Genomic DNA, 140,229 nt, shown 5'->3' with positions numbered 1-140,229 from the left:
TCAAATACCTAGTTTCATTGGTAAGAAAAGACAGGTTGCATTTCGTATAATTATGATAGTTGCCAACACTGAAAACCGTGCAAAGGAGGCCAGAACGGTAGCGTTTACAGCATCTATCAACACCGCTGCATTTTTTGCATCCGCATTTCAAAAGTTCCTGATACATTGGTGCAACGGCAGCCAAACAAGTCCGTTTTGGATTCCAACTGCCATTGTTTTTTTGGTTTTTTTTTTTCTTTCATCAAAACCCAGTGTTCATGATTTGGTACGTTTACCTGTCGAATGCAACAATCCGGTTGAGCCAACCCTGATATGCTTGTCAGGCTTTTGATGTGCTCCGGAAGAGAAACTCTGGTAGGCAGAATAGCATCATAAGGGCGCTGCTTCCTCACAAATGATTCAAATCGTTCCATATTAACAGCAAATGTTAATGTTGCCGTACATGATGAAAGCAAATGCTTCTATGATTTCCATGTCTGTTTATACAAAACTAAAGCGAGCAAAACATCCTTTACATCTGGAAATACTTCCCATGCCTTCCAAGCTGACCTCTCCACTTTTCTATCAAATGCTTATACAGTGTCACATTCACAGAATGCATGGAAGGAAAGAATGGCAGCTGTATGAGGACCAAAAACATTTTATATTTCATATACATGAAGCCATTAAAAGTCTTTGTCCACACCTAATATTGCAAGAGCTGCAATCCCTAATACTACTACATCTGTGTCAGTACTACTTAAAATTAATTTTATCAACCATTTTCAGCAGCAAGCTTATTATGGACAAACATACGTATATCTGCTTGTTTATGGTTATAAATTGATAGCAGGGAAGTATCGGTATTGAAATTGCAAAGAATATTTCACCTTGAGTAACATACGCATTTTTATTCGTCTCTAAAGAAACAATTCTGTCGGCAAGAAAATTGAACCATTCCGTTTCGTTGTCATCTTCAAAGAGAAAACTACTCCAAACCCTTGGCGTTCTACCAGAACCAACAACTTTCCGTCTAGCACCAGCACCTTGCCTTTTCTTGGTCAAGCCTTTAAATTATTCATTTAGTAACCATCAAATACAATAACTACTCTTGAATTCTTATCGGTGCAAGATTTTATGTAAGGCAGTTTGACATAATTTGCATAATCATCAAATATTTTTGCACGTGGTGGCCTGGAATTACCAATTGCTGGCCCACCAACGATAAATGCGACAGCATTTTGATCAAATACTAGTAATTGCAAATCGCACGATGTTTCAAGTATACCCATTTGCTGAGATTTAATATCACTGTTTAAAACGACATCCTTAGACAAATACATAGGTATAATTTGGTTTTCATGGATAAATATATCCTTCAAGTCAAACTGTCTACTTTGAAACAAGAAATGAAAAGTTTAGAAAAGAGATCTCAATCACTTTCATGTTCTTCAGGTTTGTTTTTTGACACAGACATTGCCAGTTTCATTTTACGGCTTTAATAGGAAATTGTTCTTTTTTATCTGGTTATAAAAAGCAGGTTCTCCTTCGTTTTGCATTCACATTTAAAAATCATCGTATTGTTCGGACCCAATATCTTGGAGTTTATATACATATCTCAGCTGCCTCCATGTCAACAATTTCCTTAAAAGAGTCAATTTTGTACAAATCTGACGACTGTTCTACGAAAAGTAAAATCAGAGATGGATGGATTTCAAACTCATTCCTCACTTTAGAAAGCCTTTGACACTTTTCAAAAAAAATATCTTTTGTGTTTTCGTAGAGTCTTCATTGTGTCGTTCATCTGTTTTAGAATGACTCAAACCACTAGATCTTGCAAATTCATATACCAGTCTACTGAAATACATGCATCCATCGTCTCAAAGGGATCTTCGGTGGCACCAACATCGCCCTTCACAATTGCATTATTCTGTTTTTGTGCCTGATCAATTGTGATATAAGAAAACAACTTGCTGGTCTAACATACAGTAAAATTACCATTTGCAAATTCCATTTGGTGATGTTCGTGAAAGGAAGCCACATCTTGGAGATGGATCAGTAACCATTGAGCATAATTTATACGATCCGGACCAAAGAAATACGTAATCATGTTTAATAATATGGACTGTTTGTGAGGAACGTTGTCTGACTCAAAGTATAAGCTTACGACCAAAAGCACAAAAAGTTCTTAATTCATAACCGAACGCCAGATATTAAAATGTGGTCGAGATGACTCTCCTTCCTTACACCAGTCTATCAAATAATCGATCGACACAGAGTCATGAGATATATTTTCTGCGTTTAGAAACCAACGGTTCAAGCAAAGTTATCTGATGCGCATGTCTAGTCTTAAGTGCATTTGAATAAATATGAAAATAATAGGACGTTCTATTGTTACAATGTCCCGGCGGCTTCAGTGAGAGCAAAAGTACATCCACTTTCAGGCAATTTATCACCCAGAATTTTAAAACAAGCCATTCTAATGTACTATCCACCAAATATAACGATAAACTTATCTTCTCCGTACAAATCTTGCCATTCTCACTGAATTTGCTTACCCAATACAAAAAGTGGTTGATCTGCAGCTATAAATGATGTTTGGCCATGTTTTTGAAGGTTAACCACTTTGTTCACCTTATCCATCGAATGCTTGATCAGTTCAACTAAATGGGCGTGTTTTCGAACAGTGGCGTCATATGAGTTATACTTGAATAGAAGAGCATAAATGTTTAGAGGATTAAAATGACCACCAAGATATGTTTACGAAATTCTAATCCTTCTCTGTTACATGACTGACTACGATTTACATTAGTGTGCCCTGGTTGTGGGTGCAAATCGCTCTGTATGTCTATAAATAGTTTGCGCATGCACAAAATTGATAAACGCATGTGTTTCATAACCTTAACAAATGTTATCAAACCAATTCATAATATCATTAAAAATCCAAAAGCACCAAGTAAATAGTAAATAAATCAAATGTTTATGTGTAAATTTTGATACATTTTGGTGCATGCGAAAACCATGAAGAGTCAAATATTTATTTCTATTAAATTCGTCACATGCAAGGAATGTTGCCACCAAACCTGATAATATTTTTCACTAAAAGGAGGTTTAAGAAAAAGTTTTCTCGAAAAATATGTATTTTCGAACTGAAAAAAAAACCATTTTTGAAAAAGGCCGTGGCCATCTTGAAAAAAATGATTTTTTTTCATGGCCAGCAGTTTTTTCCTAAAAAGTATATAATAATGATGCTTCGTGCTAATTTTCATGCTTATATCATAATTTGCACAATTCTCTCGATTTATAATATTGCTTGCTAATATCTTCTATATTGTCTATAAGAATCCTATTTTTACCCAGGGTGACACTGGCTGCCACAAGGAACGTCAGATGATTAATATGCATGACAGTTTGTACAAACATGCATCTTTACCAATGAAATCATCAACCCTACATTACAATCGGGGAAGATCCTATCAACAACTGGTATTATTAGAGTAACAAAGAACGCTACTTTTTTTTAATCTTTGCATTTGCCATGTTTGTTCTGTTAAAAATAGTTAAGAAAACCCACTAGTTTATCCTCCTAAACTAACTAATTAAATTAGATTTAAAATTTAAAGAGTGTAGTTTTTTTTTTTTTTTTTTTGGTTCTGATATTAACTTGAATATTTGGTAGATGACACCAAAATGACGAATTTAGAAATACGGGATATAGCTATAGTGTCACAGTCATTTTTTATTTTTATTTCAATATTCACCGCTTCAACTTGAATAATGAAACATGAACTATTTCATTATTCATTATTCATCACTTAATATAACATTGAAAAGTGAATAGTGAATTATTTCATTATTCATCATTTAATTTTGAATAATGAAAAATTAATAATGGGCGTACTTCAGCGCGGTCTAGAAACACTAGTCATATATCGTAAAGTGGCTTTTAAGATATACTTTATTTCATTGAAATTGTCAATGAGTTTAAATAATCACAAATGAGATTGTTTCCTTTAATTTTTTTTTAAAGTATATGTCATACCATGATAACTGGTTATAATGAAACACAATAGCCATGTCCGGATCTTATTCTGTCAAAAATCAAAATGAGATGAAATTTTTTAAAAAATCATTTTTTCTTAGAATGTCCACTCTACATAAACTTTAGAAATCAGCTCTTTAAAAACATTCAACACTTAGCTGATATCTCCATAGAACATTTTATTTGGAACAGACAAAATTAGTGTTGAACAAAACACAATCCTTTTCAGGAATGTACATACAAAAAGATTCTTTGATTAATATTGCTGTATCTTAAAATGTACTCGTATCCAACTGTTATACTGTTTAAACATACTATATCTATTGTATATATTTTTCATATTGTACTGAAATATATAATTGCTGTCATCTTGAAATTTTGTATATTGTACTTATATGGAGAGGATTATCTTAAGTTGTTATAACTTGTATCCAATCCTATTGTATATTTAGACAATAAAATATGTCTAAACTAAAAGCAGCCTTACCCAGCTAGTCACGGAACACCATCCCAAGAATGCTGTTGACATTTTGTGAAGTTGATAACATTCGGGTGTGTTTCTATAAATTAATTTATACTAGGATACCTACTCTCAGGACCACTCATAAGAACCAGTTCAATCAATGAAACAAACTTTTGTACTACCAATTTAGGAGAAACGGAAGAGACGCACATTACCGAGGATAAAACAGATTAGGAATACTATTAACATTGAACATATTTCAAGAGACATTAACCAAAACAAATGCTTTTACGATGATTTACAAGGAATGAGAAAATCTAAATTTCAGTTCAAACAGCTTAACTTATATCAGAAATTGGATTACAGAGAGAAACTAACAAGAAAAAAACACGTGAAATAAATGTGACACCGTACTACTACAAAATGTGGTAAAAGTTTTAATTTTAATGATCATTTGATGATGGACTTTAAAGTTAATTTCATTTTATTATTTTAACAGAGAGACTTTAATTACTTTACAAGTTTTAATTTTCACTTTTCGTGGGCCGAAGAATGTTGGAAATCACGCACAGAAGAGAACTTTAACGTAACACGGCTCTATTGGTTTTTTATTGGCTTTATTTATGACGTTTTATCGCACTGCTGGTAAATTATCACGTTGTGATTGGTTAAGCACCGTCACATGGTGACCCCTATGAGACCGTAGGAGGTTAGTAGATTTCATAGGGGGTTTATGACGCGTTAATGGTGACGTCGTCTATTAATGTTGTTGTGTTTCATTGTTTATTTTTCAACAAAATGCAGCAGAAAAAGTTCAGCGTGCGATAAATTCGTTATACGGTTAACTACTGACCCCCTACGAACCATAGAGGGTGAATAAAATCCATAAGGGATTCTGCCTCCGTCCTCACCCCCTATGGATTTTAATAACCCTCTATGGATCCGTAGAGGGTCAGTAGCGAACCAGATGGTATGTTGAAAAATAAACAATGAAACACAACAACATCGATAGATGACGTCACCATTAACGCGTCATGAACCCCCTATGAAATCTACTAACCCCATATGGCCAGGTTCGGATGGATATTTAGAGTAGATGAAATTGACATGGTCATATATAACACCTGTTATGATTGGATATAGCTTTCCCGCCATTAACACTCGAGGAACCCTGGGTTGTGGCAGGGTTCCTAGAGATCGACTCGATATCCCGGATGTTATGACGTCAATCCAATTAAATTTGAATGTAAATATATTCAGAGTAGGGCCCTTGTACTTCCGGTAATCTAGAGACCTTACTCTTCAAAATTATTTACCGTTCATATGGAACTCTAGTCAAAACTCTAGTTCCATCCGAACTTGGCCTATAGGGGTCGCCACGTGACGGAATTAAACCAATCACAACGTGATATTTTACCCGCGGTGCGATAAAACTTATAATCTTGTACCTAGTCATCAATACAAATTCATACTGTTTAGACGTCTTTCTTATTACATATGCAGTTTAAGTAAAACCACTTTACGATAATATCCCATCTTCTTTTTTTTATGTACACTTTTGGATTTGTGTTAATTGTAATCTGTTGTTCCTCTATATTGCAAACCATGTATGTTCTTATATGCCTTATTTACAAAATAAAAGAAAACAAATTTTATTTTTAATTAAAAAAAAAAATCTGCACAGACTAGCCAATTCAAACCCCTATGCTCAATCAGGTTACTGTTTCTGAGAACTGTCACGGGCAAGGTTCGTGTTGACTGTGCTTGAGAGAAGTAGAATAAGATAGAAGAATGCTACTAACTTCGTTTGGGGGACTTTGTGATCATGAAGTTGTTAACTAAGAAACGAACGTCATGCTACTTGATCACAATGGTGTTAAACTTCACTTTATAGACTCAACAATTATCTTATTTTATGCGAGAATAATTTCTCAACAAAAACGACTCCCACGCGTACTAAATAAGAACAATAATATAAATTACATAATATTAATTTAAGTGTAACATATTGATGTATAATAACATTACCAAACAACATCATAAAAAAGGATCAATACCAGTGGCGGATCCAGAGGGGGCGTAGAGGGCGTACGCCACCCATTTTTGCTTGGACTTTGTTTTTTTTGGTAAAATGATTAATCAGACTAGACTTCGTGAACTTTGCCATTTCCCTTGTATTTAATTTTTATGAGACATTTCTTTACTTATGAATATATTTTTCGCTGGTATTTACTGTTTGTCAAAGTCTTGTGATTCGCTATGTTGGAGTTGACCAGTGCGTCGAAAAAACGTCACTCAGTCATTTTGAAATTCAAATTACAGTAACACATAGCTTAGGCTGAGGATGACAAGCATGACACCTTTAAAGTGACACATTGAACAAGAACGTATTGACTTCTATTTCGCTTTTCCACAAAACAGAAAGTAATACTTTATAGACTTACACTCTCATGAAAAAAAAGTTACACAGCAATATTTTTTTATATTTACTTACGAAAACATGTTTAACCCAAAACTCCACAGCCTATTTTAAAATAACATAGCTGAATAATGATCCCCAGTCAGTATAAGCTCTAGATAAATTTAAAATCTAGAAGGTACAAACCATTTGATTTGAGGAGTCAGGGGCGGATCCAGCCATTTTAAAAAGGGGGGGGTCCAACTATATGTCCCCATTCAAATGCATTGGTCGTCCAAAAAAAAGGGAGGTTCCAACCCCCGGAACCCTCCCCTGGATCCGCCACTGGGAGGTGGTCTGAGATATTTAAAAGAAAAGAATTTGACTCTGATTTTTTTCTGAAACAAAAATTCTGGCCGTATCTGGATTGAAAACGATAATCTTGTCCCCTTTTTAGCTAATAGAAACAAAAAATTCTATTATTTTAGCATTAAATGAACATAATGAATAAAACGGGAGCATTTTTTATATGGCCGGGATTTTGCATGTCTGACTGTAATGTCTGTTTCGCCGAACTGGTATATAGTATATTCTTTTCAAGACCAGACTTCAACCTGCTTGCTGCGTGTGGCCTTTATCTCTTCATTTGTCGACCGTCATTCATAAATTCTATAAAAAAAAAAGAAGATGTGGTATGATTGCCAATGAGACAACTATCCACAAAAGACCAAAATGACACAGACATTAACAACTATAGGTCATCGTACGGCCTTCAACAATGAGCAAAGCCCATACAGCATAGTGAGCTGTACATAAAAGGCCCCGATAAGACAATGTAAAACAATTCAAACGAGGACACTAACGGCCTTATTTATGTAAAAAAAAATGAACGAAAAACAAATATGTAACACATAAACAAACGACAACCACTGAATTACAGGTTCGTTTTCATTTCAGAATCATTCGTAGCCCTTGGTTTATTTGGAACCCCTCACTTCCCTTAATTTTGTTGGGTGAAACATATCAACCAAACATTTGAATAAAAATAGCTTGTTTAATTTTATTTCTTGTCGATCTTATTGTAAATTTCATCGAATAGCCCTGCGTATATCTTGTTCACAACCAGAAATCTGTGATAACTTAACTTACAACAAACCGGCGAGATTTTTCCATGTTTATTTTTTACTGACAAGTCCAACATTAAACATATCAGTACATAGCTTTGGATCCATACTACCATTTTAAGATAGCACTCATGCCACATCTTTCTATATATTATTAATAGGGAAAATACAGCATCAAAAGTCCAACTCTTATATACACTTTACAGCAACTATGAAATATACATGCCCCACGCAAGGAACCGTTTAAAAAGTGCATATCACACTTATTTTTATGTTTTTTTAGCCCAAAAAAGGTCCTAATTTTTTTAAATCTACGCCCCCCCCCCCGCCCCCCCCCCCCCCATTTCCAGATAATCCTGGATCCGCCCCTGAAAAACCCAGCCTATACTGACTTATGAGATACTGTTTATACAAATAAAAACTATAAAAGTCATACTAAAGGAAAATGGTTTTTTTTTTCAAAAAGACAAAGTCATGTTTCACATTATAAGTGTATGCAAATCCAACTTTCTGTTTTGAGAACTATCGCGGGCAAGTTCAATATACGTAGCCTTTTTCACCAAAAAAATCGTACATGTTAGTGTAAAATTAATCTTACGATAAAAAATATTTAGTTGAACTGTTAAGGAATATTTTAGTCTTACGATGAATTTTACACTTGAGATTGTTTGTGAAAAGGGCTTGAGAGTGAAGAATGTATCCAACTTCGTTTATTGTTACGAAGTTGTTTGCTAAGAAACAAACTAATCGCTGCTTATAAAGATTACGTTAACTTAAGTTTATAAACTCGACAATAATCTTAAAGTAAACAAAATTCAATTCTCAACAGAAACGACTCCTACACGTATTAAGTGCAACAATATAAATTGCATAACTGCATAACTCTTCTACAAAACAAATTAATGTTTCTGTACTGTATGATCATCTGTTTATTTTCAATATAACTAAATATGTATATTTTCACAATAAGGAGTATACTTTTATTCAGATATTGACCTTGTCTGTACAAAAAATGTATTAGAATTTCGTCCGATAGATACGCCTATGATTTTATGCACCAGTGTCCTTACTTACCTGCATCGGTAATTCAATACAATGTCATTTTGTGACCCTTTAAAATTTGATAGTTTGTCAACCTTGCAATTTAAAGAGGATGAAGAAAACTTAGATACTTGTCACTTTTCAGACAGCTGTAGAGAGAAACTGTAGCAGGGTTGTCTTTCTCCTTGAAAATGAGATTTTTATTTGGTTGCATTTTCTCCGTTTTGGTAAGTAATAAATAAATACTATTGAAATTGATACATGCACTGAGAAAAATAGTTTCTGGTGTTACCTCTTTTTCTATTTTGTTTTCTAAACTTCTGAGTCAAAAAACGAACTTAAAGAAAATTGAAAAAGCGTCATGTAATATCTATTTGTTCTGAAATAGGAAATTTGTTTTTTACTGTCTATCACCACAGACATATAATACATTGTACAACATGTCTTTGCTATCACTAATACATATATCGCATGATTATTTCGAAATGGAATTTGTTCTGAATCGAACATTTACTTTAAAAAATGCCGAAAGTTATATCTACAGATTTATAAAGTACCAATGAATATAAATATATATATATAGCTTTATTTACAAAGTTTGTGTTCCCTTTACTTTTTGTGACATTGTATCATTTTTTTTTTTATATTACAGTTATGTATAATTCAATATTTCTAGTGCCTGACAAGGTTAGGTGATTCTCAATTCTCAATTGTTGTTTCCCAGTCGGCTCAATTGAGCTCATTTGTTTGCGGGACAACTTTTGTTTTGTTGAGAACAGTGTTTGGATGCAGCATTTTTAATACTCAGTTGTTAGTAGCATGACAAGTGCCACTACAGGAGCAGGAACAACTTACCCTTAATGTGCACTTAACCCTGGATTTATGAAGGGTTCGTGCGTAGTGTTTTGTTATTGTCTTTTGTTGTCCTTAAGTCGGATTTTGATTGTTCGGTCATGATGTTATCTGTTTTAATTAGACTTGCAAATTTTGATTCCCTACCCAATTGATTATCTTTTCTCTTTGCGCTCATGTATGGTATGTGACTTTCCTGCAATTAAAACGTTATTTATCCTGCAATATAGCCAACTATTGTACAAATAATAGGTATACAAATATTGTTTTGCTTTATTTGTACTTGTATAAATAAAGTCTCCTGTTACCCCACTTCCACATTGAGCAAGCGGTAAAATGAATATTATTTTTCCTAACCAGTTAGTTTTGGTGTCCTGTTCTCGGTCCGTGTTTCAACTATGTCGATTTCTTTGAAAAAAATTAAAAAGACAATGATTTTGATTTTAATAACAAAAGTTTCAAGTGTTGAGTGTAATTTCAGGATATACACAATTACTATATACATGTATGTACACTGTCGGAAAATGTAAAAAAAAAAATTGTACTCGCTACGAAACAGGAGAAAAGTTCGACAGAGCCTCGCTTTTGTCCTGTTTCTAAAGCTCATACAAATAAATTTTATATTTTCCGACAAAATTCATATATTGTATATATATTGTCCCAAATTGGTCTAGTGCAACCCACCCTGTTTATAATTTGAAACGACTGCAATTAGAAAGCAATGATTATGAGGATGTCGGCAATTAACTTAATTAACTTAAAGGCTCACTAAATATGTTAAATGGTTTGTTTTACGATGGTCTGGCGATTTCAAATGCTTACCTGCCTCTCAGAAATGGAAGATCACGTTAAGCTGGTATAAACCCAACATATTTTATGCATGTATCAAGTCGACCTATCCGGCCCATGTGGTGTTGGTCTTTGTATGTGAATTACTAGTATTTATCTGAATAGTCGGATGTTAATGTATGATTGGTGGTATTTGTTGGTCTGTTCAATTGTTTTGGTTAATTGTTTTATCTATTTATTTATCATTTTATTTCATTTCTAAAATCAACTAAATCGGCTGATTTTACCACAGGGACTCTCAAAGAAAAAGTTTACAAATCAATAATGGCGTATGATTTTTCACAGACTATGCTATCTTGATATATATTTTTTGTTTTGCAAAATATAACCTATGGTATCTTGACTTATCATAAATCGTTATACGTATCTTACCAGTATTAGAACCTATGGTCTTTTCATTAATATCATGTATCGCTGTATGTTATTTGACTCAAACGCAAGGTTTTTAGCTTTAAATCAGTTATATAAATTATATGAGATTTTGATTTAAATGTTAAAAATGACAACTCAATGGCAGGTAAACTTTAAGAAATGAAAAATAAGACCACATTCCTCCCCACTCATCCTATACATCTACCTTTGTTATATTACCTCAGATAAAGATCACAATAATTACCATTTAAAGTCTATCCATTACACAAAACATTTATACTTTCATTTAAAAAGGCAAAGATATATATCACAGCAACTCGATTAATAGTCGCGTTGTTGTGTCATATTATGGACAGCCTACGTAAGATTTAGTGCTGAAGTCCTTTCAGTAGATAGAAAAAACAGAGATGATTCATTTTTTGAACAAATTTATTGCTTTAAAAATTAAATTGTTAAGCTCATGTGAAGTTTTATTCTTTAGAGTTCAGTGAACCCTGCACACTCGTGTTGGTGTTGGTGTTTACTCTGGTCCAATAAATTATTGTCTATTGGTCTTGAGATTAATAGGTTAAACGCTAAACAACATTTTAGTATGATTTAGAGCTGGATTCCGTTCTGTGGATAGAAGAGAGAGAGCGGGGTGATTCGTTTTTTGAACAAATTTATTGCTTTTAATATTAGATTGTTAAATACATGTGAAGTTTTATCCTATTAAGTTCAGTGAACCTGAAAAGTCGTGACGGTTTCGGTGCTTTCTCGGGTCCAACTAATTGATGTACATGAACTAATCTAGCTAGATGTAGAAAGTAATACTAAAAGCAATTACCATAATAGAAAAATGTTTATATACTCTTTAAAGTGCGGTTTATAGCTTGGATTATGTCCTGTACACGGAAATAGAAAGAGATGATAAATTGTCTCACAAATGTATATTTCAAAATATTAGATACATGCAAAGATCTGTAAAGTCTTATACTACAGAGTTCACACAGTGAGAGTTCAGTGAAAATGTAAAATCATGCCAGTGTTTTCTCTGGTCCAATTGATAGACCAGCTGGTCTTATAGAAGAAACAAGTAAATTGAGAACAAAATACTTATACATCTTTAAAGTATGACTTAGAATTTGGTTCTTTTTTCAGTAGATGGGAAAAGAAAAGGGATGATTCATTTTCCAAACAGATGCATTGCTTTAAATATACATGTGATTTTATTCTATTGGGGTTAAGAGCCTGTGAAAATGACGATGCCGGTGTTTTCACTGGTAGACTTGTTGGACTGGCTAATCTTGGGGAAGAAACAACCCGGTCATAGCTCTCTCTTTTCAAAATCTGTCTTCTAAGCTTTATTTTTTCTACTTAGAAGCATTCACTTAAATATATTAAAAATATCGAACGATAGTGTTACAGGTAAGTAATGCCAGAGATGACAACAATCGTTTATTTTCGATCTGATTAAAAAAAAGATGAATTCAAAACACTTATCAATTGTAAAAGGTTTGATACTTTCACTTGGACAAATAATATAAGAATGTTTGAAATACTTGTACCTAGAAAATCAATAAAATTGATATTTAATGAGGTTGTATAATCGTATTGTCACGTCTTAACAATTCAAAAAGGAATTTTGATTGATGATGGATTTATACATTTTCGGAAAAGTTTAAAATGTTCTCACGACTTATTTAACATATAACCTTTGACGAAGAAAAACACACATGTTGGTAAACTTTCTTCAAAAGTATTTGCATCATCCAAGGTCCATACTTTTACAACGGAAAACTAGCTGGATCGAGCTAATAACCTTATGCAACAATTTTCAAAATGAAATAGTCTCTATAAGACGAAATATAACTTTCATGGGTTTTTTTCTGACTGTTATATACTGTATTTACACTAAATCCAGTTGACTTTAAATGTGCACTGATTGATATTTTAGTCTTAAATACATTTTTTTTTAATTATTTTTGTTGGTTTTAAACTAGCAGTCGTCAGACACTGTGACTACGCTCAGATATGTACGTTATGTCTTTTTTTGTTGTAAGGGATGTATAAATTCCCTCCAATGACTGGTTAGTGTTTCTGTTTGTTGCTTTTCTGCTTAGTATCGATGTGATAAGTTCGGCCTTTTTCAACCGATATTTAAAGTTTGAAAGATAATAGAAAGACGTGAAGAAACAAGTGAAGAAATCACAACACAACTATATTTTTAACAAATGCACTATGGGAAGCCGTTGTTGGTCCTTATCACAACCGTCTAACCAGGTACTAATGATAACCTCAATATCTCTCTTATATTTATGCCACAATACATTATCTTTAATGCTGGGATGAAAAATTGTGATAATATCTTTTTTCATCTGTTTTTAAGACGGATAACGAAAGAATATTCTACATGATCACTGACCGTTTAATTTGACAAGTCATTTAAAAGTTAGATATAATCTTCAATAAGATATTTTTTATACTGATTATAAATTCATCTATCAGCAAAGACCTGTAGGGATAAACGTTTAACATCAAAGAGTTATCGTATTATAAATATGTAGGTTTTTTTCCCTAGTTATATAAAAATTCACAAGATAACAAGTATGGGCTTCAAACTTCAATTCTTTTCAATCTTTTAATTAACTCAATTTTTTTTTAAATTCTTTTTAGTTAAACGCGTGTTTTTGCATGTATATTTTTTTCATATCTGAACACATTTTCTTGGTGTTACAAATTGTCCCTAATCATTCAATATCGAAAAATGCACTTGAACTTTGACTAATCCTGAACGAATCGATTTCGTGGTTCTTTTGACCTTAGAAATAATACAACAGACCTATAACCTTGAAAATCGTCATAGGAATGAAAAATTAAAATATTTAATTCGGTACGTGATTTGAATTTTAATCTTGGCGTGAAAAGATGCATACAATTTATAGAATTTCAACAAACCTGTTTATGACGATAAATCTATTCGCCCATACATGCAGATGTTGCTATATAATAAATATAGAATGTTTCCTCGGATACAGTTTTACGCTGTTGATATCCAGAAAACCGTATCATCAACGTCAGCGTTTATCGTTATTTTTCACAAAAAAATAAACCAATTTGTCAAAATTTTTATAAAATGAAATAAATCATTGACAATTTTAGTTAAAACCCCAGTATCATTTGAGAGTAAAATATTAAAACATTTTTTAATTATATAAACGAGAATTCAATATGAGTATATTTCCAAATTATAAGACGATGTCTCTCCTTGGAAATTACATGTATAACTGCACATCGCGCACTCATACACACTAGCAGTGTCATTACTTAAAAATGGTTATATTTAATTCAAAATGATCATCAATTTTATTTGAATGCATTGACGAAAAAATATGCAAATACAATTTTACAAATAATGAAAAGTCACTTCTAATGAGATACATACAAATAACGAACGCTTTTTTCTCTAATAGTTCAATTGAACATGTTGAAGTAAGAAATCCCACGAGTAGAAATGTAGGTATAGATGTTTATAAAGGGATACCCAAGAGATTAGACAAGAAATACTCTTACCTTTTTTTGATAGCACACAGACGCGACATGATATCTTAAATGCCACACTGTAGTGTCTTTGATGTTGTGAACTAATTTAAAATACATATATATCACAGATCACAAGAAATTTAAATAAATTTCTGACAACTGACATGTTCTAAAATAGAGTATGGAAATGCTATATATAAAAAGTATTGTTTTGGAGCGTTATCTCTACAAGTAAAGAAAAAACTATGTCAATTGGACATGCTTTGATACTATATATGCCCTTGAATTTTTACTAGATAACACTTTTGTTCGCTTTGGGGATTCCGTATATCGTCAGATTATCGGAATTCCAATGGGGACTAACTGTGCACCACTTATTGCGGACCTGTTTTTGTATTGCTATGAGTTACAATTTATGACAAAAATAAGCAAAGACCCATCGAAACAACATCTGATAAACAAATTTAATAATACTTTTAGATATTTGGATGATATTTTGGCTCTCAATAATGACGACTTCAGTATGTATATTAAAGAAATTTATTCTGTTGAACTTACTTTAAATAAAGCTAATACTAACAATGACCACTGCCCTTTCCTCGATCTTGATATCTATATCACTAACGGAAAGCTGAATACTAAAATTTATGATAAAAGAGATGATTTTTCATCCTATCGTTAATTATCCATTTTTAGATGGTGACGTTCCCTTGTCACCATCTTACGGTGTTTATATATCTCAACTTGTACGATTCGCTCGTGTATGTAACAATGTTTTAGATTTTAACGAGAGAAATTTATGTATTACTGAAAAATTATTACACCAGGGTTTTCGATATCAAAAACTAGTCAAAACATTTTACTAAATTTTATCATCGGTATAAGGACATCATTCGTAAATAAAGCTCAACATGCAGACTTCTTATACGTTCATGTATTTCACATCCAATTTTGTATGGAAATATTCTTTATAAAGCACAAAGGTGTCAGTATTTACCTCAAAAACTAACAAAACCTTTGAATAGACTTATTAAGAAGGGATATAGTTACGATACTGTTGTCAGGTCATTAAAGATTGCATATTTTGGGGGTAATATTGATTCACTTATAGGGTTTTTGCATCGGAACTAAACACATTTATTCAAAAACCAGTTGTTGGCATGACACGGGTTATGTTCTTCTCATATATGTTATGATGGTGTGATACTAAAACCCCTAACGGGAAGGATTGTGCCTGATGTTCATATGATGAAATCATAATCTTTCAGTCAGTTTAATTGAAGTCTGGAGCTGGCATGTCAGTTAACTGCTAGTAGTCTGTTGTTATTTATGTATTATTGTCATTTTGTTTATTTTCTTTGGTTACATCTTCGGACATCAGACTCGGACTTCTCTTGAACTGAATTTTAATGTGCTTATTGTTATGCGTTTACTTTTCTACATTGGCTAGAGGTATAGGGGAGGGTTGAGATCTCACAAACATGTTTAACTCCGCCGCATTTTTGCGCCTGTCCCAAGTCAGGAGCCTCTGGCCTTTGTTAGTCTTGTATTATTTTAATTTTAGTTTCTTGTGTACAATTTGGAAATTAGTATGGCGTTCATTATCACTGAACTAGTATGTATTTGTTTAGGGGCCAGCTGAAGGACGCCTCCGGGTTCGGGAATTTCTCGCTACATTGAAAACCTGTTGGTGACCTTCTGCTGTTGTTTTTTTTTTTTTTTTTCTATGGTCGGGTTGTTGTCTCTTTGGCACATTCCCCATTTCCATTCTCAACTTTACTTAATTCGGGATGATAAAACACTTTGAATATCCACAGTTATTATCTGAAATTGGATAAAAACAAAGTAGGTATGGTATATTATTTTCATCCATGACACAAAATTCCCACACGCCCTTAAAAATCTGAAGCAAAACAAAGCCAAAAAAGGAACAACGTTTGTATTGCTGTTTTTTCACCTCAAAGTTTTAGTGCGGTCTTCACCACACAGAAAAAGCCCAAGCTTCACTGAAAGTTGATAAGGCACGTGTTTGTGCTGAAGAGTATTAGAATTCTTATTATTCATTTCTAGATGAACAAATCTTTAGACATCTACCCAACTTTAAAACACATCAAACAGTGACATTAAATTCAGAATATTTTATTTAAAAATTATAATTATAAAAAAAGTGTTCATACAGTATTTCAAGTTCTATATCGCTGTATGATTACGAAAATGTATTCTCTAAATAAAGAAAGGCAAAAATGTGTCAATCTGAAAACACTTGTGAATGGACATTTTTTAGGGTTGATTATATTTGTTTGAGTTTTTGTTATTGATTGATAAAAATGTATATTAAAGAATGCAGATTCTAGACGAAGAGAGTTTTTCATATATCTTTAAGGTTAATGCATATTTGAATATTATAATTTTAATCTCAATGTCTTTTTTTTTTGGTCCTATTTTGAATATGCGTTTTACCGTATCATTGTCCCATGTTATTGATTGATGAAGAAAACCGTCTTTAAAGATTGAAATGTGATGCGCACTTTTGTTTCCTACGCAAGTACAAAAATGTAACTATCATATTATTGTAAAAACATATATATGTGAGTTTAATGTGAATCCACCAGTGTCAGATACCGGTGTGTTCATTGACATTTTAATCCAATTCAAATGTATGTGACTTTTAAATGTATCAAATGAACGACACATGAGATTTGTGTATGTGAATTGTTAATAATATACCTGTTTATTGCACTTGGATTCAGGTTTACATAACAATCAAATTGTTTACGTTTTAACAATTCCTTACGGTGTATTGCAACTTAATGTGAAAGAGGTTGTTTTATGGATTTTAAGAAACTAAATCTAGTTATTGATCAGTTGGATAAGAAAGGATAAAACATTATAAAGATACATGTAACTTTAATTTTACATAAAAAAAAAATACCGGTTCAAACTCCTTCCAGTTTTATAAGGATATGAATGCGCTGCTATTTGTTCGAAGAATAATTGAATGTTAGAATAAACAAGAATGTGTCCCTAGTAAACGGATGCCCCATCCGCACAATCATTTTCTATGTTCAGTTGAACGTGAAAATGAGGTAAAAACTCTAATTTGGCTCCAACGAACGGACGAAAGGACGGACAAACAGACGAACGGACGCACAGACCAGAAAACATAATGCCCATAAATGGGGCATAAAAACTACTGACATTTGAATGAACTAATTTCATCACAAACTGAGAATACAATCTGCACAAAACTTCAGTATAAAATTGTAGGTAATATTTATACTAAGTGGTTTTTTTTTTATAAATTATGAAACGTAGCATCTACAACCAAACGTTAACTACGATTATCATCAAAATTGAGGAGGAGTGGTACGATTGCCATTGAAACAACTCTCCACCAGATACACAATGCCGTATAAGTTAAAAAGATATAGGCCACCAGCCGGCCTTCAACAATGAGCAAGACCAATTAAACATATTAATTATAATATAAATGGCCCCTTATAACTGCGCTCAGAAGAAAAAAAACTTATGAATATTTTATTTTTTAAAGCATATATAACAATCATAATTCGTTTGGAACACTTGTGTACAAATGCAAAACAATTGCCGAACTAGAAGTGTCCAGTGGGTTATTTGTTTGTTTGTTTGGTTGGTTTTTTGGGTTTGTTTTTTTTTTTTTTTTTAGGGGGGGGGGTCACAATATTAGTTTATCGGATACAAAACTTACAGAACAAGTAGTATTGTTGTTATCTTTGTCTGCTTGTCCGCTTGTCTACAGTGTTAAGCCTAAGCGCCAACTAGAGCGTATCGCATCATCTATAAACATTTATCTATTATATCGCAATAATGTAAAGATGCAAAAATATTGTGAGATGCATCAACTATTATCTCGACAGGAAATTCCAAAATCAAACATAAAATACATTCGTATACGTATAGAAGATGGAACTTATATTTTGTTTCAGTCGAGATTTTTTTTGTAATAAGCGGGAAATAACCCACATTTGCTGTTTGTTCGATATATGCAAATTTGGATTAATGCCGGGCATAAAAAAAAATTATAAATTATACTTAGTTATCTTTTTTTTCTTTTCAGATTTTCCAGACAGAAGGAGGTAAACACAAACAATTTATAAGAAAGAATTAAATATATTTACGCTTTTTTTTCGAATTAAGAAAAGAAAAGTGTGATCATATTAATCAGTTATAATGAGATAAGTAGATGCGATATGATCGCCAAAGAAACATTAACTAACACGAGTCCAAATGAAGCGCATTGTAGCAACTATTGGTCAACGTACGGCCTTCAAAAATTCACAAACCCATACCGTTTAGTCAGCTAAAAAAGGCCCAGACATGACAAAATGTGAAACAATTCAAATGAAAAAAAAACAATTTCCTGATTTACGACAAATCAATAATGAAAACAAATATGACCGACAGTAACCAACGAAATCCACTAAAATACAGGCTCCGGATTATACGCATACTGTTCCATATAGTTTGTGTATCGGTAATGGTGAACACTTAAGTCTTCAAAAGGTTGATTGCGAACAATACACTTCCACATATTTTAATCCACATGATCCGAGACCACAATTGTCGTCCCTTGATTTTCGTTGTCCTTAGTGTTGACAGTGGGTTACTTGCCAATATTTTTGATACCCCTTACAAATTTATTTCTACATGTTTTATGCCTCAAATTGCAAGAAGTGGGGTAAAGTTACACAGTAAAAAAAATTGGGTTCAGAATTTTAAAGGAAAGTAGTAATTTGGTCCAGCTGAAAAAGGTTAAAAATTAGCACTTCGGAAGATTTCAAGACGCCCTAAACATAAAATTGTCCATATTTTGAGTTAGAGCCGATGAAGTTTTATATATAATTTTGATATAATTTGTCCCAAAAGTGGTACAACACACTGTAAAAGTTTCTTTGAGCAAGCGCAGGTGGGATTTTTTTTTAATTTTCATTTATGTTCTAAAAGAAATGCACTACGAATTAATTGTGGTCTCGGACCACATGTTCAAATAATTATGAATTATCTGTTTCGCATTGTAAAATAAAATGTAAGTAGAAAGTGACACTTTTACCATTTTACTTTGTTAAATTTTTAAACTGGAAACAATATCAAAAAAATTAGATAGAATTAAATAAGTAAAAAAGGAATAATTTTATATATATTACAAAATAATAACATAATTTATAATTGTTTCTTTTGTGACTTTTCAGTATTGACAAAATGCAGCAAGCCAGTTGATATTGTATTTGCCATCGATACATCGGCTAGTATCTGGATTGTCAACTTTCCGAGTCAAATACAATTTGTCCGTGATGTTGTCAGTGAGTTGAACATTGGGTCTGGTATCGACAAAAGTCGTGTGGCAGTGGTCACATTTAGCAAAGATGTTAAATTAGTATTTGATTTCAACCAAGGACAAGGTACAATATATAAAAGTTGCATTTATGATTAATTTTGACACATCTGCATCAAATCGTTATTGACCTATCCAATTTATATTTTCTTCGTAACAAAAACTCATGTCTCGGCTCATAAAACAGAAAGTCTTTAAATACAAATCTAGTCGAAATTGTATATGTTCCGACATCGTATATAAGTAAAAACCGCAACTATCAGACAAACATTCAGATACCTTTTTAAATCTTGATGGTTGCCAGAGTATTGGATAGGTAATACTTCATGAATACTCTAATGTTTTTAAGATCTCATATTTCGGGATCTGGACAACACTTTTTAAGGCTACATTGATCTTAAAGTAAAATATTACACATTACAGTTGAAACTTCAATCTATCTGAGCTTTAATATCGGTGGAACATATGAATGATTTGTCAGGATATGATGGGTTGGAAGAGTTAAGACCATATGAACTATATTTTATTTATAACTTTCAATGAACCAAAATATTGGATTCATCTAAACTGCATTGTAAGAACCAGGCCTAGGGGTAGAGGAAATAATATATAGGAAATAAGAAATGTACCAAACTTCTAGACAAAAATCAGGAGACTTGTATGATTGCCAACTGTCTCTGTTGCCAATAAGACAACTAACCAACAGAGACCAAAAGAAAAGATGTAAACATATTCTATTTCATATAATCTCATGAAATATGGTCAATACATGATAGCTTTGGGATATATAAATTAAATAAATATCATAAGTGAAAGTTCATTGTTCGTACCCAGAAATGGAAATAACTTTACTCTATTGGTTGAATTTCGATCAGTTGTGACGTTTTTAACCAATCACGACGTTTTGGTGTACACTTTTGATAATACTTCCCAGAATGCAATTACATTCTGAAACGGCGAATTAGCAAATTATGTTTATAGTTGTGTTGCCTAAAACTAGATCCATTGATAAGAGCTAACTTGTAGATTGAATGATTGTACTTATAAGTTCAACCGTTGCAAACATTTCTAACAACTCCCAGAGAAATCAAAAACGTTATTTCAATGCATCATTGTATTTTGATGAAGAGGAATACAGAGACTATGTAAAGAAAGGGACTAATATACTTTTGGAACGTATTTTTTTTCAGACACTGATGCAGTCGTGAAAGCAATAGACGAAATAGTGCACGATAAAGGTGATGCAACCAGGACCTACAAGGCACTTCAAATGGTACATGAACAAGTCCTTGCTCCAGGCAATGGCGAACGACCAGAAGTTGAAAATGTCGTTGTAGTACTGACGGATGGAGTTACAAATTCTGGAGGTTATGATAGTTACCCAAATGGCGGTAAAGATCAGACTTTAGATGATGCTAGGACTGTCCGTAATCTGCCTGCTCATCTATTTGCGATCGGAATAGGACACGGGGTCAATATGGAGGAGTTAAAACATATGGCCAGTATCCCGGATACTACATACGTCATTACTGCTAATGACTTTGAAGAACTTAACACCGACAACATAAAACAGAAGCTTATCAACAGAACTTGTGAAGGTACTCTTCTTTGTGTGATTGGCCGATTTTTATACATGCCCAATCCAATAAAAAAAAAAAGCGTACAAAAAAGACTTTACTACACTCAAGACGATTTATAGCATTCTGCCATGAAGGAAACCATATGCCTCGAACTAGATAGATATATGAAGATGTGGTATGAGTGCCAATGAGACAACTCTCCATCCAAATAACTGTTTATTTTTTCAAGAGTCGATGGATTACTATCTAATCGACATATACCATTTTTTCATAAAGAATCATTGATAATATCAAATTTATTAAAAATGAACTTATAGCACCTCTCCTTTAACTATATAAAAGTTTTTGATGGTGTTCTTATTTCACAGTCTGTAGTTTTCAGTGTATAGTGTTTTCTAACTTGTTTTTTCTTCTTCTTTTCTATGATAAGTTTTGAATGTTCCTTAGATATACCGTTTTTTAAACTTTCATAATTAATAACTTTCAGTTTACATTCGATGTAAACATAGCAATGATTAAAATCTTTGTTAAACAATATAGTTTAAAGTTACTAATTTAAATCTAGATTATTTGTTTACTTATATTTTTTGTGAATTCTTACGCAGTTGTTGTGCCACAAGCCACCACTCCACCAACACCGGCCACCACTACTACACCACCACCTAAAGAAGAACCAAAAGGTGTGTATTCCCATTAAGCCATATAATGGTTAATAAAATATTGCTTAACATAAGAAAAATATTCAAAATTTTACCACAATTTGTAATGCGTATTTTTAAAATAGATTTATGATACATTGAAAGTTTATGATTAGCTTTTAAGTCAAATAAAAAATAATCAGCTAATGATACAAACGGAAAATGATGTTGTTATAATGCCATTTGTAACAGTCAATTTGTGGTTAAGACACAAGGCTAAACGCATAAAACCACTTTAGTTAAGATACCCAATCGTAGTATACTTATTTACCGTACGACATGTAGAAAAATACGTCCATTCTCAACAAATCGTAAATCAAGAAGTTTTAGGCATATCAGCCCAGATTCTTTTTCATTATTCCACCTTAACAATTGATATGAATGACAAGTTTGATTTACATTCAGAAGAGTTTTCAAAGAAACATGCAGAGTGAGATCAAATCAGGGTAACATAGTTTGTAATCATGTACATTTGACCATACTAAGCCACCATTTTGTTTTACTTAGCTAGTGTTACCGTTATTTATGGAACGGTAACCAACTTTCTTAGTATTATCTGATAGTTACAAGATTTTGGTTAAAGATGTCTTGATTTTAAGATTAAAAACATGTTTTACGAGTGCCATCAGTTATATATGTTTTATCTATCAACCATGATTCCTGGTTATGTCTTAACAAATTTTTTAACCTCTCGGGTTTTAAACTTTACCAAACCACGAAATTGTATTATATGCAAAAAAAAATTACATTTTTCTTAACTTCTAAATTGCGGGTACAATATTTAGTTGTGAACAATTGAAAACATACACATGCTATGATTTCCACAGACAACACGTAAACAACACGTTTCACTATGGTAACCATCACCAGATACAGTAGAAACCTTTAAGGTTTTTGAAGCTTATAATTTCAAAAGTTGACAGAAAAAAAATTAAGAATCTAAACATATCAAGCAAAATCGTCTACAATTTAACTTAAAGGGAGATGATTTTAACATTTATCAATAATAATATCTTTTTTTCAAATCATAATTTTACTCATATACAGAATGTTATGAAGCCAGGGCAGACATATTTTTCGTTCTGGATCAGTCTTCAAGTGTCCAAACTTGGGAAAACTTCCAAAAAGAACTCGAGTTTGTAAGAGAAGTTATCGATCGAATCGAAACTGGACCGACTAAAGCCCAGGTTGGACTTATGAAATTCAGTACAGACGCAACTACAGAGTTCCATTTAGGGGATCATACAACGAAAACAGATCTGGTAAATGCAGTATCTATGGTGAATTGGGATGGAGGCAATACTAATACAGATAAAGCTATAAACTTGTTGATTGATAGAGGCTTCAACAAGATATTTGGCGCCAGAGAAAATGTACCTCAAATTGCTATTTTTTTAACTGATGGAGGGTCTACAAAAGCATCGCTGACAGAAGAAGCTATCGAGAGGCTGAAGGAAACAGATATTATATCATTTGCTATTGGTACGTGTATAAAGTGCAGTTTTTTATTTTATACAATTAAGGGGCTAATAATTACAAAGTCGGAGAAAATAATCAGTTGTCCTACCACTGTACTTGATATTATAAATTAAAATATCAGAAGATGAGGTATGATTGTCAATGAGACAACTTTCCACAAGAAATCAAATGACATGGGCATTAACAACTACAAGTCATCGTACGGCCTGCAACAATGTGCAAATCCCATACTGCATTGCAGCTATAAAATGTAATTTGAATATATGTTAAAAAAATTGTAGTATGTGTTGCCGACGCAATATTACAATCAATCGGAACGGTGTATGATAATTTCGGTTTTTACACCTGATTTTCTTTTCTCCTGACCCTTGTTGACTTCCATTGATATGTGTTTCATCAAAAGAAAGTTATGAAAAGAATGAAAACAAAATCATTGTTGCGTTTGGTCTCATGGTGATTTCAGATTTCCTTGTAACACTTACTAGTTGTTTTTGTTGTTGTTTTAGTTGTTGTGTTGTTGTTTCTTTTCTGTTGCTGTATGAATGTTAGAAAGACAAAGAAGTATGTATCCAAAAATTATGATTATATATCGCTTTAAAGTAGAATATATGCATTTTAGTGTGTACAATAACACTGTATTTTGTTTATGTACGTATGCAGGGGTTGGAGAAAATAAAACTGATAAGATGTTACAAGAATTAAAAAGCATTGCAACTTCACCCGACCATTTTTTCGAAGTTGACAATTTGGACCGACTTGTTGATATAAGGAAGAACTTGGTTGATGTTTTATGTGAAGGTATTTATCTTATTAAAAGTATTCTGAAATTGCATTTAATTTGATATACGTATACCACATGCAAATGATAAAAAGTACTTCGAATTTACATAATACTATAAATGGAAATACGAAAATGTCAAACACAAAAGATCCGTGATTTTTGTTTTATACATACACTATAAAAAACACTGATGCAAGTTATAGATCAACAGAAAATTTTGCATACATTTTCCCAAACTGGAAATTTTTAATCGACCGTCACCTTGTTTTGTTTAAGGTCTCGACCCTCCCCTAACCTGAGACAGTGGCGTTACAACACAATATAATTTCAAACTTTAAAATAAGTCAGCTTAGCTCAGCAGATCGGTACAAAGCAGAAAAACAAACCGGGCGATTTAGTTCGAGTGATGAATTTACACATAATGTATAAATATTTTATCTATAGTCTGGAGATTGGCGGAAAAGGACTTGATCATACGTGTACTTATTTGTATTGTTTGTGGGCTATTCATTACTGACATTTTCAGTTGCATATATTATATCTAGAGCAAAGTTTCAAATTTAACAAAGACGAATTGTTGGGGATAGCAAGTTTTAATTAAATCTTCTCGAATACATGTACTTCCAATTTGGATTTTTTTTCGGCATTAAATGAAATAGAACCGATATTTTTTTACATTAACTCAATTGCATGTGTTCTGTGATGTCCATTGCAAACTTAAGGACAGTTATGATCAAATAGTAAAATCCTGAATCGATCATGATCAGAACGATACGTATCTATTTATCTTACGTTTCATAAACAAGTATTTACATATATTTAAAGAGTTTATAATGCTTTCAGATGCAGTAGACACAGACGAAGAAAGTGAGTATAAAATAAAATACAAAACGCAAACTTTGATAGTAGTTAGTTAGAATTGAATCGTCTGATTTCGGCGAATTTCAACGATCCGAACAGCATACAAATATATGTATTAATTAACTATGATATTCGATCAATCACAAACAAAGAGTTTTATAAATAATAGGTAATCACGAGGTTAACATTGACAAAACAATACTCCAACAATATAAGAGAGACTCGTGGTAAACAGCTGACCGCAACAACAGGCACAATACCTATATAAAGGCAACAGTAGTATACCGCTGTTCAAAACTCATAAATCCATGGACAAAAAACAAAATCGGGGTAACAAACTAAAACTGAGGGAAACGCATTAAATATAAGAGGAGAACAACGACACAACATTAAAATGTAACACACACAGAAACGGACTAAGTATTAGACAAAATCCCATGAGAATAACAAATATAACATCAAAACCAAATACATGAATTTGGGATAGATAAGCATGATAAGTACCGTGCCATGTCTTATAGTAATGTGAATTCACACTCAAAAATAAGAGAAAACAAACGACATAACGGAAACAGGTATATGTCTGTATTACTTTACTCTCTCTCATGTAGCTTGCCTTCATTTTAACATTCGCTACCTAAATTGACTGCCTAAACCTTCTAAACTTTTATCTAAGTTTATATTCTTCACTTTTTCATGGTTTCAAAAAATCATTCTTTTTATCGGAATCTATAGGTAGTTGTGTGACTAAAAGTGCGCTAAATTTAAATTAACATTTGAACTTTCTATTATTTTTTTTTCAGAGCCACAAAAAAATGAAGGTTTGTATGTTATAATAAACAGTATAAATTGTTCAAATGTTATATTTGAAAGAAAGTGAAAAAAAAATACTCTTGTGGTATATGCAATGTAATAACTACATTCTAATATTTGCGATACACGAAACAATTTCACAAAAATCAGGCCGTTGGTTTTCTCGTTTCAATCGTTTCGTTTTATAGGCTTCTACACAGTTTTGACTTTGCTCATTGTTGACTTACAAACCACATTTAAACGAAACATCTACCGAACGTTACCAGAAACATAATACACTAAAAGTTTATTTATGAGTCCGTTTAAAAATAGATCTTCATTTCCCCTTGTTTATGAGGACGAATATACTGTTTCGGTAGCTCGTTTGGTGTTGATTATTGTACAAGTAATCAGACTTTTTACAACCATAATCTTCTGATCTGACCTAATAATGTAGAGTCGAAATAAAGTTTTTTTTTAGTAAATTTATAAATTAAAGGAACATATATTAAAGAAATCGAAATTAAGTTTCCCCCGGCTTGTGTATTTTATAACTTGATAACATATTTATTATAGAGTGCAAGGAAACCATTGCAGACATCATGATTTTACTTCCTATTTATTTTAGAGTGTAAGGAATCCATTGCAGACATCATGTTTTTACTTGACGGATCTACAAGTATCAACAACAAAGAGACCTTTGACAAAGAACTTGATTTTATAATCAGCGTCATAGACGAGATGGACATCGGTCAAACCAAAACACAGATTGCCCTTATGCAGTTTGCTAGTGGTACTAAAATAGAATTTCTTTTCAATGAGCATGACAACAAGGCAGACCTAGCAGCTGCTATACGAAGTGCCAGATGGATGCAGGGTAACACATATCTAAATCTGGCACTTGATAAAATTGTACAAGTATCGACGAAAGAAAATGGCTTCAGAGATAATGTCCCTCACATATTAGTACTCATCTCAGATGGTGTATCTACAAGACGTTCTTATACAATGAAGGCGATAGAGAGATTGAGGGAGAAAACAGATTATGTTGTTTTCGGAATAGGTGAGTAAATGTAATATGGATATCTCTCTTTCTCCTTGCTGGAATGTGGGGTCGTTGAAGTTCATTAGAAAATGTTTGAAATAATAGTTGTTGGTTTATTTAACCAGACTCTGCTTTTAAACTAAAACCGTCTAACAATTTTTAATAACTTTCATATAGATTAACCATGATCAAGAATACTTTTTGATATCCCCTTCATTAACGTATCGTCAATTGTGCCTTTGTAAAGCGATGAAACACGCAACACTGTAATCGAATGCATAAGACACTATGTGAAAACAAGCCAGATGTTTTCTATTTGAATTTGTTCTAAAGGTGATTTTTTTTTATTTGAATAAACGTTGTGGAATATGTTCGATGTTGAAAGCCGTACAAAGAGCTCATATACCTGTTTCTCTTCTCGTCATTTGGGCTCTCGTGGATTTATGCATTATCTGGCAATTGTACCAAAGAGTTATGTTTGGTCTTATTTATTTATTAAAAGTGGGAGAAGAGGGTAGTACGATGTTCCTTAAATCCTCATCGGAAAATAGGAATAAATTTAAAGCTAAACTTTTATCAAACAGAACTTCCACCTCAATTTCACAATCATGGAGGGAGAGCGTGAATAAATGAGTAATCTTGTAATAAACCAATAGGCTCCAAACAGTTTCTATGACAATTTCCCCAGACACACAATGTGAATTCTTATAATGTAGCAAGGGGTGTTATACTGGAGTTTTTATTCATCAGATTAATACTAATTGATATTGTAGGTGTCGGAATGTATCTTAATATGGACGAGTTATCTAAGCTAGTTTCCAAACCAGTACCAGACCATCAATTTCATGTTGACAATCAAGATTCCCTACCACTCATCAGAAGTCAACTTACTACAAGGCTCTGCGCAGGTCAGTACACTTTTAATGTTATCTTTTGGTCCTTTGCGATCTTCAATTTTGTAGTTGTTATGGCTTTCAAACTTTTTACATCTGAGCATAGTTTTGTGTGGACGTAGGGCGCGTCTGGCGTATAAAAATATTTTTCAACCTGTTACCTTTTGATGGCTATTATTCGTTTGTTTCTCTATCCTATATATTTCTCACTTTTATCTGTTTATTTATTGTAACCCTGTCGTATAATGTCGTATAACCCGAGGACAAAATATTAGTTAATTTTTGAAACCCTTGATTTAATTATATTTCCTATTTTTAAATTGATAAATTACTTTTCAAATATTTATTTATTTACCCTTCCCCTATATAACGTTAGGCAGTTAACAATCGAAATTGTTAACAATATAATACTCTGATTATTTAAACTTTGATCCTAATCACAACAGGAGTTTCTTTGACAATCGTGAATTAATACTTTTAATAACTGTATAAAGGAGTAAAATGAAGTAAGTACAAATATTGATAAAGAAAAGATTATCTATCTCATGTAACTAAGAATTTTCTTATCCCAGGAGTAGACTACCTTAGCCGTATTTGGCACAACTTTTTTGAATTTTGGATCGCCAATGCTCTTCAACTTTGTATTTGTTTGGTTTATAACTTTTTTTGATATGAGCGTCACTGATGAGTCTTATGCAGACGAAACGCGCGTCTGGCGTACTAAATTATAATCCTGGTACCTTTGATAACTATTAACATACAAATTAAGCAAAATCTCAAACACCCTGAATGTCAAAACGTTATGTTAAATATTTTTCACCATTGCTTATGTGTTGACTCGCATTCATTCTTTTTGAAAAAGCAGCAATATTTCCTTTGGATTTTTATTCAACAACTTTTGTCTTTTTTTGTCGATATTTTGATTGTGTTGTGAAATAATGAATTAATGATTTTTTATGAGATCACTTAACCAGATTATAATCATGTTTTTGAAATGGTGCATCACAGAAAAATCTTAACAAACAAAAGATGCATTTTGACATATTTATTTGAAAATGTTTGTTATGAACACATACATTTATGCTGTTTTCAAAATCAATTTGTTCTACTTATATATCTAAAATTAAGGTAACAGTAAAATATAAAAAAAGTTTTGAGTTTACACAAATAGTATCCGAAGCTGTATTAGTTTTACCAAACGTTAATGACTATTTTATGAAACTGCAATTACTTTGGATTAGTCATAAAGTTTACATGATAGCTTCTCTCTTTACATATCAAGGCCAGACATTTTCACATAACAATTTAACAACACGTATATCAATGTAACAAACAAACAAATCAACAATTGTATGACTTCGTGTTTACATAAAGGAAAATATTGTAGCAACTGTGTCTTTGAAATTATACGTTTAGCAATAATGAAATTCACAAGTTGAAACTCTTAGTATGATTAAATGCAGAATCAAAACTCCTGATAAAACCCAAAACTAATTTCAATGCCATAAAATAGATTTCATTTTACAGTAGTATTAAAACGATACTTAATCTTTTAATCGTAAGTGAAAACATTTTGTAGTTTTTTCTCTATTCCTACTTGCCGTTTCCCTAAACTGATATGACAAAATAAAAATAAGCGAATTCTGCGAGAATAACGATTGAGAATGTAACCAGGAGAACTTTATTTACCATTCTTGCAATCTTCTTCCAAGTCGATTTCTTTTCGATTTCAAAATGTTTCTCCAGCGGTTGGACCATGTTTTCCTTAGATTTCCGCCGATTTGTTATCCAGTCAATCCATTTTGGAGTTGATTGTGTTTCATCCTCTTTTCTGTAAATGTAGTGAATAAACAAAACACATACCGTTATAACTGTACTAAACACTAACTGCAGGAGCAAAAACGTGTTGAAATGAGATAACTTGTCGGTGGCCGGAAGTTCATCTGTAACCATCGTCATAAATACGGTAAATGTCAGCAGCATTGTCACAGAAAATGCAACTCTGTCCGAAGAGTCAAGCGGAAGTAGAAACACCAGCAGGTTGGCTAGACTTATGATGTATACTGGAACTACCAGGTTCATCATCATAAATAGAGGTTTTCGCTCCAGCTTGATAATGTATGTCAGCTGTGACCACCTGAGATCCGCATGAAATGGTTCCGAAGACAAGGACGTCTCTTTAATCTTAAATTCTGAATGCATACTTGTAGCGTTCATGTTTACGCCCTTACTTTTAGACATTAGTTGTATATCTCTAATTGGTTCAAGGGCGTCTAGTTGAACTACACAATCATGAACGTCAAAAGGAAATTTGCTGACATCACTGTTACAACTGGTCTCCCAAACACCAGAACTAGAAATACTGGCAGCTCCGTTTTCCATGTATGTAACATAAATCATTTTGCTGTCAAAATAATTGTCAAATTTGTACAGAGAATGATATGAAATGCTGTTTCCAATGACAATCTTTGGGACCCACACATCGTGTATTGAAAGTTGTACCATATCAATGTTACCATGGTCACTTTTATTCCACATAATCATTTCATCCCACCATCTTAGTATGAATTTTCCCTGGAAAACAAAAACACCAGATTTTTCATCATAGTCTATGACTGCATGTATATTGAACTCGACGTTGACATCTACGACATCAGCACTTAACTGTCTTGGTTTAACATGCCTAGTATAATTTGAAAGAGCACTATCGTAAAGTCGTCTTGCAAACTGATAGTTCATACTACTACATTGACTGACAAAAGCAATCAAAATCAACAAACTATGAAAAACCTTCATTTTGAACGCAATGCTCTACTGAAATGACAAATCAAACAAAACTACAGTCACAGAGAGTTAATAAATTTGATTTTCCTACTAACATAACGTAAACCTTCTTAAATAGTGACAGAAATATCACGTGATGTTTGTCGAAATAGTAGGCTGTATTAATTATACAATGACGTTTTTATTTGTTTAATCTTGATGAGAATTGATTACTCAAAATAATGAAAAGGAAAATAAGGTAGATATTCATTAGACGATCAAGTCCAGAATATGCATAACATTCTATTTAAAAGTTATTACTGTATTCTAATAAGGTTATCAACATATTTATCTAACTATTGATTTGAAACTCAAAAAATCGAATGCAAATACAGTGCAATTATCTGAATCTCTAAGTGTTCTATTGTTAAAGTTTAATTAGATAATGAAGCTACAATGTCATCAATTTGATTTTCAATAGACTATATTCCAATAGAAAGCATTATAAGTAACTAGAAATATGACATGCTTCATCTACTGTTTGTTTGGTTCTATTTTTTTTAACAATAATTACTGATTTAAATTGGTTTAATGAGTTCCTCATATAGTTAATACATTTTAAAAGCGAAACAATACTGTTAACAATGTCTTTAAACAGAAAACATTTCTCATTAACAACATATTCATCGAATTTTGAGGTAGACCTTTTCAACTAAATGTCGACATTCCTATGGTAACGAACTGTGTGCCTTTCCTCGTCTGCCTCTCCTTATTTTGTAGAGTCGGATTTCCTTCAGATTCTTGTCAAACACAAAAAGATTAAAGAAGCCAAATAATTTGATTTAACATTCAGATGTATTGATGATGTTTTCTTCTATTAATAGAACAACTATTTCTGAATGGGTTCCATTTATATAAGCTCCAGAACTAGAAATTAGAGAAACTACAGACACGGCTTAATTTGCCTCATTTTGTTACCTTTCCCTCGAATTTGACATAGCGGGTCATTTCAGTACCAGAATCTAAGACAAACGAGACGATTTTGTTTTTTGAATTATCCCAACCTTAATAGCAATATACCAATTTCACCTGCACATGGGATATACCGAAAGTTGGAATTTGGAGCAGGAATTTATAACGCTCTGATTTCTTTTTGTAAAGAAATGTGTTAATAATGTTTTATTATCATAATTTTGATAATGACGAGAATTTGCAGTTTTCTCGTATTTGTTTTGTTTGTCCTTGTATTGTTTGTTCCTGTATAAATAGCGCCATTACACTACTGTCTCAATTCAGTAGGGACGGTTTGGCGCCAAAATCATTCTATCCGCCATATTCTGTATGTACCGGTCCCAATTTAGGATCATGAAATTAAGTGGTTGTTGTTTGTCGCTATGTAACATATTTGTGTTTCGTTCATTATTTTATACATAAATTAGGCAGTTATATTTCTCAATTGTATTGTTTTACATTTTTCCTGTCGGCTGATTATGCAGTACGATCATCGTTGAAGGCCGTACGGTGACCTATGGCTGTTAATTGCTTGTGATTTGGTTACCTGTGGTGATTTATCTCATTGGAAATCATATCACATAATCCTTTTTATGTTTTAAAAATCAGAAATATCTCACAATGGGCGTGGCTTAAATTCGTTATTTGATCATGCCTTCTGAGGATCGAAGAAGAAATATATCATTTTTTCTTTTGGATAGAAATTATTGCAGTATTATATCACAAAGTTGTAACGAAACTATTGCATAATTCACATGTGTATCAAGGCAGGAATATGACGGTTGTTAACCATTAGTTTGATGTGTTTGAGCTTTTAATTTTGCCATTTGGTTAGGGACTTTATGTTTAGAATTTTCCTCGGAGTTCGGTATTTTTGCTATATTACTTTTAACAAGGATATAAAATATTTGATCAACACCGGGGTAACTCAAGCAGTTATACATAAAAATACTGGATCTTCATAATCGTTAAAAAAATTATGGAACTAGTCTGATCATAGTTTTGTTCATTAACATAAGAGTAGGCTGAGTTGTGGCAAAGTTTGAATATGATGATATGTTCCGCAGTAAATATTAGAAAAAACTATTCATCATTACTTGTTTTATAATTCTATTATTCAGACAAGTGTTTCGTCGACAAAAGACTAACCAGTGATACCGAATAAAAAAAGGCCAAACAAAGTATGTAGTTAAACGTTCAGTAATATTCTCTGCTTTATTATGTTTCATTGAAAAAAAATCACAAAATTACTGAACTCCGAGGAAAACTCAAAACGGAAATATCCTAATCAAATGGCAAAACCAAAAGATAAAACACATCAAACGAATGGACAACAACTGTCATATTCCTGACGTGGCACAGGCATTTTCAAATGTAGAAAATGGTGGATTGAACCTGGTTTTATAGCGATAACCCTCTCAATTGTACGACAGTAGCATCAGATTCCATTACATTGACAAAGATGCGTGAACAAAATGTCTCTTTCTTTCTTTTTAAAATGTGTTGATAACGTTAGTCAGTATCCTCCCTTTCATTTATATAAATTGAATCAATTATTTGCTAATATATGTAATTGATAATCATATGATCCTAGGCTAATGTAATCTTCTCTTTCATGTCCATATCATCTGTCGCGGTTTTTTTAATTGATTTCGACAAATTTAGACATACATCGACAAAAACACAATAGTTACTCATTTTTTCACATAGAAAATATAACGATTATCAAAATTAAGTCTATAAACAGACGAAGCCTAAGGTTATTCAAACTTAGGAAAAACCAATCGATATTAATTAAAAATTTCAAATTACATCTGGTGCAATGAATATCATTATATTGTTACCAATTTTATTTTAGATCGAAAGTAATATTATTTTTTCTACCTAAGGTATTAAGGGAGTAATCCTTACAGAATAAAACATTATGCAATTTCTTCGTTTAGGTCACTGACTCGTTTGCGTATTATTTACATCGCTTTTGATTCATTCAAGGTCATATAAAACAGAAGACATATGGTCAGACTTTGGTCAGGCGCCTGGCCCTGTGGCGGGGTTTAATTAATTTTTAACAGATTCACCTCACTCGTTAGTATTGATCAATGGATAATCATAAGGTGACATAGAAAACAAACTATTCTAAATTTTAAGACGTTAACACCTGTGGTGATGGCCATTATATCAATGCACAATTTGAAGTTCTCGATTGTGATGTTTCCTCATAGGAAGGAAGGATTACAGTTTACAAAACATCTTTCCCATTTGACTTATAATGAAGTTGCTCGTGGTGTCTGTACACCCGTAACATCGAGATCAGCAAATAACAGAGGTTGATAGTTAAAAGAAGGAAAACTAATTTCGCCGAATGGCAGTAAATTGAGATATGTCCTATATCAATTATAAAAAATGAAATCATAAAAATACCGAACGCCGATGATAATTCAAAACGTCCCTAACCAAATGGCAAAATCAAAAGCTCTAACACATCAAACAAATCGATAACATCGGTCATATTCCTGATTTGGTACAGGCATTTTCATCTGTAGTAATTGTGGTTTAAACTTGGTTGTATAGTTAGCTAAACCTATCACTTGTATATATTATTCATAGCTATCATCATATAATGATTAAATAATTACATTTTTGGTTACAAGCTATAAGTAAGATTATTCAATGTACAGTCTGTTTCGTCAATTATATTGATAAAAAGAGGTTCCAACCGCACCTCCAACGGTATCATTAAATATTGAATTAAACATTCATTTACTCTTTTATAAACATTTGTAGAGAACCAATATATAACTTATCCCTGACTTACAGTACCAAACCATGACAAAGTGAACACAAAATCATATGTTCATTTTCTAGACAATTCAATTTAAGTTTATGGATACTTAATAAAACATAAAATGTTTATCTTGTTTTATTGAGTCCAATGTTCAAATAAAATAATATTTAACACCTTAGACCTAATGACAATTCAAAAGTATAATTAATACTTCAATTTTCTTCCATCAATATTAACTTGAAGATTGCAAAATCAATATCAGAACAGTTATATTTACTTTTTAAGCTAGAGATTTCGAAGATAATCAAAATAGTTTTTGTTGTAGATCGATTCCATTTCTTAACATTGATATTAAAGTTTAAAAAAGGGAAAAAAAGGATATCTTTCAGAACAAGTTTTTTTTCTACAGAAGATCACTTATGAAAATATATACGATTTTTTCTATATTCTTTAAAGAAAGTATTAACAAAATGTTTTCTCCATTGCAGCATTTCTATTTCTATGAACTTAACCTAAATAAACTTCACATTAACGGATTCAATGTTCCTCCGAAAAATATTAAAAAAAACACTCACTAGTACAGCATTTATTCTGCTTGTAAATTTTTCGATTTTTAAAATTATTTGGAAAATTGAAAATGTATTTATTCATTAAATGGAATTTCATTTTTTCATTCTTCAATTCTAACAGCGATACTAAAAAATGATTGAAAGGAATTTCTTAAATTCTTTATCATTTCTTAATAAGCAGATTTAGCATGTCTAGTTGATATCACACATCGAATATTCGTGTACATTGATGCCAAACTTTTGACTTTTATTTAGAAAAAACAAATGGCACATTGTGAGCAATTTTGAAAAACTATTCTGAAAATCAAATTTTTTATGGAATTTCTATTTTTTGATTTCGCAGGAAGATTGAAAATCAAGATTAGATGATGACAAAATTGAATTAAATTTTCTACATGTCAAAAGAAATCAAAACATTTTTTTGTTTGTTTTAGAACAGAAACGTCTTTCAGTCTTATTCGAAAAAGGAAAAATGCAATATGTTACCTTAATGATTTTTTCAATTTCACATTTGAAAAAGCTATATTAAAACATTTTTGTATTGAAAAATGAAAAATGTGCAAATTTGTATCTGTAAAATGTTCCAATTTTTATAAGAATGATTCTGTATCTTACAGAATTCTAATCTGTATTGTACCGTTTGTAATGTCATTTTGGGGTAGTGATTCGACAAGCCGAATTAGACGGGAGGTCTTTTTTTTTCCTTTTACGAAATTATTCATGCGTTTCAACATGTGGAGCAGAATAAGATTATAGTCTAGTCAAAATAGCATTTGACCTAAAAAAAAATTGCAACAGAATTTGTTTTTGTATCTTCCGATTCCAAATGGCTTTCTTTGTAACATACCAAAAGTCTACCAAGATATCTGAGTGGGAACACGGATTTTTTGGGTGAAAATTAGCAAAATTTGTCAAAAATAGCGAAAAACTGGGAAAAGCTTGTAAAACATTCATTTTTGATGATAATCATTTCAAATCAAAAGTTTTACAACAGTTGATACAGTGTTTATGAAATGAAATAATAAAAAAAATAGTTTTTAATTATAAACACGAAATTTTAGGTGAAAACATCTCATTTGTGTTGGAATTTGAGATTCACATAGCGTGAATTGATTGCCAAAACAGACAGGAAAAATATAAAGAATGGTAATAGAAGATCATTTGATTTTTCAATTAAGACAAAACCTTTTAATCATTGCAAAACTTTACAGCAATTCCTTATTGGGTAAATGATAATTTTGGGTAAAATATAGCAAAATCAATCAAAAATCGCTAAAAACTGGAAAAAAACCAGTTTGGAGTTTAAATTGTTTTTGAATCACTCCAAAAACGAAAAATGGAAATCTTAATATAATTATAGTCAGATCAAACAAAATTCATTGCAAAAACAAATAGTAAAATAACTGATTTTAGGTGAAAAAAGCTAACTTTGTCAAAAAATCGTCAAAAACTGGAAAAAACTACTACATGTATTCATATTTAGGAAATTATCTTTTCAACAGACACTTCGTTTGTTGTCAAATTTTGCATCTAATAATGTTGAGAAGCTTATCAAGTGCAGGTGGAAGTTCCATTAAAATTTGACATAGTTTTCCATGTTTGATTTCCCAACCATAGTCTGCATGGTCTGTAGGATCTATGTCAACTTCTTCTGATAATACAATCGAAGACTATGAAATTGTTCTGAATCTGATGTTGGTGGTAAACTTTTCACCTGAACAAATGTGTTTCCAGTAATCACTATGGATTTGAATTTTCTCCAGAGAAGAATTTCAAGTCCTTCAAGAGGAAGTCCTCCGTATAAACATGTGCGCGCTTCTTCTCCTGCTTTGATGATATCTGCTTTAATGAAGCCTTATTCATGAAAACTTGATCTTGATATTTTTGGTAAAGTTGTTTTTAATGGAAGTCCTTTGCCTATTCCAAAAAGCCTAGATGATGAGTTACAACCTGTTACAGAATGCCACAAAAAGCAACAAATTACAAACATCCTACCCAAGAAATCCTTTAAACTGTTCTATATTCCATTTTTTTTTTTTTTGGTTGTTGATTGCCATTTATTCAGACTTAAAAATAACCTGTTTGGACTGCTGATTAACATGACAAATAAGTAACACTAATAGATCCATATCTTCACCATTTACTATGACTACTAAAGACAAAGCACAATTCAAAGCTGTTTGTGTAACGGTTTATTTCTTCCTCTGTGATATTTTATCCTGAGGATAATTTGTCCCGGTAATTTTTTTCCAGGCATGGTATTTCACAGGTTGATTTTTTCCAGAGGAGTGAAAATCTATCTGTGTTATGCGGATAGTATGTACCGGTACGTATATATTTGCCGTACTATATTTCACAGAACCGTGTGAAATAGAGTCCCATTAACTACTATGTAAGTTACTCATAATCAATATATACCTGACTATAATTATAAAATGTTTCACTAAGGTAGACTAAATTTGCATAATTTATCAAAGGGAGGTAATTATGAGCAATTTATATTTTAAAGACATTAATATAATATATTTCTGAATCTATTGTATAGCGAAATTTTTATTTGAATCTTATTTTTTATATATTCATTTATATAAAAAGATGACTTACAACTTGATTTAATAAGACAGATAACATTTCACAGGTAAAAACTATCCAGCTGTTAAACATGATATTGTTCCAATATATTGTTATGCTATGATTTATCTGATTTCCATATAATCAACAACTACATCTCTGTCCCCAGACAAAACTATTTATATAGTTAAAAATATCATCATAATCAAATTCTTCTATTACTGTTAACAGTAGCAATATGCAACTATATTTCTACCTTACTTTTAAATTTATATTTGTACTGAGATCTGAAAACAACTCACTTTTACATGAATTTCACTAAACTTATTTAGTCATGATATTATTTTCACAATTACGATCTTTGAAATTACTTCTGATTTTCTTCCCTATGTTTCATGATAATTTTCTTTTTAAAAGGATGGTATTGACTTGAATACATTTTTTTGGTATTTCAGGAAATTTTTTCAAGGATAATTTGTGAAATTATTTCCCATTATAATATATATATTTTTTTAACAATTTCGCTTTATTTCAAATACACTATTATTATTTCATTGTAATTTTAAAGGATAATTTTTTTTTAATAACTATTCAATAAATTAACTACCCAGATAGAATTTCACGGCAAAGGATAAAATATCCCAGGGAAATAGTTTCCTCCGGATAAAAAAATAACAACAACTACTGTGACATTTTTTCCTCCGGATCAAATTTCACCCGGATATAATTTTGCTTTACATTTGCACAATAAGAAGATCTGCAACATCAGTCACATTCTTACATCTAATGTAATTATCCTTTAACTTGTCACAAAGCACTTAAATTTGTTTGTTATGACTGTTTGACATGAAAAGTTCCTTTTTAGTAATTGATAATATATATTATATTTTTTTCTTCATCAATGCTACATACTTAGGAGAACAGACCGTTTATGGAGTGGTCTTTCTTTAGATCTGACTATAGAACAGATCTTGATGAGATTTGTAAAATCTTCTGGAGGTCTAACCAGGGGCAGAGGAATGGGTAAATTCCAACGAGCACAATGAATACTTTCTATGCCAGCTTGTGCAGACAAAAACAGTGCCATGCAAGATATCACTGGTGTTGCATACTGTACTAGTGATCAGCACAAAGAAGCTAACCGTGCAAGGAAAGTACATCCTTAAACAGGTTAACGAATTGGTGCAACTTAAAACTCTACACCATGTGTCAGATAAACACCAAGAAGCTTTAGACCGTTAAATTTATTCTTCATCAAAGGTATCACAAGCACTATGTTTTGAAATTCATTGTATTCACAGTTGATCATATAGACATTACAATAGTCCGTTCACATTATTCATCAAGTGTTTTTTTTTTCTCCATTTCTTAACAGTGTTGCAATCGTAGAAGAAGAGATGCTTCAGTTATGATAGGGTTATCTAAACTCATTAATCGAAAACAAACTGACAATACCATGACAAAAAACGAAGAAATGTCAATCAGTACACAACACAACATAGAAAGAGAAAGACTGAAAAACAATAGGAAGTGATTAGTATGTGAATGGATTCATCCATGTAGTGGTTACCAAAGGACTGATTCTAATCAAATTAACATACCAAATTATCAACACTGTAAAACGTGTTAATTTTATTTACTACCACTGGGTCGATGCCTCTGCTGGTGGACTCTTAGTCCCCGAGGGTATCACCAGCCCAGTAGCCAGTACTTCGGTACTGGCATGAAAAAACGGATTTTTTGTGTTATAAATTTGCTGTTACAAAATGATAGAAATTATTAAAAGTTAAGGAATGTATCTCCCTCGTGCAAAGCTCTGATTTCTTTCACGGATTTGGCTATACTTTTTGGACCTTTTGGATTATAGCTCTTCATCTTTTATATAAGCTTTGGATTTCAAATATTTTGGCCACGAGCATCACTGAAGAGACATATATTGTCGAAATGCGCATCTGGTGCAAGAAAATAAGTACCGTTAATTTTATTTACTACCACTGGGTCGATGCCTCTGCTGGTGGACTCTTAGTCCCCGAGGGTATCACCAGCCCAGTAGCCAGTACTTCGGTACTGGCATGAAAATACGGATTTTTTGTGTTATAAATTTGCTGTTACAAAATGATAGAAATTATTAAAAGTTAAGGAATGTATCTCCCTCGTGCAAAGCTCTGATTTCTTTCACGGATTTGGCTATACTTTTTGGACCTTTTGGATTATAGCTCTTCATCTTTTATATAAGCTTTGGATTTCAAATATTTTGGCCACGAGCATCACTGAAGAGACATATATTGTCGAAATGCGCATCTGGTGCAAGAAAATTAGTACCGTTAATTTTATTTACTACCACTGGGTCGATGCCTCTGCTGGTGGACTCTTAGTTCCCGAGGGTATCACCAGCCCAGTAGCCAGTACTTCGGTACTGGCATGAAAATACGGATTTTTTGTGTTATAAATTTGCTGTTACAAAATGATAGAAAATATTAAAAGTTAAGGAATGTATCTCCCTCGTGCAAAGCTCTGATTTCTTTCACGGATTTGGCTATACTTTTTGGACCTTTTGGATTATAGCTCTTCATCTTTTATATAAGCTTTGGATTTCAAATATTTTGGCCACGAGCATCACTGAAGAGACATATATTGTCGAAATGCGCATCTGGTGCAAGAAAATTAGTACCGTTAATTTTATTTACTACCACTGGGTCGATGCATCTGCTGGTGAACTCTTAGTCCCCGAGGGTATCACCAGCCCAGTAGCCAGTACTTCGGTACTGGCATGAAAATACGGATTTTTTGTGTTATAAATTTGCTGTTACAAAATGATAGAAATTATTAAAAGTTAAGGAATGTATCTCCCTCGTGCAAAGCTCTGATTTCTTTCACGGATTTGGCTATACTTTTTGGACCTTTTGGATTATAGCTCTTCATCTTTTATATAAGCTTTGGATTTCAAATATTTTGGCCACAAGCATCACTGAAGAGACATATATTGTCGAAATGCGCATCTGGTGCAAGAAAATTAGTACCGTTAATTTTATTGAACATACCAATTATGTCATCATTTCTTTTTAAGTTTAAGAAATTACATTTAAAAGGTACTTTGTGGTTGAAATTGGTCATTGAAGATAGTTAGATTTTAGACTGCAAGCACATGTTGCTCATTCGTTTGGACACATCAAAGTGTTATTTAAGAGCTCACACCTCCCCTTAAAGCTTGTTTCCATCGGCAGAATGATAATTACACAATAAGAACAAAAATAATTACTATAATATTTCGATACTTTACCACGTTTGCTGTTAGTTGTTAAAACTAGCGTCAAATAAACACAATACACCTTATCGCTATGTGTCCGCCATTACTGGGATATCACACAGGTTCCCGTAAAATGTTGACGTCAAAAAACAAAATATCTGACGCCACAATGGAAAAGTGATTGTTTTACGACGTCAAAAGTTCTAGCGGCCGGGTCAGTCAGGAATAGCGATAAGATGTGCGTGTCACTATAGATATATCAACAGGACTAAAGATTGGATGCGAAAGCTAACAGATCGTGTTTTTTGCCTCGCTCTCATTAAAAAATGTAACCTTGAGAAAGAAAGAATTTACATATTTGTTTGTTATGTAGCTACAATTTTTATTTCTTTTGTACAAACAAAGCTATTTAATCTTGTAGGACTGTCATGGTTTGATACTTCATCTTACTGAAATTATTTGTTTCATGAAGACATTTTAATTTCCGATTTCCTGGAACACAATTGAAGATTATTTGTAAAACTTAAAAAAAAAAAACAAATTGAAAAAAATTAGTAAGAAATGAATATACAAAAGACAGATTTAATATAAAATAGGCTCAAATAGGCAAAAGACAGTTTGAATTTAATAAACCCTTTATGATCGTTTTTAAATAAAAATTTGTTCATGTCTGGTTCAACATTTACTTCGCTATATTCACAGTATGACATACTTGTCTATTTAAATATACTGCGTAGTTTGATTGTGGGAGATTCTTAAAAAATGATCAAGCTGCATTAGATCGTATCAGGAACGCTTTGATAATTTATTTCGAAGTAAGAGATTGTATTTTATATCTAAATAAGTTTTTTTTATATGCAAAACGAATGTATATCTTTAATATATCAACGTGAAAACCTTCAAATCCATGTTAATAGACGAATACGTTGGAGTAATAGTTGCAAACATGATACATGTTTAAATGATTTCACTTTAGATACGACAGTATTTGAAAACAGCATTCAACGGATCAATTGACATATCATGAAGCCGCACACATTGACAATGTTCTATGTTGTGATGTTATACTATTGTTTCAGAAAAATGGAGAAGATGTAGGACCATTAAAACGTTTATTCCCGCTGCAACTGTTTGCACCTGTCCTCAGTCAGGAATCTGATGTACAGTAGTTGTCGTTTGTTTATGTAATTTTTACGTGTTTCTCGTTTCTCGTTTTTTTATATAGACTAGACCGTTGGTTTTCCCGTTTGAATGGTTTTACACTAGTAATTTTGGGGCCCTTTATAGCTTGTTGTTTGGTGTGATCCAAGGCTCCGTGTTGAAGGCCGTACTTTAACCTATAATGGTTTACTTTTTAAATTGTTATTTGGATGGAGAGTTGTCTCATTGGCACTCACACCACATCCTCCTATATCTATCTAATGAAATCTTTGAATAGTGTAACCATATAATAGACAATCCAAAAATAATATATACAAGTAATAGAGTTGTTTCCTATTTATATACACATTTACGTCGAACCCTTAAAAGAAGTGTTTTTAATGCCTTCGAAATAATATTCAAAATGGGGTTTTGTTGGTATAGTTCAGGATACCAAAAACAAAATTTTGCATAAGTAATTATCCATTTAAAAGAGCTAAAAGTTGTTGATTTATTGTTAGTGCTATCCTAATTGTTTAATATTTCTCTGCTATTATATAGATTTGTCCAGATATTTGTAAACAATAAATCGTGTTACTGCAGTTTATCGTTTGGTTATGACAAGCATGTATCACGCCCGTCGAAATGAATCATCGCAATTTGAATGCAAGAATTTATCAATATGAAATTGTGTATATAATGAATACATCTTCCTCATGCAAAGCTCTTGTATTTTGCCCGACTTTGATTCTTCAATTTTAAAAAGTATTTTAGATTTTTAAATATTTTAGCCTCGAGCATCATGGACGATACATTAGTTGTACTTTTGCAACATGGTCAACTAAATATCACATTCAAAGCTATATTACTTCGTCGAATCTTTTTAATAATCATCCCGTTTTAAAATTACATCGTTTTTTATTGTATTCATTCATAATTCAGTGGATATTTAGTAGACATGCTACATGACAAATATTTGAATTTATCTTTTTGATTAAATATAATATGAAATAACTGTTGACGAAAAAACACTATTGAATAAGCTCAGATGTATCTCGAACAAGACTGTTTATGCATGTTTTCATTTAATTATTATTTAATAATGGAAGTCACTTTACATTTACTGGAATTTATAAGTTGAAATTAGAGTGGTATCTTATTCATAGAAAAGAGACGAAACACACAGAAGGGCTATACAAACCCAAAAATGAAAAAGAAGAGTGTACATACATCAGACCGTTAATCTTCTCGTTTTAATTGTTTTACATTGGGATTTTGGGGACTTTTATAGCCGACTATCTGACATTGGTTGCACTGTGACCAATAGTTGTTAATTTCTGTGTCATTTTGTTTCTTGTTTGGAGTTGTCTCAATGACAATCGTACCACTTTATTTTTACATATAAATAAAAAACACCTGCGAAATCGCGGGCATTTTAATAGAGCTTGGGTGCAGGTATGTAAACTGTTGTAGGATGAATTTTTGTAAAACATTTTATATCTGGAGAATTTCAGAAAAGGTATCAAATGTCATAGGTACTTGGAGACAGGACAATTATTTTAAGCCTTCTCTTTTTTTACCTCAGTCCGGGTATTTTTTCTGTTAAATTCCATGATTTTCGCGTTTCTGTATGAACATACGTATATCATTAATTAAGTGTTTTTTTGTATTTGCTATTAACTATCAATTCCAAGTTTGTTCTCGACGGCAATCACCGCTATATATTATAGGAGTATAATCATAGAATACATGCAGCATACCGCGAAAATGATTTATCTGTCCCCGAATAATTATGATTTTAACTGGCCACCCGTTGATTGATACTTCGGTTGAAGGAAAATTATTTGATCCGTTTGATGCTGTTTATCAAATATTGATGTATCTTAAGTGAAATCATTTAAGGTAGATTAATGATATACCGCCATCTTGGATTGCACAATCATAGTACAAAATCGGTATAGTTATTTGCCCAAATCTGCAAATTTGGAGACAGATTTGCAATTTAATGGTTAGACTGTTTAATTATATAAAGAAAACTTTGCGATTTATTATATGATTCAAATTTTTAATAAAAATGCATATTTTTTTTATTTTAAAATTATTTTTTCAAATGAGCAATTCAAGGGTAGATAACTCCTTGAGTTCAAAAATTATACTGGACTAATAGGGGAAATTTTTATTTTTACTTGTAGCAAGAAAAAGAGTTCGGTGATACCATTTTTTTCTTTTTATTTTCTTAAAACATATAATAAAACCTATCTTCTCACAATTTATTTCAAAATTCTATCTCTTAGATTTTTTTAATGCGCACAAATGTGTTTTTTCATAAACACTCTAACCAAATTTTGGCAATTTTCAACGAGTCATTACTTGAAAAATAGCACGGTGACCAATGCTTTTTATTATATTTTTGAAAAAAAGCATAGTAAGATCTTCATTTTGGCAAATTATAAGAAAATTCTGTCTTCAAAAGTCTATACTTATGATCTACCTTAAAGCATGTAAAAGTTGTGCAATCATTAAAAAAACATTTGAAGGTTTATATATTATAGATATAAATTTGTTTTACACATAGTATAACAATAAGCGTGCAAAATTAATTCTCTTGATATACACCAACTATCAGAGCATTTCTTATCCACTACAGCTTGATTATTTCTTGAAAACTTCCACAATTCACAAATTTAATAAAGTTGCTTAAATGTTAACTTTTGAAACCATAGAGAAGTAAATCTAATGTTACTGTATACCAGCCATTGAGCTGTTTCCTATTCATATATAACCGTACGTCAAACCCTTTAACTTGTTATATATAAGTTCTTTAAATGCTTTTGATTTTATCGTCAACATGGTTTTTGTTGGTAAAGTATAGGATACATGTACATAAGAACATTTGCATATGCAATTATCCGTCATTTAGCTTATAGTTACTAGTTGTCGTTTATTATTATTGTCATCCTTGTCTAATTCTGTTCTGTGATATAAGACTTGAATTCCAGATATCAGCGAATTAAAAATTATGAAAATACAATTTATTGCTTGATAATTTCAAACATTTTCTTGTTTGACGGAATTGATCATCGCAAATTAATCATTGTTGAAATGCAATGTTATCTAATTTTGTTTAAAATGATAACGCAGACGAGTCCCCAAACCCTTTTATCATTTAAAAAATATCATTTACAGACATTTCCTCGTGCATCATGGTCAATTTTATATATCAATAAAAGTAAAATCATTTCATTATTTTAAAAATCAATTCGCTCACTTAGACTAATATTGTCTACGTAATTATGATTTCATGACTTCTTTATTCCCTTTATTGAATATTTTTATGTGCATGCTGCCTGACAAATATTTGAATTTACCGTTTTTATAATTTTGATTAAATGAAATATGAACTTAACTCTTTGACGAAGAAACATTGATATATAAGCTCAGAAATATCTCTTTAGCGACTTATTAAGCATGCATTGCGTTCATTTTTATTTAATTGCACGAGAAGGAACACAAACATGAACTCATACTTCAATCATAATAGTACTGGTCATTTGCAAACTGAAATGGTGTATTAAATATGACACGAAAGGAGATGTGGGATAAATGTAAATTATAGGTAAAAACCAAACAAAAATAATATTTTGAAGTTTGATGCATATTATCCCTACTTTTCCCCCTATCGTTGGTTTTGGTCCATTCTTATAGTGACGGCAGTGCATAGATGTGAATATATAAAAACAAATGTATATAAATTCCAACTTATTTACATTTAATGTTTTTGTTACTCGGGGTTTCCGTCAAACTGTTATGTGAGCAATGCATGTACCCCATCAACACCTTCTCTTTTTCCTTGAAGGATTAGATCTTGCAAGAAAATACCCTCTAAAAAAGCATTGTCAACCGCGGCGAATGACAATATTTCCTCGGGGTAGCAGTCTGCTTTACCCCCTTTCAGTTATGTGTTATTTATATATTGTTCAACACGGACTTTGAACACACATTAAATGACGTTCTGATATAAATGTATCCAGTTTAGATTTTATAATGTTTGTGAGCTGTAATGATATAGCTAACAATGTGCTGAATAGAAATGCTGCATGTGAATTTGAGGAACCGTCTTCGAGGGAGTTTTATCTAAAGTATTAATTTGCTGTTGCAGCGATTGGACATCGCCAATGGCACTATGTGCCTCGTTATCTATGCCAACAATATTCCAGTTCGAAATTTTTGCAAAGTTTTAATTATTGTAAAAAATTGAGAAGAAATACGTATAGCAAAAATAAAAACTCTAATTCTGACTTTTAATAGCAGCATTCAAATCGAAACAACTAATTACGAATTTTTGCGCATTTTAAAATGAATTGATTGATGCACGCAGAAATTTCTAAATCTTCAGTATAGGGGGCAGTATTTATATACTTTGCTAATTATTTTATTTTTTAAGTGGCAGTATAAAGACTAATTTTCATGCAGCGGATCTCTATATTTCCCTTACCGCATTTTCGTGCTGGAAGCTTGTAATTCACAATGCACCATTCAATTCAAATTGACTGAAAAGCAACGTGTAACATTTTTTTGATAGTACTTTCATTTTCAAATTCTATTTATAGACCATATCGCGGACGTAAAAGAAAGAACTGTAAAAAAGATGTTTTTTTGTTTGTATGAACATCCATAAATTATGTTTATATTTAAATGAGAAAATGGTTATATAACAGGATTATCAAATCAAGAATATCAGAATAAACCTCATTTTTGTCGAGGATTGAATACGTTCTAGACGTTTGCATCGTTTGTTTTTTTTAGAAATAAATTTATTTCTTTGAATGCAACATGTGCAAATGCATGACCGAATGTTAGTCTGTGACTACTTTAGCTATGGTATTTCAATATAATAAAATGACAATATAAAGTTTGTGCTTAAATTTTTTATTGTGTGAGTGTATGTGTGTAATGGATTAAGCAGGAACGTGTTTACAATATTCAATACTACATTTCGTTTTCACTTCCCATATCAGCATTCCCGATTTTCAAGTTAAGTCTCCGATCTGTGCCGATTACCAGCGTATACTAAGTTAATGTACCCCAATGTATATACAAAATACTTCCGAAACCGATTCTTTAATTGTTCTTTTAAATAGTTTTGTAGAAACATTATGATTTATAGCAGTTCTTGCAAGCTTTAAGCTGGTCAGCTAGTAAACTCACTCTCCGACCATCACGACAAGCCAAGTAGTTACTTTTATTTTCATGGGAGTGAAGCACTGATTTACTGTGCTAAGATATTTCATTTACATACTTAATTTTTTGTTAAATTTGGAGAGGTGCATTCAATACACTTTCACCAAATTGACCGTCATTCCGACGAAGCGGAATATATTCCGACATCTTGAAAACATTATTTTCTGGTGTACGGGAGATAACTCCCATAACAATAGACGTTGATTTTCCCGTTTTCCGCTAGAGGCGTTCATTTACGTACCTCTCACCTTAAGTTAATCTCGATAAAAGGCAATAAAGATTAACCAATGTTCAAACTCGTTTTTTCTTTTCAAACATTTAGAATTCGACAGTTAAAACCTGAATAGATTATACAAAGGTATCGATACTTGGTGTGTCGACAGGTTTAAAATCTTCTAATATGTTACCAGCCCTCAGTGTTCGAACATCATAGAGAACCTTAACATATTTATAAAAATCACAAATTCGTTATATATTGAAAATAATTTATATTACCTAATGTGCATTTTAGGTAAAGTTACACCAAATTGGCTATGTCACAGATTTCAATTAAATTTTGCATACAACTGCATCGATGACATACAACTGAAAATAAAAAATGCATTTATCATATTTATCATTTGAAATATAACTAGTTGAATCCTTTCAAAATTGTGAATCTTTATATAGAAAGCACATACACTTGGCGAAAACCCTTCTATAATTTGTCTTAATAATATCAAATCTCTGTTTCCACTGCCTAGATTTTTCTAAATACAAAAACTATATGCTGTTAGTATTTAGTTTCTGTAAGAATAATGCAAAATAAAGAAAGAGTCAGCGACTTCATTTTTCCGGTTTACATCGTTCAAAGTTGTGTTCTTTGTGACAAATCCCTCAAAATAGTCATGAAGTCATCTCGTTGATTTTTGACGTTTTTCACCAACAAGGTAACAAATTGATTATTAGACACAAAAAAAGTTGGTGACCATATGATTATTTTACATCTTAGACAAAAAACGAAGTTGGTGACCATATGATTATTTTACATCTCAGACAAAAAACTAAGTTGGTGACCATATGATTATTGTATATCATTAGAACAGAAATTTAAGTGCCAACACCATACAGTTTAACAAAAATCTATGGAGTAAAAATTAGAGATTTCATGATTTTAAGACAATTTTTAGAAGTTTTTTCCGATTTTATGTGCTTTCTTTGCAAACAGTCACTCATATTTAAAGAAATATAACTTTTAATATTATCAGTTGTAGTTCAACGAGACAAGTAAACATGCATGTTTTGTTTGTTTTAAACCTGCGACATAGCCCATTTACTGATCCTTGACCTTAACAATGTTTTGTTTGTCTATACTTTCAACAGTTAATAGATCAATCATTTGGGGAAAAACAAAGACAAGCGAGTTAATTGGTTTTTTTTATTCCTTATTTTCAACACACCCGTTAAAGCAGACGTTTGACATTTCTTTCTATGATTTTATCTTTCCAAACCATTAAAAAATGATGTCATTTTGTGTTTCTGACTATTTTTTATTCTAAGCTGATTTATCTAATCATTTTCTTGTATTTTAAGATTATCTATCTAATCATAGATTTAATTTACAAAAAAGTTCACTTAGATTTGCAAGTTTGATTCAATGATTGCATGCACAAGAATTTAAAACATTTGTTTTTTCTCTCGATATTTATAACATTCTACAATTGATTCAATAAAATATTCCACTTCTTGAAGAAGAAGTTTATTTTCTAAAAAACAAAAAAGAGGATAAAGTGAAAGAAAAAATATTTTTACTGTACAATATTTATTGTTGCTTTGTACTTAATTTATGTCCATATATTTTTTTGTTATCTGCGTCTTCCAACTTTATTTTATTTCTATCAGTTAAAGATTCTATTTAGCAGGACGATGGTTGAAAATTAATGCGTTCATAGGCAACCACGACCACTAACTTTTGACTATAAGAAAAAACAAATATATTCAATTCTTTATTTTTTACAAGTTGTTTATTGCTTTCAGTAACTGTGAGTACTCTGAGATTTTTACTTTCAGTCTTTTGAGGTTTCGTTAAATGTTTTGTGCTTTTAATCAATCTGATGAGTTGAGCCTTATGTAACTGGTGTTTATAATATGTTGCTATTTCAAGACTGTCTAATGTTACAGGAGGGTTCGCGCAGTCGCAAACCTGATTTACCCCGACACATTCTTTTTGTACATGTCACAAATCATCATTTCTACGATTGTGAAAATTAACTGACGTAATGGAGAGATAATTTTGACGAAGTAGATCCCTGACTGTAAATCAGGACAATTATTAAACCTTTTCTTGATATGGAAAAGTGATGTAGTAGTACAAATGGGAACAATCTTTCAATCTATAAAAATCAGCTAAAATGGGCTTGATTCTTTAGATGCTTAAAATGCACACACCTAACAATAGCACTAAAAACAAAAAAATAATACTTACATGAGTCTGCTCATAGTCATAGTTTTAGTTTGAAATACACAATAACGAATACACATCATGTATCTAAGTCAAAATATCAGAATATGTTTAATGAATTTATTGTAAAGACATGATAAACAATCTGAGAAAACATAACCGTGCTAGTCTGTTTGAAATGGTTGAAAATTCTTGAACTGAATTTTAAAGTGCGTATTGGTATGCGTTTACTTTTCTACATTGGCTAGAGGTATAGGGGAGGGTTGAGATCTCACTAACATGTTTAACCCCGCCGCATTTTTGCGCCTGTCCCAAGTCAAGAGCCTCTGGCCTTTGTTAGTCTTGTATTATTTTAATTTTAGTTTCTTGTGTACAATTTGGAAATTAGTATGGCGATCATTATCACTGAACTCGTATATATTTGTTTAGGGGCCAGCTGAAGGACGCCTCCGGGTGCGGGAATTTCTCGCTACATTGCAGACCTATTGGTGACTGTTGTTTTTTTCTATGGTCGGGTTGTTGTCTCTTTGACACATTCCCCATTTCCATTCTCAATTTTATGTCCATATGTTGTACAATATATCATTCCACCATCAAAAGCTAGCGTAGACAAGAGTTGTTTGTTTCTTGCGTATATATGCATTAAAGTTTGTTTTCTGAATAAACCCAGTTTACTGTCGAAGGTCGTAAGGTCGAAAGTGTCAGTCTATAAAAACAATATTTCTTGATCCAGGGTATGAACATTTTAATGAAAGTACTCATTGTTTAATTGGTCTAATATCTTTTTCACTTAAACTGATGAATTGAAATGGGAATAATGTAAAACAAGCAGCGCTTATTGTTTAATGGGTGGATACATGAATGCCTCCCGGTATTTCTTTATGATACAAACTTTTTTTTATTTCGTTTAAAACCATTGCCATTGTTAGCATTATGTAAATATCATGTTCTATTGGTTTTTGTATTTTAGTTTGTTTACTTAGTCACTGCATTAATGAAACACATACTTAGATAGGTAAGGCTTCTACAAAAGATTTATAACATGTATATAGTACATAATTTTTAAAACAATTTATTTCAATGATTAAATAGATGCAATTAACGGTAATTGTACGTGATTGATTCCAATTCTACATTTGAGTTGAACTAAAAGCTATTTTCGGAACAAAAATTAAGAATAGTAGGAAACCATTTATTGTTTAATGGTTAACAAATAAATATATTTTCCATTATTCATTGTAATAATGTTGCGCTATAAAGTTCTTTAGATATCGTTTTAATCATGCAAACTAGCTGTATGAAAGTTCAAATATATGGGTTTGGTTTTTATCATTGTTGAAGTCTGTATGCGTGCCAAAAATTGCATACACTCACTTTATTTGAAAATGTGTGACTAGTTGCCTCATATGCATTCATCACATATCTCCTTATCTTTATAAATATGTAAGATTTGATCGGAAGAAGGGTTAAGAAAGTATAATGCTGAATATGATTTTCTTCCTGAATACAAATTATATTAACTGAAAATGTATCCAATTTTGAAATAATCAATTTCAAAACCTGAGTCGGAATTTACGAATTTTTCCTGCATATGGTTTATATGTTGGTACTTATTCGGTATTCAAGAGTTTGCAGCTACTACTTTTACTTTGTAAAACGTCACCAGTGTCTTAGCAAAACGCTCATGAACCAAGGATGTGTCAGAGAAACGTTTCCTTTTTTGTTCTAAAAATGTTCATCGGAAGATACCAAGACCTTGATGTTAATTATCATTATCGTTTTGCAGCTAAAACATGATGGTCTTGAAGTATAGTTTCTAGATTCTTTTGTTTGTCTTTGGAAATTATTACTTTTACTATTTAGTATATTCGTCGTGTTTTTGTAAATATCAATTTGACCTGGCTCGGTACTTAAACATCCCGTCATTGGGTTATTGTGTCATGGTAAATTGTTGTATAAATAAAGGCAACAGTAGTATACCGCTGTTCAAAACTCCTAAATCTATGGACAAAAAACAAAATCGGGGTAACAAACTAAAACTGAGGGAAACGCATTAAATATTAGAGGAGAACAACGACACAACATTAAAATGTAACACATACAGCAACAGACTAAGCATTATACAACATCCGATGAGAATAACCAATATAACATCAAAACCAAATACATGAATTTGGGATAGAAAAGTACCGTGACACGTCTTATAGTAATGTAAATTCACACTCAAAAATAGGAGAAAACAAACGACACAACGGAAACACAACGTAAAAATGTTACACACACAGAAACGAACTATGATATAACAATGGTAATGTATAGTTATGCTTCGTTTTTGCTAATGTGCTTTGAACTTTTCCTCCGAGTTCTGTATTTTTGTTATTTTCTTTTGAATAACAACTGTCATATTCCTGACTTTGTACAGTCATTTTGAATAACAACTGTCATATTCCTGACTTTGTACAGTCATTTTCGCAACGTGGTTTTATAGCTAGCTCAATATCTGTATGACAGTCGTATAAAATTTCATTATATTGACAACGATGTGTGAACAATACAAATGCAAACAAAACAGTTTATCATATAGGCTGAAGGACGCCTCCGGGTGCGAGAATTTCTCCTTGCATTGAAGACCTGTTGGTGACCTTCTGCTGCTGTCTGCTCTATGGTCGGGTTGTTGTCTCTTTGGCACATTCCCCATTTCCATTCTCAATTTTATCATTTTATTTAAGCTGATACTGCAGTCAAGTCCCCAGACTCTTTTATCATATATACATATTTAAAAATATTACAAACACATTTCCTCGTGCCACATGGTCAACTCCATATCACATTAAAAGTAATATCATTTCATCATTTAAAAAATCATCTCGCTTAGTTTAAATAATACTGTCTACGTAATTATGATTTCATGAGTTCTTTATTCCCTTTATTGTATATTCTCATGTGCATGCTGCATGACAAATATTTGAACTTATCGTTTTGATTAAATGAAATATGAACTGAACTCTTTGATGAAGAAACATTAATAAATAAGCTCAGAAATATTTCTATAAACACTTGATTAGCATGTCTTGAGTTCATTTTCATTTAATCATCCTTATAACAATCTGACAATGACGTAGAAATAGAAAATAAAACGATTAAAAAATAATCAACAATGCACAAAACACAAAATAAAAAAAAATACCAAAACAATGTGGTTATTTTGGTGGCATTTAAATGATACGGAAATCCTTCTCCACATGTAATGCTCATGTAAGTACAACGTTTGGTGACATGTCTGTGGAGCATTATATAGTTCGGGATGGCATAACAACCATCCTTCATCTTACATATCTTACATATACAAAAATAAATGTATCTGAAAAAGTCGATATGATATCTGATATCAAAAAGTAAAAGATGATAGAAATAAGAAACTAAGGTGTACGAATAAAGATCATGCAAGAATTTGACAAGTATTTAACCACCATTGTCCAAGTTTAATGAAACCAACCTAATTATTTACGGTTAAGTTAATCTCGACAAAAAGTAACAATGATTTACCAATGTTCAAACTAGTATTTCTGTGCAAACATTCATAATTTGACAACAAAGACCGTAAAAGCCTGAATAAATAATACAAAGGTAGCGATACACGGTAAGCCGACAGGTTAAAAATCTTCTTATATGTAACTATCTCTCAGTGGTCAATTCTCATAGAGAACATGAAGCTTAAAATATTTAGAAAAATCAAGAATTCGTTATATATTTATTTAACATAATGTACATTTAAGATCAAGTTACACTCAATGGACTATGTCTCAGATTTCAGTAAACTTTTTCATCCAACTCTGGTTCGATGAACTACAACTGAAAATAGAAAAAAAATAATGCATTTTTTTCATTTATCATTTGAAATACAACTGATTGAATTCATTCAAAATGGGTGAACATTTTCATAGAAAGCACATACAATCGGAAAAAAACTTCTAAAACTTGTCTTAGTCATCAAATCTCTGTTTCTACTCCATAGATTTTTCTTAAATAAATATATGTTGTTGATAAATAAATGTTTGTTTTAATGATGCAAAATAAAGATAGGGTAAATTTTAAAATTGTTTGTATGCACATTGAACGACAAATCTATGTGACGTATAAAATGTTCTGACGTCAGACACACAAATCAATGAATGTGTTTGTAGATAGATGTTTTTGTATTCTGTTAAATTATTCCTTTAAAAATTGTTATACGATGGTGACTGGTGTACCCATATTCTAAATATTTTAATTATTTTGTCTGTTTAGTTAACGCATCAATGTAAATACAACGGAATTTGATGAGACTGTCATCAAAGTGAGAGGGTTAGCGCTATAAAACCAGGTTCAATCCACCATTTTCTACATTTGAAAATGCCTGTACCAAGTCAGGAATTTGACAGTTCTTGTCCATTCGTTTTTTATGCGTTTTGTTATTTGATTTTGCCATGTAATTATGGACTTTCCGAATTGATTTTCCTCTAAATTCAGTTTTGTGATTTTAATTTCTACCGACTTCGTTCTGGTATACATTATTCAAGTTTTCTTTTTGAAAAAATTCCTCAAAACGTCGAAATAATCGTAACGTCAACGTGTTGCAGGCCGTAAAACGTTGAATTTTGACATTTTTCACTACCAAAAGGTAACAAATTGATCAATTGATAATATACAATAAACAACATACAGTAGAAACTAAAGATTTCATGATTTAAAGACAAATTTATTTTTCGCCGATTTCATGTGCTTTCTATACAAATATTCACACAAATTTAAAGAAATCAATCTGTATTATTTAAGATAATCACTTGTAGTTCATGATCAACGAGACACGGTTATATGCAAAATTTTAGCAAAATTTGCGACATAGCCCATTTACTGTTCCTTGACCTTAACAATGTCTATACTATCAACTGTTAATATATCAATCATTTGAAAAAACAAAACAAGCGACTTAAGGTGGTACACAACACCTTCACAAAAATTAACTTGGTTCGTTTAATTTTCATAAAATTTTTACAAAGTATTTACTTTGACCATTTGACAAAAATATGAAAATTTCTACAAATTTGAACCAACCGTTTTATCAGAAAAATTACACTGGTTATATAGCAGTTTTACAAACACTATTTTTGATCACTGAGAAGCTTTATATTCCCTTAACATCGCAAAGTTTTTAAAACGTTTAGCTGATTTAACAGAGTTATCTCCATGTAGTGCTAGGTACCACCTGAATTGTTTTGTTTTTTTTATTCCTTATTTTCGATACACCCGTAAAAGCAGACATTTGACATTCCTTTCTATGATTTTATCATTCCAAACCATTAAAAGATGATGTCATTTTATGTTTCTCACTATTTTGTATTCTAAGCTGATTTATCTTATCATCTTCTTGTATTTAAAGATTATCTATCTAATCATAGATTTAATTTACAACAAAGTTCACTTAGATTTTCAAGTTTTATTCAATGATTGCATGCATATGAATTTAACAACATTGTTTGTCTTTCTCGATATCAATAATTGATATAATAAAATATTCAACTTTCTAGAAGGAATTTTTTTTCAAAATAAGATACTAAATTAAATGAAAAAAAATATTTATTCGGAAGAAACAATTAATGTTACTGCATCTGGTGCAAACAAAGAATTTGTACCGTTAATATTATTACTATATACTCAAGTCCATATATTTGTTTCGTTATCTGCGTCTTTCAACTTCGTTTCAATGGTTTTTTTTTCTCAGTAAAAGAAAGTTTTCAGTAGGAGTATGGCTAAAAATTAATGTGAGTATCCTCAGATCTGAACTCTCAGTCTTTTGAATATATAGTGTTAAAGGGTATTAAAGTTTTATTAGTTCTTTTAGTACTTTTTGTTTTATCTGATGAGCTGAACCCCTTTTACACTGATTTTTAAAGGTTGTTCTTACATTGTTACTGTTACAAAACTGTTCAAATTTCAGAGTGTGTTTACACGCCCGCAAACATGTGTACTTTTATTCATGCATTGCACAAGTCATGTTTTCTTTGACTTTCAATGACGTTAAAACACTGTGATGTGTTTTATTGATTTTAGTCTCTGATGCCGGAATTTTCATTATCTTTTGTTTGGGAGGGGAGGGGGTAACAAGATTTAAGTAACTGCAAGTACTCTCGAATCGTACTTTCGTGTAAATTTGACATGTTGATACAATTTCTAATGCGTTTATGTATTATTGTTATTCAATGTTTACTTATCCAGTTACATATCTTCACACTGTTTATCATACATGTTAAATGCAACCTCTTTTCAGTAATATTGTATGTACAATGTGTCATAGATCAAATTGATGGTAAAACTCATAGACCGACAATAAACGCAATGGCTAACAAATAAAAAGACAAACAGACAAATAATTGTTCACACGACACAATAAAAAAAAATAAAGACTAAGCAACACGAAGCCAACCAACAACTGGTGGTGATATCAGTTGCTTCGGAAGGGTACGCAGATCCTGCTCCTCGTGTGACACCCGTCGTGTTTCTCATGTTATTACAAATCATTTGCAGTCAATGTGGTGACCTATTAAGATCGTCTTTATGCTAGACCAATATTTTCTGAATCCCTCATGAGCATTTTTATAATTGCTCAAACAGCTTATTAACTTAGACTGATGAATTAAAATGTCAATTGGGTAAAATAAGCAGCGCTAATTGATAAATGGGTGGATACCTAGACGTTTTTTGCTTTGTCCTGAAATTTATGTATGAAACAATCTATTATATCCATTTTGTTATTATTACCGTCGTTAGCATTATGTACATATCATGCTTTATTTTTTGTTTTGTATTTAAGCATTGTTTACTCAATCACTGCATTCATGACCAACCTACTTAGATATGTAAGGTTTTACCCAAGGCTAATAGCATATATAAAGTACATACGTTCTAAAACAATTTATTTCAATGATTTAAAAGAACGCAATTAACGGTAATTACATGCAATTGTTTACAATTCTACATTTGAGCCCGAAAAAAAACGCTATTTTCAGAAAAAAAGATCAAAATAGTAGGAAAACATTTATCTGTTAATTGATAACAAATAAATGTATTTTTCATTTATTATTGTAAAAATGCCTGCGCTATAAATTTCAGTAGATATAGTTTGGATCACGCAAACACAATATATATGAAAGATGAAACATATGGGTTTGGTTTTTATCACCGTCGAGGTCTGCATGGTTGCCAATAATTGCTTGCATTCAATTCAATTAAACATTGGAAATTTGTTGTCTAATTGGCATTCATCACATATATCTTATCTTTATAAAGATGTATAATTAAAAAAGGGTTAAGAAAGACTCGGAAACCTGATGTTCAGTGGTTGTCGTTTGTTGATGTGGTTCATAAATATTGCCCGTTTCTCGTGTTTTTTTTTTTTTTTTATATAGAATGAAATTCAAAACAGTGTGGCTGTGGCCATTGATTGACACATTAAATTCATCTATTGACTGGGACAATTTACGTGAACGTTTGTCTGTAACGACCACTGTTCACGACGTACCTACGATAGACATTTAAACTGTGGGGTCACCAAAAGTTTCTTAACGCCTTTAATTATAAAATAATTCGAAAAGTTAATCAGGAATAACCTTTATGTTTTGATTTATATAATTGATATAAGTCAAAACATCGTGTTATTTCTGATTGATTTTTCAAATTACTTTATTAAGGTGTTGAGAACCTTTGGTTACCCCATAGTTTAAGTGTCTTTAAAAAGTACATAGTGAGCAGTTGTCGTTGCATACAAACGTTCACCTATATTGTCCCAGTCAATGGATGAATTTAATGTGTCAATCAATGGCCACAGCCACACTGTTTTGAATTTCATTCTATATAGATAAGATCGTTGGTTTTCCTGTTTGAAGGGTTGTACACCAGTCATTATTGGACCCTTTTGTAGCCTACTGTTTAGTGTAATCCGAGGCTCAGTGTTGAAGACTGTAAACTGACATATAATGGTACTATAATGCATTTGCAAATTGTGACTTAGATAAAAAGTCTCATTGACACTCATACCGTATCTTCTAAAATCTACTTACGCTGAATATAATTTTATTCCTCTGAATACAAGCTCAATACAAATTATATTAACTGAATATAGTATTTAGAATTTAGAATTATGGGTCGCAGAATGGCCTCCATCTCGTAGAATATAAACTGAAAATGTATCTAATTTTAAAATTATCAATTTTCCAACCTTAGTAGAAATACACCAAATTATCCCGCATATGGATATCCTGCATATGTTTTATATTTACCAACGCATTCGATACTCGCGCGTCTGCATCTGCTACACAGACGTTGTAAAACGTCACCAGTGTCTGAGCAGAAAGCTGAGGAACCAAGGGTATGTCAAAGACCGTCTCGTCATTTTTCCAAAAAAAAGTCGTATAAATTCCATTATATTGGCAACGATGTCTGAACAATACAAATATAAACAGCAGTAGTTTATCTTACAGCGGAACTTTATAAACCTATCGATGTGTATAACGGCGAGTGGTTTATATTGATAACCGCTGCATGACGAGTGAAAGCATTTTGACTAATATTGCATTGATGGTTAACAAATACGATTTGAAATACCTTCAGATCTTCTCTTTTAACCATCATCATCTTCTATACTACTGTTTATGTATCGTTTCATTGTTAAATATTTATAGAATATTGCATGGCATTTTCCATATTGCCCCTTGTATCAACCCTACACTCCCATATCAAGCCAGAGGGCTTTAGCCCGAGTGCTTGATATGGGTCGTGGTCTGATATCCCGGACCATATTAAAGGGAGATATGTCGAATACAGAACGTTCAACCCTCATCTTGCCTGAAACAACACCAAAGTTGTTCCTGCTTTATTTCATAAAAAAAAACAATGGCCAAAGTAGATACAAGAATCTTGTCCTAGGGAGGGATAAATCCTACTTGGTTAAACATTCCTGTAAACGAATTATATTATTATACAGTATGCATAACAGCGCACTATATAATATTAAAATTACCCTAATATCTATCCATTTGCATATATAAGTATTAACAATAAAATATAAAAGCCCATGTTTAAAACTTCTAAAACAAAAAGATTTGAAAAATATAGCATTGATAAAACAATAAAATTTATATAAATTGGGCACGACCAAATTTAGGAGATATTGAATTCGTACCAATAAAACCAAAACTTCAAAAATATTTGCTAAAAAAATATCGAAAATAACCAATAAAAGTAAGTTAAAAATTCAAAAAAAGTAAATTTTAAATACATTTTTGTATATATATATATATATATATATATATATATATATATATATATATATATATATATATATATATATATATTATATATATATATACATTATATTTATCCCGGTTGATAAAATACTCCAGAACTTATATTTTTCTATGATGATTTCCTTAGTTGCTACTCAAAAGGAAGCCACAAAACCAAGAGTTCCAAGTGGTGAAAATGAAATCATCCCTTCGTAAAATTTACGTACGCCATTACGAGTTGGTTGACCAAATGTCGTATTTACAATCTCGTCCCTTTTACCGAATGTGATCTACCGAATTAAACTTGTCACCAGGTTTTTACCAACAGAGCAAAACGACGCGTACCACATTATGAGCAGGATCTACTTTTCGTTACTTATAGCACCTTAGATCACACCAAGTTTTTGGTGGAGCACATTTTGTATGTGTTGCTCAGTTTTAAATTTTCTATGTTGTGTCTTGTGCACTATAAATGTGTGTCTGTTGGTTTTTGTTCGGTTTTTGTTTTTTTGTCATGGCGTTGTAATTGTGAGTTTGAATGTCCCTATGGCATCTTTAGTCGTTTTCAAAGCACAAACTAATATGTTAATCATATTTTCTAAGACTGAAGTATCAACAGATAGATGTGTGGTAAATATATAATAGTGTGTGAACAGTATCACCTTGAACAACGTCAAACTTAAGTAAATATAACCTACTTCATTAAATCATTAAGTCTATAATGATCTATTAGTCATTGACACGAGTTCAAATCCATAATACTTATTGTGTCATTGTTGTGAGTTTCTAATTCATAGCACTCTACATGCTCTATTTTGCATTGACCGTATTTCCAAATGCCTTTTGTTTGTACATTGTTAATTATACGAGAACAAATATTTAATGTTTAAGATATTAATACCGGTATGTAAATCCATGTTTATAACGAGGTATTCAAATTGCTTTTTTTCCCAATTAACCACTAATGTCCAAATTGTATTACACAGATGCCTTATTTGTAATTCGTTTTATATTTGAAAAGAATAAGTGTTTTTCTTACTAGTTCATTGCTGGTGTAGTCATTATGTTAACATGAATTATCGTTGAAATATTCTTTAACTTTACAATCAGTGTTTCAAAATGTTGGTTTATTTACAGCACGTAAAGTGTTTCTTTCCCTTAAGCATATATTTGAATAGTCGTTTTTCCCACATCATTTCGGAACTTTGGGTCCTAATAGACAACTTTCGAGTTCGATGCATTTCCGTCAAAAATTTTGGTTTTAGTGAACGTCACTCGTGCGTTTAGGTGCGTCGTCACTTCCGTTTCCATGTTGAGCGAGTGGTTGAAAAACTGTAAAAGCTATATTGCACGAATTTTTCGGCAAATTAAATTCTCATAATTGACAATCTGCACAGTTGTCATTAGGGAATTGTGACTAAGTACCTACTAAACAAACTTTATTTCTAGTTTATCCTGCACAATGACGATCACTAAGACGCTTGATGAACGTTTATAGTGCAGGGATACAGGCGAGCCCCTCTATCAGGTAAATGACGTCACAAAGGTGCGGATAATTGACGGTGACAGATGAACTCGAAAGTGGTCTATTGTTTTGCAACTTGTATATGTTTCAGCCTTCACACTGTTTTGATTTAAGCGCCACTGATGAGACTTATGTAAACGAAATGCGCGTTCTGCTCTTGTGTACAAACGTTAAGTGACTTAACTTTAACTGCTAAGTCAGTGTTTGTTATATCTATTTTGCGTGACTGTATTTGTGCATCCCGTCATACTTTGAACGACAAAATTATTTCATGTCTACCTGTGCGAATTTCAAACGCGCAATTTTACACCAGTACCCATACCCTCCTTCCTTGATGGGTGCATTTTACATAGACAAATATAATCGTATAATATAATCAAAATGAGGATGTTAATTTGATGTATGCCTTTTTGTGCTTCTTCGTTACATTTGTTGTTTTTATAGTGATTAAGATGATAACACAATGTTGACTGCTGTACCCCTATTTTTGACATTTTTACCTATTATGTCTGTTTGTTTTGTTCACGCATCGGTGACTATATAATGGAATTTGATGCGACTGTCATACAAGTGAGAGGTTTAGCTAGCTATAAAACCAGGTTCAATCCACCATTTTCTACATTTGAAAATGCCTGTACCAAGTCAGGAATATGACAGTTCTTGTCCATTCGTTTTTGATGCGTTTTGTTATTTGATTTTGCCATGTGATTATGGACTTTCCGAATTGATTTTTCTCTGAGTTCAGTATTTTTGTGATTTTACTTTTTGGTATATTTGATAGGTTTCGAATTCAAATTCCCTGTTTCGATACATCTTGAAAAATATTTCAAATGAATGTAAGTTGCCATAGATCTAAACGAATAGTTTTATTTCAAGAAATTGATTTGGAAATGAGTGACTGTCCCGGAAAAGTACATCTGATGCATTTGTTTGGAAATTGTCAACGTTTTCGTAATTCAAAAAAGCATTGTGCTAAATTTATTTGGAATAGATTTATAGAAACATGTGTCTTAAATGCTCTTTTTGTTTATACTAGTTCATCAACTAATATTTTATACCGTCAGATATACCATTAATCAATATTAGTAAAATCATATGGGGACTATGTTCCAATGAGACAATACCCCGAAATACCTAGGCCCAGGTCCATAAAATATGTCATCATCTAAAATGTTCCGCTTTCTATTGAACAGCATAACAAATGTAAACAAACAAAATCAGAGATGTGGCATTTATACAACACTTTTCAGAATTATAATTTTACAATGCTTCTAATATACAAATTTCCCATTTATGGTTGATTCTAATGATTAAAATTGAAATACGATTTTAGTTGTATTTCAAAATATTCGTTACCGTATTACAATTTTATATCTTTCTGAAAATGTGCTTCTACTTACAATAAATGACGGAGGATATGATGAATTGTGGTTTGTGAATAACTTTTAGGTTATTACATTGAACCGTGGAATTGACATATCTTTTTTTCAAAACATAAACCCTATGGAATATGAAAGGGATTTCGTTTTCATATTGAATTAACATCTTGCCATATAATTGTAAGCAAATTTTTCAAGAACGGATCTCAGCTGTAAATAAAGTCATTCAATATTCAATATTATATGCTTGCATCTTATTTTAAACATAAGCATGTATGATACGTCTTTGTAGATCAAATAGCTGCATTAGACCGTTGGTTTTCCCGTTTGAATGGTTTTACACTAGTAATTTTGGGGCCCTTTATAGCTTGTTGTTTGGTGTGAGCCAAGGCTCCGTGTTGAAGGCCGTACTTTAACCTATAATGGTTTACTTTTTTAAATTGTTATTTGTATGGAGAGTTGTCTCATTGGCACTCACACCACATCTTCCTATATCTATTTAATCGTTATCAAGGATGATAAATCCAGAAAGTTGATGCGGTCGCATTATTTTTAAATTTATTTTCATCCACAAATATCAAGTATTTAGCTATAGAACAAACTTACATTAAGAGGTTGAAAGTGTCCTAACCATAAACGATCGTGATAAAGATCACTTAAAAGCATAAAAGAGGGACAAAAGATACCAAAGGGACAGTCAAACTCATAAATCAAAAATAAACTGCCAACGCCCAGAAGGGTAAGCAGACCCTGCTCAACATGTGGCACCCGTCGTATTGCAAGTGTTATAACAAATCAGGTAAATAGTCTAACTCAGTAGGCAAGCACGGGAATATTGTATCAATTGGGAGATATATACCCCGAATACAGGTGCTGCTGGAATGTTGCTTCTTAAAAATGGAAAGTTCACAATTGCAAAGCTGAAATAATTTCTTTTGTCGTAAAATTTTGTTTTCAATCGACCCTCATTGTCGATTTCTAGATGTAAGTCAAGATATGAGGCTGACTTAACTGTATCCGTTGTATCCTTTATCTGTAGTTCGATGGGATAGATGCGTTCAACATAGTTACCAAATTTTGAATTATTTAGTGAAAGAACGTCATCTATATATCGGAAAGTAGAGTTAAAGGATATTTTTATCTTTCTTCCTAAGAAGTTCCTGTATGAAGTTGGCCTCATAACAATAAAGAAACAAGTAGGCAAGAAGAGGGAATGCCGACAATCTGTAGAAAAAAAACTCCGAACATAACAAACACGTTGTCAATCAAGAAATCAAGCATCTTGACAATGTCAGTTTCAGAGAATTTTTTGTTTGAATCAGAGTGATCCTTTACAAAGTAGGATTTATCACTCCCTAAGACAAGATACTTGTTTCTACGTTGGCCATTCTTTTTTTTAAACAAAGCAATACCAACTGTTTCAACTTGTATTTTAGTTTGGAATGTGGAATACCGGTGTACAGTGTAGAAAAGTCAAATGTTTTACTACTATTGCAAGATGAAAGAGAGTTAGATTGTATGTACTCTAAAAGATACGTGTTCTCATATATAGTTGACAAGTATAATGTGCAAAGGTGAACCAACGATAATTACGTTAGTATTATTGTTATTATTGATAAAGATTTGTTCAATATCACAACAGTTTGTGTGCTGTATGTTGTTTTTTTTTTTGTATTTTAACAATTGTATGTATTTCATGTGTTTGTAGAAATGGCTGTATGTTCGTCTTCGCCTAGAAGGTCCAACAGTTTTTCGCTAATTTCTGTAGAACCGTCTTGTCGACACAAAACTTTAACTTCGGTTTCTCCGAATTTTAGACTAAAGTAAAGTTTTCGCCGAACGCTATCCTTGTCTCCTTTTAACCGAGTTACAAAATATCCAATTTTCCTACAGCCTTCGTCCGTTATATATTTTGGGTTCTCATATATAGTTGACACGTATATTGCAATTTCTGCTCTTTCAATATGTGGTTCATCCACAAGGAGATATCGCTCTTTAGATGCACAGCTTCGTTCTACTGATTGGCCCATTTTAGCTATCATACCAAAGACATGGCGACACTTTACAATGCCTAATGGGTTAGTGTATAGCTTCGATTTATCATGAACTCCTTCAATGAAATCATTGGAACATTCGATACCATAAGAACATTTTAATACTCGACTTGAGACAATTCTGCTGTCATGTCCAAATATAACAGCCCCTTTAAGTACACTAAGTGATGCATCATCGGGAATTATAATACGTGTCGATTTAAAATGTGTTTTGATTCTATTCTGTAAATAATCAGAATCTGCGAAACCACCAATCAAAAGTATAGAGTCTATGTTCTCATTTTCTTTTAAAAGACCATCAACATGACGAACTATTTTATCAACGGTCGGAATGAAGAATTCAAAGAATAGGTCTCTTTTTAAAATAAGTTTGTCCTTTTTTATTTCCACTTGACTTTCATATTTTTCTAATGATTTGATACGCGAAGAGACATCGGTATATGTGTCCTTATTGTGCATCTTAAATAACTCGGTAAGGCCAATAGGAACTCTAATTACCGCATTAGAATCATCTATTTTCATGGTCTGCTTTTTGGTTTCGAATTCCCTTATAATATCAATGCAGTCATCAACACATTTGCGCTGGAACTCCTCAAAAGTCTCCACACCAAATAGTTCATTGAGGAAATCGATAAATGCTTTGTTGATGTTATTTCCACCCCATGGTCCGCCATTGGCAGCATATATTTCTCGAATATTTTGTTCATCAACTACTTCATGAATTGTTATATCGACGGTTCCACCTGAAATGCACAAAATAATAACGAATGAAAATAGTTCCACAAATTAAACCTCAAAACGATTTGTTTGGTTATGTTTGATGTGTTTGAGCTTTTGATTTTGCCATTTGATTAGGGCCTTTCCTTGTGAATTGTCCTCAGTATTTTATTCTATTTTCCTTTTGAATCATCAGATGCATAAAAAGCACAAAACCAACTGAAGATGATCCAATATTGCTGTTAATATTACCTATTAAGGTCGTCATGTCGAAAGTGTCAGTCTACCAAACCAATTCTTTCTTCATACTCGGTATGAAGTGTTTAAAGAAGATCCTTATGGGCATTAATTGTTTTAATTGATTAAACAGCTTATAAACTCAGACTGATGAATTGAAATGTGAATAATGTCATGAATTATTATATCGACGGTTCCCCCCTGAAATGCACAAAATAATAACCAAAGAAAATATTTCTTCAAATTAAAATCAAAACGATTCGTTTGGTATGCTTGAGCTTTTGAGCAAAGGGACTCTCCTTTGTGAATTTTCTCGGAGTTCAATATTTTTGAGATTTTACTTTCTACATGAAAACAATTTTATGTACCAATATACTATCATTTGAAATGATTTTAAACTAATCAAAATATATGTATAAAAATGCATTTTTACTGGTAAAGTCTATACGATTTCTGTTAATATACTGGTGTATGCATGCTCATTTAAATTATGTTTTAGAATAGTCAATTGTGATATAGACTATTGTTATCTCCTTGATAGTATCAAATGCACTGAATTGCCCTATGTCCAAGTTTTTGTGTTCATAAAAGGGTTTAATCTAATTTAGTGTCTATTCTGTTTAATATCATGTTGTTGTCATTTGTTTGATTTTGTAGAGTTACGTGTTTTATTTTCCCATCGACCAAGGTGTTCTAAACTCATGCATGTTAGCCTATTATAATTTTTTTTATGAATTTCTGTAAATAGATATTCCTACCTCCAGCATCTATGACCATGTACCGAGAACCATTTTGGAAACCCTCCACTTCATCTTTTTCATCAAATCTTCTCACTTCTACAGGTATGTGTTTACAAAATATAGCACCAGCTTCAGGTTCTAAAGCTAGGAGAAGTTGTGATCTGGGGATACATGCCTATTAGCATTAAAAAATATGAGTACATAATTTGAATTATCAGAAATAATTGTCTTAAAGAATTTCCTGTGATAAACATATTTGGCACTACGAAGAAAATATTATAAAATGAAACCATGTTTTATCAAGAGTATTTTCCTTTTAAACCCACAACGTACAATTCAAGTCTATTTAAGTACATGTATAAGCAATTAGGAAAATCGTTAACTTCTTATGTAATAAAACACCTTTACAAAAAATGAGACTTGTGTTTTCTAATTTCTTTTTTTCATTATGGTTATGTTGTTTCTGAACCGCTGAATTAGTTCACCAATTTTTGGCTGCAATCATGGATGAATATTTCTTATTTGCTATGTTATTGTGCCAATCTCTCTAAGTGTGGATTGCATATATTTTTCTTATATCAGGGGTACAAAAGAACTATGTATTGATCGACCCAATTATAACTAAAGTCGAAAAGCCATCTTTGCGGTTTGGCCTTCCTCATTGCTGAAGGTTGAACAGTGGCCTATAATTGTAAATTTCTGTGTCATTTGTCTCATTGGCAATTATTTTTCAACATATATGTTTTTTGTTATTTTTTGGTTCCTTTATTGCTTGCTGTTTGGTGTGAGACAAGGCTGTGGGGTGAAGGCTGTTCTTTTTACCTATAATGGTTTACTTTTACAAATTGTGACTTGAATGAAGAGTTGACTCTTTGGCACTAATACCAAGTCTTCTTATATCTATTTACCATTTCTGCAGCCCTTCGCATGAACAATTTAGCTTTGTCATTCCATATAGCAGGTACAGTCAACGTCCACAAAATGTCTTCATCTTTTAGACCACATGTCATGTTCAAACATCTATTTGTTAGATGATTCTTAAGGTATTTTATTGACTCGGAAAATACGGTGATAGCTGGTAGTGGTTTGCCATTTGTGGCTTTAATTTCGGTATGGAAGGTTAAATCCTACAAATAGAATGTAAAATTGATTAGAAGCTGATGCATATGAGGCACAAATTTTATGAAATGATGATACAGTTTTTTACTTGCCTTTCGTCTTTTTTTTAAATCTTATCTTTTAGATTCGCATAATTACCTCGAAGTACATCTGCTGCTTGATAATAATTATTAAGTAATCAACTGTAAATGAACTAATAATGAACATAATTATTACACACTGCGACAAATTGTATAGGTGCATAAAGAATTGAATACAAAAATCACGTTTGTGAATGGGATTGTTTGCGATTTTTGTTTTTTTTTTTTTTTGGTGTTTTTTTTTTTTTTTTTTTTGTTTCGATCAACTTTATTCCTTTGAACAATATAGTGGAACATCTATATATAAGTTTTCCCCTAAATTTTATGTATTTAACTTATAAGATTTTAAAGAAAAAGTTTGAGTACCTTGCATTCATAAAGTGACATCTTAAAATTCTCAAAATAGTACCACTCCTCAACATTTTCCTCGTCTGTAATCAATGAAGAAAACTTGTTCTGAGCTTCGTATCCAAAAGCTTCAAAGTGGCCTTCCGGGTTGAATAGTATACATGTTGGAGTCTTTGCCGATCTTAGAACTGTAGTTGCAGCAGTCCATATGTGAGTCGATATTTTTAATGGGTTGGCTTTAAAATCATTTCGGAAGGAGAATGCATATCCAGATGCAGCTGTGCCCAAGTCTATTGCTGCGACAAGTAAATAGTTTAAATCAATTGATGATTCAGTTGGTTGATCCTCCTCAGGTTTCACAGCAGCTGCATTTTGGTTAAATTCTACATGATCATATCGACTTTCTTCTTCTACTTCGTACAAGCTTTGAATTTATAAAATAAAATGGAAAATCAAATCAAATGCATGCAAAGGATATTAATTCTCATTTGTGTATGTGCAAAATTAAATCAAAAGAATATCTTTTCTGAAGTATAATGTTTAGCAATATGCCAATATGATGTAATTATCTAAACACAGATGAACTGTACGTTTTTGTGGTATTGTCATTATCTTGTTCTTATTTGTTTGAAAAGCATCACTTCCTTGAAGACAACAAAACGCTCATTTAAATACATACAAATGACTGAATCAAAGATAGTTCATGGCAACTAACTTAGTTGTAGAAATAAATGTACTGCGTGTAAGAGCTTGCCTAAAAGAAACTCTTTATCTACATACTTTTCTACACATTTGTTTTTATTGAATTTGAATTTGTGCAAATGCTTTAAGTATGTGCTAAATCTTTATATAAGCTTACATACAATATTATCATTGTTGCGCTTTAATTTGGTTTTGCAGTAAGTTTTAAGATCTGAATCTGTGTTTATATATTCTTGTTCAAGAAACAATTACAGTGATCAGGAGGTATGTAACACGATGATTCAAAGATAATATGTTCTTGAAAAAAAGGGCGAAAGATACCAGAGTGACATTCAAACTCATAGATTGGAAATAAACTAACATCGTCATGACTCAAAAAGACAAAGATAAGCAGATTAATAATAGTACACAAGAGACAACATAGATCATTTAAAACTAAGCAACACGCACCCCACCAAAAAATTGAGGGTAATCTCAGGTGCTTCGGTAGGATAGCAGATCCTGTTCCATATGTGGCAGTCGTATTATTGCTCATGTTATTACAAACCTGGAAATAGTTTAAATGGGGATAGTAATAGTAGGTCACATTTGTGAGTAGGTAACGGAATTGTAGTTACTACTTAAGAACATATCCGATATCATCTGTGAAACGGATATTCCATAACGGTCAACCAACTTGTGATGGCGTCCGTAAATAAAGGCAACAGTAGTATGCCGCTGTTCAAAACTCATAAATATATGGACAAAAAACAAAATCGGGGTAACAAACTAAAACTGAGGGAAACGCATTAAATATTAGATGAGAACAACGACACAACATTAAAATTTAACAAACACAGCAACGGACTAAGCATTAGACAAAATCCGATGAGAATAACCAATATAACATCAAATTAACGAAGGGATGTTTTCAACTTCCCCATTTGGAACTCTTGGTTTGATAGCTTTGTTGTGAACAGCAACCCTCCATCAAGGAAATTGTGATAGGAAATACAAGCCCGGGAATATCGATTGTATCAATTGGGAGATAAATACTCGGTAGGCAGGCGCTGCATGCTGCTACAAAGAAATGGAAAGATCACAAATGGGAAATTGAAATCATCTCTTTTTAATACCTTTGTCGTAAAGTTTTGTTTTCAACTGACCCTCATTGTCAATTTCTAGATATTAGTCAAGATATGAGGCAGACCTAATTCTCATGGAACACAGATTATATTGTATCTGCTGTACTGTCTGATAGTAGATTATAGAGTATGTAAATAAAAATAGGTAAAATATATTTTAAAAATTAAAATAACGAAAATACTGAACTCAAAGGAAAAATCAAAATGGAAAGTCCCTCATCAAATGGCAAAATCAAAAGCTCAAACACATGTAACGTATGGAAAAGAACTGTTATATGCCTGAATAGGTACAGGCGATTCCTTATGTAGAAAAATAGTGAATTAAATCTAGTCAAAAAGACAATGTGTATGCTAACGTAGAACATACTGTAATTCTTCGTAGTCGTCTGATACTTCACTTGCAACTGGTATGTCTTCGGTTTTCTTCTTTGATTTCTTCTTTTTGAATACCTTTCGAATATATTTTGCCATTATCTGAAATTAAATTTGAAACACAAGGTTTAGATTTTTTTAAATAAACTTAATTCCAAGTTATATATATAAAAAAAAGCATTAAACAGTACTATTGTTACTGCAACACACGCCCATCTCGATAATTAATGTCTCGCTGTTGTTATTCATGGTCAATGTATTTGAAAAACAAATACCAACAACATTTGTTTTCCATTGAAAGCAGATACAGTTTATTGTTTACTTTAAAAAATAATGCTGAATGAAGAATGTTATTTACAACACATGAAAAAAAGGAAAAACCAGACAAAAGACAAATTGCAAATTAGAAAGGCTAACTGTAGTCGAAATGAAATAAGCATTGTTGAAGCATTTAAATTGATAAAGACCTTTGTTGAAAAGGTATTATCAAATACAGGACTAAACAACTGAAACGTCAAGAAAATCATTATTTACCAGGAAATAAACATGGTAATTGAGTGTAATTTTATAACAAAATGAGAAAACTACTTTTAAAGGATGGGAGGTTAGTATACGCGGTTTTGGTAGTACGAATACAATGGAGAATGCGTTTTATTAACCCATGTGATAACTTCCATTTTATCCTGGCATCTATGATTAGTTTATTTACTAGTTGCACTGATTCAAAAATGGAGAGTCAGATAATGTGTCTCGTCGTATCTTCATCCATATTATGTTTTGAGTTGTTTATACGACTCTTAATGTGTCTAACTTTTTTCATGGAATTGTTTCAGGATTAGGTAATTTACGTGACTAATGGGTTACAAATTGGGAACGTATTCAGGGTTAGACAAGTGTCGATTATCAATTATGTGTTGCCTTGATTTAACTTATCAAAGTATTTAAAAGGAGCAACATAACAGCTGACAAATGTAGAGCAAGATCTGTTTATCTTTCCGAAACCTGAGACCATCTCGATTTTTATGCTGTTCGCATAAGAAAATTAAAAGCACAAGGAACAAAATTTTAAACTAGATCAAGAGCGACAAGAACTCTTTGAAAACAAAACTGGTTTAAAAGAGGGACGAAAGATACCAGAGGGAGAGTCAAACTCATCGATAGAAAATAGACTGACAACGCCATGGCTAAAAATGAAAAAACAAACAGACAAAAAATAGTACAGAAAACACAACATAGAAAACTAAAGAAGGTGCTAAATAAGTTATAAGTCTAAGTCAAAAGATCAAATTCGGAGGGAAAAGGAGCTGACAGTGGTTACGACTAAGTATCGAATAATAGGTAGTTTCGTTTTTAATACTGACTATATCATGTGGAATATCTAGACGAGCCCGTTAGGGCGAGTTAAGATATTCCACATGATATAGTCAGTATCAAAAACGAAACTACCTAGTATTCTGTTTATCGGTAATTATGACGTCACACAATGTATTGCCTTATATTTTCAGTGATACAGGCAGTACGTTGGTACTCGAAAATATATGGCAGTAAGATCAAAGGGAAAATATACGGATTACCGATAATGGGACATATTCAACTTCTAGGAAATAAATATTCCATAGTGGCCAATCAAGTCGTGTTGGCGCTAGTAAAATTTGCCATAGGTATATTTCGACTTTACCATGCGATATTTGGTTCAATAGCTTTCATAAAGTAGTTATTGGAAAATGTAAACTCTATATGTATGTGCTGCTGGATTCTTACTACACACAAATAGAAAGTTCAAATTAGGGAAACTCAAATCATCCCCTTTGCCGGAATGTTATGTTCTCAGCTGACTCAACTTGTAAATTTCTAGGTGTAAGTTAAGATATACGACAGACTTAATTGTTTCGTTCGTTTTCCTTATTCCAAATTCGCATTCAACACAATGTGTTCCTTTATAATTGCTGAGTGAATCCGAATTAAATTTAAAATCAAAAGAAATTAATTACACGCAGTAATTGAACGTATCATCTGTAGTTTTAAATGATATTTGTTTTGGTTTCGAACATGTTACAAATAACATACTTACCGGTATACTTCCTGTAGTTTATACTTCAAACTTATATTCGTTATCTCGTGCAAATACCTTCCTTTTTAAAAGTGATATAGTATATCTATCAATAGTTACGGGTCAAGAAATTAATATTTAAAAATGGTTGTGTTACCTATTATACAAACCAGGAAGTATGTTTCACGTTTTGTTAAAATAGATTTAACTAAAACAGTCATTTAGTGTGTCAAAAAAATCATTCGATATGTCTTAGCCTTTGTTCAGGTGATATTCAATGTGAAGATTATTAAAGACACATGTAAATTCACATTAAAAATTTAGAAAAGGTTTATTGACAGTTCTTCATTATTCCTTTTCATTGTACTAGTTTGAAACCATGAATTGTACTATATTGTAATGTAATATTATTTCTGGTGATTTTAATTCATGAGGCATAGTTCGCTTGTAATGAAAAGGGGAGGACAAAGATACCAAATGGTTATTCAAACTCATAAGTAAAAATAAAAACAAAAAACGTCAAAAGACGCAAAGTCAAACAGGAGTACAGAAAACAGAAGAGTTAGCAGATTTTGCTGAACATGTTGCAACTCACCGTGTTGCTCATATGAGTACAAACCCGTTAATAGATCACATTCAATGACAGGAGGACGGGATTTTAATTGAAACATATATGTTTTAATCTATGAATCAGATATCCGATAACGTTAACCAATCTCAAGTAACCAATCTGTTATGAGATGATTTCATCCTCACCTCTACCAGCAGCGTCTGTATATGGCATTTGTATCTAGCACTTGATCGATATCCCAGAGTTCAAAAGTTCTAAAGTTAAAATATTTCTTTCAAAACCTTTACGGAACATATCACGCGTAGTTAATAATATAAACGTTAACCGTTATAAAATATCGTTTTCACGGATGAAGACGGATATATGCCAATTTTCCTAAACAAATTCCGTCGACTCTGCCTTAAATGTGACAAATCATATTAAACTTATAACAGGTTCTGAACTTACATGAGTAACTCGATGGGTGTCACATGTGGAGTAGAATTTGTTTACCCTTCTGAAACTACTAAGATCACTTTCGTTGCTCAGTCAGTCATATAAATTTGGTGATCCTTATGGTATCCTTTGGTATCCATAGGATTATGTTTGTTTATGTTGATATTGTGACTATTTGTTGGATATCATTGTTCGAAATGAGGAAAGAAAATCGCAAGGAATCTATAAAAATTGAGTTAACGAAAAACAGACTACATTATGACAAATACCAAAAATGAGACAAGACAAAAACAAAAAGAACCAACCTTTTCCAAAAAACTACACAGAAAACTAAAGATTGAACTACTCGACTATCGCTCTCTCCAAAAAAAGGGGGTGTGAACTTTGTTCCGCCGGGTCCTCTCCACTAATATCCCCGTCGTATTTCTCAAATCGCATGTACAAATTATGTGATACGTCGGTGATTACATAATCGAAATAAATAGAAGAAGATTGTGTCTACGACAGTTAGCACATTTATACAGTCATCTATGACATCGATATCAAATATCGCTAACTGATTCGGATTGCGTCCATAACATACGTCAAAGAACAACTTCGACTTTATTAATAGGTTTACTGGGTTCAATATCTTTCTTGTAGGCAGCAACTCCTAAGATAATTGTTGATATAAACCAAAGCTCATGAACATCATGTCGACCAAGAGATATACACTCTGTATGTATATATGTCAACAGATATGAAACTTACTTCATGTACTTATCTGTATCTGCGGTATACCTGATTTTAGTTCAATGTGATAGAAGCAGCAACGAAGTCGCCAACTTTCATTTATTTGATGATAAGGGGAAATCATCAATATAGCATTTAATACTGGTTCCTGTACTTCCTCCCACACAAGGTCCTGTAAAATGTCTGTTTCAATTTAATAAAGGAAATAGGCGGCACCATGAGAATCATAATCGGTTTCCATTGGAAAGCCGAATGTCTGAAGAACAAATGTTTTCCAATCGTAACAAACATTTTGTAAAAAAAACAAAATCAAGTAACTTTAAATGATTTCAGTCTGAGAGAACTTTTTGTTTCATTCAAATTGTTGGTTTTGGGTATTTTGAGAATGATGTGTGTCTCGTTTTTTCAATCTATTTTAAGTACACCAATGGTGATACTAGTGTAAAGGTAATATAACAGTTGCACGAAGAAAGCCACTTGGATTTTTCATCTATACACCTGTAGTTGAAAATACCTATCAAGTAGTGTTTAGTTTGCATTAACTGTGGTTTAGAACTTAACTAGATTTATTTCAGATGATTAACCAATCGTGGAGAAAATTTCAGGGACTGAATTTTCGGCAATACCTTGACACCATTTGCGAGTATGGTCTTGCGAAACGATGGTAGTCCGTCGGAAGGGGGCGATAAATGGCTGACCCGTGTTAAGAGAGCCATATCTCTTGCACGTAAAAGAAACCCTTGTAGATTTCGAAAAATAGTAGGATAATGCCGCTATAGGGAGGCACTCGCACCTTCAAAGTGGAAAGGGATTAATTTGAGTTTAGGTTGAAATAACTTGTTTCCCAATCCACTATAAATAGATAGGTTTAAACTAGCAAATCCATGATCAGAATACCACATGTAGTACCCGATGAACTATCAAATCATTTGAAGGAGTATTGAAATTCCATACCAAAGGGAACATCATTTCAAATAAGTTTGATATTAGAAAACATTTAAGAGTTATCTTTTTTTTATTATTTAAAACGGATTTGTAACGACAATAACTAGTACAATTGAATTTGAATATATCCATATTTATCGAATTACCATTTCATTAGACACGAAAAATTATCAGTGGGTACGATGATGATGATGTCATGTCAGATTCTTCTCCACGTTTAGAGTATATTAATATTCCACAGTTAAATAGATTCCTTTAGCCAGATCAATTTGTATAAAGTTAATCACGGTTTAACATGTTTAACACAATTAATATTCAGTTTCGTACGATGGGTTTTTTTAAATTAAGATTTTAGAATTACTGATGGCTGTATGAAATTCTTTCTAGATCATTTCATATGTAGTCAACAGTTTTATGTGATGATACATCTTTTTTATGATTGTTATTCAAATACGATAAAATATAACAAAATGTCCCGACGATAGGAGAGACAAACTAGTGGGCTTAGGTATATTTACATCTATTTTTATTAATATTTTCATGACACAAAATATATATTAATATGGCTACGTAAAAATTGTGATAAAGTATATTTATTTTTAAGATAATTATCCATTGTTATCAGGAGTTTATCTGTCATATCGATAAAAAGTACGAATTGTTCACAAGCTAAAATGTAATTGTCCTTTGGATTTCCCCTCACAATTTTCGAAATTCAATTTTAGCATTCTTGAAACTATATGTGTTTATACTATGATACAAAGGTTGCTAGTTGGATTAAAATAGTTATTCTGTTTTACAACTAGACAATATGTCAGTATCTCTTAATCTTAATTAATAAAGAGGCCATTGTAGTTAAACAATCAATTGTAATTATATAACCAATAGAAAAAGAAAACCAGAGGGAAGCGCGTTCACTAAGAACCGAGTGGAAGGGGTACGTCAACATAGTACCAATTGGCTCGGGCAATGCATGCAAAACCAATAAACGTATTCGTACTGGATACAAAACATTACAAAAGGAAAGTAATATGAAAAAATATCGAAGTTCAAGAAAATTAAAAAAAAAAAAATGGAAGTCTATCAGTTCTAAATTCACACACTGTTTATCAATTGTTTACCAAACTACATGCTTGTTTAAAAGTAAGTTGAAAATGGTGGATTTTCAAATAGATTTTTGATCCTACTGCCCCTTGGATTGTTTTCAAAGTGAAATCCGTTTCTACTTATCTACAACAGGAACACTTTAGCACATCTTGAAGGGAGGGAACAGTAGAATAAGGTTGCCTTAGATTTTAATTAACTATAAACAACATAAATGGCACTTATTTAAGTTCGTGTATGCTTAAAAGTAGATTGTTAACTTTTGCTGTTTATTCTCTTACGTGATTTTAATTTAAATGGAATATTCTTGTATACTTTTTATCTCTATCTTTCTACTTATAGAATTAATTTAGTTTATTTGTTTTTCACTTTGTGGAGGAATTTTGTGGGATTCAATAACTAATCATTCTATCTAATCTTCTTCAAAGATTATGGAAAAATCAAAAGAATTACAATTGCTAGAATCCAAATGTAGAAGTAAACGTACTAGATAAACTCCAATTGGGTTTAACTATTCTTGGGAATTTTTTGATTATCTATTCATATTCTTATTTAACACCGAGTTCAAAACGAATGTAGGAAGTTTATCTCAAATACGTTCAGTTACAAGTTAATAAGATCTTTTTAAGCTAAATTGGATTTGAGAGCAGTAAATTCATTAAATAACATACATTGAATAATCACAGAAATACTTTCTCGATCAATTCAAATACTTTGATATCAAATCCATACCAAACATTGACACTGACTGCTTATTGGATGGTAATCTCTCTCGGGACTGACAGTCATCAAGCAAAGATAGTGATAACCTGATATTAGAACGGGAAGTCTGTCAAAAATATTTCAGGCCCACAATCGGTTTTCCTTATTGATCAAATTTCAAATTTAAATTTAGCAGTTATATATGTAAAACAGAAAGATAACAAGAATTACTAAACCTATATTGTACAACTCAATATACCCATCTCCTAGTCCCAAACTCCACCAAAATTAAACAAGTACCTGTAGAGATTACCTTGTCATATAGTTTAACTAGTAAACAGTGTTACACCATATGGGTTCCTCTAATGTAGTTCATCATCATGTCTGACCTTATTGCAATGTTATCTATTTTTTTCAATTCAAACTGTTCAACTGGTCAGAATTGTTGATTATCTGATGTACAGATTAAAAGTGCATAGTGACATTACAAAGCAAACGTATATATGGTTGCAATTTTGGACTTGCTTTAATAGAAGATTTAATTTTTTTAGTGAAACTTTTTTTAAAACTTGAAATATATTTGCTTTAAAATGTTTAAAAAAGTTTCATACAATTTTTCTTTTAAAAAGTCTTCTGTATTCATAAAAATCAGACATTGCTTTGAATTTAATGTTATATTCAGTGAAATATGTGTTCACCTGAAAACAAAATCCAATTGTTGTCTTTTAATCTTGATGTTCACAAATGCTTGCTTATTTGGTGTTTCAAACTTTAGCAATATCAATTAGTAAGTCAAATAGCTTATGTAAATGGAACTAGATGATAAAACTATACAGGACCACACGAACAAGCCAAACATAGACAAGGAATCCGAGCTTTTTATGACATAGATTATTCTCATAATTTATAGTGATTTTCAAATTTTTATAGCAGCACAATTGACAAATAATAGATGTATTATCTATCTGGTACAGAATAACTGTCTATTTTGCTGGTGATATCTTTGGAAATTTAAACTTTTGAGCAAACTTGATGAATGTTTTTTTTTTTCAGATGCACCCACTTGGATAATTAATGCTTATGATACACTGCAACTACAAATGTACATAAATTTGTGCAATAAAATGTATTTATAAAATATTCAAAGACAAGAAATACAGACTTTCAAGGTGAAGACATCTGTCATTAGGAGTAAATTTTAACAGTAGAAATTTGCCACCTAAGTCTACAATCAAATTTCTAGCTAAAAGACCAGACAATATAAATGTTCTTTGCAAAATACAGTACTTAGAGCTGTCTTCCCTTTCACTTTTAATAAAAACATGGCTCACGCCAAACATTTCATTTGGGATCAAATATGCATACCAAATATTTTATATCTATGAGTTACTTTAGCTGATGCAATTAATAAACCTAATTGTAAATGTTGTACTTTAAATTTTGTCATCAGCAAGAACTTTGGACATCTTAAGGAGGCATATACAATGTAGTTAATTCAAATATCTTTTATTAGAATAAATATGAATGTTGGAAGCATTTTCGCTGATTTCTTACTTACTGAGAGGAACACAACAGGTAACACTAATGGAGCAGGATATGTGTACACTTCTCGACCAACTTATATCACTAATGGAGCAGGATATGTGTACACTTCTTGACCAACTTCTATCAACTTTTGTTTGGGATTGTGTTGCTCTGTCTATAGCTGTATATGTAGAATTTTGTCTGTTGCCTTGACTTTGTTATAAAATAATATAAAGGTTCTAGCTTGAAAACTGCACAAAGAGTCAGCTGAACAAACCATGTATCCTATTTGGGAATGAAAAACAGACAGAAGGACAGAAGGAATGAGACTGAAGAAAGAAGGGACAGAGGTTTACCAATATACCATTAATTCAAGTTGCAATTCTTTTTAATACTAGTTCTTGGACCTAAACAAGAAACTTCTATAGTTAAAGACTGTATGTTGCCTTCTTGATATCCTTTTGATACTTTGTTGTTGGATTGCTGACTCATTAATATATACCCAAAATTTTTCTTCTATACATTTTCTGTCAGATGATAAAAGTTTTCAAAGTATTTTATATGTATGATTCCACATATTAAAAATTTATGAATCCACTTTACACAACAGTATGACTCAATATGAAATAGAATTTTGTCACTAAATAAATATATATATATATATATATATATATATATATATATATATATATATATATATATATATATATATATCCATACAAAAATTTGCTAGCTTTTATTTTCAGTAACATTATTATCACAATTTAAAGTTGCAGAGTTATCTAACTTTCCTTGATTGTTACTATTACAACATTCAGAATTCTTTAAGCAACCAGATGTTTGTCCTTCAGTTTTTTCTTTTAGTTCTTTTTTGATAATAGTTCTTGGTTTTCTTTGCCTCTGGGGTCTATGGACCTCATTGTTAACAGTCCAAGCTCCTAGGCTATCATTTGCATAAAAGTCCATGGGGTATCTTGATTGCCACTGCACATGTTCCAATGCCACTGAAAGCTGAACAAATATAAAATATTTATTAAGTATATGCTGTTGTGAGGTGGTGTCTGGTAAGGAGGAAATTTATTTTGCAATATATCGGTACATGTATTCACTTGATTTCTAAGGCGGTACTTATATTTACTCTTGTATTAGTAACATATAAAGGTGATATGGCTATATTGAAGATTGCATGTTAACCTTGGAATTTTCTAGTGTTATTGTGATGATAGCTTTTGTTTGGGGTCTCATTTACTATATTCCCAACTATCTTTTATTCATATTGATACATATAAAATCTACCACTGCATCGACTGAGATACCATATTTATCCATTTGAGAAAGTTAAATGTTCAAATTTAAAACATGAGACTTACCGAGCGTTTTAAATATTTAAAATTTAATTGTCGAGAGAGGATAAATATTGTTTTGCACGAGATTTGTTGATGAAATATGTTTCTCTAATGATTTTTAGATAATATGTAGACAATCATTATCTTTCTTTTCAAATGATCTGCAAAAATATGTGTTCTATATTGCGTCATCAGGAATGGTTACCTTTTTTCATGACGTCACAATAATTCATTCGGAGGAGAGAAAAAAATTTGACGTCATAATCCAATTTTGACTAATGGAGAACTGAGATCAAATGAACAAAATATATAATCAACAGGTCAGGAAAAGGATAAATTGTCCTAGAACTAGAGAAATATGTGTAAGATTCCAAAGAACAATTGGGATGATAATTATCGATATATATGAACCTTTTAATGGTTGCAATTTTTGTGTTATCATTTTACAGCTATGAGTAATTTTTTGTTTGTTTCAGAACCATTGGCCACTTATCCTGTATTGTTATCTAAAAATGCTGTCCCGTATAACATCATTAAATATTTGAACTGAATGTGAATAATTTGATTTATCCTTATACCAAACTCCTCTTGTCTGCAGGATAAATCTTTTTTCTTTTGGCTACTGGAGAAATTATAGTAAAATTTAAAGCAGATCTGCAAGCTGAAGCATGAGCACACACTTTATCATGTGAGAAAATCGACCTTTGGCATAACAGCTACCATTGCATATTCTTCTGCCACACAATTGCAAATTAGTCATCACCAGAAAAATCTAGTGTGTCAAACCACATACTTAGGCACACCAGCTACCAAAACAATACCATCACATTTAAGTAAATCACACCATAATTTATTTTTAAACTTTGTCATATTTACCTCGTAGGGACTTAACAAAGGCTTTTCAAAGGCCATTCCCCAGTCAATTGAAAGTCTAGGACAAGCTACCTGAACCCATCTGAAAGCATAGAAAAACAGTAGTCTATTTCATAAAGTTTATAGTTTCTCTTATTTAAAAATATGACAATGAAATCATTGATTGGATTGGCTTCAATAATTTTTTTTATGATACAACACTAAAATACTAACTGGTAAGACAAGATTTCAACAATAATGTGTCCATAGAACACGGTTGCACAACTTGCACAATCAAATTTCATGTTCAGTTGACGTAAAACTTTGGTATTAAAATCAGAAAGATTGTATCATAAAAAACATTTGTATTAAGTTTGAAGTTACTTGGACTTCAACTTGATCAAAAACAAAACAAACAGACAAATAAACAGACAAACTGACTGACAGATGGACAAACAAATGCACAGACTAATAAAAAACATAATGTAATGTAAGTGGGGCAAAAAATAACACATAAAAAATCCCCCATCCATCCAGTTTCAAAGTTAAACCTGCTTTTTAGTGGTATGCAACAATTTCTTAAACAACAAATAAGTGAAATGCTTTTTGGATTATCTTACCAATATAAAAACATTTCATTGATTTATATAATTTGCATTTCATATCTAATCAATAAAAAATTTCATTTTGCATTGATAGTAAAAAGGATTCTGTAATTAAGGATGTATTCTTCTGACTTTTCAGTCTCGTTCAGTCTCGTTGAAATCTCGTTCTTGAATTATTTCCAAAACATGTGATATACATTTTTGTAAGTGGAAAATATCAATGAAATTTAAAAATATTATAATCAAACATAGCTTTGTGAAAAAATTGTGTATTTACAATGAATGGTTTTTGAGTAATCCAGTTTTCAAATTTTACGACCAATCAAGTCAGAATTTTTTGCCAAATTTTTGAGAAAATGGATGAGGGATACAAAAAATGATTTTACAAGAATTATGTATATCCCATATCATTTTAGTCTTTTCAAATTTCTTAGATATGTATTTTTTCAATCATTTAATAACAAAAAAGTTGAAATAATCTGCATTTTGTTCTTAAAACTGAGAAAAATCACAAAAATGCAAAATTGACAGCATGGTAAATTTGACACAAAATAGCGTCAAAATATGATAAAACTTTCTTATATTAACATCTACCTATAGTTTTTTTAAGTAAAATTTATGCAGATCGGTCCACTTCATCTTTATAGAAAGTATTAAAAAAAGTTTAATTGTGGAACTGTAATTTTTTTCACGATAATAGCCCAAAAATAGGTAAAAATTGATGAAAAATGGGAAAATCATCAAAATTGGGCATTCTTAAAGGGCCGTAGCAAAAAAAGAAGTGCACCACCATATGAATTTTTCTTCACCAATTATTTTGTTACAGTCTTATAAACCCAAAAAACAGGTTAAGAAAAAAAGTTTAATTCTAGAAATTTTTGGCTCCTCAGAGGTGTACATCCTTAAGATACAGAAATAACCTGAGTTTAACATTTCACATGAACAGAGTATATTTTGATCATAATTAAGAGAACCATCTGGAATTTTTCTGTAATATGAGCATGTTCAGGATTTAATTTTATAATCTAAAGAATACTTACGCATCTACGTCAGTAAAAAGTTTTAGTTTGTCTGGGAAAATTTCAGATAACATCACTAAAACATATTCTCTCCCAGAATCTGTTATTTTCTGTTGTAAATGCTGAAATAAAAATACATATTTAATGTTTTATGCAATCAAATTTGTTTTAAGATCCAAGAAAAAACAATCCTTTGATATAATTTTCATAACAATCCTACAAGAAATGTGTGTACAAAGTAATTTGCTATATAATTCAAATTTTCAAGGGGCATAACTCTTTAAAAACAACTTGATGAGTATTGCTTTTCTAACTAGCTGATATAAACCTTTTAGCAAGAATTGTACAATTAATAGCACAATCAATGTAAACTTTAGAACACAACAATGAAAGTTTTCCATATAATTTATATTTTATATCAACTTGATCTCTACTTGGATGGAAAAATAAATTGAACACTTGTAATTGCTGCTTCTCCAATGCAATAATCACTGGTGTCTAAGTTTGAGAGTATAGACAGCTAGCCTCAATCCAATAATCATTGGTGTCTAAGCTTGAGAGTATAGACAGCTAGCCTCAATGCAATAATCATTGGTGTCTAAGCTTGAGAGCATAGACAGCTAGCCCCAATGCAATAATCATTGGTGTCTAAGCTTGAGAGTATAGACAGCTAGCCTCAATGCAATAATCATTGGTGTATAAGCTTGAGAGTATAGACAGCTAGCCTCAATGCAATAATCATTGGTGTATAAGCTTGAGAGTATAGACAGCTAGCCTCAATGCAATAATCATTGGTGTCTAAGCTTGAGAGTATAGACAGCTAGCCTCAATGCAATAATCATTGGTGTATAAGCTTGAGAGTATAGACAGCTAGCCTCAATTAGAATAATATGTCTAAGTAGTTTGAGATGTTTTTCTGGGGACTGTTACCTTGTCAACTAATAAGTTTATTCAAGTTCTTGCCCTAATATTCATGTTATATTTTCCAATAGAAGTTAACCACCAATCTTTGTTTCATACTTACTTCAAATACTTTAGGAGATCCTTGTCTACCAAGCGTTCCCAAAATGATACCAAACTTCTTGGCTTTAGAAGCTGTCTGTATTGCTTGCTGTCTTATTTGATGCATTTTGTCAATCTCATAGTACTCATGTGAGAAAACTTTACTGTAAGGATCATATCTGTAATACATTAAATAATTTGAATCACCAAATTGTTAATTCAAAAGAAACATTGTAAATTCTTATGTGTTATCAATGATATTATACAATTTATATTGAAAGATAAATAGTGACCAATCATCTATATTCCAGTCCATAGATGTGTATTTCCTCTGAGTAAGTACTTTTTTATAAGGATACACAGGCAAATTTTGCTCACATGAATTTCACGTATAAGCTCGTTTGAGGTGAAATTGATGTGAACTTCACCTGAGATTCACATGAATTTAAATTCACATGAAATTGATGTGAACGAAATTTGCCTGTGTAAATCAATAAAAAAAATTAAAAGAAAGTGTAAATGTTGTGCATAGTGTAGATAGCTAATTTTATGTTATATATCTCTGGGGATAGCAAAACCTTTTTTCTAATGATTTCAACTTTTAATGAGCAATTGAAATGACTGCAACAATATTGTTTTATGTCAGCACAGGAGAATGGACTACAAGGCTGATGTTACCCTCAAAGACAAATTGTCCATCTGGATGGTTTTAACCAAGTAATTTGTTTTTACATGATTGAATTAAAATGGTAAATCATTGAACAAATAAGGCAATCTCAAGCAATTTATGTTTTAAATCTTCCATTACTATTTGTTGTTGTAATCTAGCAAATAATTCAATTATGAACGCAGTCATTAACCAAAAAAAATACAGTCAGAAACAATCTGACCTTGATGTATGTATAACTGTACCTGTATGCTTGAATATCAGGATTACCAATCATTATAGATTCCAAGTGGAATCTCCCATCACCAAGGTAACTGCAAATATAACATAATTATAATATCAAATACATATATTTATAGATTATGGGTGATCATCTCAACGAGATGGATTTTCTCGCTTGAGCTGGGACGGCGTCCGGTGTCCGTCCGTCTGTCTGTCTGTCCATCTGTCTGTCCGTCTGTCTGTCCGTCTGTCTGGCTGGCATAAATATGTCGCACCATAACTTGAGAACGACTTATCTCATGAAACTTAATATAGTTGTTTCTTATGATGGTCAAATGATCTGTATACTTTTTAGTGAAAATAAGATTTAAACTTTTTGAGTTACGGCACTTTGTAACTAAAACAGGAGTGTCTTTTTTTCACATGTCGCACCGTATCTCAAAAACAATTCTTGATTATGGCTTAAAACTTTAAAGACTTCTTAGTTATATTAATCTTAATATCTGTATACTTTTTGGTGATGATTCAAAATTTCATTTTTGAGTTATTGAGTATTTTGTAAAAAATGGGGAGGGTATTTTTACATGTCGTGCCATATCTCAACAAGAGTGCACACACTGAAATGTCTCGCCTTCTATACTAATCATTGATATTATGTTGATAGTCCTAAGTATAAAGCTAAGCTTTATTACAACTGTCACATAAACTTAACATTAACCAAGATAACTAAACAAAGACCAATGAACCTTGAAAATGAGGTCAAGGTCAGATGAACCATGCCAGGCAGACATGTACAGCTAACAATGCTTCTATACAACATATATAGTTGACCCATTACTTATAGTTTAAGAAAAATAGATCAAAACACAAAAACTTAACACTGTGCAATGAACCATGAAAATGAGGTCAGGGTCAAATAAAACCTGCGCAACTGACATAAAGATCATAAAATATTTCCATACACCAAATATAGTTGACCTATGGCATACAGTATTAGATAAAAAGACCGAAACTCAAAAACTTAACTTTGACCACTGAACCATGAAAATGAGGTCAAGGTCACATGACATCTGCCCGCTAGACATGTACACCTTACAATCATTCCATACAACAAATATAGTAGACCTATTGCATATAGTATGAGAAAAATAGACCAAAACACAAAAATTTAACCATAACCACTGAACCATGAAAATGAGGTCAAGGTCAGATGACACCTGCCAGTTGGACATGTACACCTTACAGTCCTTCCATACACCGAATATACTAGCCCTATTGCTTATAGTATCTGAGATATGGACTTGACCACCAAAACTTAACCTTGTTCACTGATCCATGAAATGAGGTCGAGGTCAAGTGAAAACTGTCTGACAGACATGAGGACCTTGCAAGGTACGCACATATTAAATATAATTATCCTATTACTTATAATAAGAGAGAATTCAACATTACAAAAAATTTGAACTTTTTTTTCAAGTGGTCAATGAACCATGAAAATGAGGTCAAGGACATTGGACATGTGACTGACGGAAACTCCGTAACATGAAGCATCTATATACAAAGTATGAAGCATCCAGGTCTTCCACCTTCTAAAATATAAAGCTTTTAAGAAGTGATCTAACACCGCCGCCGCCGCCGTAGCCGCCGCCGCCGGATCACTATCCCTATGTCGAGCTTTCTGCAACAAAAGTTGCAGGCTCGACAAAAACGATTTATGATTATTGCTTAAAACTTTACACATGTCTTTGTTATATTAATCTAAAGATCTGTATACTTTTTGGTGATGATTCAAAATTTCATTTTTAAGTTATTGAGTATTTTGTAAAAAAAAGGGGGAGGTTTTTTTACATATTGTGCCGTTTCTCAAAAACAATTTATGATTATTGCTTAAAACTTTACACACTTCTTTGTTATATTAATCTAAAAATCTGTATACTTTTTGGTTTTGATTCAAAATTTTATTTTAGTGATATTTAGTTTTTTGTAAAAAAAAAAACAGGGTTGGGGGTTTCACATGTCCCGCTGTGTCTAAAAAACAATATATGGTTATTGCTTGAAACTTTCTCAGAAACTATTTATGATTATTGCATAAAACTTCCATACAAGACGTCGGGCTTATCATGCGCTCATGGCGCAGCTGGTTATTACCTATGACGACATTGTCAATTTCATTAGTAACGCCACGTGCATGCTTAGTTTCTAGCGATAATGTTCCATATCAAGAAAGTAGCATGATATGAAAAATTATCACAAAAAAGATCAAATGAAAAATGCACAAAATAATATTATTTCTTAAGTCTTTTGAATATGGTGTGTCAGTAGGTTACACGATGGAACAGAATGTTTCATAAAGACAAAATATACCTTAGAATGAATATAACAGATTTATGATTGATATAAACCAGGTGTAAATTTAAAGAGTTTCTTCATTTGGAACCCTTGATGCAAAACTTCCTTGTAAGCGGTCACCCTATTTCTTGGAAAAGGTGAAAAACAAGTCTTAAGTGAATCGACTTGTGGAAGTATACGAAGACAAAAACATATGCAAATGATCCTGGAATCTTTCTACACAGAAATAGAGAATTCAGATTGAAAAAATTGAAATCACTTTGTTTTTTACCTCCAGCTCGGCTCTCAAGTGGGAAATATTAGCGATAATCTGTTTTCTTTTCTTGTGGTAAAAGGAAATTTATAAACACATAAGTAAAAATACTTAAAACACTTTTTTTAAATTAACAAAATGTGCAATTTCTTTTGTTAAATGGTCTATCTTAGTTCAAGTTTATGTATCTGATGAAAATTAAAGAGATGAACACAATAGATGTCTTTTATAGCTATATCTTACTTACATGATGAAGTTAAGGAGATGTACAACCCAGTATTTCTCCAGGGGACAGAGCTTTGGAGGAGATGTACAACCCAGTATTTCTCCAGGGGACAGAGGTTTGGAGGAGATGTACAACCCAGTATTTCTCCAGGGGACAGAGGTTTAGACTGAGGTATAGATGTACAACCCAGTATTTCTCCAGGGGACAGAGGTTTGGAGGAGATGTACAACCCAGTATTTCTCCAGGGGACAGAGCTTTGGAGGAGATGTACAACCCAGTATTTCTCCAGGGGACAGAGCTTTGGAGGAGATGTACAACCCAGTATTTCTCCAGGGGACAGAGCTTTGGAGGAGATGTACAACCCAGTATTTCTCCAGGGGACAGAGGTTTGGAGGAGATGTACAACCCAGTATTTCTCCAGGGGACAGAGGTTTGGAGGAGATGTACAACCCAGTATTTCTCCAGGGGACAGAGCTTTGGAGGAGATGTACAACCCAGTATTTCTCCAGGGGACAGAGGTTTGGAGATGTACAACCCAGTATTTCTCCAGGGGACAGAGCTTTGGAGGAGATATACAACCCAGTATTTCTCCAGGGGACAGAGGTTTTGAGGAGATGTACAACCCAGTATTTCTCCAGGGGACAGAGGTTTGGAGGAGATGTACAACCCAGTATTTCTCCAGGGGACAGAGGTTTGGAGGAGATGTACAACCCAGTATTTCTCCAGGGGACAGAGCTTTGGAGGAGATGTACAACCCAGTATTTCTCCAGGGGACAGAGGTTTGGAGGAGATGTACAACCCAGTATTTCTCCAGGGGACAGAGGTTTGGAGGAGATGTACAACCCAGTATTTCTCCAGGGGACAGAGCTTTGGAGGAGATGTACAACCCAGTATTTCTCCAGGGGACAGAGGTTTGGAAGAGATGTACAACCCAGTATTTCTCCAGGGGACAGAGGTTTGGAGGGATGTACAACCCAGTATTTCTCCAGGGGACAGAGGTGGGGACAGAGGTTTGGAGGAGATGTACAACCCAGTATTTCTCCAGGGGACAGAGGTTTGGAGGAGATGTACAACCCAGTATTTCTCCAGGGGACAGAGGTTTAGACTGAGGTATAGATGTACAACCCAGTATTTCTCCAGGGGACAGAGGTTTGGAGGAGATGTACAACCCAGTATTTCTCCAGGGGACAGAGGTTTGGAGGAGATGTACAACCCAGTATTTCTCCAGGGGACAGAGCTTTGGAGGAGATGTACAACCCAGTATTTCTCCAGGGGACAGAGGTTTGGAGGAGATGTACAACCCAGTATTTCTCCAGGGGACAGAGGTTTGGAGGAGATGTACAACCCAGTATTTCTCCAGGGGACAGAGCTTTGGAGGAGATGTACAACCCAGTATTTCTCCAGGGGACAGAGCTTTGGAGGAGATGTACAACCCAGTATTTCTCCAGGGGACAGAGCTTTGGAGGAGATGTACAACCCAGTATTTCTCCAGGGGACAGAGGTTTGGAGGAGATGTACAACCCAGTATTTCTCCAGGGGACAGAGGTTTGGAGGAGATGTACAACCCAGTATTTCTCCAGGGGACAGAGCTTTGGAGGAGATGTACAACCCAGTATTTCTCCAGGGGACAGAGGTTTGGAGATGTACAACCCAGTATTTCTCCAGGGGACAGAGATTTGGAGGAGATATACAACCCAGTATTTCTCCAGGGGACAGAGGTTTTGAGGAGATGTACAACCCAGTATTTCTCCAGGGGACAGAGGTTTGGAGGAGATGTACAACCCAGTATTTCTCCAGGGGACAGAGCTTTGGAGGAGATGTACAACCCAGTATTTCTCCAGGGGACAGAGGTTTGGAGGAGATGTACAACCCAGTATTTCTCCGGGGGACAGAGGTTTGGAGGAGATGTACAACCCAGTATTTCTCCAGGGGACAGAGGTTTGGAGGAGATGTACAACCCAGTATTTCTCCAGGGGACAGAGCTTTGGAGGAGATGTACAACCCAGTATTTCTCCAGGGGACAGAGGTTTGGAAGAGATGTACAACCCAGTATTTCTCCAGGGGACAGAGGTTTGGAGGGATGTACAACCCAGTATTTCTCCAGGGGACAGAGGTGGGGACAGAGGTTTGGAGGAGATGTACAACCCAGTATTTCTCCAGGGGACAGAGGTTTGGAGGAGATGTACAACCCAGTATTTCTCCAGGGGACAGAGGTTTAGACTGAGGTATAGATGTACAACCCAGTATTTCTCCAGGGGACAGAGGTTTGGAGGAGATGTACAACCCAGTATTTCTCCAGGGGACAGAGCTTTGGAGGAGATGTACAACCCAGTATTTCTCCAGGGGACAGAGGTTTGGAGGAGATGTACAACCCAGTATTTCTCCAGGGGACAGAGCTTTGGAGGAGATGTACAACCCAGTATTTCTCCAGGGGACAGAGGTTTGGAGGAGATGTACAACCCAGTATTTCTCCAGGGGACAGAGGTTTGGAGGAGACCTACAACCCAGTATTTCTCCAGGGGACAGAGGTTTGGAGGAGATCTACAACCCAGTATTTCTCCAGGGGACAGAGGTTTGGAGGAGATGTACAACCCAGTATTTCTCCAGGGGACAGAGGTTTGGAGGAGATGTACAACCCAGTATTTCTCCAGGGGACAGAGCTTTGGAGGAGATATACAACCCAGTATTTCTCCAGGGGACAGAGGTTTGGAGGAGATGTATAACCCAGTATTTCTCCAGGGGACAGAGGTTTGGAGGAGATGTACAACCCAGTATTTCTCCAGGGGACAGAGCTTTGGAGGAGATGTACAACCCAGTATTTCTCCAGGGGACAGAGGTTTGGAGGAGATGTACAACCCAGTATTTCTCCAGGGGACAGAGCTTTGGAGGAGATGTACAACCCAGTATTTCTCCAGGGGACAGAGCTTTGGAGGAGATGTACAACCCAGTATTTCTCCAGGGGACAGAGGTTTGGACTAAGGTATAGATGTACAACCCAGTATTTCTCCAGGGGACAGAGGTTTGGACTGAGGTATAGATGTACAACCCAGTATTTCTCCAGGGGACAGAGGTTTGGAGGAGATGTACAACCCAGTATTTCTCCAGGGGACAGAGGTTTGGAGGAGATGTACAACCCAGTATTTCTCCAGGGGACAGAGCTTTGGAGGAGATGTACAACCCACTATTTCTCCAGGGGACAGAGGTTTGGAGGAGATGTACAACCCAGTATTTCTCCAGGGGACAGAGGTTTAGACTGAGGTATAGATGTACAACCCAGTATTTCTCCAGGGGACAGAGGTTTGGAGGAGATGTACAACCCAGTATTTCTCCAGGGGACAGAGGTTTGGAGGAGATGTACAACCCAGTATTTCTCCAGGGGACAGAGCTTTGGAGGAGATGTACAACCCAGTATTTCTCCAGGGGACAGAGGTTTGGAGGAGATGTACAACCCAGTATTTCTCCAGGGGACAGAGGTTTGGACTGAGGTATAGATGTACAACCCAGTATTTCTCCAGGGGACAGAGGTTTGGACTGAGGTATAGATGTACAACCCAGTATTTCTCCAGGGGACAGAGGTTTGGAGGAGATGTACAACCCAGTATTTCTCCAGGGTACAGAGGTTTGGAGGAGATGTACAACCCAGTATTTCTCCAGGGGACAGAGCTTTGGAGGAGATGTACAACCCAGTATTTCTCCAGGGGACAGAGGTTTGGAGGAGATGTACAACCCAGTATTTCTCCAGGGGACAGAGGTTTAGACTGAGGTATAGATGTACAACCCAGTATTTCTCCAGGGGACAGAGGTTTAGACTGAGGTATAGATGTACAACCCAGTATTTCTCCAGGGGACAGAGGTTTGGAGGAGATGTACAACCCAGTATTTCTCCAGGGGACAGATGTTTGGAGGAGATGTACAACCCAGTATTTCTCCAGGGGACAGAGGTTTGGAGGAGATGTACAACCCAGTATTTCTCCAGGGGACAGAGCTTTGGAGGAGATGTACAACCCAGTATTTCTCCAGGGGACAGAGGTTTGGAGGAGATGTACAACCCAGTATTTCTCCAGGGGACAGAGGTTTGGAGGAGATGTACAACCCAGTATTTCTCCAGGGCACAGAGGTTTGGAGGAGATGTACAACCCAGTATTTCTCCAGGGGACAGAGCTTTGGAGGAGATATACAACCCAGTATTTCTCCAGGGGACAGAGGTTTGGAGGAGATGTACAACCAAGTATTTCTCCAGGGGACAGAGGTTTGGACTGAGGTATAGATGTACAACCCAGTATTTCTCCAGGGGACAGAGGTTTGGACTGAGGTATAGATGTACAACCCAGTATGTCTCCAGGGGACAGAGGTTTGGACTGAGGTATAGATGTACAACCCAGTATTTCTCCAGGGGACAAATGTTTGGACTGAGGTATAGATGTACAACCCAGTATTTCTCCAGAGGACAGAGGTTTGGACTGAGGTATAGATGTACAACCCAGTATTTCTCCAGGGCACAGAGGTTTGGAGGAGATGTACAACCAAGTATTTCTCCAGGGGACAGAGGTTTGGACTGAGGTATAGATGTACAACCCAGTATTTCTCCAGGGGACAGAGGTTTAGAGGAGATGTACAACCAAGTATTTCTCCAGGGGACAGAGGTTTGGACTGAGGCATAGATGTACAACCCAGTATTTCTCCAGGGGACAGAGGTTTGGACAGAGGTATAGATGTACAACCCAGTATTTCTCCAGGGGACAGAGGTTTGGACAGAGGTATAGATGTACAACCCAGTATTTCTCCAGGGGACAGAGGTTTGGACAGAAGTATAGATGTACAACTCAGTATTTCTCCAGGGGACAAAGGTTTGGACAGAGGTATAGATGTACAACCCAGTATTTCTCCAGGGGACAGAGGTTTGGACAGAGGTATAGATGTACAACCCAGTATTTCTCCAGGGGACAGAGGTTTGGACAGAGGTATAGATGTACAACCCAGTATTTCTCCAGGGGACAGAGGTTTGGACAGAAGTATAGATGTACAACCCAGTATTTCTCCAGGGGACAAAGGTTTGGACAGAGGTATAGATGTACAACCCAGTATTTCTCCAGGGGACAGAGGTTTGGACAGAGGTATAGATGTACAACCCAGTATTTCTCCAGGGGACAGAGGTTTGGACTGAGGTATAGATGTACAACCCAGTATTTCTCCAGGGGACAGAGGTTTGGAGGAGATGTACAACCCAGTATTTCTTAAGGGGACAGAGCTTTGGAGGAGATGTACAACCCAGTATTTCTCCAGGGGACAGAGGTTTGGAGGAGATGTACAACCCAGTATTTCTCCAGGGGACAGAGGTTTGGAGGAGATGTACAACCCAGTATTTCTCCAGGGGACAGAGGTTTAGAGGAGATGTACAACCCAGTATTTCTCCAGGGGACAGAGGTTTGGAGGAAATGTACAACCCAGTATTTCTCCAGGGGACAGAGCTTTGGAGGAGATGTACAACCCAGTATTTCTCCAGGGGACAGAGGTTTGGAGGAGATGTACAACCCAGTATTTCTCCAGGGGACAGAGGTTTGGAGGAGATGTACAACCCAGTATTTCTCCAGGGGACAGAGCTTTGGAGGAGATGTACAACCCAGTATTTCTCCAGGGGACAGAGGTTTGGAGGAGATGTACAACCCAGTATTTCTCCAGGGGACAGAGCTTTGGAGGAGATGTACAACCCAGTATTTCTCCAGGGGACAGAGCTTTGGAGGAGATGTACAACCCAGTATTTCTCCAGGGGACAGAGCTTTGGAGGAGATGTACAACCCAGTATTTCTCCAGGGGACAGAGGTTTGGAGGAGATGTACAACCCAGTATTTCTCCAGGGGACAGAACTTTGGAGGAGATGTACAACCCAGTATTTCTCCAGGGGACAGAGGTTTGGAGGAGATGTACAACCAAGTATTTCTCCAGGGGACAGAGGTTTGGACTGAGGTATAGATGTACAACCCAGTATTTCTCCAGGGGACAGAGGTTTGGAGGAGATGTACAACCCAGTATTTCTCCAGGGGACAGAGCTTTGGAGGAGATGTACAACCCAGTATTTCTCCAGGGGACAGAGGTTTGGAGGAGATGTACAACCCAGTATTTCTCCAGGGGACAGAGGTTTGGAGGAGATGTACAACCCAGTATTTCTCCAGGGGACAGAGGTTTGGAGGAGATGTACAACCCAGTATTTCTCCAGGGGGCAGAGGTTTGGAGGAGATGTACAACCCAGTATTTCTCCAGGGGACAGAGGTTTTGAGGAGATGTACAACCCAGTATTTCTCCAGGGGACAGAGGTTTGGAGGAGATGTACAACCCAGTATATCTCCAGGGGACAGAGGTTTGGAGGAGATGTACAACCCAGTATTTCTCCAGGGGACAGAGGTTTGGAGGAGATGTACAACCCAGTATTTCTCCAGGGGACAGAGGTTTGGAGGAGATGTACAACCCAGTATTTCTCCAGGGGACAGAGCTTTGGAGGAGATGTACAACCCAGTATTTCTCCAGGGGGACAGAGCTTTGGAGGAGATGTACAACCCAGTATTTCTCCAGGGGACAGAGGTTTGGAGGAGATGTACAACCCAGTATATCTCCAGGGGACAGAGGTTTGGAGGAGATGTACAACCAAGTATTTCTCCAGGGGACAGAGGTTTGGACTGAGGTATAGATGTACAACCCAGTATTTCTCCAGGGGACAGAGGTTTGGACTGAGGTATAGATGTACAACCCAGTATTTCTCCAGGGGACAGAGGTTTGGAGGAGATGTACAACCAAGTATTTCTCCAGGGGACAGAGGTTTGGACTGAGGTATAGATGTACAACCCCGTATTTCTCCAGGGGACAGAGGTTTGGACTGAGGTATAGATGTACAACCCAGTATTTCTCCAGGGGACAGAGCTTTGGAGGAGATGTACAACCCAGTATTTCTCCAGGGGACAGAGGTTTGGAGGAGATGTACAACCCAGTATTTCTCCGGGGGACAGAGGTTTGGAGGAGATGTACAACCCAGTATTTCTCCTGGGGACAGAGCTTTGGAGGAGATGTACAACCCAGTATTTCTCCAGGGGACAGAGGTTTGGGGGAGATGTACAACCCAGTATTTCTCCAGGGGACAGAGGTTTGGAGGAGATGTACAACCCAGTATATCTCCAGGGGACAGAGGTTTGGAGGAGATTTACAACCAAGTATTTCTTCAGGGGACAGAGGTTTGGACTGAGGTATAGATGTACAACCCAGTATTTCTCCAGGGGACAGAGGTTTGGACTTAGGTATAGATGTACAACCCAGTATTTCTCCAGGGGACAGAGGTTTGGAGGAGATGTACAACCAAGTATTTCTCCAGGGGACAGAGGTTTGGACTGAGGTATAGATGTACAACCCAGTATTTCTCCAGGGGACAGAGGTTTGGACTGAGGTATAGATGTACAACCCAGTATTTCTCCAGGGGACAGAGGTTTGGACTGAGGTATAGATGTACAACCCAGTATTTCTCCAGGGGACAGAGGTTTGGAGGAGATGTACAACCCAGTATTTCTACAGGGGACAGAGGTTTGGACTGAGGTATAGATGTACAACCCAGTATGTCTCCAGGGGACAGAGGTTTGGACTGAGGTATAGATGTACAACCCAGTATTTCTCCAGGGGACAAAGGTTTGGACTGAGGTATAGATGTACAACCCAGTATTTCTCCAGGGGACAGAGGTTTGAACTGAGGTATAGATGTACAACCCAGTATTTCTCCAGGGGACAGAGGTTTGGACTGAGGTATAGATGTACAACCCAGTATTTCTCCAGGGGACAAATGTTTGGACTGAGGTATAGATGTACAACCCAGTATTTCTCCAGAGGACAGAGGTTTGGACTGAGGTATAGATGTACAACCCAGTATTTCTCCAGGGCACAGAGGTTTGGAGGAGATGTACAACCAAGTATTTCTCCAGGGGACTGAGCTTTGGAGGAGATGTACAACCCAGTATTTCTCCAGGGGACAGAGGTTTAGAGGAGATGTACAACCAAGTATTTCTCCAGGGGACAGAGGTTTGGACTGAGGCATAGATGTACAACCCAGTATTTCTCCAGGGGACAGAGGTTTGGACTGAGGTATAGATGTACAACCCAGTATTTCTCCAGGGGACAGAGGTTTGGACAGAGGTATAGATGTACAACCCAGTATTTCTCCAGGGGACAGAGGTTTGGACAGAGGTATAGATGTACAACCCAGTATTTCTCCAGGGGACAGAGGTTTGGACAGAAGTATAGATGTACAACCCAGTATTTCTCCAGGGGACAAAGGTTTGGACAGAGGTATAGATGTACAACCCAGTATTTCTCCAGGGGACAGAGGTTTGGACTGAGGTATAGATGTACAACCCAGTATTTCTCCAGGGGACAGAGGTTTGGAGGAGATGTACAACCCAGTATTTCTCCAGGGGACAGAGCTTTGGAGGAGATGTACAACCCAGTATTTCTCCAGGGGACAGAGGTTTGGAGGAGATGTACAACCCAGTATTTCTCCAGGGGACAGAGGTTTGGAGGAGATGTACAACCCAGTATTTCTCCAGGGGACAGAGGTTTAGAGGAGATGTACAACCCAGTATTTCTCCAGGGGACAGAGGTTTGGAGGAGATGTACAACCCAGTATTTCTCCAGGGGACAGAGCTTTGGAGGAGATGTACAACCCAGTATTTCTCCAGGGGACAGAGGTTTGGATGAGATGTACAACCCAGTATTTCTCCAGGGGACAGAGGTTTGGAGGAGATGTACAACCCAGTATTTCTCCAGGGGACAGAGGTTTGGAGGAGATGTACAACCCAGTATTTCTCCAGGGGGCAGAGGTTTGGAGGAGATGTACAACCCAGTATTTCTCCAGGGGACAGAGGTTTGGAGGAGATGTACAACCCAGTATTTCTCCAGGGGACAGAGGTTTGGAGGAGATGTACAACCCAGTATTTCTCCAGGGGACAGAGGTTTGGAGGAGATGTACAACCCAGTATTTCTCCAGGGGACAGAGGTTTGGAGGAGATGTGCAACCCAGTATTTCTCCAGGGGACAGAGCTTTGGAGGAGATGTACAACCCAGTATTTCTCCAGGGGACAGAGCTTTGGAGGAGATGTACAACCCAGTATTTCTCCAGGGGACAGAGCTTTGGAGGAGATGTACAACCCAGTATTTCTCCAGGGGACAGAGGTTTGGAGGAGATGTACAACCCAGTATTTCTCCAGGGGACAGAGGTTTGGAGGAAATGTACAACCCAGTATATCTCCAGGGGACAGAGGTTTGGAGGAGATGTACAACCAAGTATTTCTCCAGGGGACAGAGGTTTGGACTGAGGTATAGATGTACAACCCAGTATTTCTCCAGGGGACAGAGCTTTGGAGGAGATGTACAACCCAGTATTTCTCCAGGGGACTGAGGTTTGGAGGAGATGTACAACCCAGTATATCTCCAGGGGACAGAGGTTTGGAGGAGATGTACAACCAAGTATTTCTCCAGGGGACAGAGGTTTGGACTGAGGTATAGATGTACAACCCAGTATTTCTCCAGGGGACAGAGGTTTGGAGGAGATGTACAACCCAGTATTTCTCCAGGGGACAGAGGTTTGGAGGAGATGTACAACCCAGTATTTCTCCAGGGGACAGAGCTTTGGAGGAGATGTACAACCCAGTATTTCTCCAGGGGACAGAGCTTTGGAGGAGATGTACAACCCAGTATTTCTCCAGGGGACAGAGGTTTGGAGGAGATGTACAACCCAGTATATCTCCAGGGGACAGAGGTTTGGAGGAGATGTACAACCAAGTATTTCTCCAGGGGACAGAGGTTTGGACTGAGGTATAGATGTACAACCCAGTATTTCTCCAGGGGACAGAGGTTTGGACTGAGGTATAGATGTACAACCCAGTATTTCTCCAGGGGACAGAGGTTTGGAGGAGATGTACAACCAAGTATTTCTCCAGGGGACAGAGGTTTGGACTGAGGTATAGATGTACAACCCAGTATTTCTCCAGGGGACAGAGGTTTGGACTGAGGTATAGATGTACAACCCAGTATTTCTCCAGGGGACAGAGGTTTGGACTGAGGTATAGATGTACAACCCAGTATTTCTCCAGGGGACAAAGGTTTGGACTGAGGTATAGATGTACAACCCAGTATTTCTCCAGGGGACAGAGGTTTGAACTGAGGTATAGATGTACAACCCAGTATTTCTCCAGGGGACAGAGGTTTGGACTGAGGTATAGATGTACAACCCAGTATTTCTCCAGGGGACAAAGGTTTGGACTGAGGTATAGATGTACAACCCAGTATTTCTCCAGGGGACAGAGGTTTGGACTGAGGTATAGATGTACAACCCAGTATTTCTCCAGGGGACAGAGGTTTGGACAGAGGTATAGATGTACAACCCAGTATTTCTCCAGGGGACAAAGGTTTGGACAGAGGTATAGATGTACAACCCAGTATTTATCCAGGGGACAGAGGTTTGGACTGAGGTATAGAGGAGATGTACAACCCAGTATTTCTCCAGAGGACAGAGGTTTGGACTGAGGTATTGAGGAGATGTACAACCCAGTATTTCTCCAGGGGACAGAGGTTTGGACAGAGGTATAGATGTACAACCCAGTATTTCTCTAGGGGACAGAGGTTTGGACTTAGGTATAGTTATCTTGTATAGATACTGTATAAACATTAATTTTCGTGGGGTTAAAATTTTGTGGTTTTGTGTCCAAAAGTAAGTTCGTGGGGATTAATTTTCGTGGTTTTTAAGTTTAGAAAAAAATGATATAAATGTCACTTTATAATTGACAAAACTCAATAAAACTGGTCTGAACTTTCACCTTTGGGAAAAATCAATAATTTCATTTCATAGTAACAGTGAGCACTAATCAAGGGTTGTAACCTGCACACGCTAATTGCCTTTTACACACCTTTGATGTTTAATCCAAGGACAATGATTGTGTAATAAATGTATTATGACATCGATTGGCAGTTATTGACAGGGTTGCCCCTGGGTCAATTATTTTTTTCGCCACCTCTTTCGCCAAAACAACATATTTTTCCCACTTTCTTATTTTTTTCGCCAAGTCACATAAATATATTTCTTGTTTAAAATTTACCTAGTTTTTCTACCCCCACCCCCCCCCCCCCCCCCTTAAATAAGATGATTTTTCCCCATTGTGTCTATGATTATTCTCTCAAACTTATTTTGAAGTCTACATTTTAATGAATAAACACTAAACATTTCCTCTAAAACCAGATTTTTTTTTAACTTAAAAGAGAAAAATATTCATTGTATTTTAAAATACTTTTAATAATAAAGAAGATATAAGTCCTGGAATATAACAAAATTAGTGGACATGTTTTGATCATATAGTACCAGTATACATCGTAGGGAAAGTTTCTGTAAAAGAAAAATACTGATGTGCCCTTTTGTACTAAGAAATGGTTTTTACAACAAAACAAAAGTTTTTATCACATGAAATTGATCCCTCATTTCATGTGTAGTCATTACATTGAAGGGTTACTTACTCTCATTCGAGGGGTTGTTGCCAACCTTTTGGATAGATTTCTTCATAAAAACAGTTTTTTTTTCTTGACTATCGTCAATGAAAAAATTGAGACGTAAAACTAAGCTTGAAACACGTGTGTCACTCAAACGACTTTAAAGTAGTCTCCCTAATCAATTACCTATATTAAAGTCAAGGATAATTAAAGTATTAAATCGGAGATTATGTCTTGCTTTTGAATATGTTTCGTCACAACAACATCTTTCTTTTCTAAAATATCTTTAAAAGGAGAGGAGACGTCAAAAGTTTGCTTCAAACACGTGCGTCGCAAAGTGGTAAATGAATTCTGTATGTGACATTTAGCAGAAGCCATTTAACCATATCATTTTGTCAAACAATTCAATCAGCACCTTTATCAATTAGTTCTTTGTTGTGGATAGCTATAAAATGCAATCAGCTGATTATTGATTTTCTGTCCAAATCTTGATGAGGTCAAGGTGAATTCTGAGTATTGTCTGATCTGTTCGAGAAACTCGAAAAAAGTAAATAAACAAGATGGAGAAAAATAAATCGTTATATATATTTCTTTCGCCAAATTCTTTCGCAAATGACGAATTTTTATCGCCACAATTATTATTTTATCGTAAATTGCAAAAATGGCGACCGCCAGCGGAAACCCTGGTTATTGATGATTATTAATTACTGTACAAACAAAGGATAAGGCTTATCATCTGACTTAAAGAAAACCTTTAAGAAAACCTTTGAATATCTATGTCTAATCAATTAACCTATCTATTTCATTGTCTGCATTTATGTTCATCAATTATATACATGATATAATGTCAATAGGATTTAGTCAGATCATAAAATAATGTAAATCTACAGTTAAATTTTCGTTGGGGTTTTAATTTCGTGGTAATTTCCTATCCACGAAATAAACTAAATTAAATCCCCAACGAAAATTTCTGATTTTACAGTATATCTTACTTACATGATGGCTGTTGTATCAGGTGTAAGTTTAGGAGATGTACAACCCAGTATTTCTCCAGGGGACAAAGGTTTGGACTGAGGTATAGTAATGGTGAAATCTTCTCTCAAAACACCAGCTGAGGACTACAATAAATAAATATTAAATCAGATGCTCCACAGGGCACAGCTTTATACGACCCCAGAGGTTGAACCCTGAACGGTTGGGGCAAGTATGGACACAACATTCAGCTCTGAATTTGGATTGTGATTAAATAGTTGACACAGCATATAGGTTTCTAACACAGAATGAATGTGGTCTAATGAACTTAAAATTCTAGTTTTTGCTTTTGCGCAATTCACTATGTTGTTGAATATTAATCTTCTCAAAAAAAAAAATATTTGAAGAAATTTTCTTTTTAATTTCTGAAATCTGAAATGAGAAAAATTGACCCCCCCACCCCCAACTTTTTTTCACCTCCCCCGTTCCCTTATTCTAAAAATGATCTCAATTCAAATTTCTGATAGAGTTTGCAACAATAACTACTCATTTAAATACATCATAAAGTATTAAAATATAAAATGTCATACAGTCATGGTTAAAATTAATATTAATTAATAGTAACTTGTAAAAAAACTAATGGGGAATGTGTTGAAAGGGACACAGATGATGCCCTCGCTAACATGTAACATTATAAAGGGACATTACTCAATAACTGTAAAAAGTGAAGCTGCCAAAACTTGAACTTAAACTGAGTTTAGAATGTTTAGAGGTAATAAGTATTATATACACATTTCATTAAATTTAGCTGAGACAAACTTAAGTTAAGAGAACAAAGGAGCATAACCCTAGAATGGTAATCAAAGTGTTTGTAATCACTGAATGGTAAAGATTGCTTTAATTTATCAGTTGGTAGTAAAAGTGAATATTGCATTGCATATATTGTATAAAGCTTTGATTTAAGTTGATTCAACTATTATTCTGGACAAAGAAAGATAACTCCAATTTTCAAAGAAAATTTCATAAAGCATTGGTTTTAGGTGATTCAACAACCATTCTGGACAAAGAAAGATAACTCCAATTTATTGTCTTGAAACTACAAAAATGCTTGTTTTGGACCCTTTTTGGCCCTTTATTCCTAGACTATTTGCCCCATAACCCTTAAAATATATCCCAACCTTCTACTTATGGTATTAAACATTGTGGTACAATTTCAGAACAATTGAAATACTTATACACAACTTATTGTCTTGCAATAGATAAATGCTTGTTTTGGGCCCTTTGGGCCCCTTTTTCCTAAACCTTAGGGACCATAACCCTTAAATTCAATCCAAAACTTCCTTTTGTGGTTATAAACATTGTGTTAAAATTTTATTGATTTCTATTTACTTATACTAACAACGCTGATGACGAGGATGATGACGTGATACCAATATACGAAAAAGTTTTGCGGTCGTATAAAAATAATTCAAGACCATGTCTCAAGTCAGGAGCTTGTAATTCAGTGGTTGTCGCTTGTTTTTGTGCTACATATTTGTTTTCATTCATTTTTTGTACATAAATTAGGTTCTTAGTTTCTCATTTAAATTGTTAAACATTGTCATTTCGGGGTCTTTTATAGCTGACTATGCATTTTGGGCTTTGCTCATTGTTGAAAGCCGTACAGTGACCTATTTAAGCGTCATTTGGTCTCTTGGTCCCTTGGTCTCTTGTGGACAGGTGTCTCATTGGCAATCCTACCACATCTTCTTTTTTATACAAACCGTAACTTATAGAACAGTACCTGTAGTGCAGCCACAAACTGGATAGTGCTGACAAGTGCTAGATGGTCTCCTGGTTTAAAGTTATGTTTCAGTGTGTCCATAAAATGCATCATGTCGATAGCTATATCAACAAATACATACAGCATCTGTATACCTTCTGTTCTGTCTATAGGTACTACAAATATAAGTATAAGCATGATAAGAAACAAGAATGTGTCCATAGTACACAGATGCCCCACTCGCATTATCATTTTCTGTGTTCAGGGACCATATAAATTAGAAAGATCATATTATAGGGAACATGTATACTAAGTTTCAAGTTGATTGGACTTCAACTTCATCAAAAACTACCTTGACCAAAACCTTTAACCAAAAACTTTAACCTGAAACTTGCACTATCATTTTCTGTGTTCAATGGACCGTGAAATTGGGCTAAAAACACTAATTTGGCATTAAAATTAAAAAGATCATATCATACAGAACATGTATACTAAGTTTCAAGTTGATTGGACTTCAACTTCATCAAAAACTACCTTGACCAAAACCTTTAACCTGAAGCAGGACAGACGGATGAACGGACAGAAAAACAGACAGGAACGGAGGACGAACGAACAGACGAACAGATGGACGGACGCACAGACCAGAAAACATAATGCCCCTCTACTATCGTAGGTGGGGCATAAAAACAAGAATGTGTCCCCAGTACACGGATGCCCATCAGCACTATCATTTTCTATGTTCAGTGGACCATGAAAATTGGGAAAATTTCAGATTTGGCATTAAGGTGCCAATTTTTACTCCATGTTGAAAGTCTCACTGATTTGCTTTGTTATTATTTTGTTTAGGTATTACAATTGGTTCTATTTACTAACCATGAATTTTTTGATAGATTTGTATTTGCTTAACATTAAGTGGTACTAATCATGAAATTTAAGATAACTAGTACCTTATCAATTGATGAAAATTCATGGTACAATAATCTAAATTACTGTAAATAAGTACTAAAATGATATATCTTGCTAATGTTAATGGTTTAACTTTTAATTCTTTTTGTTGCGATTTTGAATACTTTTGAATACGCTGAGAAGGATCTCTTTCTCAGTTTTTTAGCCTTAAAGGCTGTAAAAGCAATTGCTGTCATGTTAATGTTTGGGGACTTTTATTTTTCATCCACATATATATAATAATTAAACCTGACATGAGTGTTGTCTAGTTAGAAGTAAAAGGTTTTAACTTTATATAAATAAAAGACTTTAGCAGAAAGTCATTTTTAATATGTTTTATATTTCACAAGGAGACAACACGTTTACCAGGCTAAAGTTGGGGTCAAATATACATGTGCTGAAACATATAACTCAAAAAGAAATCATCATGGATTATCCCCTGGTAGTGTTTGTAACTGGGCAATAATTTCCTTTATTGATTTAATTTTAACAATTTTCATTATTAATTCATATTTAACCATTAACACAAATGATTAAGTTAAAACATTTCAACTTTCCAGACGCAAATGTTAAAAAACGGGAAAGAAATAAAATATCTTACAAGACATAAACATGTAAAAAATAAATATATATTTCAGCTTAATAAAAATATTTTCATAATGGTACTTTGTCATCATTTTTAAAACTAAGTTCCAAACATTATTGCTCAGTTGATATACATGTATGTCCTTCTGATGCGGTACGAGCACAGACACTTGTTTCTATCCAAAATAGTTTTATATGGATAGTCGACCTTCCTATGGATAGAAACAAGTGCATGTGGGTACGAGATAACTATAATTCTCATGCAATCCCGAAAAGGGGGGTGGGGGGGTCATCACAGACAAACATGACATTAAATCGTTATCACTGAACTAGTATATGTATTGTTTAGGGCCAGTTGAAGGACGCCTCCGGGAGCGGGAATTTTTCGCTGCATTGAAGACCTGTTGGTGACCTTCTGCTGTTGTATGTTTTTCTATGGTCGGGTTGTTGTCTCTTTGACACATTCCCCATTTCCATTCTCAATTTTATCATATGAACAAGAACAAACAGCTCTACGTTGCTTTGACATTTATCAATTTTCAGGAAACATTGCGAAAAATGATCTTCAATATTTCGAAAAGATGTGAAATAAAATTGCTAACACGGTGGACCGTCGAGTGTCAACAAACGTAGTAGACTTGTTCACTGAAAAGACGAGGATAATGGTTTCATCTGACATTTGTTATGCATACCCAGTTTTGATCATGATATTTAAAAAGACGTACTTTTTTCAATCTATGTAACTAGAAAATTCCAAATTGAAATATCTCTTCATCTGGACCGACTTGGCATCTACTACGTTTGGACGGGTCCATTTCATTAGTAAGGTGATCGATAAATATTACGGAGTTTTGACAGAAAAGGAAAACGAACTTATTGTTATGTGTTTTCAACAAGGGTTTCGTTCCGCTAAATTATTTGCGCAAACAAAGTTTGTCTATTTTTAGATTACAGGTAATCATTTGACACTACGCATTAACCTGTATGAATGAACGATAATTTTATGAATGAACAAGAGCACCTGACCTCTTAAAGAAACACAAATTAAACATATAAAACCGTATTTAATAGGAGATAATTCAGTTAAATTTTCAATACTAAATCAACAACTGAAATGAATCCATATTTTGTTGAAACATCGTACGAACGGCGGAAAACGGAATCGCAGTTATAAAAATGTACTTTTTTTCACTCGGACTTCTATGTTATTTAATAGTCAAACGGTTGACCCTTTAAATACAAAAATACATCTACAAGAACATATTCTGAAACTTCTTAAATCCACTAACGTTTTTTTTAAAGTTTCAAGCTATGTATTGCATTAGAAAACATACATAGGTGTTAAAGAATGACAGACCAGGAGCCTGTTTAACAAAATACTATGGCTTGATATGGGCGGAGTCTCTGATCTGGGTCACAAAGATGGCCATACGCGATAGCATAAAAGCAATTGCTTTAAAAATCTAACCACAATAACACCCCAATCAAAGCATTACCATTAATTATTCATATCTTATGCTTTTAGACAACTTACTGAGACAGCTGTGACCGTAATGTACCATCAGATCACAACCAAGAGCTTTAGCAGTGTAGTCATCAACACAGCAGGCTCCATAGGTAACATCACCCATGATCAATGTATCTGCATCTGTAAATCTGTATATAACCCAAATGATTATAATACACAGTTTTATTCCATAGGAGTGAGTACATTAAATAAAATGTGTACCATGTGCTGTGATTCTACAAATATTACCATTACAAAGTATGTGAATACAATTTTTTAGCAGTTCAGTATTTATCATATTCATTTAGCATGTGTAAACTATAGGTTAGAAAAAGCAAATTTTGATTAAACTAAAACTAAAAGGGTCTGAAACAGTATACATATTTTCACATTTTAGCATATGCATACCCGTAGCCAGGGGGTTCGGACGACTCCCCCCCCCCCCTTGAAAACAAATAATGACTGTTAAAGTCAACGTTTTGTTCGAATTGTGACTGTTAAAGTCAAGTTTTTGAGGCCAAATAACCCCCTTTGGAAATTCCTGGCTACAGGCCTGATATGCACCTATTTCACAAATTAAGTATTGCTTATGCATTTGTATATATCTTATTTTGCTTAATCTAAAATTTTGTATTTGTACATTTGAATTAATGAATAACGAAAATTTTCATAAAGTCATGAAAGTCTTTTATAGCTATAACATATATACATTAATAATAAAACTGGCTGCTTACAAAAAAAAATGAATATACAATCGTCTGATACGTAAATGTATCCTTTAAATTGGTTGAAAACTTTACAATTGTCATTTGATAGCTATAGAGTATATATAATTATTAAACAGTTTTTACCCACAATGGTGGCCCTCTGATGTTTTCGGCTTGGAGGTCGGGTTGTTGCCTCTTTGACATATTCACCATTTCATATCTCAATTTTATTTACATGCACTTAAGTAAACTGTGTAATTGTATTGGTGTTTTCACAAAAAATGTACCTACAGCAAACAACATGAACAAATTTAGACACATAAAAAAAGTACACACTATACAGTTATCCTTAAAAGTCTGAGATAACACTTACTCTTCTATAATATCTGCTATAACACAGGCAAAGACAAGTAGACCTTCAGGAAACTGTAAGGCAACTGAAAAACAGAATATGGTATGGATTTTATCTCTTTATTTTGGAAAACTAAGTATAGTTGTTATTAGTTATCAAAGTTACCAGGATTATAATTTATTACGCCAGACGCGCGTTTCGTCTACATAAGACTCATCAGTGACGCTCAGATCAAAATAGTTGCAAAGCCAAACAAGTACAAAGTTGAAGAGCATTGAGGACCCAAAATTCCAAAAAGTTGTGCCAAATACGGCTAAGGTAATCTATTCCTGGGATAAGAAAATCCTTAGTTTTTTTTGTTAATGTATATGTCATTTGGTTTCTGAAGGACAGTTGTGTCATTGGTAACTATACCACATCTTCTTATTTTTATATAAATCAGATTCGTTTTCCTTTTGAGTAGATAAAGTAGACAACTTATGATTTTTTTTTTAGATAAGGTAAACAATTTATGAAACTTTTATCATTTGATTGAAACATCTAAGATTATTTTTTTTATTCTAGCCTCCATTTACAATGATTTATGTATTTTGATATATTATAGTCTCCAACATTTGAAATAGTTTAAATTATCTCCCTTAGAGCAAAAGAAAAAAAAACATTTTAGTTTAAGCTTGTTTGAGTTGTACACTGGCTTCAATCTTTCTATCTTATTCTAAATAACCTTTTGCAATTGTTTTACACCTTCTTGAAATGATTTATCAAGTGTTTCAATACTATTTCTTGAAAAAACAAAATTTTAAAAGATTCCTTCCAACATGTCCAAAGTAAGCATTTGTTTTTCAGTTATTTCACTACAAACATTGTATTACAAGAGTTTAAATATCCTGTGTTTGAAAAGGGTTTTCTACAAACATTGGCAATAATGTATAAAATGCTATCATTTATTCAGTACATGTAAACTGTAAACCAACTAATTTTCATGTGCAATTTATTTTTCAGACTTTTGCAAGTAGAAAATAACGTGAATATCGAAAACTTGGTATCATCCTTATTAATCTACATTGATTGATTGATTGTTGGTTGCTTAACGTCCAGTGGCAAATATTTCGTGCATATTCAGGACGATTATTAATCTACATGAAGTTAATTTGAGTATCACAAATTTAAATCACTGTGAAATTGTCTAGAAAGGGATAAACATAAATTATCAGCAAAATTAAGTTGGTTTACAATATAATAAATGTCATACCTCTTTTTGCTTCTATCATCTTGATCTTCCATATTGTTTTACAGATTTCAAAGTTGTAGTTATCTGGAAGCTGCAACATAAACAATAAGAATGATATATGCATATATAGCTATTATTGATACTGGAAAAACCTACACATTATTTAAAAGAGCTTGCAAGTTAAAACCAAAATCATTTGAATATATTATCCAGTAAATAACAGCATTCAAATCATACATGTAAATAAAGGTATAACTGAGATTGAATTGTCTCCCATTGTATTTATTAGAATGTTGTCTAGGGCAGTAAGCACAGTAAAGTATTTTGGAAAATAAATGTTGGAAAAAAATTCTTATCACATTTCCTTTTTTTCACTGACAAAATACAATTAACATTTTTTTCAACTACAATGTATTCAAAAATGTTTTTATTTTATTCTTACTTCAAATCGATAATAATGAGAAAAAAAATATTATTAAGATGTAAAAAGTTAGTGAAAGATGATAAAAATTGTGCTTTAGACTGCCATGCAATTTATTTGCACATGTCTCAAATCAACTTTTGATGAAAGTGCCAGATTTGCTAGCAAAAAAATAAAACAGTATAAAAATGCTGTTTTACCTAAAGAATTACATGTAGTATACCTTTCCTACTGCAAGTTTTAATTTGGGATCATTTAATATTTCATCTGGAATCTGATTCAGAATTTTCTTTGGTCCACCACCTGAAAATAATTATATTGTGTATTATCATTGCATTGTCGGAATAGAGATAGGCCAAAAATAAAATGTAAGTTGTTTGATGTAGACTGTCTACCCACCTAAAAAGCAGCCTACCAAAATAGCGTTAATTTTGATGACAAGAAATTTTAAAATTCAATTTTTTTCTGCTCCAGCATGTCTAACATTGTTTTTTGTGTAAAACCAGCTGAAAAAGTAAAATAACAAAAATACCGAACTCCAAGGAAAATTTGTAACAAAAAGTTTGTACCTTTATTGTGCCCAAAAATATTTAAAAATCTATTCCTTCCTACCCAACTAGAGTATGCAACGTAAATAAAAGATTTGCTTTAGGGTAACCTCGCCCATTCGTCGGTACATAGATGTTAGAAGATGTAGTACATGTATGAGAGCCAATGAGAAAACTCTCCATCCAAGTCACAATTTGTAAAATGTAAACCATTATAGGTCAAAATATATTTTCTCCTGGGAGCCTTGGCTAACAAATAACAATAAAATAGTGTCTTTTGTCTATTGTCCTGATTCAACATCCTTTATAACATTATAAACAATATGTGAGCTGTGTCGGATAGAAATCTACCTAATGCAAATACAAATGCATATCAATACTTAGAATTATTTACTTCGGGTTGAAAAATGCAAAGAATTCAACATAGATCTATACAAAGTGTAAAAAAAATTGAGTTGATATAAGAAACTTTCACAACAGACCAACATTTATCTTTTTTGTAACTGATTGATCAACATTCCAAAATCAATCAAATTCACATGCATGTAAATGTATTAGCTAATGTATTACTAAGCATAAGGTCAATTTCTATACGATGCAGCTCATATATTGTGTATGAAATAAAGGAAAATAAACAGCCTACAATCTTATATACTGTATTTGCACAGAAACTACATCATTGGTAACTGTGTTCAGTTGGTTGTCCTGTTTAGTGTGGAGCTGTTTGAAAAATCTATGAGTGCTATCAAAGCAAAATGAAGAATATTACAAACTTAAGATCATTGGTGCCTTCTGTAATCATGTAAACACAAACACTTACGACTTCTTATTATATGTGGCTCATTGTGTGTTATGCTGTCTTGAATCAAAACGTATTAAGTACGTTGTCGTACATGATTAGTGCGGAAACGCAGATCATAAGTCTATTCCCATTCTACACGTGATACTTGACTGTAGACTGGGATCCCCCTATATATAATCACCTTGTTCTATAAATATGAATTATGTAATATGCACATTGATCTAGACAGGCAAACCAGTCTAACTTGACTGGTCATAATTTGTACATATAAACCATGTTATCAGATTATAGGCCAGTTCCGGGTAACGGTTTTCAGACGAATCTGTCAGGTGACTTCCATCACCACGTGACAAAAATGTATGCATAGAAATTTCCAACACATGTTGAGCAAACGGGTGAAAAAGTTTTATTTTGTACTGCACAAAATATTTGGGAAATCTAAATCTTAAAGGATGGTCACCCTCCCTCAGTCATACGCCATAACAATTATGTACTTAACGGAACATTAATTATTTCTATACTACCCTATAATGAAGATTATGAAAGAGGGACGAAAGATACCAAAGGGACAGTCAAACTCATAAATCTAAAACAAACTGACAACGTCATGGCTAAAAATGAAAAAGACATACAAACAACAGCACACACGACACAAAATAGAAAACTAAAGAATTAACAGCACGAACCCCACCAAAAAACTAGGGGTGATCTCAGGTGCTCCGGAAGGGTAAGCAGATTCTGCTCCACATGGGCACGTGTCATGTTGCTTATGTGATAACAAATACGGTAAATAGTCTAATTCGGTAGGTCACATTCATGAAAGGGAAGGGGATTGTAGTTACGACGTAAGGAACATCGATATCCATATCATTTGTGAAACGGTTATTCCATAACGGTCAACCAACTTGTGATGGCGTCCGTAAAATTTACGAAGTGATGATTTCAACTTCACCATTTGGAACTCTTGGTTTAATAGCCTCCTTGTGAGCAGCAACCCTCTATCAAGAAAATCATGATAGGAAATGCAAGCACGGGAATATGAAAGTGCTGGAAACTTTTAATAGAGCAGGGATACAGGCACGCCTTCTTTCTGGTAAATGAGGTCATAAAGGTGTGAGAAATTGTTGATCTTTTCCGGTGAAAGACATGATTCCAGAAATGACCTAATATATACAAATCATAATGCTAATTAAAGTAATTTGGTACCCATGGTTTTTTTACTGTAATTATGCTAATTATATAGTGGTCAAACAGTGTACATCAACAGAGGGCAAACATATATTATCTATAACTGTTTTTACCAGAGAAAACTTTCCTCTCTTGCTTTGCAACAACTATGCTGGCTGTTGTCTGGGTTTTAGTTTCCATCAAGGGGAGACAATTCCTTAACTCTAAGAGCGAAAGAACGGGAACAGATCCGATATTTTGTTTACGGCTAGTGTCTAACAATCATCAGCCATTTAACGAAAAACAGTTAAAGTACAATTAGAATTCCTTTAAACCAGCAACAATTAGTGTAACTGTCGATGTTTACTCTGAAAATTGTGAAAACAAACAGGTGCGTGTTGCATTAAGGAGAGAGGTAAATCAAGGGAAGTAACAAGTTAATCACACTTATCAAGAATGGAGGAAGAGGCAGAAGTGTTGGTGAGATCTTTATTATTTTATATTAAATTGTTATGTTGTGAATAATGTCACAAAACAAAAATTATCATGATAACAAAATATATCACTTAAATCATTAAAGAATATTACAAAATAAGGTGGACTTATGTTTGAAGTTGAACAACTGATTATCAGCTGATGAACTTGTTAGTTGTTTACATTTCAACACTGACAACAGGACATGCAGATGTGGGAACACTCATAAATTAGGGATACCCTTCAATTGAATGAGAATCCCTCTTTTAAGAGGTACATTCCAAGCATCGAAAAATATACATGTTTAAACTAAATAAATTGTTGCTGGTTTGCAATAACAAATTTCCTGTATGTTTGTTCATTTAACATAATGTAAACCAAGTTATCCAACCTAATGGACAAATGAAATTTTAGGAATTTATTTTGCATGTACATGTAATATTATACAATTACTGTCTTTTGATGAGGTAAATATGCGGTTTTATTGACTTTTGAAAAAATGATATTCACTGAGGCCGACGGCCGAAGTGAATATCAGTTTTTCAAAAGTCAATAAAACCCCATATTTACCGAAACAAAAGACAGTAATTGTTTTATTCCATAGTCCGAGAGAAGAAAATGTATCTAATGACAAACATATACCATTTTTTTTTTTTACATGAAACATTTTACCATAACGTTACATGTAAAAGCGTGTGACGTTTAGCGCGGTGAATAACACTTTCTCAGGTGAATATGCTTTTTTATTCAAAATCCAATTCATATAGAGAAACCTACTAAAATAATACCAATATGGAATAATCATGTTTATATATATATATGATTCCAGAGCACAGGGCTGAGGCACTTTTTATCTATCAATGATATACATAGAAGCTATATAATAGAAGCTTCTATTATATATGGTTAGTCGACCTTCCCATTGATAGAAAAAATTGCCTGTATTCTACATGTTCTAGAGACATCTAATACAATTTTCATATAATTTACTCTTACTTCTTGATATTGTTTAAATTGTCATAAGAGATAGTTAAACATATTATATTCTTTCAAGATAAAGACGTAAATCATATCGAAAACATCTAGATTCATCTTAACCTTTTTAAATATGTTATTGTAAATAGTTAAAGCATGTCACTGATTCAGTTTGCTCCTTTCTTTTACGTCAATTTAATACCTAGTGTGTTTATTTATGGGAATGGCAAAAAGTAAGATCACAAAAATACTGAACTTAGAGGAAAATCAATTCAGAAAGTCCATAATCACATGGCAAAATCAAATAACAAACCTCATCAAAAACGAATGGACAAGAACTGTCATTTTCCTGACTTGGTACAGGCATTTTCAAATGTAGAAAATGGTGGATTAAACCTGGTTTTATAGCGCTAACCCTCTCACTTTGATGACAGTCTCGTCAAATTCCGTTATATCTAAAATAAAATTGAGAATGGAAATGGGGAATGTGCCAAAGAGACAACAACCCGACCATAGAAAAAAACAACAGCAGAAAGTCACCAACAGGTCTTCAATGTAGCGAGAAATTCCCGCACCCGGAAGCGTCCTTCAGCTGGCCCCTAAACAAATAATTATATACTAGTTCAGTGATAATGAACGCCATACTAATTTCCAAATTGTACACAAGAAACTAAAATTAAAATAATACAAGACTAACAAAGGCCAGAGGCTCCTGACTTGGGACAGGCGCAAAAATGCCACGGGGTTAAACATGTTTGTGAGATCTCAACCCTCCCCCTATACCTCTAGCCAATGTAGAAAAGTAAACGCATAACAATACGCACATTAAAATTCAGTCCAAGAGATGTCCGAGTCTGATGTCAGAAGATGTAACCAAAGAAAATAAACAAAATGACAATAATACATAAATAACAACAGACTACTAGCATGACTAGCAGTTAACTGACATGCCAGCTCCAGACTTCAATTAAACTGACTGAAAGATTATGATTTCATCATATGAACATCAGGCACAATCCTTCCCGTTAGGGGTTTAGTATCATACCATTATAACATATATGAGAAGAACATAACCCGTGTCATGCCAACAACTGGTTTTTGAATAAATGTGTTTAGTTCCGATGCAAAGACCCTATAAGTGAATCAATATTAACGCCAAAATATGCAATCTTTAATGACCTGACAACAGTATCGTAACTATATCCCTTCTTAATAAGTCTATTCAAAGGTTTTGTTAGTTTTTGAGGTGAATACTGACACCTTTGTGCTTTATAAAGAATATTTTCATAAAAAATTGGATGTGAAATACCTGAACGTATAAGAAGTCTGCATGTTGAGCTATATTTACGAATGATGTCCTTATACCGATGATAAAATTTAGTAAATGTTTTGACTAGTTTGTGATATCGAAAACCCTGGTGTAATAATTTTTCAGTAATACATAAATTTCTCTCGTTAAAATCTAAAACATTGTTACATACACGAGCGAATCGTACAAGTTGAGATATATAAACACCATAAGATGGTGACAAGGGAACGTCACCATCTAAAAATGGATAATTAACTATAGGAAATGAAAAATCATCTCTTTTATCATAAATTTTAGTATTCAGCTTTCCGTTAGTGATATAGATATCAAGATCGAGGAAAGGACAGTGGTCATTGTTAGTATTAGCTTTATTTAAAGTAAGTTCAGCAGGATAAATTTCTTTAATATACATACTGAAGTCGTCATTATTGAGAGCCAAAATATCATCCAAATATCTAAAAGTATTATTAAATCTGTTTATCAGATGTTGTTTCGATGGGTCTTTGCTTATTTTTGTCATAAATTGTAACTCATAGCAATACAAAAACAGGTCCGCAATAAGTGGTGCACAGTTAGTCCCCATTGGAATTCCGATAACCTGACGATATACGGAATTCCCAAAGCGAACAAAAATGTTATCTAGCAAAAATTCAAGGGCATATATAGTATCAAAGCATGTCCAATTGACATAGTTTTTTTGTTTATTGCTACTACATTGATGCGTAAACTAAACAGACACAATCAATAAAATAGTCAAAATATGGGTACATCAGTCATCATTGTATAACAATTTTAAAAGGGACAATTTAACAGAACACAAAAACATCTATCTACAAATACATTCATTGATTTGTGTGTCTGACGTCAGAAAATTTTTTCATACGTCACATAAATTTGTCGTTCAATGTGCATGCAAACAATTTTAAAATTTACATAGGCAATGTTAACATGTAGGATTAATAAATCAAAAGTATGTAAAAATAAATATCAGAAATAGACCGAGATTGAAAATAGTCCAAAAGTTGTATATAGAATTTATAAGAATCCACAAATAGTTAATTCCACTATCATTGACTATCAGTCATCATCGTATAACAATTTTAAAAGGAACAATTTAACAGAAAACAAAAAATAATGCCTTCATCTAGCGCTTAGATCCAAAACAAATGCCGTACTTGTCCTATTAGAATCTAAATAATTCATGGGGGCTTAATTCAATTGAATATATCGTGATTTTACCACTGGTTGTCCTTTTATGCCGATATTTTATTTTTAAAATATTTGTCATAAAGGGCTAACCCATGGTAAAATCACAACATATTCAAGCCCCCATGTATTATTTCTAAATCAAATCAGGCATTGGACATGTTGGAACAACATGCAAGTAATTTAATGTAGACAGTGACTTGAAGTTTCACAAAATTGTCCAAAAATACAGACATGGATGGATGTGATGATACAATTGTACTGCTGATGGAATGTTTCTGGTCTATAATTATGATAGTAAGTTTGATTTGTGATGGAAGGAGTTTCAACCCATTCAGTCTGATTCAGATGATACAAACAGCAAACAATTTTCTCATATGATACTTTTATTTACCTTCATTGAATACTTTTATAATAAATGTTCATTGTTTACATGGTTTTGTCTATGTGCATACTTTTAGTTCAAGTGCAAATCAATAAATTATTAAGTCATGTTTAATCTATTGTATACTAACCTTACTTTCATTTATTATATAAATTATACTTTTAACATGTTTAAAGGAACCTAATTTATTCATGATTATAATTATTATGCATGATGAATATGTGTGAATTGGTGCATATTAATTCCATATATCACATGTATTAGCTATTGTGTTAGCAAAATTGATTGATACCTTTGGAAAATAACATTTGGCTCAAATTTTACATCTTGAAGATAATAATTGATGTGAAAGGACTGCTGCCATGGGAACAATTTCTTATGAATTACATGTCATGACCAATGCATGACTTTGACCTTTGAATAAATGGTTAAATCATCATTTTTTGTAGAAAAAGAAAAGTCTAACCATCTGAACATACATTTACTTGTAATGATGATAATTGATATAAATTAAATATGACAAAATACCTAGAAATATATATTGCTACACAATTTTCTAGATCAACCATCATGACCTTCAAATTTGAAATCAAGGCTAATTATGAATTTCTTTGGCTGCTTGTCCATTCTAGAATTTTGTTATCTTTTGATGAAAAATTATATTGGACAATATATATATATATGTGCATTGTAATTGTATAGCATATATATTCAAAAATTGGAAAAATTTCTGCAACCATGGATTTATTTTTCATATTTTAAAAAGCTTCATACAATATGTACAAAATTTGTATTCCAGTAAACTTTTTTTTTTTTTTAGTTCAAATTCTACTATCAGTCATACAGTTACCTAGATTTTATTTATTTTATAGAGAAAAGAGCTAAAATGGATATTAGAAGATCAGGTTCACAAAGTTTTACAAGAAGTTCAGCATACTTTACAGGTTTGTACATCATATTGCAGATAATCTCAATACACATGTACAAATAGTAACAATTGCCAGTGCTAGAGTTTCTATATCTTTATCACCTGGAGGAGGAGTAGAATCTCAGCTCAGTTAGGAGTAAACTAGTTGGAACGTATATTTGATTGGTTGTTGGTAAGGAGTAAACTAGTTGGAACCGTATTTTTGATTGGTTGTCAGTAAGGATTAAACTAGTTGGAACTATATATTTGATTGGTTGTCAGTAAGGATTAAACTAGTTGGAACCATATATTTGATTGGTTGTCAGTAAGGATTAAACTAGTTGGAACCGTATATTTGATTGGTTGTCAGTAAGGATTAAACTAGTTGGAACCGTATATTTGATTGGTTGTCAGTAAGGATTAAACATATATTTGATTGGTTGTCAGTAAGGATTAAACTAGTTGGAACCATATATTTGATTGGTTGTCAGTAAGGATTAAACTAGTTGGAACCATATATTTGATTGGTTGTCAGTAAGGATTAAACTAGTTGGAACCATATATTTGATTGGTTGTCAGTAAGGATTAAACTAGTTGGAACCGTATATTTGATTGGTTATTGGTGCTTACCTTCACTGTTGGCTATTTTGTGGCATTCAGTTTTAATTGGTTGAGGATCCTGCATTGCCTGAAGAGAACCATAACCTTTGGCATGAAAACTTACAATCCTGGTAATCAAGATTGGAGACAGAATTTAAGGCACCTGCTTTATGAGGTTTTTCTAAGTCACGTCCTCATTGTAGGACGCCATGACTCTCTACTAGATTCATGAGACTAGGAAGTGGTACAAGTTCATTTTTTATGAAAAATTGAGATTGTAATTGAATTTTGACTACCGGTATATAAAAAAGAAGATGTGGTATGATTGCCAATGAGACAACTATCCACAAAAGACCAAAATGACACAGACATTAACAACTATAGGTCACCTTACAGCCTTCAACAATGAGCAAAGCCCATACCGCATAGTGAGCTATAAAAAGCCCCAATAAGACAATGTAAAACAATTCAAACAAGAAAATTAACGGCCTTATTTATGTAAAAAAAAAAAAATGAACGAAAAACAAATATGTAACACATAAACAAACGACAACCACTGAATTACAGGCTGTATTTATCAAATACCCAAACCCAAATCCCCCTTTCAGAGACATCATTGTTCATCTCACAGTTCATTTACTACTTATCTTTGTTAACATGGTTAAGGCCAAGTTATTTTCTTTAAAACGTTATAAACAACTGTTGTGAGTTAAAAAAACCAAACTGTACGATTAATCAATAATGAAATAATATTAGTTTTCCTGTTAATATTTGAATTGTTATAGATTACATGTAACAAAACTGTTGATACTCCTATAAGAGATTAAACTGCTGTAATTCAAAACTATCCTTTTTCATGAAGTGATATTATGTTTCTGTTGATATTAAGCACATTAAAAGAAAGATTAAGGTCTTATATTAAACCAATAATCAATAGAGTATATATAATATATCATTTGTTTGTAAGACAATCTTATTATACCATGTTGATATTTTTCTTTTGTGTTGGAACATCTTGCTGAAACTTCTGAAGTCTAACAATAGACATACATATTATGCATGTAGCTATTCTTTATGTATTGATCCAGCCCTCTGATGGTTTTATGACTGACACCACATTGGCACAGTCAATTATTTTATCTTTAATTTTTGTTTTACTTCTCATAACATGCAATGAGTTTAACAAATATAATAAACATGATATTTAGCTACGTCAACCATGATCAGCTAATGTTATAATGTTAATGTAAATTTTCTGTAAATTTTGCATAAAATTGAGAAAATACTTATAGACAACAATCCAACAACTTAAGAAGACAAAACTTTGTTGATTAATTCAGTAAATCTAATATAGACATGCTTAAACATGTATATCCAGAACTTTACAACTTACAATTTTCTCAATAATGAAAATGTTGCAAAAATTTTCTAAAATGATGATTTCAATTACCCAGACAAAAACTTTCCAAAAACTGTGCATTAAAAGAAGACTGCTGTGAATCAATATGATAAACATTGGATACCAAAAAAAATACCAGATTACCTGTACATGACACTTTAAAAAAAAAAACAAGTTTAAAGTCGTCAGGCAGAGTCCAGCTATGTTCTCTGTATAGTTCAGTAAGACTACTTCTTTACTTGACCAATGTTCAGTAATGTGGTCACTACAAAAAAAAATACTTCAAAAGACATTCAATCCAATAACTGCAACATGGTTTTAAGGGTAAATCATTTTTTTTTCTAATATAGGATTTCCCTATATTTTTCTATAAGTGATCTTTATCCTATACTTTTAAATAGAAAAATGAAATAAAAAAATGGGGTCACCGTTCATTTAAGCTCACAATCTGCCTCCGAAATAAGCATACATTTTTGTTAATTATGTCCTTTTTTTCTGTTGAACTAATAGGAGAAAAAAAAAGAACTAAATTACAGAAATCGCTTAAATTTTACAATTATTTAGTTTATGTACATATGTACAGCTTATTTGAAAACAATAATAAAAAATATAGGTCACTGATGAGTTAAAAAAGATCTTTCAATTTTAATGCCCAAAAATGTCATTTTTGCACCAAAGGGAGATAATTTTGAGCTTTTTCAATGATATAATATTTTAAAAATCATCTGGGGCTAAACCTAATCGATTTTTTTGGTTGATTTTTGTACCATATCATGAAGTAATAACTACAGTGAACTAATAGTGTAATAAATAAAATTTGTAATAAAAAAACAAATGTTTAATTTTTTGCTGAAAATTTTTTTACCCACCAGCCTTCTTAACATATATATAAGAGCTTCACTCTTCCTATTGTTGCAGCTAAAACTTGACAGTTTTTTACGTGTTATAGCAGATTAAAATTACTGTCTGACTTTAGAATTTTATTACTGTAAGTACCATGAGTACTGATAGATAGAATGTGTTAATGATGGTGATATGTGCAATGGATGATGATGATGATTGGAGTTTTTAACAACTTGACTTGCACGGAAGCAACAGATAAAAAATCTGAAATGAATAGTATGTTGTGTTTTTTCTTATATTTGCACTATAAGCTGAAGCACTGGGTCAAAACCTTTATACTAGTGGACTGTTAGTCCTGAGGGTACCCTCATCTCATTAGTCAATGCTTTCCAACAGATATAATTAGTAAATGTAACATATTAGTCTAAAATTTCCTTTAAAATTATTAAGAAATATAGCTTCCATCACTGCAACAAGTGTGTTCCAATATTTCTCCACTTGAGTCTGAACTTTTTTTAGCCTTCCTAAAAAGGTGATTCCGTCCAGCACAAAATTTATAAAGGGTTATTATCATTTTGGTGCATCCCTAGAGCAGCTACATGCAGTTGTTTCTGACCATTTGGATAAGACAAGTTAATGGAAAAACTACAATGGAGTCAGATAATTTGCTGGACTTTAAGCCTTCAAGCCTGTAATTCAGTGGTTGTCGTTTGTTTATGTGTTACATATTTGTTTTTCGTTCATTTTTGTCGAACCTGCAACTTTTGTTGCAGAAAGCTCGACATAGGGATAGTGATCTGGCGGCGGCGGCAGCGTTAGCTAACTCCTTAAAAGCATTATATTTTAGAAGGTGGAAGACCTGGATGCTTCATACTTTGTATATAGATGCCTCATGTTACGAAGTTTCTGTCAGTCACATGTCCAATGTCCTTGACCTCATTTTCATGGTTCAGTGACCACTTGAAAAAAAAGTTCAGATTTGTTGTAATGTTGAATTCTCTCTTATTATAAGTAATAGGATAACTATATTTGATATGTGCGTACCTTGCAAGGTCCTCATGTCTGTCAGACAATTTTCACTTGACCTCGACCTCATTTCATGGATCAGTGAACAAGGTTAAGTTTTGGTGGTCAAGTCCATATCTCAGATACTATAAGCAATAGGGCTAGTATATTCGGTGTATGGAAGGACTGTAAGGTGTACATGTCCAACTGGCAGGTGTCATCTGACCTTGACCTCATTTTCATGGTTCAGTGGTTATAGTTAAATTTTTGTGTTTTGGTCTGTATTTTTCATACTATATGCAATAGGTCTACTATATTTGTTGTATGGAATGATTGTAAGGTGAACATGTCTAGCGGGCAGATGTCATGTAACCTTGACCTCATTTTCATGGTTCAGTGGTTATAGTTAAATTTTTGTGTTTTGGTCTGTTTTTTTCATACTTTATGCAATAGGTCTACTATATTTGTTGTATGGAATGATTGTAAGGTGTACATGTCTAGCGGGCAGATGTCATGTGACCTTGACCTCATTTTCATGGTTCAGTGGTCAAAGTTAAGGTTTTGAGTTTTGGTCTTTTTATCTAATACTATATGCCATAGGTCAACTATATTTGGTGTATGGAAATATTTTATGATATTTATGTCAGTAGCGCAGGTTTCTTTTGACCGTGACCTCATTTTCACGGTTCATTGCACAGTGTTAAGTTTTTGTGTTTTGGTCTATTTTTCTTAAACTATAAGTAATAGGTCAACTATATATGTTGTATAGAAGCATTGTTAGCTGGACATGTCTGTCTGGCATGGTTCATCTGACCTTGACCTCATTTTCATGGTTCATTGGTCTTTGTTAAGTTATCTTGGTTAATGTTAAGTTTATGAGACAGTTGTAATAAAGCTTTATATTTAGGACTATCAATATAATATCAATGATTAGTATAGAAGGTGAGACATTTCAGCATGTGCACTCTTGTTTTTTCTATAAATAAGGCCGTTAGTTTTCTTGTTTTCTTGTTTTACATTGTCATATCGGGTCCTTTTATAGCAGACTATGCGGTATGGGCTTTGCTCATTGTTGAAGGTTGTTTGGTGACCTATAGTTGTTAATCTGGTAATGTCTGTGTTATTTTGGTCTCTTGTGGACAGTTGTCTCATTGGCAATCATACCACATCTTCTTTTTTATATTCAATTACACTTATCATGCTTATTGTCATTAAGTCACTGTTTTATAGTTTTAATTTGTAAATATAAAAAAGAAGATGTGGTATGATTGCCAACGAGACAACTGTAATAATGAACATGCAAATATAAGTTCATTGTGAATGACTTGTATGGCCTTTGCTCATTGTTGAAGGCCGTACGGTGACCTATAGTTGTTAATGTCTGTTTCATTTTGGTCTTTTGTGGATAGTTGTCTCATTGGCAATCATACCACATCTTCTTTTTTATATTGTAAAAATGATAAGACCTGCAAAACCAATTGGTTCAAAGAAATGGTGGTAAACAAAGAACATGCATTGTTAAACATTTAAATGTTTTTTAATCATTTAAATCCATACAAATGTGAAGAATTTGTATGTTTAATATTGAAAGTCGATATAAAATATTGAAAATAAGGACTTAATTAAGTTGAGTGATTATAAAATTGTGTTGACAAATTGAAGAGTCTTTAAACAGTGTGTGTGTACTGTAGTTTTATTCCTTTCATTTGTTTAATGGATATTGATAAATTGATTAATTTTATTTAAATTAAATAAGTGGTTAATTATAATTCTTTAAACACATTTAATTAGATTTAGTTGGAATAAAAGTACACAGAAAATTTTATATAATATTAGGTGGTAAAATGAGGGTCTATTAGTGTTACATTTAGTACCCATTAGATTAGGACTTCCATTATTCAATTACGAGTTTTAAAAGATCATTTGATTATAGAAGATTTCAGGATTTCAGCAGTTTAAGCAAAATTATTCCTAGAAAAGTTAAGTCTTTAAATTCTAAACTGAAATTTACAAATTTGGACAATGTTCTTCAAAGATGTGTCAAATATATTTAATTATAAACATTTTCAAGGCCTTTTATTATTTTTAAATCACCAAAAGGCTATGTGAGCTGTTGCCATTTCTTGGCATTACATGCTCCCTCTATTGTCTGTAATTGTAGCTTTATGTTAACTTTTTGAACAAATTGCCCCTGGTAGTACTCTTTAGAATTTAAGCATGCTAAAATTGATCAAATATCTAAATTTCTCAACAATCATCCATTTTAAGACAGTTCAAACATAAAAAGTTGAACATGCAGAGAAACAAGCAATTTGAATGTTTGCCAAGATTCTCTGTAACTATTCATGCAATATATATGCAGATTAAAGTTGTGTTATACATGTTATAAGTGCATGAAGTGATTGCAGTTTCATTGTAAAACAATATATAATCCATGATGTCTAAGTAATGAATGAGAAGAAAAACTGATATAACTATTTCAAATTCTGTATACTGTAAATTAAAAATTCTTTACAATTTTTTTTTGGTGAAAATTATAATCCATGATGTCTAAGTTATGAATGAGAAGAAAAACTGAAAAAATATTTCAAATTCTGTATACTATAAATTAAAAATTCTTTACATTTTTTTTTTGTGAAAATTATAATCCATGATGTCTAAGTTATGAATGCAAAGAAAAACTGAAAAAATATTTTACAATTTCTTTTTTGTGAAAATATGATACATGGCTTTGCAAAGTTAAAAGCTCACACTGGAAATTTTTTCTGAAATTGGCAATTTACAGTTCATGTATAGAATAATAAATATTGTAGGAATATTTGGTACATGTATAGAATAATAAACATTGTAGGAATATTTGGTACATGTATAAAGAAATACAAAACACATGAACTAAAAAAGCCAAAGTGCCATGAGGGAATATACTGTAACATATTTGTTTTATATTTTTCAGGAATGTAGTCGAAGGTTTCCAATACGATGTGGTTTAGGTAAGGTTATGAATTATTTATAAATAAACTATCACTTTCTATTGATTCACGGTTTTGATGTAACACCTTTTAAGATTGAATGTCAATCAGGAATGAGCTCTCAGATTTCTGGTGAATCTCATTAGCACAATTTATCATTTAATAGATTTTTCATAGCTGCTATTTTCTGTCAAATTGATAACTTTGGTTATGATATGCTATGACACTGTGTCAACCTTGCAACAAGTCATATTCTTTACTAAGATAAATGGGAAGATATGGTGTAGTCACAGCTATCGGGAAAATAATGATTGATGATCAATCGTCTGATTTTTTTGCTGATAGACCTATTTAGCTTTTTTAGCTGTTTTAGGGTTTTATTTTTTGTAATATAAACAGAGCCTCAAATGCCATTATACATTGTACATGTTGTACTTTTGTGAAGAGGTTATTATGTTTGATTTTCACAATCCAACAAATTTGCAGATTCTTGAACTTTTTATTCATATTGTAACACCATAGTTATAGTTCTTTTATATATAAATTTCTGCGAGGGACAAGCAAGCATATAAGTCCGTTTTTCATAATTACCACCAAGAAAATCAAATTAAATTGAATAAATCTGTAGCATACAAATTGATGGAGTAGATGTTATTTATAATTCCTTTTGGGATAATCACTGTTTAATATAGTTATGCTTTCTGGGTTTTATTTTCAAAATTCAGTGAATACTAAAAAACAATGTGATTTGTAAATAGCATCTGAGATTACGTATAGTCCCTCAGATTCTGAAAACAGTTAATTCTATCAAACTATGCAAATGATATTGAATGTCTTAGATTTCGTCGTGAATAAATATCTACTCTGATATCTACCATAAATAATGAAATTTAATTAACATGATTAACGCACCTGTAACACCAAAATAGTAAGATAAGCCATAAGTAAGAAAAAAAGCTAAGCAGTGATTTTGCATATATATATATATATAGCTATTGTAATACTGATCATATAGTTGAATTAATAGTATTATGGTTGTTTCAGAGGAAATCAAGTTAAAGTACATATAATGCCCAAAAAAGGAATAAAGAAAAACATTGTAAGAATAAAATATATAACTTATTCAAATCACATTCAAAACAAACTGATTAATTATACATATAGATGAACCAGTGAATCAACTTCTTTTCTCTTGGGATGATAACTTATAAAGTTAATTGCATGTTTTTTGAAACTTGAACCTGTTTTATTATACTTTTCTCTCTTATTGGTGATATGGCTCTATAACTTTGACATACTGGGCACTAATGAATAACGCTTGAAAATGTTACAAAATTTGTGTTTTAAGTTGTGTACTCAGGTCATCGAGTAGATCTGTTTAATCATTAGTTAAAAGCAGCTGACTTCAACAGAGTAGAAGCTGATCAACCCTTTACTAAAAATCTTAAGCATTGTGAATTAATTCTCTTAGAAAATTAGACTAATCTTAATCTATATTTTTTCCTACCAAGGAAGGTAATTCAATAGATAATTTTTCTTTAGATGACAGAGATGAGGAAGAAACTCCATGCTATCGTGTATGGGGTCGTTGCTATGGTATTTTGTGGTTATGGTTATATGCATGACATAACTGTAGTATGTACAGAGCCTGTAGCATAGCCACTAATACTTATACCCACCGTAAATAGTTGTCATTTTGTGATGCAGTAAGCATTTTATGTGTCCGATCAAATTTCTTCCAGTTTTCTCTGATACTTCAAACCAGTCTCATGAAATTTGGTATCAAGCTTTATGTAAACAAATGATCATGTTTATCAATTTATGATATGGTAAGCATTTTATTTGTCCATTGAAATTTCTTCCCATTTTCCAAGGAAGTCCAAGTCCAAACCAGTCTCATCATTTTTAACCGGATTTTTGTGACAAAAATGTCGGTTATTGATTTGGGGATGTACGGCGGTCGGGCGGGCGGTCGGTCGGGCGGGCGGTCGGTCGGTCGGTCGGGCGGGCGGGAATCAAATGTTGTCCGTGCATTAACTCATGAACCGTTCAACCAAAGCTTTTAAAATTTTAATATGTTGTTACTGACAACTAAATGAAGGTCAAGTTCAATAATGGCGATTTTGACTTTTACCGTTCAGGAGTTATGGTTCTTGAAAGATTGAAAAATGGAGTTTACAGTCGTGTCCGTGCATTTACGCATAACCTGTTCTACCTAAGCTTCCCAAATTTTAATATGTTGTTACTGATGACAAAATGGAGGTCAAATTCAATAATGGCGATTTTTACTTTTACCGTTCAGGAGTTATGGTTCTTGAAAGATTGAAAAATGGAGTTTCCAGTCATGTCCGTGCATTTACGCATGAACTGTTCTACCTAAGCTTCCCAAATTTTAATATGTTGTTACTGATGACAAAATGGAGGTCAAGTTCAATAATGACGATTTTGACTTTTACCGTTCAGGAGTTATGGTTCTTGAAAGATTGAAAAATGGTGTTTCCAGTCGTGTCCGTGCATTTTCTCATGAACCATTCAACCAAAGCTTTTGAAATTTTTATATGTTGTTACTGATGGCAAATTAAAAGTCAAGTTCAATTATGACGATTTTGACTTTTACTGTTCAGGATTTATGGTTCTTGAAAGATTGTGAAATGGCGTTTCCATTCACCTTGTTGCATTTACTCATGAACCATTCAATCTAAGCTTTTCAAATTTTAAGATGTTGATACTGATGACAAAATGGAGGTCAAATTTGATATTGACGATTTTCACTTTCACCATTCATCAGTAATGGTTCTTGTGATATTGCCAGGACACAAATAAATATTAATAAATCCGGTTTGCTGTCGTTGTGACAGCCTCTTGTTCTTTATATTTCTAACAATTCTTGCCAGATTTTTTTTTAAATTTATATCATACATTTATATTAGCAATGTCTTGAAAATCCACTATTTGAAAAAAGTTGTGCCCCTTGTAAATATTCATTGTATGGAAAATTGCAGGTAAGAGCTCTCAAGCCTTCATTTCCATAAGATATTTATATAAAAGTATACTTAAGTTTAAAAAAGTTTATTTATTGCCTTTGTCAAGTTGCAGATAAGATATGTGCGCCTCACTGGGACATTGGAACTCTGCTCTTTTATTAGTCATTACTAAGTTACAAATGTAATTGAAGAGAATCTTTTTTGATGGATCCTGCCCCACCCCACTCCTCTTATGGGAAAAACATTGGTTGATTATAAAGGGGATCATTGAAGCATGACTTTAGCAGGTTCCCTCTTATGGCAGTTAGGGCCCCTATAAAATGTTCTGGATCTACCACTGATTTGTTTATGTGATTGGAATACTCGTAATATGCACTTAGAAACTACAATATCGACAATCTCAAAATTTCACCACTCAGTTTTCTGTCAAGTTTGCTGTAATTGACAAATATATTAATCTTGGTTTTAGATTATATGGTATAGTCAGGTAACTCATGTTGTCAGAAATTTGACATGAAAGTTGATTTATGAAATCTTTTTTAAAGTTTACCAAGATTAAAAGCTATAATCTTTTAAAAATTATAGTGTAAGGGACATGCATTGTTCTTGCAATACTCTCTGACAGAATAACTTTTCAGCCTCTATCATTGTTTATGGTTTATTCAGAGACATTTGATGGAAAGTTCTATTTTCATATGATCCTCATTCCTATTAAACTTTCACGTAATCCTGACAAAATAAATCAAATTTGTTTTTCACAATTATGGTAATTAAGGAATACCATTTGAATTATGTTTCCATTTTCTTGACAGAAATTCACATTTTATGGGACATTTTATAACAGAAAGAAAAAGCAAATAACAAAAAGTTATCACTGTATCTGATTGATTTTTAATCCAGCATGTTTTATTAGTTAGGTTAATTAACCAGCATTAGAAAATGCTTGTCTGTGACTACTGAGGTGTACAGATGTGAATAACTGTATTTAGATTTAATTAGTGTACTGGTTTATTGGGGCTTTTCATGTTCAATTTCAGATCACGATCTTTGTCATTGTTATTCCGAGCTGGAAACAATAAAAATAGTTATCATCATGTAATACATGCACTTAGTCAGGAATTCTTAGTCACAATTCCGATAAATTCATTTTGTTTGAAAAACAAATTGTTTGATATATTGCTATTTTAGATCTATAAAAATGTGATAGCCTTTCATTTATTATTCACTTTGCTAGTACCAGTTTGTGCTTCTAGGTAATTAGTTTCCTTTCTTGGGAAATTATTTTTAGTTGAATAAGTAAAATCATATTTTGCCTTCATCATGAAAACTTACAGAAGAATTCATCCTACTACATTCCCATTACATTCAATCATTCAAAATTAAATTTAAAATTTAAAAAATCTTTTGCTATCTGAAAATCGAAGATAAGTAATAATTAATACTGTGGATTCATTATTATTCATTGGATCCAATTTTTGTGGGTTTGCATAGGTTCAGGTGATATAAAAATTCAAACGTTCAAAGAATTACAAATTTTATATAGGCTTAGTATGCAAAGACTTGCAAATCCACGAAATTAAATATCATTGATTATATGCAATTTTTCCTAAATCCACGAAAATTGATATCCACGAAAATAAATAAATCCACTGTAAGTTAATGCTCAATTTAAATCAAACTTTTGTCACTTAATGTAAAACGATAGAGTAGTGAGTGTTTCTCTGAAAATTATGGATTAGTGTTGATTCAAATACTTATGACGAATTTAATAATATTAATGGTCATATTAAAAGTTAATGTAAGTCAGCTGAGCAAATATTTGTTAAAAGTCAAATGTAAAAAGGTCTGTGAATTGTGCAATGAGTGTTGTATGCAGATTTCGCTCTCTGTCTGTATTTTACTATGACATAAATTTATGCACTGTTCTTATACCAAATTCATATTGTAATACATCTATATATTGATGAAGATATATGCAAAAGTCTTTGTGTGATGTTTTCTAAATCATAAAACACTTTCACCTTTTTAGATATGATTTATTGAAAGCACAAGTATAATTTGAATTCTTGAATTCTATATAGCTGTAATTTGCAGCACCCTACCAAATTTGGGGTACTCAATTCTCTTCATATTGAAACTTTATGTGGGTTTTATCTTTTTTTATTACAATGCCCCTTTGTAGACAAAATATTCTTCTGGTGTACAAAATTATATGCCTGGAAAGTGACAGGTAGATGCTATCTTCAGAAGGGGATAGAAAATGGAAAATTAAGACAGCCATGTTTGTGTCTGGTTTGAAATAATACATATATTGTCCGATCAATTTCATTACACAATTGTGTATTGCATCTGGTCAGAGGTCGTCAGACAGTCTGAAGTTCTGTTAATTATCTATACAACCATGTAAATTTATAGAGCTAAGTGCTTCGTCCCTCCTCTGGGATTTTCCTGTTTTAACTTCATGAGCACTAACTTAATAAAAATGTCTAAACCTGTTTACTTTTGATCTGTTTAGTAATGCTTAGCCTTTACCAACAACATTGGTTCTGACAAGATTATGGCATCTTATGTCAAATATTGTTTGCTTCTGATGTTAAGCATAGTGATAGGACTTGACTGTTCTTATAGGATATGATAGTAATTGATTGTACTTTAGCTTGATTTTCTATAAGCATTCCCAGTTTCATTAAATTTGTGGGTGAAAGAAATAAAGTTCAAACAAAAATTTGACTCTTAGTATGAACAATGATGAAAGGACAATTAAAAGAAACAGCTGCAAAATATAGATTTCTGTATCTTAAGAAAAGTCAGAGTAGATGGTTGATATATTTATATCTGAAGCTTGCAGAAAAAGAAATGATTTTTTTTTATCATTTGATAAAACTTTCATGAATAAATGCTATAGAAGACACTAAAAGCAAAATGGATGATACATTTAGATCAAATGAAAAGCAGTTATTTAGATTGCACACAGGTGGATTCTATGTAAAAAAAAAACAACAAATGCTTGTAAGCTTAGCTCATCCAAATATGTTATTATTGTAGAGGAAACATGTTATAAAGATTTTTTTTTTTTTTGTAGAAATTATTGCAATGTTTCAATTATTGCTAAAAACGGACACATTTCTTTGTCACAGAACTGTAAACTCATTTTTGACTTGTCATTGAGTATGTTCCAAAAAAAAATGCGTCAGTAATTTTAAAATATGCAGTATGATAATGATATCATTTTTTATATATAATTTATGTTATACTAGTTTTCATTAGGTATCAGAAACTGTCATTGATTATATTATATATTTCAGATGAAAATAAAAGTTTAGTAGTACCTCACAGAATTCTTCTTTCTAGTCCCAAGTAAGTATAGCATACTAATATGACTTTATTACAATGTAACAGAACGTTGTCCTCTTTCACATGCTACCTTTTAACCTGTATAACCCTCTTGCTGCCTCTAATTTAAAGTTGTTGCATATAATGTCACAATACCAAACTATGACTGATCCTGGATGATGTTTCATTGAAGGAAAAGATCACACTTTGAGTAGTTAATCATTAACCTTTGGTGACTGGTTTATATTATTGAAATAACCTCCCTTTGTTTTTTTATAAATTTCTGATGTTACATTGAGGAGTTACGGAACTTCATTCTTCGAAAAAGAGATGGGCGTATCATGCACTTAGACATGTAGAAACTCTTGTTATATCTTATTTATTTCTCTTTGGGCAGAGCCAAGTGAAGACCTACCTGAAGTATTTTTGTAATTAAGACCTGAAATATCATAATCCAGGCTCTTGAGCAAACATTTTTAACACATGACAGCCAATGTGCAAATTGCAGTTTAACCTGAATCTTGATGTGTGGCTGAATCTCTTTAAATTGTTATTTCTGCATTTGAAATTAAATGGCATATTGCTTTTTCAGTCTAGCTGGACAGGCTGGGTAAAGGAAATTCCTGCAAAAAAATTTAAAGGGTACCTGATAAAAGTTTTCATGTATATTAGGCCTTTGGAGAAAGTGTAAACAGCTACTTTTGCATACATATATATAGGTACTATTTCTGTACCAAAAATCTGTAGTACTGGAACTCTACATTTAATATTATGTACTATTTTGTTACTTTAAAATTAATGTAATGTTTAGGTACCTGTATATTACAGTACTTGATTTTTACTTGAAATTTAACTTGTACTACACATTTTTTATTACACCGTTACATTTTCAGCATTTTGAAAGTTTGTCTATTTAAAATCTCTTCAAGTTATGATTTTCAAACATGGAATATAATGTGATCACTGTTGGTATAATTTCTGTAACAAAATTTTAAGTACAAAACAAGAACTGTAAAATTCAAATACCTAAATATTTCAATAATTTTAAAGTAAAGAAATAGTACTAAATATTAAGTAAATTTCCAGTACTACAAATTTCAAGTACAGAAATAGTACCCATGCAAAAGTAGCAGTATAGTAAAGTTTTATTTTTGGATTACTATGACTTTTTATTTATATTTTCAGCGATATATTAGGTTATGTTAGGGACCATCCTGTGTGCAGTTTAGAGAGCATTGGTTGGCCCTGCCAACATTTCCACTTGTTAGTTGTTTTAACAATAAAATAAACTAATGCTGATTTATAATATAACTTTTTTATATTATTTAGGTCATTAGGTGCTTTGATTCTAATAGCATGTGAGGTTTGAGAGCCATGTCTTTTTTTTTCAATCAGTATTCTGTATTTTTTGATTTTTTAATGATGAATTTGATATGCCATAAACGGCGGTTTTGGTTATGATTTTTTTTTCAAATACATTGTATATGAAAGTCAATATTGGCTTATTGTTATAACATACATAACAAACTGTCAACTGTCATTCTTCTTGAATTTTAAATTTGAATTGATTTGATAATGCCTAAGGGGTGGGAAATACCCCTTTTGATTTTCAAGGTCACCAGGTCAAACGTAAATAACCCATCAGCAGTTGACTGAAGTTAGGGCAGTATTTTGGTTTCCAGATGAAATATTCAGAAAAGAGGGACGAAAGATACCAAACATGCCAAAGGGACAGTCAAACTCATAAATCTAAAACAAACTGACAACGCCATGGCTGAAAATGAAAAAGACAAACAAACAACAGCACACATGACACAACATAGAAAACTTAAGAATAAACAACACATGTACAAACCCCACCAAAAAACTAGGGGTGATCTCAGGTGCTCCGGAAGGGTAAGCAGAACTATATGTTGAACCTTCACCCAGCTTAGTTTAGAAATGCCCCTTTATAAAGGAAAGGGTGAAGATTGCATGACATGCAAGCAAATCCTTTTGTCACTGGCTTAATTGATATATTTTTCAGACCTCGTCTCTTTGAGAACACAAACATCATAGTGTACATAAATAAGATGAACATTCTTTTAGTCTCTTTCCATGTCAAGCACCTTTATAATTATAAATACTCTGATATTCAACCTAGTCAATATATAACCATAGTGTACAAGAAAACTTTTTTTTAAATTATATTAGTTGCATGTACATAGTGTATTTTTTTATTTGTTCTAAAAATTGTTTCAAATACAATATGGTCAGGGGGACATTCATATTGTTGCTTATGTGTGCCTTTGCTTGATACAATGCAATGTTAAAATTAAAGTTCACATACCAAAATAAAAACAATCTTTACCCTGTAGTGCACACAAGTAATTATGATTCAGTCAGTTGGTCGAAGCCAATAGTGGCAACCCTTTTAATTGACTAAAAGTATGAGAAAAGTTTTTTTCCAGTCTATATTTTGAGCCATAAATCAGATCTTTGCTAGTCTTTAATTGATAATAGCCTTTTGGATGCATCTCACACAGTTTTTTGTCTTTTACTACAAATTTAGAACCATCCTTTCTACACTTATTATGCCATCATTTTATATTTTCAGTGGTGGTAGTACTATAAAGTGTGTTGTCACCTTACTTGGAGATAGTATCTGTGATGCAGTAAGTCAAATTACATAGTAGCTTTGTATTGAACCAGTGAAAATACAAAAAGAAAAGTTTGTAAGCTAATGTCCAATGTTAATCATTACCTGTCAAATATATCATGAACTTCCTGAAAATTATAATGTATATTGTAAATTCACAAATTTTTGCAAAGATTATGTTATTGCCAAATTTTTAGATAATAGGTTTTGCTAATACAAAAACTTGCATTATACATTTTTAAAGCATTGTTTGTATGTAGCATTGACTATATTTGAAATAACTGATCCCTTACATTTTTGTTTAATAATTACGATTGCACTTGAATTTCACGATGAATAAACTCATCATAGATACCAGGACTAAATTTAGTATATACGCCAGACGCGCATTTCGTCTAAAAAAGACTCATCAGTGATGCTCGAATCCAAAAAAGTTTAAAAGGCCAAATAAAGAACGAAGTTGAAGAGCATTGAGGACCAAAATTCCAGATAACAGACTATAAGCTATATTTTTTAAAGTTGCTTAACTTTATCTACAGACTGTAAGTCATTGAATTCTTCACAGAAAGGAAGTAACAATTAGCCAAAGTACAATCTATTTATGTAAATTAATATTATTTTCGATGCAATGTTTTCATTAATGCGAAAACTGACAGTAAGCAATGATAAAAGCTTGCATTTATAATTTAAGTAGTGGTTTTCCTTCACAATTATTTGCAATCACATTAATATTACATGTATTTAAAAGATCTCACATTTTTCCAAAACTTCTTTATTAATTCAACGCATGATAAATCACAGCATTAATTTCTGAATTTACAGTACTTTCTTACATTACATCCACGATCCTATAATTTACAGTACTTTCTTACATGCATGATCCTATAATTTACAGTACTTTCTTACATCCACGATCCTATAATTTACAGTACTTCCTTACATGCACGATCCTAAAATTTACAGTACTTTCTTACATCCATGAGGCCAACCTTAAAAATATGTTTGTTTGCAGTTTTCCGACTGTACCTTCAGACTGAAGGGTCGGTAGGTAGGGAAAATATTTTATTTTATCAGCCAAAATACAGTTTAAACAAGCAGTTACACTAAACCAAGTTTCTTGTGAAGAAAAAAACAACATTTTAAAACAACAAACACTGGACATGGACACTGGACATGCTGAAAACCAACATCAAATGAACAGGCATTTTCAGATAAAAAACTTTTTAACCAAAACTGAAACTTTAACATAGTGTCATTATCCAATTTATGACATAAAATATGGTATAATTATTAAATACTGGAACACTTATAAACAAGGAATGTCATTATGACTAGAACTGTTTTAAAGAAATATATTCAGACATGTATGCTTCTTGACTAGAATGTTTTCATGAGTAGAGTATTTTCATCAGAAAAATGTAGATATTAAAGATTTATAAGACAATGTATTAAAGAGTGTATTTTTAATAAAAAAAAAAATAACCATTGAATCTTCCTTAATTGAAAAAAAGGCAACTTGAAAAAAAAGTATTAAGACATTCGACTGTTTTCATATTTCTAACAATATTTAATTATATGTGATAAGGTTATATTTTTGCCAGGCTTTAATTAAATGAAAACCAAAGAAATCTAAAGTTTGGGGTGAAATCCATACCACCCCATTAAAAGTAAATGGTCTGTACTGAAATGTTTTTAATGCATAAAAAAAATTGGCAGCATAGCTCCTAAGTACATGTTTTAATTGAATTCACACAGGCCACACAGTTTGGGTATATTTAATATTGTAAGAAAGAGAATAATTGCAATGAGTGGGGCAGCCCCCTTTATCCTAAAGGAGCATACTCATTGCAATCGAAGATAGATTTAATATAGAGAGAGTATATTTATTTTTCAAGCTAACCATTCATTTTCTCTACATCTTTGTGTAGTTAGGGTTGCTTCTTATTGATTTGGCATGATCTATATCCATTAACATTTCAAATGAGCCCTTCCTCCGTACAGGCGTGTTTACAGATATCCATGAAGATTTAAGTCACGGAGGAGTGGTTTCATCTTTGTCGTCTTCACAACGACTTGTAGAAAATATGCCATACTTCAAGCTGCTGTCGAATTATTTAACCACTGAAATTTGTTCCATAAAGTCAGGCTCCACAGATTCTGTACCCGATTTGTTTGAGACAGAATGGTTATCGTGTCAGTTTTGAATATCCGCTGCATCATCGTCAATGATATCATCACACATCATTACATGTGCCTGAATCTGTATAAACAGTTAACTAATAAACTTTTTTGTTTGTTATTTGTCTTAAAATTGACACGAGACGACAGCGTAAAGTACTCCTCCGTGACTTCATGGATACCTGTAAACAATTTCCATGTGCTTTATCATTAAATGGTCACTTGCACGCTTGACGGGAAGCTAAGAAAAACCGAACTTGAAATGCGTAATTGACCCAGACTTTAAATCATTTCCGGAAAGGACCCAAAGTTCCGGATCGCGTCAATAGAAGTATTAAAAAAAAATTCTTCAAATTTAAAGCAATAAAATTTTCACAGTCGGGAGGATTTTCAAGGGTCGGTCGGTAAACTGCAAACAAACAATATTTTAATTTAAGCCTGATCCTATAATTTACAGTACTTTCTTACATGTATGATCCTATAATTTACAGTACTTCCTTACATCCATGATCCTATAATTTACAGTAATTTCTTACATGTATGATCCTATAATTTACAGTACTTTCTTACATCCATGATCCTATAATTTACAGTACTTTCTTACATGTATGATCCTATAATTTACAGAACTTTCTTACATGCACGGTCATCCTATAATTTACAGTACTTTCTTACATGCATGATCCTATAATTTACAGTACTTTCTTACATGTATGATCCTATAATTTACAGTACTTTCTTACATGTATGATCCTATAATTTACAGTACTTTCTTACATGTATGATCCTATAATTTACAGTACTTTCTTACATGTATGATCCTATAATTTACAGTACTTTCTTACATGTATGATCCTATAATTTACAGTACTTTCTTACATCCATGATCCTATAATTTACAGTACTTTCTTACATCCATGATCCTATAATTTACAGTACTTTCTTACATGTATGATCCTATAATTTACAGGACATCAACTTCAAGCACAAACAAGCCAAAGACCATCACAACTTTAAAACTACTATCAATCCTGAAGTCAGCTGGAAATTACAACAGGTACTTATTGGTAAATCTTTTGAAAAAAAGAATTCAGAAATGGCAAGTTTCTTAATAAGTTGTTACACTAGGATTTACTCAAAACAGTGTAGAATTTTGCTCTATTGACCCTAAACATATACGATATAGTAAGAAATGATAAGGTTCCCTCTGACTATTATTAATAAGGTATAGAACCACTGATCCAGGTCCAATATAAAGAAAGCAGCACATATTAAAAAAAAAGTTCAAACTTAAATTTGTTACTTTGTCAACAAGTATTATAGCTGTAACTTTGTCAACAAGTATTAAAGCTGTAACTTTGTCAACAAGTATTATAGCTGTAACTTTGTTGACAAGTATTATAGTTGTAACTTTGTCAAGAAGTATTATAGCTGTAACTTTGTCAACAAGTATTATAGCTGTAACTTTGTCAACAAGTATTATAGCTGTAACTTTGTCAGCAAGCATTTTAAAATAGCTGTAACTTTGTCAACAAGTATTATAGCTGTAACTTTGTCAAGAAGTATTATAGCTGTAAATTTGTCAAGAAGTATTATAGCTGTAACTTTGTCGACAAGTATTATAGCTGTAACTTTGTCAAGAAGTATTATAGTTGTAACTTTGTCAATAAGTTTTATAGCTGTAACTTTGTCAACAAGTATTACAGCTGTAACTTTGTCAAGAAGTATTATAGCTGTAACTTTGTCAACAAGTATTATTTTGGGGTAATTTTAGTATCAAATGAAAACTAATATCGCTGTAGAACCTTTATCATTAAAAAAAAATGAAATTTTAACATTTAATAATAATACAAAACTAACAAAGGCCAGAGGCTCCTGACTTGGGACAGACACAAAATTGCAAAAATGCAAAAATGCAAAAATTGTGTTATTTTGTTGGTTTTATTTCATTTAGGACTGCAGGCCATTAGTGTACTTCTGTACATAAATTTGAATACTGTGAGAATTTTCACTTTGAAATAGTGAAATGTCTTATTTCATATCAAGGTAAAAAAAATCTTATAAGATACAGTTGTAATATATTGTAATTGATAATCAAAATTTTTCAGATTCAGGATGCTGGAAACTATTTAGTAAAAGCCATGTTTTCACTCAATCAAATAGACAAAGATCATGTGTTCCATTCTGCAAAAGAAGTTTGTTTGGTGAGTTTATAAGAACCTTCACTAAAATTAAGTTGGCTCGTTTAATTTTCATAAAATTTTGACAAAGTATTTACTTTGACCCTTTGACAAAAATATAAAAAAATTGAACCAATCAATCTATCAGAAAAATTACACTGGTTATAAAGCAGTTTGAAAAACACTAATGTTGATCATTGCGGAGCTTAATATTACACAATGTAATTAAAACGTTTTGCTGATTTTACAGAGTTATCTCCCTGTAGTGTAAGGTACCACCAAATAATATTCAAGTACAGATCTCACAGTTTCTGAGAAAAAATATCATCATAACTAGTTCAATGCCAAGTATAATAAAAATAAAACATGGTCTGCTGGTGTGAATTTCTGAATGCAATATTACATGTTATGTTTTATTTTATAAATGAGGAGTAATGATTATGTTTACAGCTTTTAGATGAATTGATTAGCAGTTTAAATCAGGGTAGATCATGTCTGGCTTATCCTAAAAGAAAATCCATTGAAGATATTATATACAGTAGAAATATGGTAAGTAAATAATTAAAAAATGTTTCTTTCCTTGGCTTTTATTTTACGGTTAAAAGTTTATCATTTACAAACTAAAAGAATTTGTAGTAACTGTTGCTTTTGTCAAGCTTAAAACTGTCCTAGGGAGAGGGAAAAGACCAGTAAATGAACAATAAACAGATAATTGGGTTTTCTTTGTATAGATATCCTAAAATATCAGCCGCTCAACACAATGTGAAACTCTTTAGCTCGTTTGCTGTGCTCACTCACCAAAAAGGTTCACATTGTGGCTCACAGCTGATATTTTATAATACCAATGTGTAGAAAACCTGATAATCTATACATATTACATGGTTTAATAATTGGTACTTATACCTTAAAATTAAGATATAACTGTATTGTATTTGAAGCTTTAAGGATGTCCATCCGTAGTTTTACTGTCTCAAATTTAGTTTACCTGGCGACATGTAGCAGAGACAGGTAAACGAGTATTTGCGACAGTAAAACTACAGATGGACGTCCGCAAAGCTTCAAATACAATACAGTTATCTCTATTCTAATGCAAAACAAGTTCATAATTAAATTCCAATCATTATTTCAGTGTAAAATTTTCATCAAAGAAAATTCTGCGAAAAGATGTTATCATCTATGGTCCCTACACTAGGTGACGTTATAGGTATGCTTGCGGCGTCAAACATAAACACCGGGCGTTTTCTGGCTGCTGTGCCGCTTCGGAATGTAATAAAATTTGATAAAAAGAAGATTTTTATGTACAACATGTGAGTTTTTTGGCTTATTATTGTAGAAATTACTTGCCAATACATTCACCAATTCAAAATGTCAGCTTCCTTAGTTACAGACAAGGAGATAGAGAATTTTACACTAACTGTCATCCAATCAGAACCATTGATACAAAATGATTGCATTAGAATGTTATTTTCATTTCAGCAAATTTTAGTCCCACCGGTGCCAAATGATACAGCGTTAAGTTTTTACATCCATTCTTCCAAACTTATAATGTCTTTGTATAGTATCAACATGTCATCCCAAGGAAGGACAGAAATTACGTCAAGGCAGCAGGTAGGGTTATAAAAAGTCATTATGACATGATATACAGTATCTAACAACGATCATTGAATATTAAACAGGCTCTTGACTTAAGACAGACACATATAGAATGTGGCAGGGTTATCAATATTCATCAACTTGGTTTAAAGGGTGGGATCTCATTTTCGGGCCAAGTGAGCTTTTCTCATCACTTGGTGACCGGCGTCCAGTGTTGTCGGCATTGTTGTCGTCGTCGTCAGTGTAAACTTTTTACATTTTGAACTTCTTCTAGAGAACCACCGAATGGAATGAAACCAAAGATGGCATGAATGTTCTTTATGATATGCTGACCAAGTGTTGTTACTTTAAAGCCGATCCATCATCCAAGATGGCCGTCAGCCGGGGCATTAGTTAAACATAGGACCCTATGGGAAATGCATACAAAAGTCTTCTTTTAGAAAACCACTGAATAGAATGAAACCAAACATGGCATGAATGTTTCTTACGAGGTGTTGACCAAGTGTTGTTACTTTGTAACCAGCCCATCATCCAAGATGGAAGCCAGCAGAGGGACTTAGTTTAACATAGGACCCTATGTGAAATACGTACAAATTTCTTCTTTTAGAGAACCACTGAATGGAATGAAACCAAACATAGCATGAATAGCATGAATGTTCCTTATGAGATACTGACCAAGTTTTGTTACTTTGTTGTTGATCCAACATCCAAGATGGCCGCCAGTGGTGTGACTTGGTTTAACATAGGACCCTACGGAAATGCATACAAATGACTTCTTTTAGAGAACCACTGAATGGAATGAAACCAAACATTGCATGAATGTTCCTAATGAGATGCTTACCAAGTGTTGTTACTTTGTCTCCAATCCAACTTCCAAGATGGCTGCCAGTGGGGGGGGGGACTTGGTTTAACATAGGACCCTATGGGAAATACATACAAATTTCTTCTTTTAGAGAACCACTGAATGGAATGAAACCAAACATAGCATGAATGTTCCTGATGAGATGCTGACCAAGTGTTGTTACTTTGTTACCGATCCATCATCCAAGATGGCCGTCAGCGAGGGGCTTAGTTTAACATAGGACCAAATGGGAAATACATACAAAAGTATTCTTCTAGAGAACCACTGAATTGAATAACACCAAACATAGGATGAATGTTCCTTTCCTAATCAGGTGCTGGCCAAGTGTTGTTAATTTGTAGCCAAATTTTATCTTCTTTATATGATTTCAAAAACCCAAGTAGAGTCAGCTGGTGAGGGATACAGGCTCTTCAGAGCCTTTTGTGTTATTAAACTGTCATTGACAAATGATTTGTTTTCCTGGCAAACAAATGAAAAATAAAAACTAATTGGGTTCAAATAGACATGTCTTATGACAATTACTGATTTAAGGTACAGAGAAAAAAAGTTATCTCAATAAGTGTCAAAAAATATACACTAACAAGTTATGCATTTGTACTATGTCAACAATGATTATTTTCAAAACAGAGTTATGTCCCTTTCACCTCAAACCACTGCGAATAAATATGCAGTTTAAGGTAGTACCCAACACCTTCACTAAAATTAATTTGGCTTGTTTAATTTTCATAAAATTTAGAAACAGTATTTACTTTGACCCTTTGACAAAAATATAAAAATTTCAAAAAATTTGAACCAATCATTTTATCAAAAAAAATACACTGGTTATAGCAGTTTGACAAACACTAATTTTGATCATTGAGGAGCTTAATATTCCCTTAACAACACAGTGTAATTAAAATGTTTAGCTGATTTTACAGAGTTTTCTCCCTGTAGTGTTAGGTACCACCTTAAGAAAATATTACATAGAAGAAATGCTATAGAAATAATTAAGCTAATCCTACACCATTGTACTTTTTTGCAATAATAAAAACATCACATTTGCATTGCAGTACATATATATAATATTTCTTAAGTGGTGAATTAAGAATAAACTATTGTGTATTTTATTACAGATAGAATGTACAGTTCAATGGTTAAATGAAGCAGTGATGTTATTTACACTTGCCTTACAACAATGTCAGCAGCTCAAAGATAAGGTACGTCAGGGCTCATGCCTTACAACAATGTCAGCAGCTCAAAGATAAGGTACGTCAGGGCTCATGCCTTACAACAATGTCAGCAGCTCAAAGATAAGGTATGTCAGGGCTCATGCCTTACAACAATGTCAGCAGCTCAAAGATAAGGTACGTCAGGGCTCATGCCTTACAACAATGTCAGCAGCTCAAAGATAAGGTATGTCAGGGCTCATGCCTTACAACAATGTCAGCAGCTCAAAGATAAGGTAGGTCAGGGCTCATGCCTTACAACAATGTCAGCAGCTCAAAGATAAGGTACGTCAGGGCTCATGCCTTACAACAATGTCAGCAGCTCAAAGATAAGGTATGTCAGGGCTCATGCCTTACAACAATGTCAGCAGCTCAAAGATAAGGTAGGTCAGGGCTCATGCCTTACAACAATGTCAGCAGCTCAAAGATAAGGTACGTCAGGGCTCATGCCTTACAACAATGTCAGCAGCTCAAAGATAAGGTACGTCAGGGCTCATGCCTTACAACAATGTCAGCAGCTCAAAGATAAGGTACGTCAGGGCTCATGCCTTACAACAATGTCAGCAGCTCAAAGATAAGGTACGTCAGGGCTCATGCCTTACAACAATGTCAGCAGCTCAAAGATAAGGTACGTCAGGGCTCATGCCTTACAACAATGTCAGCAGCTCAAAGATAAGGTAGGTTGGGAGTCATTCACTCAATGGGAAATTACATGGAATTTTGCCCATTAGTTGCCTATTGAATGCCATCATTTGGTATCAGTTTTTGTCCCACTTGACAGAGTCAGAAAGTGAGACATAGGTATGCTGTTTCCGACGGCCACTGCAGAGACGTCGTCAACAATATATTACATGTATTTTGTGATTAGTTCTAGTTTATGGTGAACCACAAGTGGTGGGTTAATGAGATTTTGTATGCAGTTGTATAAGTGTTAGCACACTTAATACATAAAAATATTTAACCCTGCCCCTTGAGTCATGGTCTATTAACTTTGTGATTAGGTTGATCAATCAATAGAAAGTCAATGATATTTGGTATGCAGTTGTACAAGCTATTTCAGCTCTTATTACCAAGGAGTTTATATGGCCCATCAGTAATTCTTCATTGAGTTTTGATATTTTATATCAAAGTTAAGGGAACCAATCATAAGTAAATGGTAATTTGTATGCAGTTGTATGACCATTGCCATTTCAAATTTCCTCAGAGATTAGTTGGCCTTGCACCTTCTTTTATTGTTCATTTAATTCAAATGCTTTGCATTTTAAACACGTTAAAGTATTGCGATTTTGATTTCAACATTTGCATTATACTATCAAAATTACATACACACCATGCACACAAGACATTTCTCTGTGTTCACAGCTTGTCGTTTTTGTTTCTTATTATTTTTATAGATTAGACTGTTGGTTTTCAAGTTTGAATGGTTTTACACTAGTCTTTTTTGAGGCCCTTTATAGCTTGCTGTTTTGTGTGAGACAAGGCTCCGTGTTGAAGGCCTTACCTTGACTTATATTGGTTTACTTTCACAAATTGTGACTTGGATGGAGGCTTGTCTCATTGGCACTCATACCACATCTTCTTATCTACCGTTATTTATCAATTTTATGAAATCAACCAGAACTAGAAAAAAGTGACTATATTATAAAACATTATATTTATTTGTTAATATTTATCTATTTATATACCAATGTCAAGTATAAATCAGCAATCTAGAGAGATGATCTATCTAATCAACTTATAATTTGTTTTTTCCAGATCTCCATTTTAAAACAGTATGAAGAAGTATCCTGATATTCCTCCAAGGGAGATAATTCCGCCATTATCTGTGATTTCTAAGACTGTGATGACCTGGTGTGTTTGCCTTATTTCATCAGTTTGCAGTTGTTATTTACTGAGAATGAAAGTTCGACAATATGCAACCAAGAATATACAGAATATTTATTTAATCAGAAATAACCATATACAGTCCCATATCATAAACTTTGTAGCATAACGAAAAACGGTTGTGTATAAATTCACCATGTATTATTAACATTAGAAAGTATTTTGAGACATGCTCTATCAAATGTAAAAAAGACAAATGTTTTGAAGATGTGAGATTTGATACTGGAGTACCCTCTTACTCCTTGTCTTCAGTGAAAATACCGTCTTATTAAGGATATTTCCATCCTGGTATCTATAACAAGTTTATTAATTACAAACACAAATTCTATTACTTTGTTTACATTGTAATAATTCTTATATCATTTGCATATCTATAAATACTTGAATTGGATTGGTCAAGAAGAATTTTTCTCTTGGTTTACACTTCGAAAAACCATGTTTCCGAAACTACTTTTGTAGTCTATTCATGCGCGATACACATTCTTGCAGGGATACTGGGATTTTCAGCAAGTTGAGATTATAAAACAATTGCATGACAGTTGTTTCTATTCTAATGCATATAT

At 33.1% G+C, this 140,229-nt stretch overlaps 4 protein-coding genes across 4 annotated transcripts; 2 read left to right on the top strand and 2 right to left on the bottom strand.

Annotated features, from left to right (window-relative positions):
- The first annotated feature begins 9,100 nt into the window (after positions 1 to 9,100).
- LOC143077002 (matrilin-1-like) lies at positions 9,101 to 33,785 on the top strand. The gene is made up of 12 exons (XM_076252893.1): positions 9,101 to 9,274; positions 18,739 to 18,757; positions 19,871 to 20,080; positions 21,204 to 21,611; positions 22,199 to 22,273; positions 23,339 to 23,773; positions 24,431 to 24,568; positions 25,395 to 25,418; positions 26,216 to 26,233; positions 26,833 to 27,267; positions 28,023 to 28,157; positions 33,775 to 33,785. Exons 1-12 carry the CDS (start codon positions 9,239 to 9,241, stop codon positions 33,783 to 33,785), a joined length of 1,944 nt encoding a protein of 647 aa, XP_076109008.1. The 5' UTR covers positions 9,101 to 9,238.
- A 29,769-nt stretch (positions 33,786 to 63,554) lies between these two features.
- On the bottom strand, positions 63,555 to 71,829 carry LOC143075187 (heat shock 70 kDa protein 12B-like). Its single transcript, XM_076250526.1, has 6 exons — positions 71,698 to 71,829; positions 69,622 to 69,728; positions 67,447 to 67,852; positions 66,790 to 67,008; positions 65,900 to 66,056; positions 63,555 to 64,930 (listed from the first exon to the last, which is right to left on the bottom strand). The coding sequence occupies exons 2-6, from the start codon at positions 69,723 to 69,725 to the stop codon at positions 63,828 to 63,830; spliced, it is 1,989 nt and encodes a 662-aa protein (XP_076106641.1). The 5' UTR covers positions 69,726 to 69,728; positions 71,698 to 71,829; the 3' UTR covers positions 63,555 to 63,827.
- Positions 71,830 to 78,410: 6,581 nt separating this feature from the next.
- LOC143075185 (2-(3-amino-3-carboxypropyl)histidine synthase subunit 1-like) lies at positions 78,411 to 109,168 on the bottom strand. The gene is made up of 12 exons (XM_076250524.1): positions 108,872 to 109,168; positions 106,444 to 106,523; positions 105,821 to 105,890; positions 104,590 to 104,653; positions 103,537 to 103,658; positions 100,494 to 100,648; positions 98,735 to 98,856; positions 83,426 to 83,494; positions 82,536 to 82,692; positions 81,533 to 81,633; positions 79,912 to 79,990; positions 78,411 to 78,700 (listed from the first exon to the last, which is right to left on the bottom strand). The coding sequence occupies exons 1-12, from the start codon at positions 108,936 to 108,938 to the stop codon at positions 78,419 to 78,421; spliced, it is 1,368 nt and encodes a 455-aa protein (XP_076106639.1). The 5' UTR covers positions 108,939 to 109,168; the 3' UTR covers positions 78,411 to 78,418.
- LOC143075186 (protein rogdi-like) lies at positions 109,067 to 139,957 on the top strand. Its single transcript, XM_076250525.1, has 11 exons — positions 109,067 to 109,217; positions 113,959 to 114,030; positions 120,794 to 120,830; positions 127,099 to 127,150; positions 129,723 to 129,780; positions 132,913 to 132,999; positions 134,051 to 134,146; positions 134,573 to 134,671; positions 135,599 to 135,730; positions 137,690 to 137,773; positions 139,538 to 139,957. The coding sequence occupies exons 1-11, from the start codon at positions 109,194 to 109,196 to the stop codon at positions 139,571 to 139,573; spliced, it is 777 nt and encodes a 258-aa protein (XP_076106640.1). The 5' UTR covers positions 109,067 to 109,193; the 3' UTR covers positions 139,574 to 139,957.
- The last annotated feature ends 272 nt before the right edge of the window (positions 139,958 to 140,229 follow it).

The sequence above is a fragment of the Mytilus galloprovincialis genome, chromosome 5, assembly GCF_965363235.1.
Source record: "Mytilus galloprovincialis chromosome 5, xbMytGall1.hap1.1, whole genome shotgun sequence".
NCBI classification, from domain to species: domain Eukaryota; kingdom Metazoa; phylum Mollusca; class Bivalvia; order Mytilida; family Mytilidae; genus Mytilus; species Mytilus galloprovincialis.
Note: the sequence above shows the minus strand (reverse complement) of the source record. Positions and strands in the feature narration are given on the sequence as shown.

Excerpts from the sequence above, each read along its gene's own strand:
- LOC143075185 (XM_076250524.1), bottom strand. The coding sequence starts at position 108,938 with ATGGAAACTAAAACCCAGACAACAGCCAGCATAGTTGTTGCAAAGCAA. Across the intron at positions 79,991-81,532 it reads CTTTTTACTGACGTAGATGC|ATGGGTTCAGGTAGCTTGTC; the intron begins GTAAGTATTCTT and ends CTATGCTTTCAG. Across the intron at positions 78,701-79,911 it reads CTTTGTTAAGTCCCTACGAG|CTTTCAGTGGCATTGGAACA; the intron begins GTAAATATGACA and ends ATATTTGTTCAG.
- LOC143075186 (XM_076250525.1), top strand. The coding sequence starts at position 109,194 with ATGGAGGAAGAGGCAGAAGTGTTG. Across the intron at positions 120,831-127,098 it reads TCCAATACGATGTGGTTTAG|ATGAAAATAAAAGTTTAGTA; the intron begins GTAAGGTTATGA and ends TATATATTTCAG. Across the intron at positions 127,151-129,722 it reads ATTCTTCTTTCTAGTCCCAA|TGGTGGTAGTACTATAAAGT; the intron begins GTAAGTATAGCA and ends TTATATTTTCAG.
- LOC143075187 (XM_076250526.1), bottom strand. The coding sequence starts at position 69,725 with ATGGCAAAATATATTCGAAAGGTATTCAAAAAGAAGAAATCAAAGAAG. Across the intron at positions 67,853-69,621 it reads GACGACTACGAAGAATTACA|CTTGTACGAAGTAGAAGAAG; the intron begins GTATGTTCTACG and ends ATAAATTCAAAG. Across the intron at positions 66,057-66,789 it reads TGCGAAGGGCTGCAGAAATG|GCATGTATCCCCAGATCACA; the intron begins GTAAATAGATAT and ends TAATGCTAATAG.
- LOC143077002 (XM_076252893.1), top strand. The coding sequence starts at position 9,239 with ATGAGATTTTTATTTGGTTGCATTTTCTCCGTTTTG. Across the intron at positions 20,081-21,203 it reads TGATTTCAACCAAGGACAAG|ACACTGATGCAGTCGTGAAA; the intron begins GTACAATATATA and ends ATTTTTTTTCAG. Across the intron at positions 27,268-28,022 it reads TTATGTTGTTTTCGGAATAG|GTGTCGGAATGTATCTTAAT; the intron begins GTGAGTAAATGT and ends TTGATATTGTAG.